We start from the raw sequence: 144179 nt of genomic DNA, 5'->3' as shown, positions 1-144179 counted from the left end.
CCATTTCCCCTGTGTCACAGCAGTATGTCTCACCACTGGCCTCCAACCATGGAGCCAAAAAACCATGGATGAGGAAACCGAGAATCAAAATACATCTTTCTTCCTTGGAGTGGTTTTCTCAGATCTTTGATCATAGTGACAAAAGTTATCTACCATGACATTGGTGCTTTTGGTATTGTTTTGCAAATCCCAGAGGCTTTCTTCCTTTTTTGAGATTATTTTCTCAAATTGAATAACTTCTATTATTTATCTCACCAGGTTCAATATGCACCTATTGTTTATTGAGTCATTTTATGGTAAATTTAGAAACCCTGTAATGATGCAATTTTATTTTCTTGTCAGTTTATTTACTATCTTTTTTGTCATTTTGCATTTTTATTATAATGAGTATCTGATGTATTTTTAGTAACACTCAGATTATGAATTTTTTAAAATAAATTTTCAATCATCTATTAAAAAATTTAAGAAGGGTTGGGAATATGGCTTAGTGGTAGGCTGCTTGCCTAGCTTGCATGAAGCCCTGAGTTAGATTCCAAAGAACCACATACACAGAAAAAGCTAGAAGTAGCATTGTGGCTCAAGTGATAGAGGGTTAGCCTTGAGCACAGACAGGCTCAAAGGTAGAGCCCAGGCCCCGAGTTCAAGCCCCATGACTGAAAAAATATTTTTAAAAAGTTAAGAAAAGGAAAATAAGGTTTATTCACATTCACCTGCATATTTATAATCCACTTCTTCATTCTTCCTGAATAACTAAGTTTCCATCTTGTATCATTTTCTTCCCGCCCTCTCTTTGCTAGTTCAAGTCTGCTAGTCATAAATACAGATGAAATCTATCATTTCAGTTTCCCATTCGCAGATTTTTGTTACATACAGAATTATGTGTCGATAGATTACTTTTTTGTTAGATATAGATTATATGCCAATAGCTAGTGGCTATGTAGACAAGACTAGCCTTGAATTTATGATCCTTTTGCTTCTTGCTTCAGCTTCCTGGGTACTGAGATTATAAACACACAATACCAGACTCAGCTTTTCTTTAGCCATCTCTAGTTTGCTGTTAAGCTTTATACATTCCATCCTAAGTTTAAATTACTTTTTATACTTTTTTGTTTTTTGTACAGCTTCTTTGCAGGAATATAACCATATCTATTCATTTCTGTCAATTTTGCCTTCAAATTTGTATTATATTTGCATTTTAAGTAAAATTTGCATTATAATCTATTTCTGGTTGAATGCCTTCTCCCTGAATTATGAGTTCTGTTTATTCGATTTTGTTTTTTTTCCAAACTTCTCATTATAGCAATTTTATCTGTTGTTCTATGCTAAATGCTGTTTTCTTTTGTTCTTGAGTGCAATGTGTCTGCTTAGTGCCTTTATATGCAGAACTATCTCATTTTACTGGGGCTCCAGTTCTTGAGGTTTCCTGTGGGTCTTGGAGCAGATCTTGATTGTCAGGGCATTATATAAATTTCTTCAGTTATGGACATTCTAGGACTTCGGTGGTAAGTGATAAGACTGTTGCAATTTGATGAGAGTCCAACTCTCTTCAGGGAATCAGTTAATTCTGCGGAGATTTTTCTATCCTTTATGTTTATGATTTCTTGTAGGCTCTTAGAGTGCTGCTGTAGGGGTTCTAGATCTGCTCAGTATATGTAGGTATTTTCTTTTTTTTGCCAGTCCTGGGCTTGAGCTCAGGGTCTGAGCACTGTCCTTGGGCTTTCCTCAAGTCTAGAACTCTACCCTGAGCCATTGTACCACATCTGGCTTTTTCTATGCATGTGGTACCAAGGAATCAAACCGGGGTCTTCGTGTATGCTAGGCAGGCACTCTTACCACTAGGCCAAACTCTGGCCCATGTGGGTATTTTCTATGAAACTGTAGCATCTTTACTCTGCCTCCCACCAATTAGTAGGTTTTTTTCTCCTTAATTTAAAATCTTTGTGACAGCCATGAACTCTGTATTTTGACATATAATTCCCAAACAAGTGGTAAGGTTTCCCTGCTTAAATTCTAACCATTCCCATGATGTGTGATTTGAGATGATTTTCAAAAGAAAATTGATATAATTGTAGTTCTCATCCAGTGTGCCTTTTCTCTCTTTTAAGGATCAAATGTGTTTTCATTCTTCAGTAACTTCTAATCATTGTGGTTTTGAAAATATTTCATCCAGCGTTTATAATTGCTGTGTGCAAGAGAATTCGTGTGACCAAGGGTATTCCAGTACTTCTGGGTCTAGAACTCCAAGAACTATAGTTAAATATTCATTTGTCTGTGGGTTTTGGTTTACTAGATCAAATAGGCAATATATATACAAACCACAAACCACATGAGGATCAGATTGTGGTTACAAATTTTCAGGTACAATTATTCATTTGTACCCAGAATTCTAACTAAAATAGTCACATTCAGAAACTCACAGTGTCTTAAGTACATTTTTTATTCACTGTTTCACTGACAGTATAGTGTTCCATCAACTAACCTTATTTTACATGACATTACCTGCAGTGTTTTCCCTGGAGGAATATTACCCTTTATTTTGTTGTCATTTTTTTTGTTTGGTTTTAACACCATTGCCTGCTGCTAGGGCAACCAGAGAAAGATCATCCTGTTCAATTTTTAGTTAAATTTTAGTGTGCTTTCAGATCAAGCTGTTTACTTAATATACTGTTTTTATGTCTAATAGAAACACCAAATATTCTCTGCCTAAAGCAGAGACTCTGAATTTTCCTATCAAACATCTCATTCCTTCAGGCTTCTATATTCTAGAACAAATACCATCATTCTCTATCCTCCTCTCTATGCTCAATCTTCCTCCAAAATGCAATCTAAATATGTCCATTTATCTCTTCTCTACCATTATCCTAGCCTTCTTTTTAGACCATTGCATTGCTTCCAGCCAGCCAATTTATTCTACTCTCTGACATAAACATTTAAATATATAGACAATATCACATTACTTTCCTGCTTAAAAGCTTAATGGTGCTATGTTCTTGTCAGTATAACATTCAAACTATTGTCATGTGCTTTATGTCCTGTACAATAGAATCATGGGTATCTTTCCTGTCTCAGCATCTATCACTCTTCTCATTTCTCCACACATACTGACTAGAATAGTGCTCTCAAATACACATTTAACACATAATTTGGAAGAAAGGCATTTTGTATGTTAGAGAGAGTGTGTTCAAGTGCTGACCACATAGGAACATCTTCCAGCATGCTAAAGGTAAACATGTGATTCCAGTCCATTCCAGTCCACATGGCTAGAATAAGTTGGGCTCATCAGGTTGGATCCTGAAGGTTGAAATAATACGGAAAGTAATTTTTAAAGTTTTTTAGTGTAATAGATATCAATACTTGAACATCATTTTGTTGCAAACTAGCTAGGAAAGGCAAATTGGCACTCTGCTTAAATCTGTGACTTCCTTTTACCTTTTTTGGGGGGTCAGTTGTGGGGCTTGAACTCTGGGCCTGGGCACTGTTCCTGAGCTCTTCAGCTCAAGGTGAGAGCTCTACCCCTTGAGCCACTTATGGTTTTCTGGCATGAACTTTCCTGTCTGGTCTGTCTTTCAACCATAATCTTCAGATCTCAGCCTCCTGAGTAGCTAGGATTACAGGTATGAACCACCAATGTCTGGCTGACTTTCTTTTTTATAGTGATTATCTAAAGGATTGATCAGTAACTCTTTCCTCTAGACTTCAACACAGTCAGAATGTTAAGCTTTGGGGAAAATCAGTCTGTCAAAAAAAGTTTGAATCCAAAGCATGGTGCAAAATTAGCTCTCAATACACTGTCATAAATGACCTCCATATGGCCCTGTAAAACTCATAGACACTGGAATTCAAATTTCATACAAATCCCTATGTCATGAAACATTATTATGTTTTTGATCTTATTCCCACAGTTTAAAAGGTGAACCATGTTTTCAGCTCAGAGATTAAAGAAAACAAGTCATGGGTCAGATTTGCATGGGCTGTAGATTGCAATACTTGAACTGGAGCACCACGTGGGTCACGTTGAAAACTGTTATATATCTTTATCCCAAAGTTACAACTTGTCTGGAAGTTGAGTATTGCTTTCCCTCCATCACTACTTGATCTGAGAATAGCTGTGAGTGGGCAGAATCCCAGAAGCATGTCTTTCAGTGAGGCTGTGGGCAAAAGATAGAGTTTCCTATAGATATCCCAGACCAGCTTATGATGTTTAGGAAATGCTAACAAACAAATAACAAAAAGACCCATTTCAAAGACGAGGACATCTACTCAGCCCTTCAATACATGTGGTTATTGAGTGATTTCCCACCAGTTTTGAAAACAAGACAGAATTGTCTCAACATACAGGGAGTGTATCAAAGAACACAGGAAATCACAAAAGTCATGAATTAGGAAGGACTCTGCTCTGGGCATGAGAGAAGGCTACCCTGAGGAAATGGTGGTGAGGCCAAAGCTTTAAGAATGAAGTATAATAAAGAGATCCTTCATTCACAGTCCAGTGAGCTGGAAAACACAACCAGGGGCCTTTGAACACTAGCAAACATGTCAATTCTACATCATGTGTCTCCTCTGGGGCTCCTAAGAGATTATTTGTTTTCTTCTAAAGCAGAGCAAAATTAGATTGCAAAGTGAAGGCTGCCTCCCTGTCTTCCACCAGAGAGAGGGTTAACATTTAGCCTGATCCATTTCCTTCAGGCTTCTAAAAAGTTTGCAATTCAAGAATATTGATCTCTCTAAAGTAGAATGTTGGCCTTTAGTAAGCAATAAAAGGAAAGCATAAACAATCTCTTTTCTGTCAAGCGTTTTGTTTTCGTTATCTGAGCAGCCATACCTTATAGAGACTCCAGCTGGACCATTCATTGCTCTTCCAGCAAGAGCAGTAAATATTTCAACATCCAGGAAGAGAGAAGCTATGAACTGGGCCTCATTAATGAATCACCCAATGATTTTTATTTTTATCTTATGACTTCTAAGAGTAATAACAAAGCTAACTTACTTGCTTGCCTACGTTTGACGCATTCAGGATAGTGTCTTTACATTTAATGCATGCTATGATACTTGCTAAAATCTTTCTGTTTCATGATGACTATAACATGCTGAACTGAATTGTCTAGGTGGAAAAACTGACCATTCAGGAGCCCAATCACCTAATTGCAACTATGTTTATGAGCACTATCTTGTGAAGAATTACTGCATTTGGGTTAAAAGGGCAACATTACATTTATGAAAATGTGGAGAAAAGAAAATCTGATACACTGTTGATGTGACTGAATATTAGTATGGTCACATCGTCTTAAAATGAAACCAGAAACCAAACAAACATCACAAACGGTAAAAATGGCCATACAGGGACAAAATTTCAGGTAGTTTCATGTAAAGAAAGGCTAGTAGCTGAAACACTATGCCATTAATTAATCCATGGATAAAACATGTATGTAGGTACAGTGAGGATATGCATCTGACTATTTTAGTCAGAATTCTGGATACAAATGACCCTTTGGAGGTTGCAGTGAGGCTGATTCCAGGCTTTGGCTCTTGTGAAGAGTGTAGCAGCCAAAGCAGATGTGCGGGTGTCTTTGGCAGCTTATATCATTCCTTTGGTTATGCGCTTAAGAAGTGGGATAGCTAGGTCATTTGACACCCGTGTTTTTAAAAACACTGGTTTTTGTATTTCTTCAGTTCTAAAATTTCCCTTTGGATTCTTCTTTAAGATCTATTTCTTTGCTGAAATGTTCTCTTTTCTGTTGGTTTTGAGCACTTGGAATTATTTTTTCAAATACTCGTTTTAGAAGAATTGTTTTATAATCTTTGCACTACTGGGTGGGGAGTTCGGCCTAGTGGTAGTGAGCTTGCCTAGCATGCACAAAGACCCAAGTTTACCACATACATAGAAAAAGCCAGAAGTGGTGCTGTTGCTCAAGTGGTAGAGCTCTAGCCTTGAGAAAGTCCAAGGACAGTGCTCAGGCCCTGAGTTTAAGTCCCAGGACTTTTAATCAAGCTAAAGCCCCAGGATTTTTAATCAAGCTAAAGTTTCTCTGGTTCTCATTACAATGAGTGGTTTTCTTTTGAAACCTGAGTCTTACAGCACTGTTCCCTTTCTATCTTGGTCTGACAGGGCTGCCACACAGGTGGCAAATGCTGTCTCATTACTACCAGAGAGTAGAAGTTCAGGTTTCCAGTTCAAACTGTGGAAACCCAATGGAGATGAGACCCAGCTTACCAGTCCTCCCGTTCATCCTGCCCAGACTGGGAGGCTATTTACTGCCACCTAGCAAACCTCCACAGGTACCAGACCATGGGGCCTCATGCTCCTGGACAGTGGAGAAGGCCCTCGGACTCCATGGATTCCTTAACACCCTGCTGGCTAAGAAGGAAGCACAGATCCTAAGTTTATAAGGGGGTCAGCTGCCAATTTTAGGCTTTATGATAGTACAGAGGTAATGTGCCTTCAGTAGGAACAGTCGTTCCAGTTTGAGAGTTAGATCTTTTGTCAGGTGAGTGACAAGCTGGGCAGGGAAAACAACTTCCTGTCAGCTCAGAGATCACAAGAGGACATAACTTGCTGCTCTGGGGTATGGGCTGCTGATTAAGGGTGCTCAGAAAGCCGAGTGTGTTAGATATGTTTTCACCTTGTGATGTTTTCAGCCCATGATGGGTTCTAGGGCTGTCATCAAGGACTACAATTCAACTTTAGCCAGGGGTCTCTGGCCATGCTGGGTGGGTAGGTCTCCAGCACTTTTCCTCTTCTGACACTACCACCTTCAAAGATGGAGATTATGAAAAGGAGCATCTAGGCTCTCTCTCAGCCTATGCTGGTGGAGACAGTTTATTTCTTTCTGTTTTATTTGCTTATTTGTGCTATTTGTCTGCAGAAGGATTGTTTTCTTAAAGTTTTCTACCTTGCTAGGCTGTCTTTTTCCTAAATCCTTTTATTTTTGGTTGTGGGGCTTGAAGTTGAACTCTAAGATTGGGTGCTGTCCCTGGAACTCTTTCATTCAAGGCTAGTTTTCTACCACTTTGAGCCACATCTCTGTTTCCTTTTTTTTCCTGGTGATTAAATGGCCATAGAAGTTTCACGGATTTTTCTGCCTGGGCTGGTTTTGAACCACAATCATCAGATCTTATCCTCCTGAGTTAGCTAGGGTTACAGTTGTGAACTACCAATAGCCAACTCATTTCCTAGATCTTTGGCAAAAAAGACTTTATTTTCTTTGGGGTACTGAGGACTGAACCCAGGACATATTCCAAGTAAGTGTTTTAGTCCTGAACTACATCTCCCAGTCTTGTTTCAAAATTGTATTTCAACATAGGTTTTAGGGTTTTTTTGTTTTTTGGGGTTTTTTTGCCAGTCCTGGGCTTTGAGCTCAGGGCCTGAGCCCGGTCCTTGGGCTTTCTCAAGGCTAGAGCTCTACCACTTGAGCCTCAGCACCATTTCCAGTTTTTTCTTAAGTATGTGGTACCAAGGAATCGAACCCAGGACTTCATGCATGCTAGGCAAGCACTCTACCACTAGGCCAAACTTCCGGCCCTCAACATAGGAACTCAGGCAGGTCTCAAACTGGATGTCCTTACCTCAGCCTCCTGCTTACAGGTGTGTACCACCATGCTTGGCAACAGAAAACTTCTGTGCTCATTTTTTTATGTGCAGCAGTGTCTTCAGGTTTTTCATCTTGTCAGCTCCAAGTCTAGAATGCATATGATAGAAGGAAATGTGCCACTATCTTGCCACTCCAGTCTCCACATCTCTGGCCAGTCTCCTTCCATCTTCCAGGTGGTCTTATGTGTCGTTTGTGTTCTGTGTAGAATTTTCAGGGCTGTTAGTTGGACTTCATGGGAGGACTAGGAAAATGTTTCTACTGCACCTTCCCAGAAGGAGAAGTCCCGACAATTAACTATTTAGGAAATTTATCTGCTATTTACTTTTCTGAAATATGTAAGAACTTTTTAGATTTGTCAATTCCTTTCATTGCAGCAATGTTTGGATGAGGCAATCAGTAAAGAAAATGAATCTGACATGCAGCATCAGCCCATGGGAAGCAAGGGCAGAGACCAAAGGAAGATAAACAATGGCAAAAACTGTGTTCCGAGGAGCAGATTCAGACAGAATTGAAAACGCAAGAGTAAATGTATGGAAGATCTCCAAGCATATGAAAGCCAGTCTAGAACACAAGTCTTTAAGAACAAGTATGGCTATGATAGATAAATGACAGCCTCAGTGTAATGTTTCAGGTAAAGAGGGTTAATGGCTTTAAATAAACATGAATGAATACCTAGCAAATTATTTGTATTGACTGTGCATGAAAACCTTATTCTTCTTTCATAGTTGAAGGGGAGGAGAAGAATAAAGGAAAAGAGGGAGTAAAGAAGGAAAGGAGGGAGAGGGAGCCGATGTGGAGAAAGAGAGTAGGAGAAAGGAACCAGGGAGGGAGGGAGTGAATGGTAGAGGGGGGAAGAATAAATATGAAGGAGGAATGTGAGAGGGACAGAATTAAGGAATGAGGAAAAGAGGAATGATGGAAGAAGGAAGGATACAGGAAGAAAGGAAAGAGGGAAGGGAGGAAAGATGAAAAAGCAGAGAAAGGGCAGAAAAAAAGAGAAATAGCAATATTTTTGCTGCATGCATCTGCAGTTCCAAAGCTGGCCTAAGATCAGGGTTACCTTGGCCACATAAAAAGCCAACTGCAATATTAAAAATTGAATTTTCTGTAGTGCTGTCTTCCTGCCTGAGTCTAAATGCTGTGCTCACAGACTTTCTTGTTACTTGGCTTCACTGCTCACTATGAAAAGAGCTTGGGTTTAACAATGAGGGCTTTTCTCTTGAAACTCTCCTACCTACTCCAGAAACTTAATGGAAAAGCTCTGTGAATTACGGGCTAAAACATTTCTGTAGGTTAGAACTGCATTATACTGATTTGCAATCAAAAATCCTAAAGATTCTCAGGCCAGCAATGTCTGACCAGAACCAGAAAGACACAGTCTCTGGCAAGAGATAATGAGCCAACAGTAAAATTGAAGGGGTAGATTCTATCCATACATAGAGGCTGCAGTCACTCAACACACTAGAAGAGAAGAGTTTGACTACTCCAGATAAAAAGAAACGAGAAGAAACTTGGCCCCAGTGACTAATACCTGTAATTTTAAGAGGCTGAGACCTGAGGATTGTGGTTCAAAGCCAACACTGATGAGAGATTCTGTGACTCTGGAACTGTAGATGTGGCTAGTAGAGAAACAGCCTTGAGCAAAAAAGCTGAGGAAGATCAGCCAGGCCTTGAGTTTAAACTCCAGTACCAGTACAAGAAAAGAAATAAGGAGACAGTGATGAGAGTCACCTGGATTTGATCAGTCCATGTGGCCCACATGTGTGCTGAAATATCACACTGTGCACCATAAAAATGCCTAAGCATTATAAGCCATAAGCGATCATATTAAACCGAGACGAAAATGAGTGGTGAATAACATAGGCAACAAAACAGTGTAACGAGGAGTAGGTTCTGACAGTGTATCTCCTGCCCTGGGTAGACAAGACAGAGCAGAAATCTATTCCTGGACAGAGCAGACACTGAGATATGGAGCCAACCACAGACTTGCTAAGCAGAACAAATCTGCCCTGGGAGGCAAATGATTCCAGTCTGGTTCCCATGTAGATTTGTCTACAAACAGAAAAGAAGCAGGGTCAAGGATCTGACGTACTATTAGAACACCTATTAGGCTGTAAGTTCTTTCTGGAGAGCAAAACAGGAATATTTAGCTTTTTACCCATTCCGGTCTGGTGAATTTGATATGAGTCAGTTCTTCAGCTCCCATGCTTCTAAGAATATTAATAATCCAACTTGGAACTTAGAAGCCAAGAAACAGCATGAGTATCACCTGCTTTCTGAATTCCTAGGAGGTTTTCCTATTAGTCTTCCTCATACATACAGCTCCTGGGCTCTGTTGTGGTTGCTCTCAACTGCAACAAGTGCCTTCCACCTTTCTGCAGGACCAGAATCTCTGCCTCTCCTGCCAGCTAAGATACATCCATATCACCACACAAGACTTTCACCCATGTCTGCCACTAGGCCACATGCCCGCTCCAGGAAGCAACTTCAGTTTCCTGTCCAGTTTCCTTTCAACATCCCACAATTATCTGGACCATGCGTAGACAAATCTCAAGATACAGACTCAACTTGCAGAGAATTAGTCAACCCAATTATAATAAATGAATGTTTTCAGTGAGATTTACAACTTTTCCAAACCCTACAAATCATTATGGTTGCAGACTTTGGATCTGAAGCCCACTCAGAAAAGCATGAACAAATTCAATACTGTCTTAGTGTCTAAATGTATAATGGAACTTATGCTACAGGTGAGGAAAATTGCTTTTGTTGATATGATTGTAAACATGACCCATGAATCATAGAAAACAAGTTAAAAAGCATAACCTGACAGTACATCTCGTTAAAGCATCACAACATAACTCAAGATACAAATCAACTAATTCTGTTTTACCCTTCTAATCAAGGAGCAGTCTAAGCTCTCAGAGACACAAGGTAGCCTGTGTAGTGAGATCACCTTTTGCAGCTGATAACTGAATCATTTTCAGTGGCTAGGTATTGGTGGCTCACCCTTGTACTCCTAGCTACTCAGGTCATTGACACATGAAGATTGCCAATTGACCAGCAAAAGGCCAGAAGTGGAGCTGTGGCTCAAGTAGTAGAGCACTATTAGCCTTGAGTGGAAAAACATTAAGCAAGAACACAAGGCCCCGTGTTCAAGTCCCGTTACTGGTGTGCACACAAAAACAGGTCAAACATAACTGCCGGGTGTCCCTAGATGGAAGTACTACCTCGTGAGATAAAATCACCCCATATTTTCCACCTCCTCATCCCCTCAGAAATTGAGACCTCTCAAGAATCTATTCAGGTACATAGGTAGCCAAGAGGCAAGTACTCAGTAATGGTTCTGAGTGAGACCCCTCCCTCTTCAGTAGCCATTGCCCTGAAGGAAGAGCTCAGAATTTCCTTAGGAAGGGCTGGTCTCCTCCATCCATCTATTGACCCTCTCAATCTTCTCTATTTCAGATAGGCTCCATGATACTTGATGCAAGAAAGTACGCAGTTTATCAAACACAAAATATAATCCAGGTCCAGAATGCTATAACATTTTCACACTCACACCTATCACAACGTGATAAACCTGGGAAACATTTCCATTTCAATTTCTGCAATATTTGGTCAGCCATAGTTGAAAGACTGAATAGCTTGTGTTGTTTTCACTATACAATTAAACGTAATTTACTTAACCATAGTTCCCAGATGTATCTCAGATTCTGAGGTAGTATAAAAAGAATCTCTTATTCTAGTAAGTTTAGAAATACTACAAATGATATCTTATGTTTATAGACTTGCAGGAAATTTGCATGCACTGCCTGACAGTGGTTATATATATTTGTCGTTCCTAGGGCTTGAACTCAGGGATGCTGTCCCTGAGCTCTTTTGCTCAAGACTAACACTCTAGCACTTTGAGCCATAGTACCACTTCTGGTTTTTGAGTGGTCAATTGGAGATGAGTTTCATGGACTTTTCTGCCCTGGCTAGCTTCAAACTTCAATCCTCAGCTCAGCCTCCTGAGTAGTAAGATTACAGATGGAAGCCATGAGAGCACCTGGCTGAATATTCTTATTTATTTATTTATATTTTTACTTATTTACTTTTAAGCTGTGATGAGGCTTAAACTCGGGGCCTTAGGTTTGCCAAACAAGTACTTTACCATGTGAACAGTCTCTTGCTCCTTCTTATGGCAATTATTTTCAAAGTAGTGCTTTGCTTTATGTCCAGCCAGTCAGGGCGACAACCCTTCTATTCCAGATATCACTGAAGGTTAACAGATACCCATCATGCACCTAGCTCTTGGTTGAGATGGAGTCTCACAAACTTTGATTCCTAGGCTGGCCTCAAACCAAGGTCTTCAGATCCCTTTCCTTCCATGTAGCCACAGTGACAGGCTTGAGCCACCAATTGCAGCATACATTGCGAATGTTAAAGATGCTAGTTAGTTTTGCAGTGAGGATTAAATTGAATATTAATTATCCCAGGCATATTGACAGATAGATATGGATGTGAACCACCTATTTTCACTAACTTTGCTGAGGTGATGTGTAATTTGCAGAGAACAAAACATATACATTTGCTGCTATATAGTTTCATTTTGACAAGTGTATACACTCAGGTAACTACCATCCTAATAAGAAACAACATTTCTATCATTCAATTTCTTAATTCTTCTTCTTATAAACCTAAGCCCCAGTCTGATGAGGACAAAAAAACAGCACAAAAGCCCCAAATTATGCAGCACTGCACAAGTTTCTGACAGCAACCCATCAAACTGGTGTCATAAACAACAAGGAAACAAGGAGAAACTGTCCCAGACCAGGGGAGAAAAAGAACAGTTCCCAAATTAACCTGTGAAATCATCTAAATGCTGGAAGTGCACGAGGGGAAGGCTGGAGTTTAGTTGGAATGATGCAGTTAGTTTAAGCTATTGTGGACTTTTGGTTCATGCAGTACTGTAAGAAATAACACTAGGGGTAGATGAAGCTTCCAGAGAGTAGAGAGCTCTCTGTGTCATTTATCTGAAGGTCGGGAATCACAGCATGGGTACAGAGGTCTCTGCCTGAGGTCTCTGCCTTAGATCTCAGTTGGTTTCATTGTTTTCTAAAGGCCTGCTCATATTTCTGTTGAAAGGATTCAGTTCCTGGCAGTTGGAGAACCACAAGGTCCAGGCTTCCTACTTCTTGTCTTAATCCCGTTCATCTCCCACAGATAGATGACACTGTGTTGCATAAGCTACCTATACTCGCTAGAACCCTGACTCCATTTAACTGAACCTGTTCCCTTTTCTGCACTTGAGTAAAACTGTCATTGCATCATTGTGGCTCTACTTTCACCTATGTTCATTGAATATTATGATTGCATTCACCCTCCCTTCCTTTCTCCATTCATCAGACCCATTCGCCTTGAGCCCCACGAGGGGACATTGATCAAGATAAATTGTGATATGCTGAATTGAAACCCTGGTGTACAAATACTTAAAGATAATCAACAGGCATACATAACTGCCCTTTCACAAGCTGTAACTGTGTCCATGACTTCTTTGTTTGCAGCCCAAAGTCCTTACTTGCTTCTTAAAGACTAGAATTGAATCACTCCCCAAGAGGCTAAGATGGAGGCTTTTGCAATATGAAAACTGAAGGAATACCATCTCATCACCTTTGACGTCCCATCAGCCATCACTTCAAGGAAGCCAGGCATTCTGCAGTTAAACCAGAGAAAAGAACCTAGGCAACTATCTTCATTCCTTTTTGTGTGGTTTGTATGGTTTTCACCACTTGACTTAGGATTGATTGTAAAGACAAAGAAACAAGATTAAATGTGGCTGGGAGTTTGGCCTAATGGTAGAGTGCTTGCTTAGCACACACAGAGACCCGGTTCAATTCCTCTGTACCACATGCATAGAAAAAATATTGTGGTAAAGCTCTAGCCTTGAGAAAGTCAAAGGACAGTGCTCAGGCTCTGAGTTCAAGCCCCAGGACTGGCCAAAAAAATAAAATTTCTATTTCTATTCATTTCTATTTCTACACTTGCTGACATTGCAGTTTACACATCTTTCCATACTAATTCTAATGTCTGTTATTATCTATATTCATCTAGGGGAAATCTAACCACAAAGTTTCCCTGCGCAGAATCCACACATATTCAGGAGCATATGGCCTGTTTGGTGTTTTACCAACACAGGAAAGTTTTGATGGTGATAGACAACCTATGTATAAGATGCCGGTATAGGAGAGAGAGTCCTGTATATGCAGTGCTCTGCCCGGGCTAACTCTATCTCCCAATTTAGCTGAGGCATTCAGAGCAGCCCTCAGAACAAAGGGCCCAAACTGTGGTCCACAGACCACTGAAAATTCCTCACATTTTGTTATCATTTATATCATGATTTTATGATAGTATGTTTTAAAGAATATTGTCCAAATCGGTTTGCTTTTCTAATTTTTTTCAATAATACTATGCTTATTAGATGCCTTTCTTTCTGTGTTGATGTGTATACCTTAGCACAAATCCAGGCAGGAGAGTAACTGCAGGTGGTCATTGCATTCTTCATGACAAAGGTAAAGCAGTCATTTTCATGTGAGAATGTTTTTGATAACTAAGTAAATGATTTTACTTTTGTCTGGGCCTGAGCGCTGGCTCTGAGCTCCTCAGTTCGAGGCTAGCACTCTACCACTTTGAGCCACAGCATCATTTTCGGTGTTCTAGTGGATAATTGTGGCGAAGAGTCTCATGGACTTCTTTGCCCAGGCTGGCTTTGAACCTTGATCCTCGGATCTCAGCTAGGATTACAGGCATGAGCCACTGGTTCCTAGCAGTTTTAGATTCTAGAGTATACATGTCGTAGGAGGCAAATAGCATTCTTATAAAGCACTTCTATGCCACATGGGAGATGGCAGTTATCTTGAGGAAGTTATCTCTCTGGGTAGTTATCTCTCTGTTCAAGTTGTATATGGACCCAAATTGTATCACAAATTGTGCCCAAATCATAAATTTGTCATACAGCTGAGTTCCCAAATAAAAACAAGACTGCCAGCATTGTATACACTTGTCCTACAAAGAGTATTGTAACTTCCTTTCCCAAAATACATAGCAAATTGTTTTCTTCTTCTTTAAAACACGGGATCTCATATTTGCCTACCTGGCACTCTACCACTTGAGCAATGCCTCCGGCCCTGTATTTTTGCTGGTTATTTTGGAAATAGAGTCTCATTGACTTATCTGCCTAGACTGGCTTTAAACCATGATCCTCTGGATCTCAGCCTCTTAAGTAGCTAAGAGTACAGACATGAACTACTAGTACTAGGTTTTAAAAAAATGATCATACTGAGTATACCTTTCCAAAACTGGATCTGTAAAATATAATTGCTTATATTGGATTTTTAACTATTGAAGTAGGGATGCTGGATCTGGCTGGCACCATCTTGGCTGCATGGTGCCATCTTGTCTTCATGGTGGAGAAAGGAAATTCACACCTCCTAGGTGATAAACATGCCTGAATTCGTGGAGGCAGGGCCAGGGACTGGGACAAAAGGTTATTAGACCTGCCAGTCTCGGGTCATGAACTCTTAAGATTCTGGGATCTTACCCCTGCCCCAACCTGACTCTATTTAAGACCAGACCAGCTCAGACACCATTACATTGGGCCACATGTCCTATATCCTGTGTCCTGCCTCCTGGATCTCCTTTGGTCACCATGATGTCCCAGTTCAGCTCTTCACTGGAGCTAATCTAGTTTGTTGATATTGTTTTCTGGTTCTTTCTTTCCTTTCCAGCTCTCATAGCTCAGTTTTCATGGGGCTGCAGGAATTTGCAACAAGAGTCTGCCTGCATTTGCTGGCCTCCTAGTAAACACTCCCAATTTGACCTCTGGTTTGTCACACTATATGGACACTAGAAGACTGATACAAGACATTATGGCATCTGACAGTCCAGACCTGGGTTGAAGTACAGCATTGAAAGAGTAAGTTTACCAAGGCTATCAACAGGAATTTTAGGAATGACATTTCAGATACCCTCAGAAGGTGAGGAAAGTATGTATGAAGCTGGAGTAAGAAATGAGGGAGGAAGAGAGTTGAGAGAACTACAGAAACGATTTTGTCAGATTTACTGTCAGCAAGTTCACAGAAAGAAGCATTTGGGTGTTTTTTCCCTTCCCTTTCCTGATCCAAATCCATCCCTTTTACACAGTGCCATGTTTGTAATCCATTATTGAAGGTGTTTATGCATAATCCATCACATCCTTCTCTTCTTGCTCCCATCACTCCAGCACATGTAAGCAGAACTCAACAAAAAAGTACATAAGGGAACAATGAGGAGAAAAGTTATTCAAATTAAGCAATGAGAAAAGACTACTTGATGACAAGGGAACAGCTTTAGTCAAAGCCTGGTCAAAAGTGCGCCAGGCAGACAGACGTGTATTCATTTTACACTTGTATTACATTTTACCAAGTAAACTAGCTCCTCTAGACCAGCATTTTCCTGAGAGTATTCTATTCCTAGCCATTTAAATATTCATGTGTGTTTAGAAAGGAAAAGAAATGTGGCTGGGGTGCCGTGGCTCATGCCTATAATCCTAGTTACCCGGGAAGCTGAGATCTGAGGATCAAGGTTCAACACCAGCCAGGGTACTAAAGAACATGAGATTCTTGTCTCCAGTTAATCTCTAGAAAATGGAAAGTGGGCCTATGGCTCAAGGGGTAGGGTGATGCCCTTTAGCTGTACTCAAGGTTAGCACCCAGGCCCAGGTATAGGGTGGTAGCCTTGGGCTGAAGAGCTCAAGGACAGCACCCAAGGTCCAGAGGTCAAGCCCCATGACACCCCCCCCAAAAAAAGAAGAAATGAGGCCAGGAGTTCCTCCAGTGATAAAAATTTTAATATTGTAAGTTAAGCAAGAAAAATATATTCTCATGAAATGTTTCTTTGGGATTTAATATGCTAATGAACATTGAAGAACTCCAAGATAAAGGAGAATAAGATAGAAATGAGTTCAGCCGAATTATTTTTGAGGGAGAATCACATTAGATTAGTGACTTTGGGGGAAAAATATGAAATTTTCTACTCCATAGATATAAATAATTGGCAGTACAAATAAGAGTAACACAGTAAAAACTGTTAGCTGGAAGCAATGGAAATCATTTTCATAATTTAATTAATATCAATAGCAACAATGCATGTCTCCGGACATTTTAGTTGTATAATCCAGAAGCAAGGCATAAAAATACAAATATCCACCATCCTGAGGCATCTGGGTTGTGTCAGTCCTTGTCTCAAAACTGTCACCAGCTCAGGTTTGGACCTTCCTTCCACAGGCAGAAGTCCAGCTTACCTAGTCTGGGTATAAACAGACAGAATTCCCTTCCAAAGGTCTTCATAGAATTTTGTTATCTACTTTGCAAGTAAGTTTTACATACCCAAGGCTAAAGCCTTGCAAAAACTCCTAACTCATCTCCACTGGAGGAGAAAGAGGTTGAAGAGACCAAGTAGAAATGAAAGCAAAGCCACTTTCAATAACAAAAGCTATTTTAAGACAATATCAAGTCATGCCAGAAAGTATAAAGTGTTCAGTGGCCCATTACATCAACTGACAAACTCCCAGGCCCTACATCTGCATAGATTTTAAACAAACAAGGTAAGTAGAGAAAGGGTAGCTGACAGGCACATAGGATTAATAGTCAGCAACTCTATTATCTAAGGATATCCAGAAATATCTCTAATTTCAGGACCATCACAGTCTATCAGTCTTTTCATCTTGTAATCACTGAGCTCAAATTTGGAATTATCTCTGGGAGGTTAACACATTAAACTCTCTACATTCTACAACCAGCAAGTACTCATTGCATGCTAGAACTATGTGCCTACTATATGTTAGGATTGTTCTAGTTGCGTTCAGACCAACAATAAATGAAACATGCAAACTGTCCTAATAGAGTTTGTGTTTCACCATGGTTATCAACAATAAAAAGTTTCTGAAGTCAATTTTCAGACAGTTGGGGAAACATTGAAAAGTGAATTCAGGCAGTTACTGGCAGCTCATACCTGTAATCCTAGCCATTCATAAGGCTGGGATCTAAGGCTTGTGATTCAAAGCCAGCCCATAAAGGAAAGTCCTTTAGACCCCAACAAACAGATAAAAATGGAAAAGAAACATTTTAAACAAGAAGGAAGGAAGGAAGAAAAGGAGGGAGGGAAGAAGGGAAGAAAGAAAAAGAAAGAAAGAAGAAAGAAAGAAAGAAAGTGAAAGAGAAAAAGAAAGAAAGAAAGCATTAATCAGGTGGAGCTAGCCAAAATGGAGCTCTTATGACTGCTGGAAAAGCCTGAAGACTGAAGATCCTGAACTGTAGAGCCATGGAGAGAAAGAGAGAGAGAGAGAGAGAGATAGAGAGAGAGAGAGAGAGAGAGAGAGAGAGAGAGAGAGAGAGAATGTACATAAATGCTCACACAAGTCCATATACACTATATTAGGAATAATGAAAAATGAAATAATAGTAAAAGAATAAATATTAGTGGACAATAATTTCGTTATTGACTTCCTAATAAAATTGAACCACGTTTACCAAGTTCAAGAATTATCCTAGGCTTTGTTCATATATAAAATGATATGAGAAAAAAATAAGTGGATCTCTACAAAGTACTTAGCAACATTGCCATCTTTATTGTAAGTCTTATGAGTTTCATTAACTATTTACGTTGTCTTTGCTAATTGCTAAGTGCACTTGGGGAATTCTAAGAGGGTGTATACTTTTAATGGGTGAATACAAACTCTGAGTCTGACAAATCATTTTTATAATAAGCTGGGAAATTAAACTGATGAGTGAAGTTTAGCAGAATGCCTCTAGTATGCCTGGTCTAGTAGGTTCACCCGTTACCACAGAGGCTACTATCTCGGTCCAAACACAGCAACCCATTTAGAAAACATGCAAACGTTCATAGCCATTCTTGACAGTTTGAAGTTATGCAATTCCAGGTTCAAATATATTTGGCTCTTTTTGGCTAGAATAACTTATTAATTCTCAAAAGAAAAATAATTTACAGCAGATCTTTTCCTAATTAAAATCATAATATTGAAGACTCTGGAATTTCATTTGTTTCGTCTGTTCCACAAGGTACAATGAGCAGCAGAGTTGGAAGTGAAAAAGAGAAGACTTGAGTAGATGTAAAGGAAGAAATGGATGGGTACCTAAAGGGTTTGTAATAACTCATTCAAGTATCATTAAAAAGCTGCAGTGTGGCTTCTAAAAATGGCCAACATACATGCTCTTCCCAAGCCTTGCCATTCCCTTCCTCATCCAAAGGAAAATCTCAAATTTCTTCCACTCAAGTTGGGTTGATTCTCTTGTAATAACAGAATGCAGCATTAAAACTGGGTCAAAAATGGTGATAGGGTCTACACCATCTAAGCCAGATATTAATCTTTAGAATCCTTATCCTAAATGGAAGCCCAAGCAACATGGAAAGACCAAGTGTATGTTCCAGTTGCAGCCCCAGATGAAACTATACAGGCACCCAGCATCAACCACTACTGCACATGTGACAAAACCTCCAGGACTTCAGCCCCTAGATACCCACTCTTTTGCAGGCTCCAAGTCTCCCTGCTAAAGTCCAGACACTGAGAAGCTTGTATGAGTCAATCCATCACTACCATGTCCTGTCTAAACTACTTACCCATAGAATCCAGGAACAGGAAAATGATTTTTATAGCTGCTAAGTTTGGGCTGTTAAGTTCCTGGCAATACAAATGAAACAGGCTTGTCTTTCTATTATACATATCCAGGAGAAGCTACTACATTCCACTCTGATTTCCTCTAGGTCTCAAGATTTCTAGCAGGTCTTGTCATTCCATTGTATTTAATGAGAAAATTAGAGTTAGAAGTTGCATTTTATGGGAGTCTGGAGTTTTGTCCATTGGTAGAGTGCTTGCCTATCATGCACAAAGGCCCGGGTTCAATTCCCTGGTACCACATATATAGAAAAACCGGAAGAGGTGCTATGGCTAAAGTGGTAGAGCTCCAGCCTTAAGAAGGCCCAAAGACAGTATTCAGGCCATGAGTTCAAGCCCAGGACTGGCAAAAAATTAAAAATAAAAATAAAAATACAAAGGGGAATTTTAGGAACCCTGACAAGGAGTCTGCCTTGGGGTGATGAGTTGACAGTACATGTTGAATGGAAGCAATGAGTCTTTTTTCCCCTGGGATTCAGATGTCCTATTTCATCAGAGAGTGAAAATTTGAAGGAATTCATATTTTAAAATGTCAGCATATTGGATTGAATTAGCAAATTCTCCTGGCCTTCAGGCAAAAGCCAAACTGCTCAGCAGAACAAAACAGAAGATAGAGGTAAAAGGACCACGCATGAGACCACAGAGGTTATCTTCAAATTCAGTATTAGCTTTGTTAAACTGGTGAGTGTACAAGCAAATGAACTGATTGTGAAACTAAGCAGTATAACCTCTGGGAATGAGAGGAGACATAAATTTTAGGCAACACCTGAGAATAAAACTCCTCTGTCTCCAGGTAAAATGATCATGGCTTCCTTGGTAATATGCACAATAGCTACAATGTAACCTTTTCACCATACTTCAAAGAAGGCTTGGGAAGAGCTCTCTGAAACCCATGCCAAAATTTCAACCCATTATATTTCACCCATATCTTGAGGTCATATGAAAAAGAACATGAATCTAGAGAAAATCCTAGAATTTCCTCTCCAAATCACAGGTGTGACTTGGCTAAGTCCTGGGGTTGTATCCAGCCAAGGAGTAAGATGTCTCAACAATGTTAGTCTTTAGCAAATCTAATTCTCAGAAGTGAAAATGTTAAAGGGCTGCGATTTTCCAAAAATGCTACAAGAAAAATCCTTCAAACTAAACCTAAAATCAAATGCAAGGATGGATCAGTGATGTTGATAATAGCTGAAATGGACTGCGACATCTTGGTTCCACAGAACAATTGTACCTGGGTGGTCTAGGAAAATGAGCAAGTGAAATTCTCTCAGAGGACATATCTGTGACCATATGGTTAGCCAGCAAATTTACTTTGCTATAAATATTCCATCAACAATTAATGTTTATGAAAGTTGACGGTCCTTTCACTTACTTTATGGTGCCATAAGAGTTTCCAGTGACATGACTAATGTGTATGGCACAATATTGAAGTTTCATTCACCTTTCTATCTTTAGGGAATAGGAAAAGTAGATCCAGAGCAAAACAGAGAAGGAGCAGATACAGGTTGGGCATCCTAATTTGAAATACCAAAGCCAAATGCTACAAGATCTGAAACCTCCCATTGATGCCACCTCTTAAAGGCTCCAAGCCCTCAGCAGTGCCTTGTGGTAGACAAAGTCTCTCCACATGGTCTCTGAGATGTCTTCAAGACAGAAATCACAGTGGAGGAGTCTCCTTCCCAAAGACCACCACTGACTCCATTACCAGAAGACCCTTTCTGATGAAGGCCTATATCTTTTTAGACATCTTCTTCATCTTCTCTCTGGAGCCACAGAATGCAAGTGTATGTCTTTCGTACAGATCAAACTTTCAGGATAGAGGTCATATCATCTTTCTTGTTGCAAGAGATCCACACTAGCACTTTTTTCTTTCAAGGATTCCATGTAGGACACAGTTTTCTGACCTTCAACATCCTGGAAGCCCAAGAAGATATTTAGCTATGTCACAAATACTTTACTCACTTCTTATCATTTTTCACTTGGGTAGAAAGCAAACCCTATTTCTATACAAATGGACATTATACATATGACCCAAGTAAAAAAAAATAAAGTTGACATTTTGAATAATTTACCTTCCTAAATTGAAAGAAGAGTCCCTTTAAAACGTCATTTCTCATTTCTCCCTCTTATATTTGAATATTTTTCATGAAATAATAATGACAGCCAAGTGCACAGCAAATGCAAATTCCAAAGACTCTGTAACTGGATTCCCACCACAGACAGAGTCACTGCCCTGTCCAGCCTTCCCAATCACAGTACCAATAGCCATTGAGAAGAGAGTAGCCCTTTTTTGCCATTTATACAACTCTTCCTCCTAGCAAAAGATTCTCACTTGCTCTCTGGGAAAGATCAAGTGGAGAAACACTGAAATTACAAGCCTGTCTATGAGTCATTTCTCCACCTTCAGCCTCTGTGTTAGTCACCCTTCCATTAGTGTAGCAAACATAAATCAACTTTTTTTTTGCCAGTCCTGGGCTTGAGCTCAGGGCCTGAGCACTGTCCTTGGACTTTCTCAAGGCTAGAGCTCTACTACTTGAGCCTCAACACCACTTCTGGCTTTTTTCTATGTATGTGGTACCGAGGAATCGAACCAGGGTCTTCATGCATGCTAGGCAAGCACTTTAACCACTAGGCCAAACTCCCGGCCCCATAAATCAACTTTTAAAAAAGAAAATAAATCAACTTAAAAGAAAGGAAGGATTTCAGTTCATGGTTGCTTAGTCCTGTAGTTTGGGGCCTGTGGCAGAACAGAATATTATGGCAGAGACACTACAAAAGAGACCTATTTACCTCTTGTCAACCAGGAAACAAAGAAAAAGGAAAAAGGGCTGGAATCCCAATGCCCCCTTCAAAACCACACTCCTTCTAGGTTCCTCTGAAAGGCTCCACCGCTTCCATTATCTCTACAGGCTCAGGCCATCACCACATGGGCCTTTGAGAACCATTCAATGCCTTTGAAGCTCTAACCACAGCCTCTCTACTAACAATTTTAACTCAAAGAACTTCTAACTGATGTACTCAATTCTAAACTTACAAAGGATGTTATACAGGTCAACATAGAGGATCCAAGCCAGTGTCTTGTCTTCCCGAAGCCCTCCAAAGGTGTTGAGTTTTCCTTTGTTAGGCCAGGGGTGTGGGATAGATGGAGGGAGACCACTATGTTTAACTTCCCGTATGACTTTATGCTTCCCTCGCAGGGGGAGTCTCTCCTGGGATTGGACAGGGAAGGGACACAGAGGACCCTTATGCCCCTTGTGGTGAAGAAGCTGGGTGGCTGAAGGCTGCCCAGGCCCCAAAGCTTTTCTCAGGTTGGACTTCCCCAAGACTAACTCAATCAGGCTTTTCTCACTAATCGTACAGTACACTCCAAGATCAACCCAGTAAGGCAGCTACAGGTGAGTCTGGGAGCATGCATTAGTATATAGAGAAAGGAGAGACACACAAAGTTGAAGATGACCTAGATTCTGAAACTGAAAGATGGCTTTCTGCTTCAAACAGCCTAAAAACACACCTTAAACTGTAGAGAATTGGGGATCATTTATTGTTTCTCATGAACATTTATCAATGGTTCCACTTCTTTGTTAAAGGGAAATTCTACAAAGTAGAGATGTAGCCTAGCTTAAGTTGGCATCTGAATGAGCTATTTTGTTTATTAATAATGAAAATTGTCTTGGCAATGTAGACTCAACCTTTGGAAATTCTGTGTAGGGTTAGGGATTTTGTGTTTGTTATTTATATTTTGTTAAATATCTAGAATGGATGGAAGCAGGTTTACGTGAACATGTATGACTGTTTTCCAGGAGGCTGTAGAAAGGATTAAGTAAAATGCAGGAAATCATTCCTCCTCCTACCTATTTTCCCCACCTCAGCCTCTGCTCCTTATTTGTAGAACTAAAAAGGTGTCTGAGGTGTACTTCCAAATCTAACACTCCGTGACTGAAAGATAACAGCCAAGATCCTTAGTAATGCTTCAATTTCTCAGCACTGTGAAAGAACAAGGACATTGCTGGATGCCAGCAGTTCTCACCTATAATCCTAGCTACTTGGGAAGCTGAGATAGGCAGAATCACATGTTCAGGCCAGGTGGGGAAGAAACCAATTCTCAGTCCATGGACACAGAAGTGCATGCCTATTATCCTAAGCTATTATGAATCTGACACTGGGAGGTTCAGTGCTCTGAGCCAACTCTAGTAGAAAGAAATGCAAGTCTCCATTGTCTCATAAAGAAGCTGGGGTGCTGCACACCTGTAATTCCCAGCAACCATGGGAAATTTAAAATATTTAAAGTAGACAGATGGCAGCTCAAGCACATGGCCAAATGGGTAGTGATACCTTGCCTTAAAAGGAACCAGCAAAATATAAGACTGGAGATATTATTCAGCAGCAGAGCACCAGACCAAGTGCAAGGCACTGAGTTCAAACCCAGTATCACCAAAAAGGAAAACAGCATTAAACAAGGATAGCTACAGAGCCATTGTAGAATGCTTTCTGTGGAGTATTTTTTAACTAATCTTCAGTGAATAGCCCAAGAAAATATAATAAGTGCTATTTCTACTAATAGCAACTAGCAATATGTTTGGCGCATATTAGAATCTAATGATCCTTGTAACATGAATAGATGATTGTGAATATTCACTTATTGTGAATAAATATATCTATTATTTATGATTATCCTACAAGAATTCAGCATCACTACAGAAAAACAATAAAAAAAATTTATCCAATAAATAAATTCATGTAGTAGATACTTTACTTTTATGGCTTTACTACCCTACCTGATCAAAGGATATCCTTTTAGAAAATATGTGATGACAATTGTGACCTAAGTATGTTAAGCAAATCAAAATATAATTTAAATAGCTGAATTGAATAAGATTCTAAAATGCTTTTGGAGTGAAATTGTTTTTAAAACGTACCCATAAAAATACAAACACTTTGGGCCAGGGGGTTACACTTGTAATTCTAGCTACTGAGGAGGCCATGAGATCTGAGGGTGATGAGCCAAGGGCAGACTTGGGCAGGAAAGTCCAAGAACTCTTATTTCCAAATAACCAGAATAAAACATTGGAAGTAGAGGGGTGGTTCAAGTGGCAGAGCACCAGCTTTGAGTGAAAAAGCTAATGGACTGGACCTTGGCCTGAGTTCAAGCCCTACTATGGGAACACACACACACACACACACCCCATATGGTGATAAATATTTGTGTAGTAAAATGCTGACTGATAACATTATAACAAATCATTATGCTTAAAACACAAAAGCCAAGTTAAAAGTGATCTGCTTCCTATACAAATTCTATTACTACATGGAAATACATGTACGAAACATGATATAACAAAAGCAAAATGTCAAGGAGCATGAAAAACACTGTGTACAGTGGTTTGTCAAATCTAGCTTAGGCTTCTCTGTATCTACACCTTCTATGCAGTTTAAAAAATTCCTCCAGGGTCATCTATAGCCCGTGATAGCCATAAACAACAGTAAGAGTAAGGATACTCAAGAGGTCACATCTCTCAGGATTAAAAGCCTGGGGTACCTAGCACAGCACCAGGGTCTACAGAAGCATGGGTTAATAATAGGAAATCTTGAACTAGCAGTAAAGAGGATATGGTGACTGTAAGTAGGATCCAGACATTGTCTGTAGTAGTTGCAACTGGAGCCCTGGAGATTGGCTCACAGACCCCCTTCCAATCTTCATGAGGGCTGTAAGTGACCAGCTCCACTTTCTGGGAAAAAGTGAAGTCATCTTGTTCCTTGGCTATTAAGTTTGTAAAGAACAGATGTGTGCCAAGTCACATAAATCAATTCTCCAAATGCAGCCTATAAGTGGCCGTCCATTTTCATATTAAATCAGTTTTCTGGATGGTCGTCTTCCCATATTAAAATCAGTACTTGTAGATTGAACATGAAACTCAGCCACATTTGGGCATCGTTAGAAAAAAAGGAATGGAATAGTGTGTTTATTACTAGCAGCTTTGGCTTGGGAAGCTGCTTTATCACAGTGCCCTACACCCCCATGGCTGTCCGATTGGTAATTTTGAGAAGCACAATCTCAGGTGTTGAAGTTTTACAGTAATGACTAAAGAAAACGAAGTCATGGTCTCCAAAGTTGCACAACTAGTCATGGTGGAAAAATGGGAGTCTGAGTCCTACATCATACATATTGTCTGAATCATACAGCAAACTCCCCTTACAGAAAACAGACATTCTCGGCTTCCTCTGCTGACATAGTATGGCATGGCTTTCTCTGCCTCTATTCTCTTCTTCATCTAAGTTTGTTACTTACTGCCTCTTAATATACCTACTCTTTGTTTTTGCTCATCTGTCTCTCACATTGGAAAACTGGAACATATGTTACCTGGTTACTACAGGAAGTATCTTCCACAGCTCATCCTGGGCCTACAAAAGTACTTTCTGTTCAGCTGCAGTCAGCATTCCTACCCGGTCCAGTCAATTTGGGACAATGTACCTGGAACTCAGTGTGAAGGGAAGACATTCAGATGGACAGATTCTTAAAAGTACCCATGACATGCAAAAAGATAATCATCATTGTTCTAAATAGTTTTGTCTTTCATGTATAAAATGTATGCATATTACACTATACCACCATTCTGTTGTGGATTAGGTTGTTTTCTTTTGACTGCATTGCTTTCTGAGACAGGATTTCACTATATTTCCCAGGCTATCTTCAAATTCCCATACTTAAGAGATTCTCCTATCTCAACCTCTTGAGTAGCTGGGGCTATACGAATACCATCATATCTGACTTGAAGGATCAACTTTTTTAACTTCTTATATAACTGGTTTCAACAGACTTAAAAAAACCTTAAATACTTCTTTCAAATTAAACTTAGTATTTTTTATCACATCTAGAATCAGCTTAAATCACCATGATTTATCCCACAGCTACTATAGGAAACAGGTGACTACAATTGCCTTTCTACTTAATACTTCCATTGAGATGGAGTCAGCAGTCATAATCATACCAGTATTCTCTCAGTCCCTGTTCTTTAAGAGATTAGTGAATTTTCTGTATCCTAGAGTGTCTTCTCTTTGCTGTACAGTTAGACTCCTCTAATATTGTTCCAAACTGAGCTCAAAAGACAACACCCATAGGTTGAAATGCACTAAGTCATCCACAAATAATCAAGTGACAATTTCATCAGTGTCAATGTATTTTCTTCAAACATCCATGCACTACCCACTAGCCCTTCCTGTGGAATGTCATATGAAACAAGAAAACAAAAATGCTCATTTTAGCATTACCGAGTGACAGGAGGGACTCTCAGCTGTGAGTATTCTGTGTTTATTCTGAAGTTCTAACTGTTGGGTTTATAGAGAACACAGGATAGTGCACGGATAACCCCAAGGGAAAATGACTTCATCGGCTCTGAGCAGTAGGGATACTCTCACACTTTTCGGGGTTACAAGCCCAAGCAGAACACAAAACATATCATCTTAGTAAAAGATACAAAACTGATCTCAAACACACACACAAAAAAACATTATATGCTTAGTGAGCTTTATTCATCAGATGAATGAGATGCTAGCTTAACGACTCTAATTATTAAAATTGTGAAAGCACAAATGACCTTAATAGTGAGAAAAAAATGAAAGATTGAAAATGTCTTCATTTTCAAGAGAAAAAAACCAGATGGCAAAATGGATACAGCCCTGTTTCAAGCCCTTCTGTCTTCAAGAGCAGAATTTATGGTACCAGTGCTTTAGGACCTCCAGAAACTGGCCTAACCTAGACAATGGATGCACTGAGGGTTTGTCATAATGAGTTAACAGCCCAAAGCCTCATCTTCCAACTTTCTGGTCACTCTCTTCTTTTCTGCACTCTGACTTGCTTCCACATTTCACTGTTTTTTCCAGCGAGCTACAAAGCTTTTCCAAAAAAATATTCCTGTCATGTATCTCTGTGGAATCAACTAGGTCAGTATTTATCTGTGATTTACAGTTAATGTTCTAAAAGTAACCCTGTAGCCTGTATTGGATAAAAAGTGTCTCTGTTCTTGGACTTTAATTTCTGAAGTCAAACTTCCTGGGGTGATGGAGAATCTCCATGCTGCTAAATCCACTGGAATTGGCTCAGTCCTCCCTTTTGACATCTGTAGCAATTGGCAGGCTTGAATATTATTCTCTTCTTCTGGAAATGCCAGCTCCCTTTGGCTTCCCAGAAAATATATTCTCCTGGTTTTCCTCCTACATTTTCCCTCTCTGCCTTTGCTGGCTCATGTTTTCCTACCCAATCATGAGATGTTATAATTTCTCAGAGTTCATTCATTTCAAACTCTAACAATATCCATAGCTTAGCTGGTGTGGTGGCTCACGCCTGTAATCCTACTCAGGAGGCTGAGATCTGAGGATCAAGGTTCAAAGCCAGCCCAGGCACAAAAGGACCTGAGACTCTTATCTCCAGTTAACCTGTAGAAAATGGGTAGTGGGGCTTGGCTCAGGGAGTAGGGTGGTAGCCTTGAGCTGAAGAGCTCAGGGACAGTGCCCAGGCTGAGTTCAAGCACCATGACCCACAAAAAAAAATATCTATAGCTATGAAATTCTTAATTCTAAATTTTTGATTTAATATTTATCACTCTACCGAGGTGTACATCTATGTAAGTGGTCTACTGCCTTTTGACTGTCTCCATCAGGCTATCATAAAGACATATGATACCTTCACATACATCAAAATATATAGTGTGTAATATCCCTCCTCCTCCTCCAATAGCCCTCTTCCAGGGTGAGTAAAACAATCACTCAATCATTTGGAGAAACTTAAAACCTGGTAGTCAGTTTCCATCCTTCCTTTCTCCTGCCTGCCGATGTTTCATCTCTGACTCGTAGGGATTTTCCTTTCTAAGTTTTCCTTTGTTAGTTCTCACTATCTTCATCCTTGCAGCATCCATGTTTGCTACCCACAGCCTCTCAGTTCTGCTCCCAACAGCTCTCTTGGCCTGCTGCTTTTCCTATTCACATGGAAGAGACAAAGTTCCTTACAAAATACAAATCAGATGAAGCTAATTGAAAGGACCTCTAGGATATTGAAACAAAAGCCAGATAATGAATGTTGTCCTTAATGTACCATGTTATCTCTCATCTCTGTTGCTGTCCCTTGGTTATCTCATATTGTTACAGTATCTCACTTTGTTATCTGATATATTGGATATATTTGTATTTGGCTATTTGAAATTGGATAGGGAAGGGGGGAAAACCAAGAAGGGGGGTGGGGGAAGGGGAATGGGGACCAAGACATGTGAAAGGGTATCAATGTATGTGAATTAATGCACCTTCTATCTGGCAAATATCATGTAACCCTTCTATTAATTACAATAAAAAATATAAAAAAAACTCTTCAGTGGCAACCTCAGCCCAACAGGCTCCTTGTGGTTTCCCTGCCTTCAGTCAGTGGGGAAATGAAACTTTTCTCCTTCCATCTCAGTTGAAACCTGGTTCCCTAGACCATCCTTCCTGAGGCTGTGGTCTAGATCAGGACTTGAACACTAGGCCTTTCTTGGGAGCACTGGCCATATCAGTAATTATTTTATGGCAGTTCTCACATTGCTTAACACTAGGGTCACATTATGAGAAAAACATTGTTGAGCAAATTCCTCATGGAATATGCTTATGAAAACTTCCTAGGTGGGCTGGGCATGGTGGCTCATGCCTGTAATCTGAGCTATTCAGGAAGCTGAGATCTGAGGGTTGGGGTTCAAAGCCAGCCCAGGCACCAAAGACCGTGAGACTCCTTTCCAATTAACCTCTAGAAAACTGGAAGTGGCGCTGTGATTCAAAGGTAGGGTGGTAGCCTTGAGCTGAAGAGCTCAGGGACAGCACCCAGGTCCAGAGTTCAAGCCCCACAACAGACAAAAAAATAATACTAAATAAATAAATTCCAGGGTGGAACAGCTTCCCAGACACCTGGGTTATATGGAATGCACCCACACCCACCCACAAGCACATATATTCCACATATGCAATAGGTTATTGCTCCTAGGGCCATCATGAACAAAATAATAAAAGATTAAACCAAATACAATAGGAAAGATATAGTACAAAGTCACTAAACCCAAGAAGTTCAATCCACTATAGTTTCATTTTTAAAATATAACTAGATGTACACTCTGAAATAATGATAATATGTATAAGATTGTAAATACTCAAAGCAGTTGCATAATAATTTGTTGGTTTTTTTTTAAATTATTTTATTTTCGTACAGAGGGGTTACAGTTACATTCATCAGGTACTGGGTACATTACTTCTTGAACATTTCTCTCTTTTTTTCTTTTTTATTGTAATTAATAGATGGGGTACAGTTACATTTGCCAAATAGAAGGTGCATTACTTCTCACACATTGATGCCCCTTCTCATGTTTTTGTCCCCATTTCCCTCCCCACACCCCTCCCCATATCTTGTTTCCCCCCTTCCCTTTCATATTTCAAATAAACAAATAAACATATATACAATATACCAGATAACAAGGTCAGATACTCTAACAATGTGAGATTAACCAAGAGGCAAAAAAGAGATGAGAAATAACACAGTACATTAAGAACAACAATAATCATTTGTTTTTGTCTTTTGTTGTTGTTTGTTTTACTTTACTTTTCTGTGTTGATATACTGAGGCTTGAACTCAGGGCCTAAGGTCTGTCTCCACATTTTGCTCAATGTTACTAACATAGCACTTGAGCCACAGCTCGACATCTGTTTTTGTTATTGTTGTTGTTGTTTGTTTGTTTTTTGTTGTTTTGTTTTATTTTGTTTTGGGTGGCCAACTGGATATAAGAGTGTCATGGATTTCATTGAGGAGGCTAGCTTTGACCATAGTTCTTAGATTTCACCCTCCTCAGTAGCTGGGATGATGGTGACAGTCTTCATTTGTTCTGATAATTTACTTATGTACATTATGCTATTCGTGATACTTCCATATAGCTAGTAACACAAACACATGAAGAATGGCATGCCTTCCACAGCACAATGACAATAGAATTGTTCAGTTCCATTATAAGGATATTCATACTAATTACATTCTGCACATTGTACATGTGTTCTGGCATTTACTAAAATGTTATTATCTTGTACATTGGGAGACAGGCAAGTGGGTGCCTGTCTGATTGCACTGCTATCTAGATTGAACCTGAAGTGTGTATCCCAGGCCTTCAGAGTCAGTAGACTCTGAATAAACACCAAAGTACCACTCTTTTTAGGAAAACTTCCAGGATACATAGGACCACTCAGGAAGAGATGGCTTGTTCTTCAATTATCAGTCTAATAGATTCTTTCAGACTCCCACTTCATCCCCTGATTCAGGCTCTGTTTTTACTTCTTTCAATAGCCAATAGGTTATCTTCAACAGGCAAGAGGAGCCACTATTTGTTCTTCACAGTAGAAGCATGATTCTTTGTTAGGGAAGGAATCAAAATATATACTAGAAGTCATTTTGTGGGATTAATCAGGTCACATCCATCAAATGCTCCAGAAGAGTGGGTTAGTGGACATGAGCTTAAGAAAACAACAGCGAGCCAGGAACTAGTGGCTCACACCTGAAATCCTAGCTACTCAAGAGGCTGAGAGATCTGAGCATCACAGTTCAAATCTATCCCAGGCAAAATAGTCCGTGAGACTCTTATCGCCAATTAACCACCAGAATACCAGAAATGGGGGATGAGCAATGGTCTTGAGCTGAAGAGCTCATGAATAGTGCCCAGGCCCAGAAGTCAAGCCCCATGATGAAAGAGAGAGAGAGAGAGAGAGAGAGAGAGAGAGAGAGAGAGAGAGAGAGAGAGAGAGAGAGAGAGAGAGAGTTAAAATTATAGGTCACAGCTGTGCAGTCCCAAAGCTGCTTGCTTTGGACCTCACATGAGTCATCTATGATGGTGGAAAGAATAAACTCCTAACAGGGATTCCAATATGTTGGCCAAATAACAAATAAAAGGTCATATTGTCACATTGAGTATTAGCAACGAGCAATAAATGTGTGGAATCAAGTTCTTCCCCTTAAGTTTAAAGGGCTAGATTAGTCACCTTAAGAAAAGATCACCATTAAAAAAAATAACTCCATGCTTTAAAAGAAAAGAGTTATGGCATTAGATTTCTATCAGGTTCTCCTTGCCAGGGTGACCATAGAGGCCTGGAGGCATTCAGGTGTTTTCCAAGGAGGAACACAAATTCTTCAGAGTGACAAAGGGCTGATTTATTTACTTTTTGGTTAAACTAGGCCAACTTTAAATATGAAAAGGCCAAATGCTTTCTGGAAAAGTGACACATAGGACTTTATTTTCACCCTGTTGGTTTTGGCAGATGGACCTCAGACACCAGAGGCAAACAGTAGCGAATCCAATTCCACAGCCTGCTCCCTGACATGAAACCAATATGGCGGGAGGTGGAGTTGTTTTCTGGGAACAATGAGCTCAATACAAATCCAAAGTTCAAGGAGTAGACAAGAGCCATCAAGCATGCATGTGTTTTCCTGCTTTTTCTCATACACGTGAGTTCAGTTCTGTGTAATAACCAGATTTAGCGATCGAAACAGCAGAGTGGTTCCAGATTGTAAGTCAAATTTACTTCAAATGAGTCTGTTTGGGGCCCTCTGGGTTCACTGATCCATCTTCTTCCAAATTCCAGTGAAATTTGGCAGCAAAGAAACCATGGAGAGTGCACACAAAGATGCTTCAAATGTACAGTGGAAGAAAGAGATCAGAATGTATTAATCCTTTTCTAATTTGTAGTAAGTTCAATTCTACTTACATCCTAGAAGTGGGACTTCTAGCCAGAAAATAGACCCCAAACATCCACAAGGCTGTGCTCAAAAAAACACAGATTATACTTGAATGTGTCATTATTGTAGCAGCCTGGGGACCTTTATTCTCTATCACATAAGCTAATCCAAGAGTTCCCCTTGTGTACAGGTGTGAATAGAAAAAGCTGTACATGTGGGTGCATTGTCGGTCATATCATCACAACAAACAGAAATGGTCAGCCTTTACTAAACCATTCCATGATGAAAACACTTTTAAATGATGAGATGACACAGATAAAGATTAGGAAAATGTATTAAAGAAGGATAAATAGCCACGTGCCAATGGCTCATGCCTATAATCCTTGCTATTCAGGAGGCTGATACCTGAAATTGGACATTTGAAATCAGCCAGGGTAGACAAATCGGACAGACTCTTATCTCCAATTGACCAGCCAAAATCTGGGCATGGAAGTATGGCTGAAGTAGTAGAATACCAGCCTTGAGCATAAAAGTCAAGAGAAAGCATGAGAGAAGAAAGAAACAAAGGAAGAAAGGAAGGAAGGAAGGAAGGAGGGAGGGAGGGAGGGAGGGAGGGAGGGAGAGAGGAAAGGAAGGAAGGAAGGAAGGGGGGAGGGAGGGAGGGAGGGAGGGAGAAAAAGATGGAGGGAGGGAAGGAGTGAGAGAAAGAAGAAAGGGAGAAAGAAAGAAAGAAAGAAAGAAAGAAAGAAAGAAAGAAAGAAAGAAAGAAAGAAAGAAAGGAAAGAAAGAAAGAGAGAGAGAAAGAAAGAAGAGAGGGAGGGGGAAGTAGAGGGAGGGAGGAAGGGAAGGAGGCAAAAAACCAGAAAGAAAGAAAGGAGGGAGAGAAGAAAAGGAGAGAGAAAGGCAGAAAGGATAGAATGGAAGGAAGAATCTGTGAAGTCAGAAATATAGAATAGGAAATGCACATAGCTCTTGATTAAAGTAGTATTAATGGAGCACCCTGTACTAATACTACCATAAGAGTCCATAATGCATATTTTTAAGCTTTTGATTGAAAGGTGGTTTGCAGGTAGATATATACAATCAGTTCATGTTTATGAATCTATTCAAAGAAGCAAAAGCATCAGTACATAAATATATAAAATAAATATCGACATATACAGTTCATTCTTAGATAAAAATGACCCCAGAGCCAAAAGGACTTCCAGAAGGGTACAAGACACTGACATTCCAGGGGCATGAGGACTAGGATGTGGCCAGGCACCCGGGCCCACCCCTGTAAGCCTAACTATTCAGGAGGCAAAGATCTGAGGACTGCAGTGTGAAGCCAGCCTGGAAAGGAAAGTCCATGAGACTTTTATCTCCAATTAACCACCCCCAAAAAGCCAGAAAAAGCTCTGTGGCTCAAGTGGTAGAGTGCTAGCCGTGAGCAAAAGGAAGCTCAGGGACAGTGCCCAGACCCTGAGTTCAAACCCTAGGACCAACAAAAGGAAAAAAAGAAGTAGATATGTCCAGGTATTATTAATTGTTTCTATCCCCTGGGTATTGTTTAATTATATAATTTTGTAATTTATGATATGCTATGTTTGTTTGTTTTTTTGCCAGTCCTGGGCCTGAGCTCAGGGCCTGAGCACTGTCCTTGGACTTTCTCAAGGCTAGAGCTCTACCACTTGAGCCTCAGCACCACTTCTGGCTTTTTTCTATGTATGTGGTACCAAGGAATCGAACCCGGGTCTTCGTGCATGCTAGGCAAGCACTCAACCACTAGGCCAAACTCCCGGCCTATGATATGCTATGTTTATTATGTGTTTTACTGAATTTAATTTTAAAGAGATGACTATGCAGACATTTAGAAAGATCCTCTTGCTCTATAAAGTTAAAGGAAATTTTATTTTAGGAGACATTTCTTTCAAGAGTCAACATTTTAAAAAATCATTTACTAATATATGTTTTATATGTAATCTTTATTTATCTTTAAAACAATCATTTGAAATGTACATTTTTAATTCTAACTTTTGTCTCCATCTTTGATCATCTGTTTTTCTTCCATTGTCTCATTTGAAGTCCTTCACTGCTGCACCCAAAAATAAGGGGGGTGTGGGGGGAGGCAGTGTGTCCTAAAGCCAGAGAGGGTGTTATCTGCCAGATTGAGTCTGAGTCCCTGGGGTCTCAAAGGTTATGTGTCACTTAACCTGATCTCCAAACCTATTTCTTTTCCTTGTGCTACATTAATTAGTTATCTAGCTTGTATAATGCCCCTATGAGTGGAGACACTAGCCTCCAGTTCTTGGCATCGGATTCAGTACTTAGATGTAGACAATAGACAGTGAAGCCTATTGTGATTGGTTGGGGAAGGGGTTACGAGATGGAGAGTGACAGAGTGTGTGGCTTTCATCCAGGTGCATTGTGTCTACATGTAAAGAAGTCAAAATGAAGCCCCACAACTAACTGATATGAATAAAAAAAAATGTGGGGGAAATTGAGCTGCCAATGGCTCACATGTGAAATCCTAGCTGCTTAGAAAGCTGAAATCTGAGGATCATGGTTTGAAGCCAGCCCAAGCAGGAAAGTCCATGAGACTTTTACCTCCAATTTCTTTTGGACTGTACCCAGGACTTCAGTTCAAGGCGCAGGTTCAGGAAAATAAAAAACTAGAAATGAGATTTAGTTATTTTTATCTACATGTGTCTTCCTGAGACACACACCCTTCAAATGGGAGAATTCTTCAAACCTATGATCTTTATTTTACCTATAATCTTTATTTTATAATCAATATTTTATCTAACTCTAGAAGTATTTCTTCACCAATTGTACTATTTTTCATGGACCTGTTAACTTAAGCCCCAATTTATATATCAATAGGGACATGTTTCTTTACAACAGTAAATTTGTACATCGCCCCATGCAACAGTTAAAAGAACTGTGATAATCTTTAGACATAAACATGAAAAGGTCTTTATAATGTTATCTGCACATGACATATTATAGACATATAAGTTGAATATGATATCATTTATTATTATTATTATTATTATTATTAAGGAGTTGTGCAAAAGTGTTAAAGTTCTACAAATGATCTCATTTTTAATTAAGTAAATGAATCATGTATATTCAGATGGATGAAAATAAATTTTCAGAAGTCTTTCATAATTTTGCTCTTTGTAAAACAGCACCTCGCACATGCATAAATCTGATCTCACTGATAAAATACAAAGAGAAAGAAACTCCTTTCTCCTACCCCAAATAAATCAAATCTCTGTCTAGCCCCTCTGACATGGAAAAAGTCAACACCTGTCTCAGAATGAGGAATAAAGGAAGAAAAAGAAATTATGAGCCTGGTACTGATGGCTCAAGCTTGGAATCCTATCAGTTCAAGTAGAGGGCATCTGAAGGTCAAACTTCAAATCCAGCCAGGGAAGAAAAATAGACGATTCTTTTTTTAATTGTGTTTATTGTCAGGGTGATGTATAGAGGGGTATAGTTACATTCATCAGGTAGTGGGTACATTACTTCTGGAACATTAGGATTCTTGTCTCCAGTTAGCCAGCAAAAAAATTCAAGTGGAGGTATGGCTCAAGTAGTAAAGCACCAGCCTCGAGTGAAAAAGCTAAGCAATGGAAGAGGGAACAGGTAAAAATAGAAGAGGATGGGAAGAAACAAGAGGAGGTAGGGCAGGATGCTAGAATAGAGGGTGGGAGGGGAGGGGAAGGGAAGGGAAGGGAAGGGAAGGGAAGGGCCCTTTCTTCCTTCATACCTTGAACTGTTGACTCGAAGCCTTGCTTTTCAGCTCCTGGCACAGGTAGACTGCAGCTGTGTGAGAAAGCTACTCTGGCTGCAGGTCACCCAGGACAAGGGAAAGAGGGAGGAGAGCATGGCTAGTATGCTCGGCCAGAACAGCTGAAGGGTGCACCCCATTGCAATCATGTGGCTTAGGGAGCATTGAAAAAGGCAGTATGGAGCCCAATGAGTACTTGAGACTGCCAGAAAGTGAGGGTGTCCCTCTCCCCCCACCTCCTGTGAATAAAGGATGACTCAATCAATCAGTTCCTCTACTTGTCTAATTTAAGTAGAGCTTGTTAATAAAGATGATGTCTATGTGATAAACAAATCACTTCACCTCACCACACTGTTGTCTCCTCTGGTGTCACACCTATCTCACTGGCAAAAATGTCTAACTAGCCAGGCACTGGAGGCTCAGGTCCGTGGCTAGTCAGGAGACTGTGATCTGAGGATTGAGGTTTGAAGCCAGTCTGGGGCCACCAAAAAGTGAGAAATGGAGCTGTGGATCAAGTAATAGCACCTATTACTAGATAGAGATAGCACTCAGACCCTGTGTCCAAAACCCAGTACTGACACTATAAAAAGCTGGGGCCAGGAACGTGATCCAGTAGAAGAGGGCTTGCCTAGCATGCATGAAGACCCAGGTTCGATTTCTCAGAACCACATATATAGAAAAAGGCAGAGGTGGTGCTGTGGCTCAAATGATAGAGCTCTAACCTTGAGAAAGTCTAAGGGAAGTGCTCAGGTCCTGAGTTTGAGCCCCAGGACTGGAACGCAAAAAAGTATCTATCTGTATTGATCTCTGCTCTCTGGGAAGTTGGGGGCTAAGGCCTAGAGAGATTCAGAGCTCAGCTGTTCCATGGAAGGCTCATGGCTGGAAATCCAGCTACCCATAGCCAGCCTGAACTCCAGCCTTCCTCCTGCAGATGTGCCTTTTAAAAGTTTTCCTGGCATTCTTGCTTTTTTTTTTTTACTTCTGGTAATTGCTTTAAAAGAACAAAGCTCTCTGTTTAAGGGGGGCTCAGGGACTCTCATAATTGCTACAAGGCACATGAGCAGTTCCTAGACTTTCTAAACAGTTTCTCTTTTAACATTAAATATTAAGTTCCTAATGTTTAGCCAAAATGGAGAGGCTCCTTCAGGAGGAGAGGCGATGCTATCAGGAAGATGGTTTAGATTGGTAAGAGAGACCTCTTGGGTCACTTACCTCAACATCACAAGGCAAGAAGCCCCCTTGGGACGGCCCAGGATGGCCTGTGTTTCAACAGCCAATGACAAGTTGCTAGAAACATGGCCAGGGGTAGACCAAGCAGCACTGAGATTTGAGGCTAAGACCACTGCAGACGTAGTTGGACACACCATGAGTCAGCTGTTCATTTATTAGATGGGTCAAATGGAATCAAATCCTAAAGGTATATACATGACAGTACTTTAAGTGCCAATGAGACTCTGACAAGAACAGAATGAAACCTCTGAGAGCAGGGGCTTAGCATCCGGTATTCAACAGCTCTAGTGTCCCTGAAGGCAATCAGGAGACCAACTATTTGAAGGAAGGCAGGATGCACACAGAGCCAAGGCTGAGCCCGGCGATTCCACAAAGGGAGAGGATACTGGGCAAACCCTAACTTGGGAACACCAGTTTTCCAGATAATAATGTCCTGTTTCCCCAGAACAGCTATTCTGTGATGAAAGGACATATGCCTAGGATTTTATGACCTAAACCTACAATTCAGAAACCTACTTGGGAAAAGAAACACCCAATTCAACGAGCCAGGCTTTTTAGACATTCAGAAATAATGTATGAGGAAAATAAAATACAACCAGCAATAAAAACCAGCTTTTCAAGCCAGGTATTGCTTGATGCTTAGTTACACTTGTTAAAGGATTCTTTTTTATGTTTGCAGCATGATTTACTCAGATCCTGATTTGGAGTTTAAATTACACAGTCATAAGCTGATTAAAAGATGAGAAGAGAGAGAGACAGAGACAGAGACAGAGAGACATACAGAGACAGACAGAGACAGAGAGACAGAGACAGAGAGGTTCACTTTTTGTTTTCACAGACTTGAAGGGCTTGTAGCCAAATTGCAACCCATAGCTTTTGCATTAAAACCTCACACTCACTTCAAGAGAAATGGTTAAACCTCGCAACCACAAACTGACTCCTGTTTTTGCTACAGAGACAATCTGAAGCAAGGCCTAGGAATGGTTCATGAAGCCCTTATTGTGATTAATGTATCATTCATAAATCATTGACTTGGTATTGAAAATATGCAGAGGCATTGTAACACCAGAAATCAAATCTGTATTCATCAGAATTAGATTCAGCCCAATACAATAGCAGATAATCATGACAGAACTGAAATTTGCTTTCATATAAAATATCTATACCCATTTGGCAACTCCAGGGTAAGCACGGATCGATGACTGTACCTATCTTCTTTTTTCTTTTCTTTCTTTATTTTTTTTGCCAGTCCTGGGGCTTGAACTCAGGGCTTGGACACTGTCCTTGGATAACTTTTGCTCAAGGCTAGGACTCTGTATCTATCTTTTTGCATGGCCCAAGGTGGCCATCAGTATAATACTCACAAAAATCTCATGTGTTGAAGGCTTGGTTCTCAACTAGCTAATAGATCAAACTTTGACAAGTGATTGAATCATGGAAGCTCTGATCTCCAGTAAGTGATTCTTTTTCTTTCTTTCTTTCTCTTTCTTTCTTTCTTTCTTTCTTTCTTTCTTTCTTTCTTTCTTTGTTTCTTTCCTTCCTTCCTTCCTTCCTTCCTTCTTTCTTTCTTTCTTTTTCTTTTCTTTCTTTTTTTGCCAGTCCTGGGCTTGAGCTCAGAGCCTGAGCACTGTCCTTGGACTTTCTCAAGGCTAGAGCTCTACCACTTGAGTCTCAGCACCACTTACAGCTTTTTTCTATGTACATGGTACCGAGGAATCGAACCTGGGTCTTCATGAATGCTAGGCAAGCACTCTACCACTAGGCTAAACTCCCAGCCCCTCTTTCTTTTCTTTTCTTTTTTTTTTCTGGAGGTAAGGTCTTACTATGTATGTAGTCCAGGCTCACCTGGAACTGTCTATGTAAGTCAAGTTGGATCTAAATTTTAAAACCTCCTGCTTCAGCCTCCTGAGTACGGAAATTATAGTCATTTTTTCACCATACCTAGCTCAATGGATTCATTATTTAATGGTGTTATTTGGAAGTGATGGAAACTTTTGGTGGTAGGACATCGTTGGAGGAATATCTTTTATCATAAGGGTAACTTTGTCTCCCTCTCCCTTCCTCCTTTCTCTCTTCCTCTCCCTCTTTCTCTCTGTGCCTCCTTTTTGGCCACCATGAGATGAATAGCTTGATCTCACCAAACCCTTCTGTCTTGATATCCCCTGCCTCGTCACAGAAATATGGATCAAAATGACCACAACTGAAGTAGAAGACTTAAGCCCCAAACTTCACTTGTCCAGTCCTGGTGTCTGTTATTGTCTTGTCCCTGGTCATAGAAGGTTACAACAGTAGATGAATGAAGAGAAGAGGGAGGAAATGCGCTCAGGATTCCAATATAATTTCTAAAACAGTAAGAAGAGTGAGGGAAGGTGAGTAAGGAAGGGATGGGGAAGACTGTTCAAAGGGGTGACATGATCAGGACATGTATTCACAAGCTGACATGTTAAATGACAACTCCTAAGTACAACTACTTAAAAATAAATTTAAAAAACGAAGAACAAGGAGAAAACTAACTGCAAACAGAATAATAAAAATCCTCTTGTTTCCATTGTTTGGCGTTCATTTCAATAAACATCATTTTATATGATCATAAGGACATAGCTCTTGTGACCATGCCATCATCTCCTAATAATATCCCCCTTTTCTGTCATTGTGTGAATATTTAAAGTCCACTTTAATCCTGTCCAAGTATAATTTTTTGTCTTTTACTATCCATTAGGAATTCTTATTGGTTTATAGGAATCGTCTAATTATAACAAAGGAAGAAAGCATGCAGCCTGTTTCTTTGGGTCTGACTTACTTTGACTAACGTGTTTTTCAAAGTCTTTCCACTTCCTTCTGGAAGGAGTAATGTGATTCCATTGTGTACATATACGAGATGTTCCTTATCCATTCATCCACCAGGGGGCAGAGTGCAACCACGATTCTAAACACCCTTTCTCTTTCCACTTCTATCCTTCCTCTCCCTTTCCACCTGTGTAAAGGACTCCAGAGGAATTCATGACTCAAAAAAACATCTCAACAGGGCAAATGCTAAACTCTTCAGCTGTTGCCCTTACTCAGATTTCAGTCAGCTCATTCCCTAGTGCACACTGAGTTCAGCAGAGAGGACAATCACAGCAATACTGGGTCAGGTGACTGCAGAGAACAATTAAGAAGGCAAAATTAATGTGATTACAGTCTTTTCCTACTGTTTTTTTTCTTTGTTTGCTTTTGTTCTTGTTGTTTTGAGTTCATACTGGAGTGTGAATTTAGAGTTTTGTGATCTTAGTTGGGGCAGGAGCTCAAAGCTGGTACTCTACCACTTGAGCCATACCTCCCTCTCCATTTTGTTTTGTTGTTTTTTGTTTTTTGTGGGGTTTTTTTGGTTAATTGGAGATAAGAGTCTCACATATTTTTCTATCATGTCTGGTTTTGAACAAAGTCCTCAGCCTCCTGAATAGTTAGGATTATAGGTATGTGCTTACTGGTCTTTTGATTTTTTTTTGTATCCATCTTAGGGCTTGAACTCAGGAACAAAGAGTTGTCCCTGAGCTTGTTCGATGAAGGACAGAGCTGTACAACTCCAGCCACTGCTCAACCTCCGGTTTGTTGGTGATTAATGGCAGGTAAGAGTCTCATAGACCATCCTTCCTGGGCTTGCCATAAACAGTGACCCTCAGATCTCAGCCACTTGAATAACTAGAATGACAGTTGTGAGCTACTAGTAACCATCAAGCCTACTGTTTTAATCGCTGCAACATTCAGATAAATCCATGGATATAGAATAGAACCACACCATATCAGAGGACCCTGAAATTCAAAGCTGGACCAGGACTCTTCTAGGCAATTGTCCCAGCTAGACCTGATCAGAATATAGGCCACGCTTCAGTGATTATCTACAAAGCAGAAACCAGTGGAGAGGAAAACTAGCCTGCTGAGCTGCTTCATGAAGTGGTGATTGAAAAACTTTCCACTGAGCATGCATTTCACAATGCAGTTAAGGAGGGAGGAAAGAGACGGCGACCCTCGTGTCAGTCTTACAAATATTCTCTGGGAAAGTGGGCTGATGTATAAACAAGCCCATTGCGTGCACACAACTCTGACAGACAAAGCCCCAGGGTCCTAAAATATTGTGAGAAGCAGGCTCTAATCTATTCCCCATGTTGTCTGTACTATGCCCTGAGTCAGGACTGCCTGCAAAACACAGCTCATATGTCCTATGCTCTACAAGAACCTCACAGGACTTCAACGAAGACAGGAACCCAAACAAAGATCTGAGAGAGTTTACAGGTGTCTGTTTCCTCTACCAATGACCTAGTTCTATGTTCTTGGGAGATTGCTTTATTGGCCATTCTCCTACAAAACTAATAGAGTGGTTCAGGACAGAAGCAGAAAGCCATATCCCACAGGCTTAGTTGGGAAAATAAAGGTTTCCTGGGGCCAGACATCGGGACTTACACCTGGAATGACAGCTTCTCAGGAGTTAGGGTTCAGGAGGACTTACAGTTAGTTAGCTCAAGGCCAACCCTGGCCAAAAGTTAGCAAGACTTCACTCTGCCAGCCTATTTTTGCACTGGTTGTTATTGAGGTAGGGTTTTGCTTCATACCTTTGCCTGCCGATGTGGACTTTAATCCTCCTATGAGTTTCCTTCTCTCTCAGGATGACAGGCAGACAATACTGTGCCAACTCATTTTTGAGATAAAGTCTTGTGAATTTCTTTTAGGCTAGGCTGGCCTCAAACTGCATTTGTTTCATCACCCTCTCTCAAGTGGCTAGGATTAAGTGCTTAAGCCACTGGACTCATCTTAATTTTTAATGATAAGCTTCTAGTTTAGTTTAAGAACCCAAATTCCATCCCTTTGCAATTTCACTGAGGAGTTAGCTGATGTTGCCTATTTTATGTAAATGTTTGGTTCATTTTTTTAATTGCTGCAATTATTATGGTCACACCCTCCTCTCTCTGTCTCTCTCTGTCTCTTTCCTCTCTCTCTCCCTCCTCCCTCTCCCTCCCCCCTCCCTCCCCCCTCCCTCCTTCCCTTCCCCCCCCTCTCTCCCCTGAAAGGAATTAAAAGACAAATTCACCCAAGCAGTGCACAAACTCCAATGTAGAGAAACAACCAATATAGACAAGAAAGGCAATACAAGACAAGAGAAATAAAGTAGTACATAGTACATTTTGTTGCCCTTTGGTTAATCTCATATTGTGAATGTATTGGGCTCGTTTACCTGGTATATTGTATACATGTTTATTTGTTTATTGAAATGGGAAAGGGAAAGGGGGAAAATAAGATGATTGAGGGAAGGGAAATGGGGACAAAAACATGAGAATGGGTATCAATGTGTGAGAAATAATGCACCTATTATCTAGCGAATGTAACTGTAACCCCTCTATACATTACCCCAAAGATAAAATATTAAAAAAGAAAAGAAAGGCAATAAACCATATCCAAAATGTCATAACAACTCAATAACTAAATCCAATCATGAGTACAGTGTAACATTAATACACATTTATTCAGTGTGTATTGGTCAATTCTAGAAATTGAAAGATACATCACCTCAAATATTTATTAATTTGTACTAGAAAATTTCAGTCCTCTCAATCAGATTTTTTGTTTTAAATACACAATTAACTGTGGTCATTCACAGTTTGCCCAATGTCTTTTGGAACATCAAAAATTATTCATTCTCTCCCAACATCCCACCCCAACTATTTTTCTAATCTCCACTAACTCCTGACCTTTTCTCTTCAAGAACATCGACACATTTTCTAAACATAAGTATGTGTACATCTGTCTTTATATCTCTGGATTATTTCACTTAGGAAAATGATATTAGCTGCATAGATACAAAAATAAAAACACCAAAGCCATATTCATACATTTGCATTGTCAAATGAAGACACCAGAGTAGGTATTCCATTTGAGAAGGTAGACAGGAAATGCAGTAAAATCCTCAACAGATCAAATGTTGTACCAGGGAGTCGTGGAGTCTGGAAAAGCTTCAATAATCCATGGTGTGCTAACATTGATGGGCGATATCAGGATCCATCATGGGAGGAGAGAGGAAAAATATTCCAGAACTGACTCTGGCACATGACAAGCAGCAGAGGGGGGAATCCTAGGGAGAGAATGACATCATCACTGCTTGTATTTTCCTCGGAAGGCCATGGGAAGGTCTATAACACAGAGTCAGTGAAAGGACCTTCAGATATCGGCCTGTCAGGAAATGTGGCATGTCAACAAGAGTAGGTCTAGCAGTTGAAAGGAAAGGAGATGTGATACACTGGAATGAAAACACATTAGAAACCAGGCACCAATAGGGAACCACTGTAATAGCTGCTCAGGGGCTGAGATGTGGAGCTAGAGGTCCCAAGCTATCTCCAGAAGAAAAGTTCCTGACACTAAAAAGCCAAAAGTGGAAGAGTGGCTGGAGCAAAGAAGAAAAAGGAAGGACAGTGGCAGGTAAACAATGCAAGCCTCACAACTGGCACCAGGAAAGAACACAAACAACCATTTCATGTTTTTCATGCAAACTACACTGGAGGCATAAATAGGAGCATCCTAGTCCAGAGGCCAGTGTGGATGAGGGGACATTAGGGGACAGGTGTCCAAGGAATATCACAGGGCCTGGAAATGACATCACCTATCATTGAAGGAAATCAAAGTTACCTAGCTCCACTGGACAGACATGCTTTACCCAGGCTTCAACACTGAGGACCCAGTAAGGACACGCTTGTGATTGTAGAATGAGAGACTATGTGTCAGTGCCAGAACACATTGGACTGAGCCTCAGTGCATTTCTGTTTGCAGCTTAGGATATTGTGAAGTTTTAGCCTGTCCACTAGACAGCCCATAGAATCTTACAGGGTTCCTCTTCTTACCATTGCCCTGTTGTCTCTTTGAAGTCACCAGCTTAGTACTCTGGAAATTGTGGTAAGAGGTATACAGGACTGGGCACCAGGAGGCACAGAGCCCATCTGTATCTCCTCTAAGGTGGTGTGGCTGCTGCACCCAGGGCTACCTGGGGAGAGTAGTGGCTGAAACTCTGAATGGATGAGGTCATGCTCAGGACTAGCAAGTGGTGAGAAAAGGGGTCATTTGGGGAGGGTGTGTCAGAAGGAAGGGCTCAACTGAAGGGCCCTGCACAGATGACCTCACTTCCTTCACAGTAGAACTTAGAACCTTGGTATCCCGGCAGCCACAGTCAACACAAGCCCCCAACTGCTCACTTGTGTGGCTAGCAGCAGTTCAGGAGATGTTTGCCCGATTTTTCTCAAATGGGAGAGGCTCGGGCCTCATGGAAGAGCGCAGAGGGTGCCTGGCCCACCTGTGTCCAAACAAGGCCAGGCCTGGCCGTGGACACTTCTGGAGATGTTGTCGTTGGACCCCACAGGTGACATGGGGAAGTTCAGGGCAGTGAGAGTCTGGGGAGCTGAACATATCTAAATCTCCTGGTCATTACCATCCCTATTTTCCCAGTGTATGTATCTGTTTGTGAGTATGTGAGTGTGTGAGTGTGTGTGTGTGTGTGTGTGTGGTGGGGTGGGTGTGTCTGTGTGATTAATAATTTTTTAAGTCACACTACCACATATTTGGGTATTCTTTTAGCATATGACTGTGAAATATGCTTTGTCAAAATATCATGTACAACCTTACTAAAAGAATGACAAATGAAAATTAGAGATGTATTCTCATATTCGTTGACTCTCTGGCTAATCCTCTCTAGTATAAACACGTGATGACACACTACTCAGGATGAAACATAAGGAGTATGCTTGGTCTCAAAAGGGAAGGCCAGGTGAAAGTCATCCTAAGGGAACACAAACATTGCCAGGGGCTAAGTTCTTTTTGCTAGTCCCTCAGCTTTCCTGTCTCAGGTTAGTACTATACCGCATGAGACACGTTCCTATGGTACCACGTGGATACTTGGACCTTTAACTCTCACAGAATTTCCTCCATAGGCTGCCTTTGAATCTCCTTGACATCTCAGACTCCAGAGTAGCTAGAGTGCAGGCATAAGCCGCTATCACTGAGCCTGTTACTTTCTCTTTTTTTAATTAATTTATTTATTATACATTCATTCATTTACTTACTTATCCTGACACCCAAAGTACGTATTTTTATATTTTTATTGTAATTAATAAAAGGGTTACATGATATTTGCCAGATAGAAGGTGCATTAATTCACATACATTGATACCCTTTCACATGTCTAGGTACCCACTACCCTCCCCCCCCGTCTTGGTTTTCTCCCTTTCCCTATCAAATTTCAAATAACCAAATACAAATAAATTCAATATATCAGAAAACAAAGTGAGATACTGTAACAATATGAGATACCCTTCACTCAGATTCCAACGGTTGGTCTTGAAAATGAACAAGTATGGAATTTATCTCTAAGAGGCAGTCAGTGGTTGGTGGGGCCCACAGCTGGACATAGGCAAGGTGAAAGGCAGGTGTTAGATTTCATCCTCATCCTACTCAGAGTAGTGAGTAACTAAAAATTTGTGGGAGGGCTGGGAATTGGGCCTAGTGGTAGAGTGCTTGCCTAGCATGAAGGAAGACCGGTGTTTGATTCCTCAGTACCACACACATAGAAAAAAGCTGGAAGAGGTGCTGAGGCTCAAGTGGTAGAGCTCTAGCCTTGAGAAAAGTCCAAGGTCAGGGCTCAAGTCCTAACCTCCAGGACTGCCAAAAAATAGAAAAAAAATTATGGGAGCTTTCAATTATGTATAACTCAGCATGAGAGCATTCACCTTGCATCTACAGGCTCCACAATTGATCCTCAGCACCATACAAAAAGAAATAATTAAAGAAATAAAATTTATGAATTTTCTGGAGTTTTTATTACTATTGTTAGACTATAGTTGACTTTGAACAACTCAAAAAGACAGCCCACAAATACAGTAAGAATTATATTTTCTCTCCCCCATCTCCTCCCTTTCTCTCTATATCTCACTTGCTGGCTCAGTTGTGTGTATGTGCATGTATTTTACACTCTGGCTGTGTTGTCCAGACTCTTTGAAACAGCTAGGCTCAACTGATATTCCCATCTCAGGTTTCCAAGGTTTCTGGGACAACTAAAATGTACCACCATACCCCGCTCAGAACTAGACTATTAAAAATCACTCTCTCTTGTATAACTACAGGGGAATTTTATGAGAATAGGCAAATTCATTGTCACAATTTAAAACACTATCTGTAATACCACCATTTTTTCTTCTTCTAAAGTGTTGCTCTTCTTTATAAGAAAATTCTGGCTAAACTTTGTCTCTCTCTCTGAATCTTAAGTTTGAAGGAGAAGCAAATCTATCATCATATTGAAATTAATATAGGGAATACGTCACCAGCCATCAATTTCTCCTGAGGCTGAGATTTGAGGATCATGGTTCAAAGCCAACCCACATGAGAAAGTCCATAAGACCCTTATCTCCAATTAACCACCAGAAAACTGGAGTTGGAACTGTGGTTCAAAGTGATAGAGCACAAGCCTTGAGCAAAAGAGCTCAGGACAGTGCCCAGACCCTGAGTTCAAGCCCCACAACGAGACCCAAAACACAGACACAGACACAGACACAGACACACACACAGACACACACACACACACACACACACACACACACACAGGAAGACTTGCTTCTAGGGTAGGTTGAGGGAGGCTCTACCTGTAAGGTAGAGGTCTAAAGTGTATACCACATGTAGCTAAAGGAGCATGGACTCTGCCCACAGGAAGGGCTCACTGACCTGTCCTTAATGATTCAAAGCCTCCCTGAATCCCCCCAATCGAATTCCTTGTATACTTGTACCACATTTGGAAGGGACTGGGTGTCCTATAAGCTCAGTAATTGTCTTAATTGTGCTCTGTTCATCTGGAAAGGTGGGATGAGAAAGACAGATGCAACACTTCTGTTCTAATCATTGAAGCTACCCAGTGATATTTTATCCTTCAAAACAGATCTTCCTCTACCAGATCACTGAAGAGTCTTGCCACGTCATTAGATTGCTATCTTCGGTTGAGAAGAAATACTGTGGTGTGTGGATGTAGAAACTGCAGATGGGCTAACTAGGAAGCATGAAGCAGATGGGGCTAAGATCCAGCAGAGGCCCCTTGATCTCTACAAGCTGGGTTGTGATGCATTGTGACAGGAAATCAGGCCCAGGTGCTCGTACCCGTAGGTAATAGTGGTGGCATTACTTGAGGTGGCGGGGGCAGTCTGTCTGTGGATGGTTTGGGTGGCATATTTGGACAAGTAGCAAAGTGGGAGCTTGGATGATGAGAAGTAGATTGTTGGTGAAATGAAGCTTTCATTTGGGAACCCAAAACCTTAATTTCTTTTTTTTTCTTTTTTTCTTGTAATTAGTAAAAGGGTTACATGATATTTGCCAGATAGAAGGTGCATTAATTTACATACATTGATACCCTTTCACATGTCTTGGTACCCATTTCCCTCCCCCCCACACCCCCCACCCATCCTGGTTTTCCCCCTTCCCTATCAAATTTCAAATATCCAAATACAAATAAATTCAATATATCAGATAACAAAGTGAGATACTATACCAATATGAGATAACCAAGGGACAGCAAAGGAGATGAGAGACAACATAGTACATTAAGGACAACAATCATTCATTATATTGCTTTTGCAAAACCTTAATTTCTTAAACCTTGAGCCACATACTCTGCTTGAACTGTATGCCTTTTCTGGTCGATTTTTACTGAAGCTTATGGTAATGAAAAGTGAACTTAGTCACATGGCCTACTGTACACCTTAAAATCTACAGCTGACTTGAATTCTTTTTTCTATCATTTAGAAGACTTTTCTTTTTCTTTTTCTTTTTTTTTTGCCAGGCCTGGGGCTTGAACTAGATCTGAGGATTGCAGTTTGAAATTAGTCTCTGCAAGCAAGTAAATGAGACTTGTTTTTAGTTTTTGTGCTAGTCCAGGGGCTTGAACTCATGGCCTACTCTCTGTATCTGAGCTTCTTTTGCTCAAAGCTAACACTCTAACATTTGAACCACAGCACCACTTCTGGCTTCTTTTGAATATTGTATTGGAGAGAAGAGTGGCATAGACTTTTCTGCCCTAACTGGCTTTGAACTGTGAGCCTCAGATCTCAGCATCCTGAGTAGCTAGAATGACAGGCCATGAGCCAGTAGCACCTGGCAGTCCATGAAACGCTTATCTGCAATTAAATACCAAAAAGCCAGAAGTGGAGCCAGATATGGCTCAAGGTGTGGCTAGTTCTAAAGCATTAGCCTTGAGAAGAAAATTAAAAGCTCAAGAAGGCACCTAGACCTTGAGGTCAACCCAGGACCAAGACACACACACACACACACACACACACACACACACACACACACACGTTGTTTCCTATACATTAAAACTGCAGTTCTTTAGATTCCTATGTTATAAGGCCCAGTGGCAGTCTCCCTGCCTTTTTCTTTTACTGTAACAGCCTCCAGTGTCTATTTGATGTTTATGTGAAACCAGTGGCTATAAATTAGACAGCTTAGAACAACAGAACCAAAATAAAATAATCTCAAGTTATTAAAGATATTTATAACAAACTTTAAATACACATAAGACTGCTTAAACAATTTTCCATCTATCACTTTGGGTTTACTCTGAAAAACACCAGCTACTGCTCAGTATTTAACTCAGGCAGATGGACTCTGAACAAAAGCTTATCCAATTTCCCTGAAACAGATGCAGTCATATCAGTTTTCCTTGACACAAAATGTGACAAGCTACTGCCTTCACTTCTCTGGGTTGTGCGGCAGGCCTGGGCACTGTCCTTGGGCTTTCTCAAGGCTACAGCTCTACCACTTGAGACACAGCACCACTTCCTGCTTTTCTGTATGTATGAGATACTAAGGAATCGAGCCCTGGTCTTCCTGCATGCTTAGGCAAGCACTCTACCAGTAGGCCAAACTCCTAGCCCTGCCTTCAGTTTTATCCATGGAGAAATAGATTCAGATGTAAGAACTGGACTAAAATAGGTCCTTCCAAGAATGGGAGGTAAATGAAGGAAATGAGAGAGAGAGAGAGAGAGAGAGAGAGAGAGAGAGAGAGAGAGAGAGAGAGAGAGAGAGAGAGAGAGAGAGGAAGAGAGGGAGGGAGAGAGAGAGAGAGAGAGAGAGAGAGAGAGAGAGAGAGAGAGAGAGAGAGAGAGAGAGAGAGAGAGAGAGAGAGAGAGAGAGAATGCTCTTCCTCCAGGGACCAGTGCTAGAAGGTTCTGGGACATATCTCAGAGTTGATCCATTAGAGGAGTAAGGAAGCTGGGATATTTTATGCACTAGCTCCTATTCATTATTATTTAAGGGCTGTCCTGGAGCATTAATGCCTAAGGGACTTCCAGATTGCCCCTTACATAGGCTGAGCATGCTACTATAGGTAAAAAAAAATGTCCACAGGCAAAAAGTGACAGTAATTTGCAGAAAGAAGCCATCTGTGCATAGGGAAATGACATGATGAAGACATGTGGAGGGATGGCAACCGTGTTGATTCACAAATGACTCAATTAGAGCATTCCTGTAAGAGGGTGCAAAAGCAGTGACTCTCCATGCAAGGGTCATGTGTGGAGTGAGGCACTAGTTACTCAGTTAAGTTAAAATCAGCTTAATTGAGGCATTATAATGACTGTATTGCTAGCTACCTGGGAGGTGGACTTTGGGAGAATGGTAGCTTGCAGCTATTCTGAGTATGTAGGTTTATGAGACCTCTTCTTTAATACATAGCTGACTATGGAGACTTCTGCCTATCATCTTAGCACACGAGGCTAAGATGGAGAGATTTGTGATTCTAGGACACTCTAGCCACAAAAATTCCCTAAAATCAACAGAAAGGTCAGGTAGGCCACTGGCCTGAGATTCTTATCCCAGTTACAATGGAAAAACTAAAACAGGTAGTCATGGTCTGACCCAGATTTAAAAAAAAAATGACTAGTGAAACAAATGCCTGGGGAAGTGGCTCAGTAATAGAAAGCATGCCTGGTAGGCAATTAAAGTTGAAGTTCAAAGTCTAGTACAGCCAACTTATTTATATATACATGTATGTGTGTGTACATATGTGGTGTACATATGTGGTGTACATATGTATTGAAAGACAATCTACCACTCAGTTGCACCTTGCTTTAAAAACTGGGCCAGGAGCATGGCCTTGTGGTAGAGTGCATGCCTAGCATGCACGAATCTCTGGGTTTGATTCCTCACTACCACATGCATAGAAAAGACCAAAGTGGTACTATGATTCAAGTGGTAGAGTGCTGGCCTTGAGGAAAGCCCAAGGACAGCACCCAGGCCCTGAATTTAAGCCCCAACACTCACACAAAGATAAATCAATAAATGACTTCACAAAGCACTATAGCCTTAAGTCCTTTTTTACATTGTTTACTACGTATCTATGAACCACTTATGGCCAAGTTAATAATGAAAAGACTTCTTTTTCTCAGTGGAAATATTGCATTGGTTCTTCACATTCATTAAGCATCTTCCTGGTCATGTTCAGTGAACAAAAAATGAAAGAAGAATGTGGTATGCCTGATGATCACAGATTAAAAGACACAGTAAAGGGGCCAAGAGTTTGGCCTAGTGGTAGAGTGCTTGCCTAGCATGCACGAAGACCTCAGTACCACATACGTAGAAAAAAGCCAGAATTGGTGCTGAGGCTCATGTGGTAGAGCCCTAGCCTTGAGAAAGTCCAAGGACAATGATCAGGTCATGAGTTCAATCCCTGGACTGGCCAAAAAAAGAAAAAAAAAAGACACAGCCTGGTGCTGGTGTCTCATGCCTGTAACACCAGCTAGTCCAGTCTGAGGATTCGGTTTACAGCCATCCCAGGCAGGAAAGTTCAGGGGACTCTGACCTCCAATCAAATACTCAGAAAAGGCCAAAAATGGCACTGTGGCTCAAGTGGTAGACTAGGAGCCTTGAGCAAAGGAAGCCCAGGGACGGTACCCAGACCTTGAATTCAAGACCCATGACTGATGAGAAAATAAGCAATAAATAAATAAATGACACAGTAAAAAAAAACAAATACACGTGATTCTGTGTTTATTTTTCATTAAAACATCAAGCAGAAATGAAAGAGATTGCTAATCATTACCTAAAGCATTTTACAAGGTAGGATTTTTAATACATTCCTATAAGGTTAATGAAAGGAATTCTAAAATCTAATAAAAGTTGGTACTCTTGGAGTTTATTAACTAGATCATTCAACCTGGTATCATATAAAGTCTCTCTTTTACTTTAACATAGGAGGTTATTAGCATTATATCATTTCTCTTGTCCACATCCTGATTTTTGCTAGTTCTATTTCTATTCAGTTAAGATATAACAATTTACATTCTTGTATTTGTCCTAATTTTATTTCTTTTTTTTCAGGTAAAAGAAAGGACTTTTATTGGTGAGTTGGAACAGGAAAAGGTATGCAATACATCACAAATGCCACTACAAGAGTCACGTGACTAAGAATTCAAATTCCTTAAAAGACAGTAAATAACTTAATCTAGACTCATGTCTTCCTCTTCATCTTTCTTGTCTTTTGTGTCGCCCTCCTTCTGCTCAGATTTGGCATTGTTCTGCATAGCTTTGGCAAATGCTTCCACATAGCCCTTGTTGGCGGCCTTCACGGCCTCCGCGGGCAGGCCAAACTGGCCCATGAGGGGGCCCAGCTGCCCCGAGGCCAAGGCTGCACTGAACGTTCCCAGGGCCTGCTGGAACTGGGGCGGGGTCAGCGTGTTCTGGATGTCGTCCGTGGTCTGGGGCAGCGACTCACCCGAGGATAAGTAGGGCAGGAGGCGCTCCTGGACATCGGCGTTGGCCAGAATGGGGGCCATGATCTCTGGGGTCAGCACGCTGGCCAGGTCCACTTGCTGGCCGCCAGCTGGCCCGGCTGGCACGTTCGTGGGCTGGGTCGGACTGGCTGCCTTACCCGTTCCATTACTTGAACTGGGCGCGGGGCTCCGGCGGGTGGCCGAGGCGGCGGCTGGGGCAGAAGGGGCTGGGGGGCCACGGGCAGAGGAGGTGGTGGAGGATGGGGTGACAGCTGCCGACTGGCTCAGGAGCTGGAGGAAGAACTGCTCGCTGGAGGCCCGCCGCTACCTACAAGACTGGCCAGGCCCGGCCCTGGGAGGGCCCTGAGCCCACCCAGTCCTCCAAGGCTAGCCGGTCGGATGCGCTGCAGGAGTTGGCGGTGACTCATGTTTCCAGCAGGCTCTGCAGGCCACCCTCACCACCCAGGGCCGAGAGCTCGTGGCCACCGCTCCCGCTGGCCCCCAGTGCCCCAGGATCGGGGGTTATTCAGATACTCATTGACTTTCCAGCAGTGCTCCTCGTCCTGGTCAGTCTTGGGCTCCTGCATCCAGAAGAAGAGCCTTTTGGACCCAGCTTTGATCCTGAGCATGTAGACCCTCCCACTGGGGCACTGGGCCACCCGCTTGAACTCGCAGTCGTCAGGGAAGATGATCAGGTCGTCCTCCACGGTCCCCGGCGTCCTGTCCTTCCAGCAGAAGTGGAGGAGCGAGTCGTCTGTCTGCTGGATGGACAGGAGCCCTGTCCGCTTGTCCGGGGTCACCGTGGTCCCCTTCAGGGTCATCTTCCCTGCCCAGAACTCCACGAGGTACTTGCTGGAGGACCCGCGCGAGCCTGGCACCAGGCTCGGGAACAGGGCGCCCGACGTCGTCATCCTGGTTGCGCCTACGCTCGGCCGAGAGGCACCGTCCGGGCTCGCTCTTCCCCGTCCTAATTTTCAGAATTACATGATTAAATCCACATGCTCATTCCAGAATGGCATATTGATTGACATTCATACCAACATGCAACTCAGCCCAGAAGTTTACTCTCAAGTTATTGTATATGTTGAGGGAGGCTAAAAGTAAATCCAATAATACACAATGAAATATAAAATTACCAGACTGCCATTGCATAAAACTTTGAGCAAAAGGGAATGAAGTTGAAAACTGTTACAAGAAACCAAACCACTCTGACAAGTCCATTGTCTCATATGAGAGGGAAAAAAAATCCTTTGCTAGAGAATTATCTTCACCAATGATCTAAAGTTTTTCTCTTTTAATATGTACCTTGATGAGAGGGGAGTGGGAAACAGGGACAAAAACATAAGAAGGAGTATCAATGTGTGAGAAGAAATGCACCCACGACCTGACGAATGTAACTGTAACCCCTCTATACATTACCACAACAATAAATGTTTTTAAAATGTACCTTGATGATTAAAAATTAGATGCCCATTCTCAAGTTAAGAAAATAAACCAGGATAAGAGAATATGAAAAAAAAAAGTTACTAGGAAGGGGCCGGAGTGTGGCCTAGTGGTAGAGTGCTTGCCTAGCATGCAGGAAGACACAGGTTCAATTCCTTGCTACCACATACATAGAATAAAGCCAGAAGTGGTGCTGAGGCTCAAGTGGCTCGAGCCTTGAGAAAGTCCAAGGACAGTGCTTAGACCCAGAGCACTGGCCAAAAAAAACAAAAATAAAAAAGTTACTAGGAAGCATACTCGAGTGTCACAGTGGACACACTAATCAGATCAGGGTGATAGGAAGAAGGGTAAAAGAAAGCGTCCCCAATAAACTTAAAGCCAGACTCTGCAGTTCAAGTGTAACTTGAAAAAGGAGCCAGACTTCTTAGACAGAGAAAGAAAAACTCCAGTAGAACCTGTTAACCAGTGAATATTGTTTACCTACGAGACAGATCACAGGCAAAAACCCAGTAAGAATCTCACAAAACACTGGACCACAGCACTCCTCTCTTAACCACAATGACCCAACATTTGTTGCCCTGGCTACAGAACTCCACTGCCTAGTGAGGAGCAGACAAACAGGGTATTCACACAGAAACAAAGGGACCAAGGACAGAACACAGGAGTTTGCCAGGTCTACAGAGGCAGGGCAGAAGGTTTTTATACAGACTTTAAAAATGAAGCTATAACTGATAGAGGAGCTATGTATTAGAAGGCAGGAAAGACAATGTATCTGAAGGAAACCACAGGCACTCATATCAAGGTTAGTGAAAATAACACATGGAATGCTTTTTTGGTCACACTAGGCCAGCTGGCTACTTGCACCCACTACCTGACGAATGTAACTGTAACCCCTCTATACATTACCACAACAATAAATTTTTTCATGTACCTTGATGATTAAAAATTAGATGCCCATTCTCAAATTAAGAAAATAAACCAGGATAAAAGGACATGGAAAAAAAAAGTTACTAGGAAGGGGCCGGAGTGTGGCCTAGTGGTAGAGTGCTTGCCTAGCATGCAGGAAGACACAGGTTCAATTCCTTGGCTTCTCAGAAATTAGTCCTTTTTTTGTTGCCTGGCTGTGGAGGAAAAGGATCTCCTTGAATTGGTGTCTGGGTACAGAAGATTCTTCTGTACTAGAGATGTAGAATTGAGAGCAAGGAGGAAGAGGGAGGTGAGCTCTAGAGCCTATGTCTATTTCCCATAGTTTTATTTGCTCTCTTACCTTTCTAATAACCCTGGCTAAGTTGTCTTCTTGGACCAAAAAAGATACCTGACCACCATCTACCTTCAGCTACATGCCTTTTCTCCTCATCTTTATTAAATAGAGAAAAAAATTCACCCTCACTTTTCATATGCTCCACTGTATTTTCACAAGGTAGTTAAGTGTTGCTGTCTCCCCCCGCCACTCCCCAACTGCATAACCATGATTCAGGGTTTTCTTCCCTTCCAAACGACTGCTTGTTTCTCTCTAGGAAGTCTACTGACTGTCTACTTTTATGAAGGCAGTGCCCGCATCCCTGTTTTCAGAGCTGATTTCCATAGGTCAGGTTATTTAGGGGCTGCAGGAGCTGAGGTGAGATCAGCACTGCCACCTGGTGGTGAGAGATAAGATTCCAGCCCTTTTTTTTTTTTTTGGTGGGTCATGGGGCTTGATCTGGCCTGGGCACTGTCCCTGAGCTCTTCAGCTCAAAGCTACCACCCTACCCTTGAGCCAAGCCTCACTTCCATTTTTCTAGATGTTAATTGGAGATAAGTGTCTCAGGTTCTTTTGTGCCCAGGCTGGCTTTGAACCTTAATCCTCAGATCTCAGCCTCCTGAGTAGCTAGGATTACAGGCATGAGCCACCGCACCTACACCAGCCTTTTCTGAGGGTGAGGGAGAGGAGTGTGAGGAAAAAGTAGTCTTTTCTGTCAAACTGAAATGCTTTTGTATTGTATATTGATATTTTTTGGTATTATTTGCTTTTTTAAAATATATTTTTATTCTAATTAATAGAAGGGTTACATGATATTTGCCAGATAAATGGTGCATTAATGCCCACACATTGAAACCCTTTCACATGTCATGGTCCCCATTTCCCTTCCCCCCTCTATTATTTGCTTTTTAAAGACGTATTTCTGTGCTGTTTATGACCAGCAGCCATGTGAGGAATGCAAATCTTGTGCCGAAGGAGTTGAAAGAGTGACATTGCAATTATCAGCTGTGCTGCTGTGACCCACTCGCCAAATTAGGGAGATAAATATTTATCGAAGGAATTCAAAGAATAAAACTGCAACTGCCAAGTGTGTTGCTTGTTAGAGAAATCTTTATCAATGGCCAGTCCTGAGCTTGAGCTCAGGGCCTGAACCTGTTTTTGGACTTTCTCAAGGCTAGAGTTCTACCACTTGAGCCACAGCACCACGTCTAGCTTTTTTCTATGTATGTGGTACCGAGGAATTGAACCCTGGTCTTTGTGCATGCTAGGCAAGCACTCTATCACTAGGCCAAACACACGTGACCCTCCCCTTTTTTTTCTGTGGCTCACGTGGCTTGAACTGTGCCTGGGAACTGTCCCTGAGCTCTTTTCAGCTCAAGGCTACCACCCTCCCCCTGGGTCTGGGTGGGAGGTGTCCCTGAGCTCTTCAGCTCAAGGCTACCATCCTACCCTTGAACCAAGCACCACTTGTTTTCTAGAGGTTAGTTGGAAATAAGAGTCTCAGGTCCTTTTGTGCCTGGGGTGGCTTTGAACCTTGATTCTCAGATCTCAGCCTCCAGAGTAGCTAGGATTACAGGTGTCAGCCATGTGCCCCAGACCTCCCCCTTTTAAATGGGAGCTTTCTGCTGACTTCATCAACCTCTCTCACTGTGTCTGTCAGCCACTCTGTTCCCAGTTCTGCTTTCAGCCAGCTGTGATGGAAAAAAAATTGTAAACCTTTTAAAAAAACAATCTAACGTTGGTAATCAGTTATATTTAGAATGTGAGCCTAACTCCTTGACAAGGGACAGTTTGGACTGGGATAAAAACCTACTAAACTGCTCTGCCCAGTGTGCCTGTTTAGCTCTGGGTAGAGTGAGGCATTGCACCCTTTTGAGCAAAAGTAAATTGCTTGACAATATTTGTATCTCTTGTGTGTCTATTCATTCCTGACACTGGAGATTTGTGCTTTTTTTGTTGTTGTTTTTGCCAGTCCTGGGGCTTGAACTCCCGGGTTTGGGCACTGAACTTGGACTTTCTCAAGGCTAGCACTCTACCATTTGAGACACAGCACCACCTTCTTGGCTTTGTATGTGGTACTAAGGAATCAAACTTTGTGCGTGCTAGGCAAGCACTCTAGCACTAGACCATGCTCCCCTCCTGCCCAGAGTTTCTAACAGGAGGGAGGAAAGGCCAGGAGCTGAGGCAATCTTGCACATCTGTTCACTTTTGAGCACTAAGTGGCAAGCAAGAGGGACAGGGCCCAGGCTCAGAAACAGTCTTTCCTGTCCAGTCTTGTTTCTATATTCAGGAAAATCCTTCCTAATGTTGGACCAAAGTCAACTCTAGTAATCAAAGAAATACAGCTGCATTTAGATCTTTCAGGAAATACTAGCTTTCTAAAATAAAAATTAATATGTCAGTTAATTATCGAAAAAATTTACTAGGAAGCAACTCGGAGTGTCACAGTGGACACACTAATCAGATCAGGGTGATAGGAAGAAGGGTAAAAGAAAGCATCCCCAATAAACTTAAAACCAGACTCTGCAGTTCAAGTGTAACTTGAAAAAGGAGCCAGACTTCTTGGACAGAGAAACAAAAACTCCAGTAGAACCTGTTAACCACTGAATATTGTTTACCTACGAGATAGATCACAGGCAAAAACCCAGTAAGAATCTCACAAAACACTGGACCACAGCACTCCTCTCTTAACCACAATGACCCAACATTTGTTGCCCTGGCTACAGAACTCCACTGCCTAGTGAGGAGCAGACAAACAGGGTATTCACACAGAAACAAAGGGACCAAGGACAGAACACAGGAGTTTGCCAGGTCTACAGAGGCAGAGCAGAAGGTTTTTATACAGACTTTAAAAATGAAGCTATAACTGATAGAGGAGCTATGTATTAGAAGGCAGGAAGGACAATTTATCTGAAGGAAACCACAGGCACTCATATCAAGGTTAGTGAAAATAGCACATGGAATGGTTTTTGGTCACACTAGGCCAGCTGGCTACTTGTTGATATCTTCTCTTGGGAAGAAACTATCAAAATCAGGAATCCAGAGCTAAGAATCATGAATCTGACTCTCCTAGTGTAAGAATTGTAGGCAGCGGCGGGTCCTTCTTTCTCTCTGTCTTTGCCCTGCAATACTGAACCTCAGCTACTGCTGAGGAAAGACTTCACAGAGTTACTGGAGCATTTACCCAGCATCCACCGCAGGCCAGGCCGCATGTGAGGCCTGCCCCAGCCACAGGTTGTGGTCATGAAGATGCTGCTGGAAAGTACAGGATGCTTTTGTTTTATTATTATCATCATCATCATCATCATCATCATCATCATCATCATCATTATCTTTAAGTAGTTTTACAGAGTAGTTGCCATTGAACAAAAACATTTATGAAAAGACTATAGCTGAAAAAAATGTCACCCCTGGATAAAATCAAGCCAGTGATTCCAGAGTCACAAAGCTCAAGGTTGATTTTTTGTGTGTTCACACAGTCAACGAACTGTCAAATCTGGACTGAGGAATTGCTTATCAATAATTCATTTTTATAGAAGGTTGAAGCCATTATTTTCAAAATTATGAGTCTTATCTGTCGCTTTCATCAACAACTTCCACAGATCTCAAGCCAGGAAATTCAATATCATTTCCTGGGTTGTCCTATTTAATTGTAGTTCACAGACAATATAAGACACATTTGGGTTTTGGTTTTAAATGGAAATGGAACTCTACTAACTACAGTAACCTGTGGATCAACAGAAGTCAATCAAATGGGAACTATTCAAATTCTACTTTGTGGTAAAGCTAAAGGCATTGACGCCAGAAATACCTCCTATTAGAAATTCCCCTATATGAAGTGTTTCTCCTCTACATAGGATCTGAATTATTATTATTATTACTCTTTCACCAGTCCTGGGACTTGAACTCAGGGGAGCCTGGATGCTATCCCTGAGTTTTAGGCTCAAGGTTGGCATTCTATTATAGTGTTAAATTATGCATATATATACATATATATATATATTACAGCTGGGAGTTTGAGGTTTAGGCTCAAGGTTGGCATTCTATTATTCGAGCCATTTCCAGCTTTTTTGTGGGTTAGAGATAATAGTGTTATGGACTTTCATTCCCAGGCTGGATTTCAATGGTTATTCTCTGATCTCAGCCTTATGAGTAGCCAGGATTACAGGCATGAGCCACTGGCACCCAACTTGAATTCTTTCTTTGATTAAAATAAAAGAAAAAAAAATATATATATATATATTGCAGCTGGGAGTTTGACCTAGTGGTAGAGTGCTTGCCTAGCATGGACAAAGACTAATGTTTGATTCCTCAGTATCACATACATAGAAAAAAGCCAGAAGTGGTGCTATGGCTCAAGTGGTAGAGTGTTATCCTTGAGAAAACCCAAGGACAGTGCTCAGGCCCTGAGTTCAAGGCCCAGAACTGGCAAAAAATACATTACAGCCCTGAGTTCAAAGCCCAGAACTGGAAAAAATACTTTACAACTATGTTGAAAGCAAAATAAACACCTTATGGATGGGAATGGCAAGGAAAAACTGTAAGAGACAGGGTGACTCTGTCCAGGAAGAAATGTACTCTTTACCTGGCTTATATAGCTGGATACCACCTTTACAATAACAATTTACTTTTTAACAAAGGTAAATATACCTTTATTTAAAAGGTATATTGTAATTAAAAGGTCACCTTTTTGGTTGATCTGACTATTCAACTGGAGATGAGAGGCAAGAATTTGAACAGCTTTTAAGAAGCATGAAAATTAGTAAACACACTTTTAAATCTCATGAAGCATAACCAGGTAATTCAATGCAGAACATTTGCAAGGATACAAAAATGCTGGCAGATAATGTGATCAATATGCCTATTCAGAAGGCTAGGCAATATGACTCAATCTTTTGGATCCATCTGGTGGTATACTTACATGAATCACATAATGTACCGGGCAGTTTATTTTCAAAATCCGTTGGCACAATTATGCCTTTTTAGAAAGTAGAGGGGGGAGGGTCAGTTCTAACCAGCTGATGAACAGAAAAAGACAATTTCAGCTGGGCACTGGTGTCTCAAGCCTAATCTAGCTATCCAGGAGGCTGAGATCTGAGTATCACCATTCAAAGCTAGCCTGGACAAGAAAGCCCTTGAGTCTCTTATCTCCAATTGACCACCAAAAATCCAGAAATAGAGCTGTGGGAGAGGGCTAGCTTTGAGCAAAAAGCTTAGGGATAGCTCCCAAGATCCTAAATTTGAACTACACACACACACGACAATTACATACTCGAATCCATATACACACATATATTGTATACATAGTAGATAATAGGTAGATATTGCAACTGTATTTTGAACATATTCTCTAACCATGTACAGAAAATCTAGGGCAACATGAAGGAAAGTATGGTTTTTTAAAAAACTCACCTCTAATATAAAATGTAAACATAAATGATTATATAAAATCATGTTATTCCAAAGTTTTATCAAAGCAAGATGATAAAGGATGAAAAGTATACTTGTTCATGCCACTACTTATTTTATAAAGATCAAACAATTAAACAAAGTAGAGAAATGTTTCATTTTTTGTAATTCGAGTTATAGTTATCACAATTTGAAGTCAAATTCAGATTGTACACATTAATTCTTTATCTCAAGAGCAAAATTTTTCATTTAATGAGAAATAAAAGTATAAATATACCTATCAAGCCTAGGAAAAGCAAGTACAAAATGTGTCCCTTAAAGTCTGCTTCATTATCTTTAACCTAATTTGATTTCCTTTTTTTTTTGGTAGGGCTAAGAAGAACAAGGTGAAGCCTATAATCAGAATAAGCAAGAAGTGTGAGTCTCTTTTAGAAATACAAATAGTATCTGTCAGTGCCCTCACCCACCCAGCCACCCAGGGGTATCCCTCGATGCTCCCAAGAAACCCGACGGTGGAAGGGGAAGAGCACAGGACATTTTTCAACACAACACTTGCAAACCTGCAAGCCACCTGCCTTCCAAATCATAGAGAGTGCGTGCATCTATGTCATTCTCAATACTCAGGGCAGCCCTTTTACATCACCCACCTATCACCTAAAGATAAGTTACACAGAATGCATTCCCAATGATGAGGAGTTAGGAAATCATTCCTTCACTAGTCTGTATGAAATTGATATTAACTATCATCATTCAATTACAATGAACACTGAAGTGAGGTAAACTCTAGTCGTCGTTGTAGATACTTACCAATAGTTGCTTAATTTCATCCCCCACCATCCTCTCCAAATGGGTACAAGAGTAGAATTTCATTATGCTGTGAAAGAGAAATGTAAATCAAATAAACACACACATGAAGAAAATGGAACTGTCCTTAGAAATTTTGTTTCAAGGAAGTATTCATCTCTTTTTTTTGGAATTTTAAAAATATTTTATTTGAAAATTTTATGCAAATTGAATATTATCTTTTCACTTGGCAATCTTCTTATAATTATATAATATAAAGAAACATGATAATTACTTTCACCACAGCCCATATAAAGTGTATCCCTAAGCCCCTCAGAATTTACCCCAGTGTGCCACGTGAAGATGATCATCTTCTGTAGGTGACTCCCAGCACATCTGAGAACCCCTGTGCATAGCCAAGTGTCAAATAGGAATTATCAAGAATATTTGTAAAGCATTTAATGAGGTATGAAAATACTTTTATCCAAAAATAGAATCATAAAAACTTACACAACATGAATTGTTATGAAAAGTAAGTTTTACCAAGTCTTTTAAGTTAAAGGAACTGGAGCCATGGCTTAGTGGTAGAACATCTGCCTGGGAAGTATGAGGCCTCCAGTTCGAACCTCAGATCTCACACACACACACACACACACACACACACACACACACACACACTCACTCTCACATACACACCCACACAAGTTAAATATACAACTGAAGAACATCTAAACAAATTTGATTAAATTTCAATCTGGGGCCATAATTATACTTCTAAATCATTCATTTGAGTAACTATTAGAAATTCAAAGCCTAGTGATTACTTCATATACTATCTGAATTATTTCCTTCAAATCAATTGGAATTGGTCAATTTCTCCTCTTGGCTTAGCATTTTCCTCCTAAATATCTTCTGAGTAGGAGCAACGCTATCATTTTCCATTGTATCCTCTAAGAGTCTGCCACATGAGTTCTCCCCAGAGCCCCCAAGCCACGCATGCACTTGTCCTAGGAAACCCTAGAAGGTCCCGTCCCTGACCAGGCCACTCGAGTGACACAATACCTCGAAACTCATGTGCAAGAATCATGGAAAGACATGATGAAGCACCAGGACAACTGCCATGACTAATTCCTCATAATATCTCTGATTACATTAATACCTGGTAATGCATAATCTGCAGTATAAAGGTGACACAGATTCACAATGATAATGTCTAGCAGCAATAATAATGTCTTTGGGGGTAGGAAGGGCAGGAAGATAAAAGAAACATGTACTTCCTGCCAAAGTAATCAATGCCCAAAGTAAGAAACAAAACATATTAGATTTACATTCAAAAGCATGTGAAACTTTCTCAAGTAACTATAACTAAGATTGCTTGGAATAGAAGAGATTGTCTTTAAATAGTGGTAGCAATAATAATCGCTGCCATTGTTATGAATCCCTACCACTGAACTGTATTATAGTAAGAGATGTCACAGACATCATTTCTGATGTCTGAAAACCTGGGTAAATAATTTATAGAAAATATAACCCCATAAGAATGTCTTTATATTCAAAGGTTTAAAATTTTTCCATCCCAGCCTAGCTAGCAGCTTTTAAGACATCAAAACTACTGAATATCTATCTCCTCTACCATCTTTGGTTATTCTTCTTTCTTCCAATTCCAAACATACAAATGAATTTAGGACATTCATACGAGATACATTGTCTCTGATCTCTGTAAATATTTTTAAAAGTTCAGCAATATACAGGAACTCTTAACTGCTAATAATATTTCAAGTTTTACAAACCAAACATTTAGGAAAGGCATTAAAGGCATCAGGTTTACTTTATACTCAAACAGGAGATATTACAGGTGAGGCGGGCGCCTCACCTGGTAGCCGAGCGGGCTTGGGCGCTCGCGGATCTCGGGGTGCAGGTGTCGGCGGGTCTGGGTCACCATGATACATTTCATCTTGCTGTTCAGTCGACAAGGGAAATTACGGCTACAGAAGTGGTACACCACTCTCCCTGACAAAGAGAGGAAAAAAATAACCCGGGAAATAGTTCAGATTATTCTCTCTCGAGGTCATCGAACAAGCAGTTTCATTGACTGGAAGGAGCTCAAACTTGTTTATAAAAGGTCTGCGAGCTGGGTATCATCTTTAATTTTGAAAAGGCATATTTTATCCTTGATGAGTTTATAATAGGTGGAGAAATTCAGGAAACATCCAAGAAAATAGCTGTCAAAGCCATTGAAGAGTCTGACGTGTTACAGGAGGAGAGAGAGAGAGAAAGAGGAGAGAGAGGGAAGACAGTGTAGAGGATGCAATTCCTAGTGTCTCCACTAGGGACAGCAGCTGGTTGAGAAGAGAAGCTCAAATGACAATGGAAGAATCCATGAACAAACCTACAGTTTAACCGACTTGAAGACTCCGAGTGCTGCAAGTGCTGAATTTTAAATCCTCATTGTTTTGTATCCAGTGCAGAGCCATGCCACAAGTAACTTAAAGAAAGGGATTCTTAGTGAACTAGCAAATGTTCACGTTGGCTAATATAGTATATTTGAAATGTCTATGTCTATAGTATACTGTATATGATGACTTAATCTGCCTCTGTGTTGGAGATAACTGCTGTATAACTTGGCAGACTGAATAGTGTGTAAAATTTTAAAACTCCATGAGATTATTTGTAAGAAATAATTGCAATATATATTTTTGGAATTTGATTTTCTGAGGGATAAAAAACCATACATACTGTAATAGCTCCTGCTTATGAATACATTGTAAGCATTCATCTCTTAAAGAAAAATAAATACACGTGGTAAAAGAGCACAATGTCTTAGATGTGGGAGGCCAACATGATTCTGAGCTTTACATCCTATTCAACCATGGACATAGTTATCAAGGGTGTGGTGTCAGTTAATGTTCCACACATCCACGTGCAAAGTGGAGGTTCGGGGCCGGTCCTGGTCCACGAAGAGGTCGTGGACTGTTCAGAGGGGAAACCCAGTGGGAGGTTAGGTGACTAGGTCGGCGGAGGAGGATGGAGGGGACAGGCAGGAGGGTTGGGGAGGACGGGACAGGGCTCACCTCCCCTCCAGTCTATTCCCCATCCTAGCCCAGGAGGACCCGCGTGGACGGCTCCAGAGGGAGGAAGGGGAGTCCAGGGCGGTGAGGACCCGCGCTGTCAGCCATTGAGTCACTGGACCTGCGGAGCCGTTATTTCTGGGTCCTCAGCGGAAGGGGCGGGGAGATCCGGGAGGAGCAGAGTGGACTTCCGGGGTGGGTCCTCCAGGGTCCAGGCCAATCAATTCTCTACCTAAGGACTGGGATTCCCTTCCCCCTGCAGAACAAGGTCCAAACGTGTACAATGTCTGTGAGCAGTGGAGGAAGAATGAGGACCCTCTGGGTTCTTCTCTGTGTCCATTCAGCTTCATGTGGACTCAGACTTTTCCATGACAGCTAATCCTGAAAGAACCTTCCAGAGCTGAGGGTGGCTCAGGAAACAAGGCCCAACTGACCCTGGGGGAGAAGTCCCACAACAGTGAGGCCCTGCAAGCCTTTCTTCCAGCTACTTGCTGTAGTGCTGGAATGCTGCCAATGAACAACAATGACCACATGCCTCTTGTGTGTGCACTGGTGCTCTGTGCATCAGGGCTGGTTCTGTGTCCTGCTCCCTCCTTTAGCTCTCTCTTAGACTCCTTGTCTCCCTGTACTTAAGTCTCTATTTCCATAAAAAACTTCTTGGCCTACCCTCAACCTATGCACTCATCCATTGAACCCTTATCCTTCTGGGCTATGTGTTTAAAGAAGTCCTGAGTGATTGTGTTGGAGCAGGTCTTTCCACCCAGAGCCAGCAGCTGGTTGCCTGCCCTCACCCAGTGTTTCCATAGGGTCCCACATCTTATGACAGCACAAGCTGGTCTCAGTGTGTCACCAGTCCCAAGTGGGCTTCTCAGGGACCTCTCCCCAACAGGAACTTACCAAATGCTGACATTCCTACTATCTCCCTGAGTTCACCAGTCAGGAGATGTGTATCACTCTATGCTGTGTGTTGCTCTAGATGGACTTGGAGGGCTTTTTGGTAAAAAGCATTACAGATATGGCACTTTAGTTCCTGGAACACTGTGATCATTGGGGTCATAATTCCACCTCAAGTCTGTTTATTTCTGATGTTTTTTTCTGCCTGCTCCTCAGTTTCTCACTTCATCCTTACCTAATCTCCTGGACGATTCTCCCTCTTCTGGACTTCCCTGACCTCCCAGCACGGAGGCACCCTCCTCCTTTCTTGTCTCTGTTGGGTATGGAAGGCTCTCCTGTGCCCCTCATTGCCCATCCCACTTTGCCCCTTGACAAAGACAGGTGTCTTCAGAAAAAGAAATTTGTAAACATAATGAAATGACTCTTTTTTTCCTGAAATATTCGAATGTGGTATAAGACCCTCCCAAGATCTTCTATTGGCATAAGCCATATATGTATTCTCACAACTGCAGAGCATCCACAAATTTACCTACAGATTCAAGTTCCTCACAAATGTCAACCATCTTACTATTTGCTTTTTCTTTTCTTTTATTATATTTATTTATTTATTTGTATTTTTTATTGTAATTAATAGAAGGGTTACATGGTATTTGCCAGATAAATGGTGCCTTATTTCCCACACATTGATACCCTTTCACATGTCGTGGTCCCCATTTCCCTTCTCCCCTCCCCCTCTCCCACCCCTCATCTTGTTTTCCCCCGTTCCCTATTTTATATTTATTTTTTATTGTAATTAATAAAAGGGTTACATGATGTTTGCCAGATAGAAGTTGGATTAATTCACATATATTGATACCCTTTCACATGTCTTGGTCACCATGACCCTCCCCTCCACCGCCCACCCCCCGTCTTGGTTTTCCCCCCTTCCCTATCCAATTTCAAATAACCCAATACAAATAAATCCAATATATCAGATAACAAAGTGAGATACTGTAACAATATGAGATATCCAAGGGACAGCAAAGGAGATGAGAGATAACATAGTACATTAAGGACAACAGTCATTCATTTTATGGCTTTTGTTTCAATATCCTGGAGGTCTTTTCAATTAGCTTCCTACTATGTAGCCTTATTTCTTTTCTTAACAGGGCTTTTCCACTCAGGGCTGAATCCCAAGGTGACAGATACAATGAAGTACTACACAATCCACCAAATTTTGTTTGTATTTGCTACCATATATAAGAAGGAGACCAAGATGCTATTGTCATCTGTATTTTGTGGAATAAGGAAGTGGTTTTTATATAAATTGCTAAGATACAGGGAGGGGTGATGGCATTTTTTTCATTATAGATCCAACTAATTCTGTCCATCCAGTTGTATTGCCATTTCTTCTGGGTGAAGGGATTGCAAAGGTGTCGCTCTTTGAAGGGAACATTACCTTCTCATCATTTTCATTATTCTTCTATCCTTACCAAAGTTCTGTGTGCGTGCGTGCGTGTGTGTGTGTGTGTGTGTGTGTGTGTGTGTGTGTCTATGAGTGTACCAGTGAATGGATTCATGTGGATACCTTATATCTGTCTTAGAGTTCCATTTCTGTTTGTCACTTCTACCTAGAGTCACCTTCATCTGCCTTGCGCAAGAAGTGATGCAGACATCACAGATACATGCCCATGTAGTACTTCTTGCTGTGCTGGTTCTGCCACTTGAATAGGACAATGGGTCTTGAATCTTTATGCTCAAGCCTGCTAATCCAACACATTGGCCATGAATCAAATTTCCTACTTCTTGCTGATTAATTGAAGATGAGACTCTCATAGTCTTTCATGTCTAGGTTGACTCAGAAACATGTTCTTCAGAGGTCAGTTTCCTGAGCAGTTAGGATTGTGTGAGCCATTGGCCTCTGGCAAAGGACAATGTGTGTGATTCCTGTGGCATGTCCTGTCTCAGGACATGGATGTGAGTAGCTTCTCTATCTCCTTTTTGTCACAACACATACGAACGAAATTTATTCTCTGTCAAGACAGAATATGCAGAGACCACATCTCTACTTGAGGCAGTATAAAGGCTGACAGCAGCTCTCAGTGTTCACAAGCCTAGGAAGGACACAGGGTATTATTCAGTGGATGACATCCTCACCCTCACAAGCAGGTGCTAAGTGGAATCCCTGCAAAGTGGATTGACTGGGGGACTGAAGCAAAGCACTAACACTAGTAGTGTAAAACACATTTGAGATGATTGATTGTGCCAGGCCGGAAGCCACTAAGTATGTCCTCAACACCAGGACATTTGCTGGACAGAGGACCGTGGGAAGGTATGTGGAGGGGACTGTGTCTAGTTTTCCTCCTGACCTGCAAGAGGTCCCAGGGAGCAGCCAGTGGACATTTGGAGGGGTCAGGTGTGAGGCTCAGGCTCTGGGGGGCATGGTTGGTGACATCACCTAAAGAGATGACAGGACAAAAAAAAGGGCCAGGCAACAATGGGGGCACTGCTTAGCAGCTCATATATTGCGCTGCAGCTGAGCCAGCTCATTTGTGTGCAAACTTTGGAAGCACCAGGATGTTTTCTTGCTGCTGTCCCATATTCCACAGACAGAATCAAATTGGAGAGTTTGATCTCATTGAGAGACAATGGGTCATGCCTTGGCCTGGTGGCCTGCTCAGAAACCCACCCTGCATCCCACAGGTGTATGGAGGAATCATGTGAGCAGGAAGGACAGGAGTCCACACACCTACTACTGTGTGGCATGAGTGTCTGCATTCTGGGTGGGATGTGGGTACATGAGTGTGTGTGAGGGAGGGAAAGGGGTTGTGCCCCAAGCTGTTGTATGGCCAGGAGCCTTTTCCCATTGCTTCTCCTTCTTCACCCCAGTATGGGGAGATTTTAGCCCCAAGCCTTGCTGATCCCTGCAAGGCAGGATACCTGCGGGGAGGCAAAGTGGAGCAACTGGTAGAGCACCTGGTGCCTGCCCTGCTCTTCCGGGATGCCTCCTTCAGCCCAATAGTCCTGGGAACCTTCCACACCTTCACTACCACACAGCACATACGGACCCTGCTGGTCAGCAGGTAAGCAGCTGGACCCAATGGCTAGGATCTGGCCCAAGTTGGTGCCCCGACATGAATCTGCTTGAATCCTGGGAAGTAGCATGCTAGGGACAACACCCACACTGCCTGAGGCTGGAGCAGAGGCACGGGCTGTGAAAATGCCTGTCCTGGTCCATGCCTTCAACAGCTGGGTGTGCAGAATTGTGAGTGGGGCCTGGAGAAGCTCCCCTCTCATCAACACCCCCTTCTCTCCATTGTGGCCTCACTGTCTGAGACCTTAAGCAAAACCTTTTCCAAATTCTCAAGGTGATTGACGTTCTTTCTAGGGTCCTGAACTTATCTGAATCGCACTAGGAAGCACTAGAGGGACACAGAGAACCCATGCCCATTCAGATATGTAGGAGGCAGGTAAAGGCCTTTTCACCTTCTGTCCAGAGGTATATCAGGCTCCACTCGTGTAAAGAACAGGCTGATTCTTGTCATCCCAAGCTCCATCCTGTGCTCAGAAGCCACCAAGAACTGCACCCATCACACTCAGGGACAGTGCATGTGACTTCCTCATGTTATTCCCTAGGTACCGCTCATTTCAAGAACTTGAGGGGGAGAAGGCAGGAGCAAAAGGACAACTACAACAGCGAGTGTGGTGGGGGAAGAGGAGGGACTCTGTTTTCACAGCGGGGGCATTAGGAGCTGCTTTCCGGGAGGCCTCGGGAAAGTGAAATGGTACCCACCTGACTTGAGAGTTCTGAAGGAGAGCTTGAGACCTGCAGGAAACTGTCCACACAGGGAGCTGGGGGTGGGTCGCTCTATTCCTGAGGAGGATGAGAGAAGCTCTGGGACCAAGACAGCCCAGTCACCTTTGCCTACCCTGGGAAAATCAGGACTAGGGAGACTAGGGCAGGCCATACTTCCCAATCATGGACATTCAGTGGGCTTCCTGAGGACTCCGTGAGGGCTCAAGGATCAGGGTGTGCCCTGTGGGTTGAAATCAGGGAAAGACACTTCACAAAGGGCTTAAGGACATGGAGGTGAGTAGAGGCTATCTCAATGAGCACACGCAGGTCTCGAGAAGGACCAAGGGACAGGATGACCATCCCAGAGTGGATAGGTTGGGGAGGCTTCCAGGGACAAATGAAGGTAGGTGCGGGGCATGTGGAAAGAGGAGGGTGGTGTTCACAATTGTGATCTAAGTCTAGTCTCATCCTCCTGAACATATTGCCTGCAGCCCAGCCAGGTGACCTGGCTTGCCAGGAACTTGGACATGAGCGGTCTCATGACCACAGCTCCACACATGAGCTTGAGAGGATCTGAGTGGAGGAGAGGCCCAGCCTCTGACTCGGTTGCTTCTCCCTCTGCACCCAGAGCCTTCGCCTTCATCCTTGGTTGGTGGATGAGGGAGAACCCTGAGGATATCCTGGAAGCACGGGACTCGTCCTGCCTGCAACAACTTGTGGCATACCTCCACCTGAATAGGCCCGGCTCCATCGAGGAGAACCAGGCCTGCCTTCTGCTCACCCAGCTGGACTTCATGAATTCCAAACAGCCAGAACTTGAAGGTGAGTAGCAGGAGATGTGAAGGAGACAACAGCTGGGAGATTCTAAGCCATCTCCAATTGAAGGAAGCCATAGGCAAAGGGGCCAAGGAGACCAGAGGCCTTGGAAAGCAGTCTGGAACACTTCCTGTGGCGGAGTCAAAGTACTGGGGCTTCTCAGGCAGGCAGGGGTCTCCTGACATTAGGGAAGACTTAGGGGAAGACATCCTGTAGGGGATCTTGTCCTAAAATATTGGCTGCAGCTCCAATCCTTGGTGATTCTGCAGTATTGCATGCCATGCATGAAGCCCTGGAGACAACCACCACCCAGGAAGGAATCTGAGCATCTTGGCCAGAGCTGGATCTAAGAGCTGCCTCAGAGTCCCCTTCAGCTCCAAGCTCTGCTGGCGAGCTCCAGAGTAGGACTCTGAGAGATGCATATTCGTACTTGGCTGTACCAGCTGTCTTAGATGAGATGAAGCCTTGTGCAGGTAAGCTCATGACTTCCTGCCTTCCACCTGCCCCAAGTACTAGTGTGGAGGTAGTAGTCCCAGACTGAGCTGTTCCCTCTGATTTAGGAGCACTGGCAGCCATCTCTGAGCCTGGAGGACCTAATCCACTGAAACCAAATAATCTAGAACCAGGAAATGATGAGGAAGTTCCAGTGTCCACTGAAGAAACCCAGCTACTCAAGGCAAGGCTGAAGCAAATCCCCCATCAGCCCCAACACCAGCAGCTGATGCAGATCAAGCAGAGGCTCCCATGAGCAATGTGGCAGAGACCTGTGGGCCAGAGGTAAAGGCTGCAGAAGAAGGAAGATTTGCATCAGATGTGAGTCCTTTGCTGGAGGAAGAGGCAGCTTGCCTCCTTGCTGCAGAGGCGGCTTGTCTCCGCCCAGCAGAGGAAGAGCCTGAGCGATCTGTTCAGGAACTTGTGCCACCCATTGAGGATGAAGCCCCCAGGCCATCTGTACCCCTGGAAATGGACGGCAAAGGTCTCAGGAAGGCAAAAATCACGACCATGACCTGTCAATCTCTGAGGACTCCAGTTCTCCACTGGAGTGCTGTGGAGCTTGAGCCAGCTGAATCCCTGTGGGCTAGAGAGGCAGACATGGCACCTGAAAGAGACCCAGCTCCCTGGGAGTGCCTGGCAGTGGGGGATTTTCAGGTGTCCTCCAGGGTGTCATCCCGGATTTCCTTCTTGAAGTTAAATGAGGACATGAGCACAGCACATTTGCTGGAGTGGCTGCCTGACCAGAAGGCCAAACAGTTCTCACTCATGGCTGTGGTGAGTAGCTTGGCAGCCCTGGGCATGCAGTCTTTCCCTCTCCCCTCTACTGCCCACACCCACCCTTTCCCTGTGCAGAGAACATTTCTACTGCACATCCCAGCCTTGTGGGTGCAAAACCCAGGACCAGGTCTGGGTTCACCAAGTCAAACCATCTTGATTTCTTCAGGGACAATTGCAACCACAGAGTGTCCAGGGATCCTGATGGCTCAGGGAGTAACAAGGACAAGCACACAGAAGCCCAGTTCCCTTGGTCTCTCCACTCGCCTTTGAATTCTTAACCCTCACTGGGGGCCTGGTGGCTGTTGAGATCCCATGGCACTCAGCATCTGCCACAGGGTGGAAACAAATGCCTGTGGCCTGCAGACAGAAAGGAGGGCTGGTGGAGAAAGGCAAATGTGCCCTACCTGGGACATGCAGGCCAAGGCACCTCATGATTGGCAGAATGAAATTGGTCCAGCCCTGCCCTCCTCTCTAGGCCCTCATGCTATTCTTAGGGACACACATAGGCCAGGGGCTCTCAGAGGTGCAGGAAGGAGCATGGAGATACACCTAGACATGCAGCTCTGCTTCCTGAGACCCAGTGCCTAGTCCTGCCTCCCATCCCAGGCAGAGCCTCGGGAGGCCTCAGGCAGAGTCCCACTGACCATTTGTTTTCCCTTTCCAGAGGCTCTTGAAAGAGCTCAGACTTTATCATTGTTTGAGCTACGTGAATTCCAACCTGGATAAGGAGTGTCAGGAGCTCCTGGCACCTACAATGCTGGCCATTTTACAACATTGTCATCAAATCGCAAGCTGTGGCATTACAATGTCCTTGTTGGACCACAGTGCTGAGGCAGCAGACAGGGCAGAGGTCTTGGAGCACTGGATGGAGGTGGCTTTGGTATGCTGCAGGAGGGGCCTGGGACCCTTCTTCCCTTTCCCATCCCGACCAGCAGGCTGCCTGCTCACTCACAGCTGCTTCCTGAGTCCACAAACCCCTCCTCAGGCTCGGCCCAGGTTCCAGCCATGTGCCCTCCTGCTCTGCTTCCACTAGGATGGAGTCATCTCCTCAGGCTCCCTAGCATTCATTCCAGTAATCAAGGTGGAGATGTAAGATCAAAGCAGGACCCCGGGGGCTGCTCCACAGCTCAACTCACACATTCCTCATCTCTAGAAATGCCACCATCTCAAAAATATCAGCTCCGTATGTGCCATCTTATCTGCCCTACAGAGCAATGCCCTGCAAGGCCTGAAGCAAACATGGAGAGCTGCGCAGGAAATACAAGGCAACATGCCAATGAGCAGATAAGAGCGCAGAAAGAGCATCAAGTCCCATGCCAGTGCTACACATAGGTTTCTTAGGCTATTAAAAATTCTCTTTGCAGGGCTGGGAGTTTGGCTTAGTGGTAGAGTGCTTGTCTGGCATGTAGGAAGACACGGGTTCCATTCCTCACTACCACATACATTTCAAAAAGCTGGAAGTGGTGCTTTGGCTCAGGTGGCTGAGCAATAGCCTTGAGCAACATCCTGACTGCATCACCCCCCGGGTGATGGGCTTCCCTGATGTCTGAGAGTCAGGGGTAGGGACCTGGATGGTAGGTTACTGGACCTGTCAGTCTTGTGTCTTCAACTTGGGACTCTCTAGGTTCCTGTGACCTTGTCCTCTGACCTGAACCTGATTCATGATCAGACAGCCCAGAAGCCATTAAACCAGGCCTCATGTACAGTACCCCATCTCCTGGCTCTCCTCAAATCATCAAGGTGTCCCACTTCAGCTCTCTACTGGATTGATGGACGTTGTTGCTATTGGTTTTCTGCTCTTTCTTTCCTTTTTACTCTTTTTTTTAGTAGGTTGATATTATAACATTTATTCAAATAATGCTATGGGTTAATAGAAACAGCAAAGAACCAAAGAATTAAAATGCAAGCTATGTAAAATCCCAACTAAAACCCAAAAGTGTCTAATGTATTCATTCATTAGCTAACTAAAAGCCCAAGAAAGACAAGACACCCGATATAATAAAGTACTGCAAAACAATTGGCAATTTTCAGTTATCAAAATTGTGGATTTTGCATTTGTATCCTTTTCTCAATCAAGAAAAAAATTCTCTTTGAATGTTATATAACATACATATAAAACAAGATAGAAAAATACATTATAAACTTGTAACAATGGCTGTAAATACATTATCTTACATGTTTCTCATAGGCAATAGGTTGGTTATGGTACATACATAGCATGAAATTACTAAGATAATAAAAAATAGACAAAAAATACATGTCAGCTGTATGGTAACATACAAGCGACACTCCCATCTACCCACACTAAAAAAATTACATAATACTGTCAGAAACAGTCTTAAAAACGACATACTTTAATAAGAAATAAATTCAATAAAGAATGATAATACTGAGAACCAAGGCATTCAGAGATTTCAAAAGTCGTGCTTTTTTTCAGTTGATCCAAAATTTTGTCAACTAAGTTTTCAAAAGTTTGTTCAGAGCCAACATCACTCATAAATGTCACACATTTATTGTTTCATACATTTACTTTCTTCCCCATAAAAGACCTTTGATAAACATCTAAAATGTCCAGGTATAACACAGTTGAGGTGAAACTGAATCAAATACTGGTATTATTTTGTTACTATCACCTCAAGTGTTTGAGTGTCGCAAATTTATTTAACCAACCAAACAAAATAAAAACCAAAATGGCACAGCATATGTTGTAAATAAATCAAAACAACTATATGTGTAACAGAAAGACAAAGCCGTGGCACATTAAACCAAAGCTAGCTGAGTTCGAAGCAATGTCTATCACATAGTAAATAAACTGAAAACGGTTCCAAGTGAGACAAGATGATAGAGGTCACCTTGAAGGTGCCCACTAGGCTTCCTGCTGACCTTGACTGTGGAGCTGAGAAGGTACAGAAGAGGGTCGAGCTGATGAGCTAAGGGTCCACCGTCACTTGAGATTTGCCACATCTGGTACTGAGTGGTTCATGGTTATTTACTCAAGTGTTTAGATGAAGGCTTTGCACACAAATCACTTCAACTACAAAATGGTTTGAACTTCACAAGAAACTGGAAGCTCAAACTGAAATTCAGTTCCATATTTCTATGCACACTGATGCTAGTTTTTCACATTCTTTGAAAGTTTAAAAAACAGGGAAGGGCAAAAATGTGTGTGTAGGGGTGACTACTAAAGCCAGCAAAGTGATGGACAAGTTATCTGGTAGGAGATAAAGACTGATTAAATGTGGATCACTTAGAAACATTTTCAGAATGAAAATGGCAAAAAGGATCATTTCTGTGACGAAGTCTGCTAGGTATACTATTATCTCCAATTAATAAGAGGAAAAAAAAGAATCCCAGATATCCCCTCTTCTCTGAAGAAAATAAAGCTCTAATTTTGCCTGTAAAATGATGTGCAGATCTCACATAATTTTTCTCTTAGAATCCTCTGGGCTAATAGTACAGACTATAATAACCCAAAGTACTCAATTACGATTTTTAAAAGAATGACATTTTAAAACTTACTAGTCAAACCTAAGGAAAGGTATGAATTTTTTTCACAGTATCAGATTCGGCAAATTTGCATCCAGGTAACGTGGCACAAATCGTAGAATTCAAAGCATCAACTCTCACCTTCCCTCCTATCTTCGTTCACATACTGGGCGACTGAGTAGCATGCATTCACTTTTACTCTGAGGGAGGAGCTGATCTTACAAGACACTTGACTAAATGACCATGAAGGAAAATAAGGCACTTTCTTTTCTTTAGACTTATTCCAATACTTAAAAAATAAAAAAGAAAGACAAAAAGGCTCTTTTGGTCTTTTGTTTCTTGACAAAAAAATTAGTTAATGAAATAAAGGGTTTCTTTGTTCTTTTTTCTTTTTTTAATAACACTTGAAAGTATAAAATGCTACATTTCCAAAAATACATATATTTTTTTTCTCCACCAGCACCCTTGTATAGTAAAAGTATCTACTTTTGTTCATTTGTTTCAATGCACTACACTTTATCTACAATTTCATTACATGTATACAGCAAATAGGCAAGCATGGCTTTTACATCCTTAATGATTTTTTTTTCTATACAGGGAAGTTTAAAAAAAAATATTTGAACAGTTTGCCCAGTAATGTGACACATAATGCATGTACCTTGTTCTCAAATATTTTTTAAGGAGGTGTAAGATAATGGTTCAATAATTTTAACTCAGTCATCTTTTTAAAAATAGTGTTGCAGTTTTGTTGTTTGTATTACTTTTCAAAACTCGATAAATTTTTGTCCCATGGCACAATTTCTTCTAATACTTCAAATTTAGGCAGGCAATATAAAAAAAGGCTGCAACTCTGCCCCCTTGCAGGGCATGGTAGTGACTCAACAGCACCTCAAGTTTTGACTACTGTGTGAAACCACTTCACCAATGACAACCCTGAGCAAAGGTTCATGCATGATGCACCACCACACAGAACATTCAGAGAGCATTGACTTGGACACAAGAAGACAAAGAAGCTGTCAGGCCACAGGGCCACAGGGCGTGCTTGGAGGGCCTGAGGGGCCAGGCGGTTGGGATGGCCTGGGGGCCGGGGCAGGGAGGGCTCTGCAGGCTTGGAGCCAGGCTTCTTCCGTGGAGGGCTCGGGGTGGGGCAGGGCGGGGTGGTGCGTCCGCTGAGGCCCGGGCACCCGGGGTCGGGCACCCGGGGACCGGGGTCGGGCACCCAGGGACCGGGGTCGTCCCCCGTCCTCAGCAGTCCCCCACCCCCTCCCCGGCCCCGGGCCCCGGCCCTGCCTCCCCCCCCCACACCTCCCATGAAAACCCAGCTGCGCGTCCCCCGTGGAGGGCGGCGCCCATGTCGGCTCTGGGGAGCATGGGGGTCAGGGACAGCCAGGCAGGCACGGAGCCCAGCACGGGCGCGGGGCCTGCAGCTGGCATCCCTGGAGCCATGCCCTGCAAGAGCACCAAGTGGCTGCAGGAGGAGCTGGAGGTGCGCAGCGTGGCCTTGCTATTGCCCTTTGGTTAATCTCTTATTGTTACATTATCCCACTTTGGTACCTGGTGAATTATAAAGATGTTTACTCGATTCTTTGAAATAGGAGGGGAAAAATGAGGTGAGGAGGTGTGGGAGGGAAATGGGGACAAAAACATAAGAAAGGATATCAGTGTGTGAGAAGTAAAGCACCTTCCATCTGGCGAATATCACTGTAACCCCTCTATACAATGAAATAAAAATAAATATAAAATAAAAAATACATTTTCCTAAAGAACAAAGCATAAAAATCTACATCATATAAGGTATGGTGGGACAACACTGAAGTAAGTCAGTCTATATCAATGGAACACCAAGTCTCCCTCATTTGTAATAATCAGTAGAAACCTTGGGCTCTCCTAGCAGAGATTTACCATAGAACAAAATCTAGAGACATTAGACCAAATAGTATGACACTAAATGCAAGGACCTCCAGGAGAAGGAAACAAAAGCCATATAATGAGTGACTGTTGTCCTTAATGTACTATGTTATCTCTCATCTCTTTTGCCATCCCTTGGTTATCTCATATTGTTACAATATTTCACCTTGTTATTTGATATATTTTATATGTGCTTAATTGGATAGGGAAGGAGGAAAGTCAAGATAAGCGGGGGGAGAGTGGGAGGGAAATGGGGACCATGTCATAATGAAGGGTATCCATGTTTGTGAAGTTATGTACCGTCTATCTGGTGAATATAATGTAACCCTTCTATTAATCACAATAAAAAATAAAAAAGTAGCCTGTATCTGTCGATTAAGTCCATTTGGTTCATAGTGCCATTCAATTCTGATGTTTCTTGGTTCATGTTTTGAGTCCAGGAGTGGTCTGGGTATCCTGCCTGTTGGAGACTGAGGCGTCACCACACCCAACTAACACTAGGTTGGACTCCATCTGCACTAGCAAATGCAGTTCTGTTTGCTTCATTAGTTTAGATGCACCAACATGAGAGCTACATGTGTAAAAATTGTTAACACTTCTTAGAGATCATTTTCTTTATTAATCTGAAATGATGTTCCCATGTTTCTTTCAGTTTGTCTCTTGTAATTTTCATATTCCTTGTGTGTATGTTCAGTGCTTGAAATATAGAGTATCTAGTCTTTGTTTTTTCTGATCTTGTCTGATTGGGATCCTGAAGGCTCCTGTAGACATCTCAATGGAAAACTCACTTCACCTGGAGAGTCAGATACCTGTCCCCAAACAATTGAGAACACCCACTGAAAAGGAAAAACGGTTTATATTGCCTCATGGTTCGGGTCAATGTATCTGTTGGCTATATTGCTTTGTGCACAGTACATCAAGATAGCACCATGTAGTTGAAGAGGAGGCCTATGGTATATTTTATATACTTTACTTGTTTAATTGAAATAGAGAAGGAATGGGGAAACACAAATGATTGAGTAGAGGTTGCGGGAAGAAAAATGAGAAAACAACATAGGAAGGGGAATCAGTGTTCAAGAAGTTATGTACCCAATGTGTGAAGAATGTAACTGTAATCCCCCATCCATCTCCCTGACATTAGAATACAATTAAAAGGGGAGGCCTAAGTACCTCACAGGGTCTGGAAGAGATGCGGAGAGAGGGAGGGAGGGAGGGAGAGAGAGAGAGAGAGAGAGAGAGAGAGAGAGAGAGAGAGAGAGAGAGAGAGAGAGAGAGAGAGAGAGACAGACAGACAGACACACAGAGAGAGAGAGAGAGAGAGAGACAGACAGACAGACAGACAAAGAGAGAGAGAGAGACAGAGAGAGACAGATAGAGACAGAGAGAGAGACAGAGACAGAGAAAGACAGAAACAGAGACACAAGACCCCCTCATCCCAATATCCCATTTAAGGACACACTCACAGTGACCTAATTTCTTCCCTCACTCCTCAATTACCCCAGTACTGAGGACCAGTGGAAGAACATAGACCTGAGTTCAAACATCTAAGAAAGCACTGGAAAAACTTGATGCCATGTGTTCATGGGCTATATCAGGTCCGTCATGGACGTAGAGAGGAAAAGTATTCCAGACCTGACCAGGCTCATGACAAGCAGCAGAGAGGAGAATCCTAGGGAGTGGAATGGCATCATCACTGCTTGCATTTTCCTCGGCAGGCCACGCAATGGTCTATGACATAGAGTCCACGAAAGGACCTTCAGATATTGGCCTGTCAGGAAGGTCACGACAACAACAGTGGGTCCAGCAGTTGAAAGGAAAAGGAGATGTGATACACAACAGTGAAAATTCATGATAGAAACCAGGCGCCAATGAGGAACCACTGTACTAATAGCTTCTCAGGGGCTGAGATGTGGAGACTGAGGTTCCAAGCCGTCTCCAGAAGAAAAGTTCCTGACCCTCAAAGGTCAAAAGTAGAAGAGTGGCTGAAGTGATAGAGTACCAGCCTGGAGCCAAGAAGCTCAAGGACAGTACCCAGAACCAGAATGTAAGCCTCACAACTGGCACCAGGAAAGAACACAAACATTAACCACTTCATATCTGTCTTCCAAGCTCCACTGGAGGCATAAATAGGAGCATCCCAGTCCAGAGGTCAGTGTGGATGAGGGGACATGAAGGGACAGGTGTCAAGGAATATCATAGGGCCTGGAAATGACATCACCTTTCCAAGCTGAAATACAGTGTCCCCTAACCCACTGCTGATAGCCACACACTTGGACGAAATCAAATTTTCCTAACTCCATCAGACAGACAGGATTCAGCCAGGCCTCAATCTCAGGGCCCTGTGAGGACGGTCTTGTGGTTGTAGACTGAGAGACTCTGTCAGTGGCCAGAACATACTGGGCTGAGCCTCAGTGCTTTTCTGTTTGCAGCTTGGGACGTGGTGGAGTTTAGCCCTGAGGCCTGTCCACCGGGCATCCCATAGAATCTTACATGACTCCTCTCCTTACCATTGCCCTGTTCTATCTCTTTGAAGTCACCAGCTTAGTACACAGGCAATTGTGGTTAAAGGGATACAGGACTGGGCACCAGGAGGCACAGAGCCCATCTGTATCTCCTCTAAGGTGGTGTGGCTGCTGCACCCAGGGCTACCTGGGGAGAGTAGTATTGAACAGTGGCTGAAACTCTGAATGGATGAGGTCATGCTCAGGACTAGCAAGTGGTGAGAAAAGGGGTCATCTGGGGAGGGTGTATCAGAAGGAAGGGCTCAACTGAAGGGCCCTGCACAGATGACCTCACTTCCTTCACAGTGGAACTTAGAACCTTGGTATCCCGGCAGCCACAGTCAACACAAGCCCCCAACTGCTCACTTGTGTGGCTAACAGACGGTCAGGAGATGTTTGCCAGAGGCTCGGGCCTCATGGAAGAGCACAGAGGGTGCCTGGCCCACGTGTGTCCAAACAAGGCCAGGCCTGGCCGTGGACACTTCTGGAGATGCTGTTACTGGACCCAACAGGTGACATGGGGAGGTTCAGGGCAGTGAGAGTCTGGGTAGCTGAACATATGTAAATTTCCTGGTCATTAACGGCTCTCCTCTCCCTATGTGTGTGTGTGTGTCTGTGCTTGTGTGTATGTGTGGTTAATAATTCTTTAATTCACCTGACCCTATGTTCGCATATTCCACGTGCCTTTTTCTTTTAGCATAGAGCTGTTAAGTATGCTTTGTCAATAGTCATGTGCGTGCGTACTAAATGAATGACAAACAAAAATTAGGGATGTGTACTCATATTCGTTGACTCTCTGGCTAATCCACACTCGTGTAAACATGTGATGACACACTACTCAGGATGAAACATAAGGAGTGTGCTTGGTCTCAAAAGGGAAGGCCAGGTGAAAGTCATCCTAAGGGAACACAAACATTGCCAGGGGCTAAGTTCTTTTTGCTAGAGTCCCTCAGCTTTCCTGTCTCAGGTTAGTACTATACCGCATGAGACACGTTCCTATGGTACCACGTGGATACTTGGACCTTTAACTCTCACAGAATTTCCTCCATAGGCTGCCTTTGAATCTCCTTCACATCTCAGACTCCAGAGTAGCTAGAGTGCAGGCATAAGCCGCTATCACTGAGCCTGTTACTTTCTTTTTTTTAAATTAATTTATTTATTATACATTCATTCATTTACTTACTTATCCTGACACCCAAAGTACGTATTTTTATATTTTTATTGTAATTAATAAAAGGGTTACATGATATTTGCCAGATAGAAGGTGCATTAATTCACATACATTGATACCCTTTCACATGTCTAGGTACCCACTACCCTCCCCCCCCCCGTCTTGGTTTTCTCCCTTTCCCTATCAAATTTCAAATAACCAAATACAAATAAATTCAATATATCAGAAAACAAAGTGAGATACTGTAACAATATGAGATACCCAAGGGACAGCAAAGGAGATGAGAGATAACAGAGTACATTAAGGACAACAATCATTCATTATATGAGCGTGTTTCTTTCATCTTAGAAAAGGAATGAATCAAAGCAAGGCAGGACAGATGATTTTTGGATTGTTAGTTTGCTTGTTTTTGTTATGCATTGAACTCGAGACCTTATTCTTAAGATAGACAACCCCATGAGCCTGTAAACCTTAATCACTGTTCTTTTTTCAATAAGTGGACTCCTCGTTAGTACATGGTTGAGTATGGAGGACACTCAATGGGATAGGAGTACCTTGCTCCAATCCTCCTTATGAATGGTGGTCATCCCATAGGCATGAGGTTCAAGAGACCCGTGGTCACCCACCCACACAGGACTGCAGCCTCTCAGAAAATGTCACTGGAATTGCAGAGAACATACACTGGACTTACAACACATGGTATTCCATTTAAATGCACAGGGCCGGGAATGTGGCCTAGGGGTAGAATGCTTGCCAGGCATGCACAAATCCCTAGGTTCAACTCCACAGTACAACAGAAACAGGAAAACCTGCAAAGAGGTGCTGAGAAACAAGAGGTAGAGCCTTGGCCAGAATCTCTAGGAAACACTAAACCCCAAATAACTACTCCAAAAAAGCAGGCAGTGACCCTGTGGCTCAAATGCTAGAGCTCTAGCCATAGGAAAAAGTAAAGTTTAAGGACAGCTCCCAAGCATGTATTTAAAGATATCCAGACTGGTAAAAGAAAAGCAAAATTAGATTTGGCAATTCACTCTAGGCTTCTGACAATTACTTACATATAGCCATAGAAGAGAGAGATGCACAAATATATAAGTATATATAAGTGTGTGTGTGTGTGTGTGTGAGTGTTCTCAAGAAACTCAAGGGTATGATGTAACATAGTGGAGATAGAAAGCAGCTGCTCTATGTAGTCAAAGAGTTCCAGCATCCCTAGATCTAATGACTCTCCTCAGTGTGTAGGTCTTCCACTGTTAAAGAAGCTTCATTCTTGGACAGATGTTCCATGTCTGATGATGTCCTGTAATGCTGACTTCTATGCAGTCCAATAATTGCTAGAAAAGTGATTTCACTGCAGAAAATGGACAAACATATTTCTGAATTCAAATAATGCCAATGGGGCTAATAGGCCTCAAAGGAGTATGTCACCAGATGACCATGAAACTCACATTCAAGAAGCTGCACACAGAACATTCTCCAACAATGATCCACTGTTAGGATACACAAATAGCCTAAAAGAATACCAAACATGCACATCATTCCTCATATCTGGCTGAATGTGGGGTTTCTATGAGGTTACACCATAAAATAGACTTCTGATTCAAATCAGTAGAAAGAGATAATGAAGGACACTGCATATTAATGAAGGGAATGATCTAAGGGGAAAACACTCAAGAAGAGGTAAATATTGATGCACAAACCAATGAATCAACTATTATACTTTAAAACAGTGTCCTGAGGCTACCCAAAGACGATGGATCCGTTCAACAATAGATGTTAACAATCTACTCTCAGCAAAGTAAATGTTAACCCAACTAAATCATCTGTGTAGACCAGGCTGAAACATCTGACAAAACAATTACCCCATATACTAATCTGTTTGCCATATATATAAATATAAATATAAATAGACAGGTATATATACGTACTCAGAAACATATCTCTATGAACGACACTGTATAGAAAAACATTTTTTTCTTGTGGGGTTTTGCTGATTCTGTTTTCTTATTTCTTTCTGTACACTTGTTTTGATGTCTATCTTGGGTAGGAACATAGAACTCAGGACAAAAGTGTGAAAATGTTCATCACTGATGTTCAATAGACATTGTACTGAAAGAAATCTAGACAAGTCACATGTAGAAGCAGAAGAAGGAAACTGATAGTTTGCGGAAGGAATGACACTGGACCAAAGGAAAAGAACTCAATACATATCCTATGTAACTGTAACCATTCTACACATCTGTGAAAATAATGTAACTTCTTTACATAGGGATAAAAATCACAGTGAGAGCCTGGTTGGTGCTGGTGGGAGGCTGAGATCAGAGGATCACGGTGCCTGTGCAGAAAAGTCCCCATGAAATGTTCCTCACACATAGCCACTGGGGCTTAAAGCTGTAGTACTCTAGCTTTAGGCAAAAAGAGCTCTAGAACAAGATCCAGGTCCTGAGTACAAATTCCTAAAGACAGGAAGGGCAAGGTTGGAGACCTTGACAATACCCAGGTGCTCATGGGATCCAAGCTATGTGACCGCAGCTGGGAGAGCCTGCGGGCTGCATGGGGTCCTCTGCAAGCTGGAGGAAGGAGGGGTCCAGTCCTCCACCTCACTCCTGAGGGCAGATGTCCATTCAGCCTCTCAGGCCCCTGCCAAACTCTCTAGGAATAAGTGGGAGAATGTGGGGGGAGCGATGAAGACACCAGGAAGACAGCAGAAGCACACGTGTGTCCAGGAGCAGGTTAGAAAGGAGGTCCCTGTGGCTGGAGAGACATGACACAACACACTTCCCAGACCAGGAAGTGGCCGCACAGGTCCATACTGAAATACAGTGCTCCCCAAACCCACTGCTGACTGCCACAAAATGAGGAAGTCACACTTCCCTTGAGACCACACTCAGCCAAGCTCTACCCAGGTGTCAATCCTCCAGTCCCAGTAAGGAAGGGGTTGTGCCCTGTCTAGACAACAACTGTGTATCAGAGACAGAGCACCTTGGCCTGAGCCTCCGTGATTTTCTACTTGCAGCATGGCAACTGGTGAGACTTGACCCTGAAGCCTGACCACTGGGGAATCCATAGCATCTCTCAGGAATCTTCATCTTAAGGTTTCCCTTTCGTGTCTTAGAAGACAAGTGAGGAGCAGAGTGGGACTTGAGAGAAAAGGGGTTTAAGGTTGGGTCCCATGAGGCTGAGAACCCAATTGTGTCTCTTCCAGGGTGGTGTCTACTCCACACAGATCTACCCCGGGACCATAGAATTGAGGTGCTGGGGTAACACTGGACAGCTGTGTCCTGCTCAGAGCCAGCACAAGGATAGAGAAGGGGACCTTTGGAGAGGGTGTGTCAGAAGGAAGGGGTCAATTGAAGGGACCTCCACAAATGACCTCATTGCCTTCACAATGGAACTTAGAACCTTGGTATCCCAGCACCCACAGTCAACACAAACCCCCCACAACTCACTTGTGTGGCTAGCAGACGTTCAGGAGATGTTTGCCAGTTTTTCCTCAAATGGGAGAGTCTCAGGCCCCATGGAAGAGCGCAGAGGGTGCCTGGCACACGTGTGTGCAAACAAGGCCAGTCCTGGCAGTGAAAACTTCTGGGTCATTGGACCCCACAGGTGACATGGAGGCCCAGGCCAGTAAGTGGCTGGAAAGCCCACCACATCTAAGTCTGCAGTCATTACCAGCTCATTTGTATGTGTGTGTGTGTGTGTGTGTGTGTGTGTGTGTGTGTGTGTGTGTGTGTGTGTGTGTGTGTGTGTGTGTGTGTGTGTGTGTGTGTGTGTGTGTGTGTGTGTGTGTGTGTATGTGAGAGATGGGGGGGCGAGGCAGACAGAAAGACAGACACAGACACAGAGAGAGGCATACAGACAGACAGAAAGACATGGAGCCAGAAGGACTGACAGAGAGTTACAAGAGAGTAAGACAGAGAGACCGAGAGAGTCAGGGAGAGAGATACAGAGACAAAGACAGCAAGACATACATAGAGAGAATAGGAACTCATTTTAATGTAATTCCCTAGACTGTATGTCACAGTCCTCTTTGGTTCCCTAGTTTCAGCTTAAACTATTCCCCTGGTCCCACTCCAGGATGAAGCTCCAAGCCAGGACGAGGGCTGCAAGGCAGGCACCCTGGAGCAGCTGGTGGAACACTTGGTGCCTGCCCAGCTGACCGGGGAACACTTCTTCATCCCCACCTTCCTCTCCACTTACCGAAAATTCACCAGCACCGAACACGTCCTGGACCTGCTCTTCCAAACGTGAGTAGCAACTGCAAGGGCAGTGGACTCTTTTTCTCCACGGGACCCTGGGAATGACCTGCACAACTCTCAGGGCTACTCTGATCCTGTGGAGTGGGGGTGGGCAGAGAAGCATCTTAGGTTATGCCAGGGCCATGGGAAATGCCTTGTGTGCTCCCCGGTAGTGTAGGCTCAGTCCTGTGACCTTCTTCCTCAGGACACAGCTTTCTGCCTCCAAGCTCTGAGCCCTCAGACAAAGCAGACTTTCCCTGTTTGGAGAATGGTTCCTCAACTACACATAGAGCAGGGATAGCTGAAGGCAGAGTGAGAGACCCTCGGCCCACAGGATTCTCAAGGGAGAAAAGGCTTGTCCCTTTCCATTGCACATAGGTTGAAGCCCCTCCGGGTCTGGACATGTTTGTAGGGAGAAAGCACAAATAAGCCGCACTGTTGCAAGCCGGATAAAACACAGGAAGAGACAGCCAGTAACTGTGCAATTCCTCCACAGGTTCAGTAGAGGTGAGGCCTTCAAGGACTCCTCTACACAGGATGAAATCCTGCCTTTCTCCAGCCAGGATGGCATGCCACAGGACAAACTCAGAAAGTGAGTGGACTTTGCTCTCAAAGGAGGGCATCTGTGTGCACAGTGGAGCCAGGTTTGAGTGTAGCGTGGTGGGCGAGCTCAGGATCCCAGAGATCTTGACGTCCTCACCACAGGGTTGAAGTGTGGCATATGTATGCAGGAGGAGGCTGACCCATGACCGACAGTGCTGTTGGGAGAGCTGAGCCCTGTGCCAACCCATCCTCTCCACAGCCCCTGATGCCCAGCCTTGCCTGTCCTCACCATGGCCTCGCAAACAGGATTAGAGCATTGATGTCATGTTTTAGGACTTCTGCTGACCCTAGGAAGGCTGGCAGAGTAGAAGGCCTGGCTGGGTCACCAAGAGAACAGTGAGGTGGGGAGATAGCCCACGTGTGGCTCTTGGAACGGAGGCAGCAGAGTCACCAGTGGATGTGCACCAGCAGCCAGTTCATGCCAGGCATACAACAGACCCCACGGAGACTCCATGCAGTGGGGAGGGACTAGAGAGCTGCAGGAGTATGGGGAGCTCCCTGGAGAGGGGAGAGTTGCTCATCCCATGATTGGGTGCTCGCTCCCTGGAATTCCCTTCAATCCTTCCTTGGTTCCTGAGCACTGTCACTACCTCCACCAGCAAAGAAGCTTGGCTTGGGGAGATACTGATGTCCATATTTCAAACGAGTGCTGAGAGTGTCTGGGGTAGCCGCTGGCCAGGTTTCTGACTCTGCTGCCCCCCATCTGCCCCTAGTGCCCTCTCTTCTATCCTGGACATGTGGCTGGACGAGTACGGGGAGGACTTCTGCCAGCCTGCACACGTTGCCTGCCTCAAGCAGTTGCTGGCTCACCTGAAGAGGCACATGACTGGAACACACGTGGAGAGCCGTGCACAACGGCTCCTGGATCAGATGGAGGCCCAAGAGCCCAGCCAGACACAGCCTGATGGTGTGGAAACTGGGTGGGAAGGCAGAGGAAAGAGGCGGGATGAATGTGGGCCATCAGAGGGTGGAGAAGGCTCTAATATAGGCCTTGTGCCAGGAAGAAGAAACACACTGGAACATAGAGACTGTGCAGAGAAGTTGAAAATGAGGATGGGTAGAGGGATCCAGGTTGGGAAGTCAAAGGGAAGAGGGTCTTTATTCTCTTTTCAAAGACTCAGGACAAATCCTCCATGGAGAGGGCCTTGTCTTCTCCTGCAGGTCTAGCATTAGCCCAGTGTTTTTCTAAGAGGGCAGCATTGAGCTCCAAGCTCTGGCGTGCAGCCCAATTGCAGGAACATTACCAGGGTTAGACCAACACCCAAAGTCAGCCTTGCCTCTACTGTACCACGAGATGGGAGCAGCAGCATCAGGTGTGGGTGGCAGCCATGTCTTCCCGGGACTCTGAGGCTATGTCACCTGCAGTACCAGCCTCCTTTGCTCTGCTGACTGGGAGCCAGTCTGAAACTTGGCCTCATGGTAGACTCCCAAGGGACCCTGGAATCCATATCCTGGGAACCACCAACCTGGCCCCTGGTCCACAGCTTGGATGGGATCCCTTAATTTATGGAGAATCGAAATAGGATCCGGCATGCTTTCCTCACAGGATCTTCCTGTCCTTCTTCAGGGAGCACAGGGGAGGGACTGAACAAGGAGAAGAATGAGGTCTTGGATTTCCCTCCCCTGTTGGTGGCTGAGCAGCTCACCAGGATGGACTCGGTGAGGCCCTGGGCAGCACGGGGTGGACCGGGCTTCCTTCTCTGCATGGCTGCCTTTTCATCCTTCTCCTTCCCCTAGAGCCCAAGCTTTCATCCAGCCTGAGCTTCACCTTGGCTCAAGCTTCCTAGCAACACTCTTTAAATGCAGACACTAAAGTGTATATGACACCTCTGTGTCCCAGGAGCTATGCGTGGAGAGGTGCAGCCATGAATCGCAGCTCCTCGGCACTTGGCAGGGACCACATGAGCTGAAGCAATTATGAGGATTCTGGTGTGTGTGCCAGAGCCTAGTGCAGAAAACAGAAAGTGCTACAGAAGCAGCATCTGTGGATATGAACCAAAGGACAGGCATAGGGTGACTTGGGGAGGACAGAAATTCGGCCTAGACCAAGGAGGAAGAGTCACATTGCACAGCAGACCCTGACATGAGGTAGGGACACTCAGGTGCCCTCCAGGGTTGCGAAGCGGCATGACATCCCTACAAACCCATGCCCAAGCCTCAGAGACCCCTACACAGCCAGAGTTCTCAGCCCAACTACGGGACTCAATCTGGGGCTGGGCACTATGCTGTGTGCCAGGCAATGAGACACTCCTTCCTTTGGCAGGAGCTGTTCCTGAAGGTGGTGCCCCACCACTGCCTGCATTCTGCCATTTCCCAGAAGGACAGACACGACATGGAGAACTTGGCCCCCACCATCCGGGCCACCTTCACACAGTTTGACCAGGTGTTCTCCTGCGTGCTCACCACCTGCGTAGGGGACCACAGCATGCAGCCCTGCTCCAGGGCTAGGGTGCTAGAGCACTGGATCTCAGTGGCCAAGGTAAGACACAGCTGCTGCCTAGAGACTCTCCCTTCAGGGTCTTATGTTCTGAGGTGTTCCAATGTGCTCAGAGCCCTGTGTGGACTCCAGGCCCTCCTACCCAGGGCCATCTTGTCTGGACTCCCACATACCACACATGCAATGGTGCTCACTCCTTCCTCATACTCACGACTCAGGGGCAACTTCACCCAGGCCTGGTCAGACCTCTCTCCCCTCTGAAGCCCTGTAAGCAGCTCCCCAGAATCCTTGTACTGACCCTGGCTTAGCCCAGCCAGCAAGGCATCAGGTGGCAGCAGTAGCATGCAAGGCTCACACCCCCTTCCCATGCAGGAATGCAGAGTCCTCAGGAACTTCTCCTCCCTCCATGCCATCCTCTCTGCTCTGCACAGCAGAGACATCCAGCGCCTGGACAGCACATGGCAAGAGGTCTCCAGGTGGGTCCTTCTCTCCACAGAAGCTGTGCACACACAGGGACTAGCCAGCTTCACCACCAGCCCCAGAGCCAAGCCTGTATGACCTGGGCTGCTAGCCAGGAAAACAGGGACAGTGCCTGCATTATGCCTGTTCAGGCACCGGCAAATGTTCAGTGCAATGTCTCACTGAAGCTGGACAGAGACCCAGAGGAGCTGTCCAGGATTTCTGTGGTAATTCTACATTTCTGTCCAAAGGAAATCCAAGCACAGTTGTCTAATACAACTGGGCTGGACTCCACTGGGACATGAAGAAGAAATTGCTTCCAGCTCCTGGGTCCTTGGGAGCTTCATACAATCATTTGAAAACCTCCTGTTCAGGCAACTTGCAGGCCTGGCTCTAAAAGAAAACCAAGCCTTTCTCCCTTCTCTCTCACTTTCCCATTTGTCACTTCTCTCTGTCCCTCCTACAGAGACAGCATGCAGATATACCAGAAACTGTCAGAGATCGTTTCTCCTTCGTGCTCTTACTTCCGGACCAAAGTGCTACTCTTTCAGGTAGAGAGAAAGGGGTCAGAAAGAACAGGGCTAAGAAGGCAAAAGTGGGATCCAGTTCCAAAAAGAAATGCTTTCCCGTTTTTTTTTCTCTCCATTCTGGATCTTGAACTCAGGGCATGGCTGTTGTCCACCGTTTTTAATACTCAGTGCTCTTCATTTTCAGTCCCAAGCCCACTCCACGTTTGGAGTTGATTGTAATTCACAGACTCAGTGACTGTGGTTTGAACTGGGATCCTCCGATCTCAGGCTCTTGAGTGCCTGGTATGTAAGTCAGCTGCACTGCTCAGGAGTGAGTTGCTCTGCCATGGGATATTTCAGAGCTGTCCTTAGAGCCAAACAGACATAGCACCCACTTGGTTTGGATCTTAACATTCAGAGCCAGGATGTCTACCTGAAGGAACTGGGTCTCTCTGTTCTCCCTAGAGCAGATGCTGCTCACCGCCATACAAACACAGAGAAGGACTAGACAGGGGAACTGAAGGTGGCTGGGGGTTTTCTTGACAAGGGAGGCCAGGCACTGCTCACTCAGCCCTGAAATCTCAGCTGGACATGACTGCGAGCCCTAACCTCGACACTCAACCATGAAACCCCGCAAGTGAACTAGTCGCTCCGATAGAGACACCCACACAAATCAAGAAAGGAAAAGATGTATCTACCTCTACATTCCAACATACTGAGCTCCTTCACACACGATTCCAGAAGCCTCAGTGGGAAGGGCTACAGACTGGACTCCTCAATGCCTTGACCCGCTTGTCCACTACAGTATATCTGGGGAACTCCCCACCCAGATGCATAGAGAAAGATTTCTGCCAGGACACAGACACATAGGGAAGAGCTTTGTGGGAAAGAAACTTTCTCATGATTCAGAGCCCCTCCCCTAGGTGAGGAAATCCAGAAATTTTTTTTTAGGAAGTTAGCTGAAAGTCCATAATCCTCTCCCTCCTGGACTATTCTACCCTCCGGCCCATGACAATTATGGGAGCACTCACTGACTGCACCCTGCTCACAGAGTTAGAGTGTCTCTTCTATGATTGCCTACAGTGAAGTGGACAGGCCACCATCCCTTCCTATTCCTCGGTCCTCTCCTCTCACCTATGAAGAGTGAGGAATTTGGATGATTGATGAGACAATGAGGAGAAAGAAATTTCCAGGAGTCCAGAGAAGGCATTGGCACAGAGACTCAGGGCAGCACCAACAGTGGGAGAAACCACTGGACCCCATAGTGCCCAGAGGAAAGGTATGTATTTGCAGAGTTTGCGGATGAGGAAGCAGGCAGAGAGAGGCCAGTTCACAGCATGGCATCCCTCAGATCTGCTGAGGCAGAGACTTAACCAGAACAGAGCAGCAGGTGGCACTAGCTTTGGCACCATCCATGCTCAGGTCAGGGACAAAGGTTCAGTGGACACATGTCTCAGGAGTTCTGCTCTCCATTGTGACAGGAGCCTGGTGACTTTGCCCCCAAGGAGAAGAAGGCCAAGAGAGGCCAGAGGCAGGCTGAGGACATGGTGAGTGACTGTGTCCTGAACGCACCAAGAGTGCCTGTAAGAGAAGAGAAGAGAGGTCTGCTTGCTCATCTTACCTCTTGTTCCCCTGCCTGAAATAACTCCATACACGTGGGATTTGATTCTTATAATCCCTTGTCCTGAGTGGCTGCCAGAGACAAAGGAGGAGGAGAAGCCAGAGCATGGCAAAGCCTGTGTGGCAGGTGGCCTTCAGAGGCTCCTTAACTTGGGGAGGTGTCAATGCCACCCTTATACTGTTTATTATCCCAAGTGCAGAGAAGGGGCTCTAATAGATTGGCCAGAACATGTGACTCTGATAAGAAAGGCCCTGTGAGGATGGAGGCTGTCTGGGGAGGCCTGCAATGGGGTCCTAGGCCATGGCACATCAACCCATGCAATTCCACAGGTTCACATCAAGGGCACCGTGCCCTACCTGAAAACTTTCCTGGGAGACTTCCAAATGATCGACACGGCCTTTAGGGACTTCCTGGATGTGAGTAGTCTGGGCATCACTGAGCTGCTGCGGTTGGGACAGAAAGTCTCCTGCTTTGTGCTGAGTTCTGGCACAGTGAAGAGTTTCTTAAGATAACACTGCATCCATCTTAAGAAGGGACATCCAGAGCTGCTGGGATAGGGAGCTAGGGCACATAGCACAACTGGGACTCAAGTCCCTCTGGGCACAGTGGGCAGTTGGGATCAGTGGAAAACAAAGGACAGGCCAAGCAAGCACCAGTGAGTCCGGCTCAGCTGAGCCCTCAGTCACCCCATGTCCTCAGAAGGTTTGGACAAGATGATCCCAGAACCTCTTTGGAGATGTGTCCAGGTCCCATCTAGGACTTGGTTCACAGGCACGTGTAGATGCCCTCTGTCCCATGGAAGAGGACCAGCCCCTGACAGGGAGGACTGAAGGGAGGAAGGGTGGGGTTCTCCTCACACTGTTCTCTGCCTTCTAGGAGGGAGTCATCCATTTTCAGAAATTGAGAAAGGTGAGTTTCAGGTGCCCTCCTGGCTGGATGGGGACCAGCAGCAGAGTCAGCTGCAGTCACCATGACCGGTAGGGAAATTTGGTTCAGAGTGCAGATCTTTCCTGACGACAGGGTGGGGATGTGAAGTGGGAGAGGAGAGCTTTCTGTGAATGAGTGTGGACACAGTTGTGAGAGCCACAGCACCCTGATGCACTGAGGCTTCCCAGAGCAAAGCCTGGTGAATGCTCTTCCCCTGGGCATCACAGCACAGCCCTCCACTCACTCATGCTCTCCCTGGCCAGGAATATGCAATCATGGAGCAACTGAAGCAGCTACAGGCAAGCTGCAGCTATGAACACATCACCCCAGACGAGAAGTTTCTAGGCTGGTTCAGAGACCTGGAGCGGCTCAGCGAGGAGGCCAGGTGAGCTGGGAGGCACTAGCACAGGGAGAGTCGCCTGTCACTGGGATGTGGTGCCAGCCTGAGTGTCACATGTCTGGACTTGAGGACTTACACTCCCTAGGGCCAGTGACCAGGTGGGTGGCAGGCTCAGAATTGAAGCAGAATCTGGGAGGTCCCATGCTTCAACTTGGTCAGCTCACCTCACACCCCTTGCCGAGTTATGACCTGTCATGTACACTGGAGCCTCCGGGACAGAATGACACTGCAAGCCCTCCGACCAAGAAGCGCTTCAGCATCTGGAAGGCCTGGAAGAAGTAAGGACCTGGCCACTGATGGGCAAGAACCAGGGAAGATGATGGGATGGGTGTGGGAATGAGACAGGCTGTGGATGAGACATTTCCATTGAGAAGCCAAGTCTGGCACTCAGTTCTCTGGGGTGTCTGCCCCTCAGCTTACACTGAGTTCTGTCTCTGTGATTCATCCATCACATAAGGGAATGGGAAAATGTTAACTGACCCAGATCATGGAGTGGAGATTCAGGTCCCCAGTGTTTGAGGTCGAGGGTCTTGTGTGTGTCCTGAGAGAAGTTCCTTCAGTAAGCTGACCCCTCTCTAAAGCCACCAGACCCAGAGTGCTGCAATTAGTACCAGTGGCGGCTCCCAGTTGAAGTGGATGGACCAGGACAAGAGTGGCCCTGAGATGAGCAGCACAAACACCACTGCAGTGCAGTCAGACAGCAATGTGCAGTCAGCTCCCTCCTCCAGCTCCTACCCAGAGCTCATCACGAGCATCTCACAAACATCCTCAGGAGACCCGAAAAAGGTGACTTCCTGTCTTGCCCATAGTCCTCTTTCCACTGCCTGAGAGGAAAGCCCTAGACCTGGTTGGAAACCTGGACTTCTCCTGATGTTGCTGTCATCCACAGGTCCAGGGATCCTCCTCCCGGTCCACTGGGATGACCAGCTTGGCCTCTGCCAGCCAATCCTCACCCACAGACACCAGCACAATGGACACCAATTCAGCCAACACTCACAGCGGCACCTCAGGGCAGAGTAGTGACAGCTCATCCGTGCTTCCCCATCTCAGGCTGGGAGACTCGTGTGTCATCAGGGTGGTGCTGCCTGTGGAAAACAGACGTCTATGCAGAAGCATTGAGGTGAGTTGGGCGGCTGCATTTCCTTCTGCTCTTCTGTCCTAAAAAAGAGGGAGGGAAAATTATGCCCAGTCTCCAGGCAAGAATAGATCCTCAGGCAGGGCCAGTGAGGAGTCCCGAGAGGAAGCATGCGGACACAGATTGGGGAAATCCTAGGCTCTGGAGGGCATAGTTTAGATACTTCACTTTCCCCAGGAAACAACCTAAAGGCTGGTGTTTGATCACAAGATTAGTAGTGAATGAACACGATTGCCAGTTGAGACTGTTTACTGTCTCACAGACAATCCTCGCACATTACTTAGCAGGCTCTTCTGACAATCACATCTGGGTTGGAGGACAGCGAGACATAGGGATCCTATGTTCTGGGAAGATGAGGAATGTCTAAGGCAGGGTGCTGCAGATGATGGAGCTAAAAGATCTGCTCACAAGTAAACTCCTCACAGGAGAGACAGATGTCTGCTCTTCTAGCTACTCAACTGGGCAGATGACATTCAGAGCCCCTCCTTCCTCATGCTGGGTCTGGTGTCTGCATCTGGTTCAGTCCTCTCACCAACAGGAAGGAGAATGGGTGTCATGAGCAGTCATCTGGGGAGGCAACGACTTCCTCTCTCCTGGACTCTCAGTGTTAGTGGAGTTGATCAAGGCTCCACGGGGTGTCGTTCATCACTGCATCCTCCAACTCACCCCAGACCTGGCTAGGAGCAGGCACTGGGCACTTGGCTGGCCCCTCCCTTGCCTGGGGTTTCTGGAGTTTATTGTGTATTCCACTAAATCTCAGGGGCCCACACCTGGAAAGCAGATCTAGGAACAGCTGGTAAACTCTACAAAGAACACTAAATAACCAACTTCAATGCATGGACTCCTCTTCAGGAAGGAAGGGTTAAAACACACCCATGACACCCCATGGCATTTCTCATGTTTAACACTGAGATGGTTCCACCGAAGTCCTGGATACATACTTCAGGGAGGGACCCCTGGTACCCAGTTCTCAGGGCCTGTTTCCTGATCCAACCCAGGTGACCAACCAGGAGAAGACCCGAGATGTCATCGTGAAAGCTATCAAGAAATTCCAGGTGCGTGGATACAAGCCAGAAGACTTAGAGCTGGTGCAGATCATCACACAGGATCAAAGTGAGTCCTAAAACAATAGCTAGGACAGGCAAATAAGTAAGTTGGCAGGGGCCCAGGAGTTTGGACCGGTGGTAGAGAGCCGTCTAGAATGCAAGAACATCAGAGTTCGATTCCTTGGAAATATATGCATAGGCAAAACAAAAAAAAAAGAAAAAAAGCCAGAAGTGGTTCTGTTAGAACTCTAGCCTTCAGAAAGCCCCAAGGCAGTACTCAGGCCCTGACTTCAGCCCCAAGGTCTAGCAAAAAAAGAAGAAGTTTGGCAGGAGAGAGTGTCCTCACCCACCAACCCCTCCATCAGGGTATGGCAGCATAAGGGCAGCCTTAGACACCAGGCCCAAGCCAGCCCTGGTTGCTGCACAGCTATTGCCCTCATGGACATGCTTGTTCTTGCCCTGTCTGAGGAGGAAGTAGCCAGTGCAGAGACCATCCGTGAGGACTGGAGACAATACAGCTCATAGGACAGAATGGCTGGCTTGCTCACCAGAACGGACTTTGTCATTCTCCAATGTAAACACATGGCTTCAGAAAATACCTGACACTTGAGTGTCACTCAGTTGTAACGTGTGTGCCGAGAATTCCTGAGACCCTTGCATTGTTCCCACACCATTAAAACTATGCCTCCAAACATTACTCACCCTATATCATGGACTAATGCAAGCCCTGAAAGAGCTAATGAGAACTCATGGGCAACTTCCCAATATTCTCTACCTATGTGTTTTTCTTCCAAATGCGTTAGAAGCCAGGTGCCTAGGACTCAGCCTACAAACCCAGTTCATTAGGAGGCTCACCTGAGGCTCTAGGTTGGAGGTCAGCCTCGGTTAGAAGTCTCTGATTCTCTTTCTTCTATCAACCACAGTAAAAGCAGGAAAAATCATATGGCGCCAGTGGCACAACACTTATCTTGAACAAACAGGTCAGGGGGAGAACCGAGTCACTGAGTTAGATAAGTGAGCCAAAAGTTGACTTACTCATAAAAGATATAAGTTGAAAAGCTAGCCAAAAGTTTAGGTAGATGAGACAGAGACAGAGAGACAGGGATAGGGACAGAGACTGAAGTAGCCAAAGAGACAGGGACAGGCTGGGAATTTGGCTTAGTGGTGGAGTCCTTGTCTAGCATGCACTAAGACCTGGGTTTGATTCCTCAGTACCACATATACATAGAAAAAAGCCAGAAATGGTGCTGAGGCTCAAGTGATAGAGCTCTAGCCTTGAGACAGCCCAAGGACAGTGGTCAGGCCCTGAGTTCAAGGACCCGGACCGGCAAGAAAAAAGACAGAGACAGATTCACAGATGGTAAGAGGAGTCAGACTCATGTAAGACTCATGTATACCTGGAACACAAATGGTAATGAGCCACAGTGGTGTTGCTGTCTTGTCTTTGCAATGAGGTGCAGAATCTGTCCAGTTCTTTGTGGAGTTGATCAGCATTGATGACAGATTACAAGTTCCATGCAGGATGTGTTCTGAATTCCTTCCTACCTCTGGGACCATTCCCACTATGCTGGCAGCATGGGGTTTTCCCTCTCACAGCATGGGGTTTTCCTCTCACAAAGAGTGCAGGACAGAGGAGCCTGGGGAGAAATTGAAGGCCAAAGGCAGGACTTACAGTCTACTTGGGGCACATGGTCTTAGAGGACCCTGGAACTCACTGCAAGAAGCCTGAATTAGGCCTTGCTTTTTGTGGTCCTGAGGGTCCATGTTTGTAGGACAATCTTAGGAGAGCTGGTTTGCACACTGCAAAGCCTGTTGTGTCTGTGATGCTGATAAGGCAGCAGTGAGGTCAGAACGGGATTAGCTTGTGCCTCCTTCACCCTGACCTGGCAGGACCTGAAGTCCAAAGTTGTCCTCTGAGAAAGGAGTTTTCCGCAGTTCTTTCTCATGCAGGAATCAGAGATTGGAGGCATTTGGGGTCCTAACCCACAGTTGATCTCTAAGTGCATGGGAATGGCAGTGGTCTCAGCCCCAGGTTGGACAGCTAAGGTTTGTGTCCCTCTTCCACCAGAGCTGAGGATTCCTGATGATGCCAACGTTTTCTATGCCTTGAAGACTATGGACGTCTACCATGTGGTGCTGCGGAAGTACACCTTCCCCCGGAGGACACCTGCCAAGCAGAGATCCAGCTTCAGCCTCTTCCACAGGAAGAGGAGGGGAAGCAAGGCTTAAGGAGAGCTCCACGTGCGCATGCCTCCCTGGGTCCTACTGACCATGATGACTTGAGTGGCCCTGGCCACCCTGCACCTTCTTTTACTCCAGCCCAGGATACCCACACTCCACCTACAAAACCACCCTGCTGTGCCCAGGCTACTTGCATTAGCCAAACTCCCCTTCCCTCCTTGGACTCCCTGAGTGCCTCGGGCACCCTGTGCCATCACAGGACAACTGTACCCACCACACTATCACCTGACATTTTGGACTCTATTACAGGTCATCACCACTTGTGCACTTGGCTCTTCCACTCCCAAAATCGTAGTTCTGTTCTTCAAAGATTCACCAAAGGACAATTCCCCACCCTCAGCCTTTCTAATCTTTGTTAGGCTACACCAAAATCCAAGCCTCTGCCATGAGGCTTGATTGAGACTCATCAAGTGATGGAAACCACACACTGCAGAGCTGTGGTGTGGAGGAAAATGCCTCAGAACTCATTCTTACATACACATGCAGACTCATTGGCCCATTATTCGCGTCAAGGTCATGCAAACACCATTTCACAGAGCAGTACCACAGACATTGGAGACCACTGAAGATTGGAATTTCAAGAAGCATGGGCCCTTGCTCTGTATATGATTTATTTACAATGAATATTTGTGTACATGCCAGAAAGTAAAAATACTAATGGGACTGGAGGGGTTTTTTAGAAAGTTAAGTTAGATTTGAATGTTCACATTTAATTACAGTTCTTGTTCTCTGCTCTGGTTCTTGTGCTTTTCTTCTTTTATCTCTATGTTACAGAGACAGTCTTCCATCTGACAGGATGGAAGATATTTATAACAAAATTTAAATACACATCAGACTGTTTAACCAATTTACCATCTATTACTTTGGGGTTTGTTCTGAAAAACACCAGCTCCTGCTCAGTATTTAACTCAGGCAGATGGACTCTGAACAAAGGCTTATCCAATTTCCCTGAAACAGATGTAAATCATCAATACAAACTCCTATCCCTGCTTCAGTTTTATCCATGGAGAAATAGATTCAGATGTAAGAACTGGACTAAAAGTAGGTCCTTCCAAAAATCGCTAAGGGGAAGGAAATGAAGAAAATGAGAGAGAGAGAAAGAGAGAGAGAGAGAGATAGGCAGACAGAGACAGAGAGAATTATTCTGGGACATATCTCAGAGTTGACCCATTAGAGGAGTAAGGAAGGTCGGATATTTTATGTAATAGCTCATATTCATTATTGTTTAAGGGCTGTCCTGGAGCATTAATGCCTAAGGGACTTCCAGATTGCCCCTTATGTAGGCTGAGCATGCTACTATGGGTAAAAAAAAATGTCCACAGGCAAAGAGTGACAGTAATTGGCAGAAAGAAGCAGCCACTTGTCCATAGGGAAATGACATGAAGAAGACATGTGGAGGGATGGCAACCGTGTTGGTTCACAAATAACTCAATTAGAGCATTCCTGTAAGAGGGTGCAAAAGCAGTGACTCTCCATGCAAGGGTCATGTGTGGAGTGAGGCACTAGTTACTCAGTTAAGTTAAAATCAGCTGAATTGAGGCATTATAATGACTGTATTGCTAGCTACCTGGGAGGTGGACTTTGGGAGAATGGTAGCTTGCAGCTATTCTGAGTATGTAGGTTTATGAGACCTCTTCTTTAATACATAGCTGACTGTGGAGACTTCTGCCTATCATCTTAGCACACGAGGCTAAGATGGAGAGGTTTGTGATTCCAGGACACTCTAGGCACATGGTAAGCAGGTTAGGCCCATGGTCCGTTTGCTCTCTGGAATACTTGTTCAACTCTGCTAGCCTGGAGTTAGCTGGAGATGACATGGATAATGAGTGCTTATGGCTTTGCTCCAATAACAATGTATTTGCAACAATAATAATAAAACAAGGTTGTGGGTAGATTTGGTCTGTAGGCCATTGTTTTTCACTGCTGATCTAGATAGGAGTTTTCGAAGTAGAAGTCCACTCAACACTTCTTTCTTTTCCTTAGTTAAAAACAATTCTTACTTTTATCTGGGTCACTGTATAACTACATACAGCTAAACTCTGATCAATCAAGTGGGAATATTTAGTGACAAATTCTGGAAAAAGATTTAAGAGAGAACAGGCAGGATAGATAAGGCCTTTGCCATCTTCCTATCTGGCTGCCTGTAACTCTGATCTGATGGTCGTGATGACGAGGGTGATCACCAATAGGAACGGTAATTAAGAACCCCAAGGGAGGCCACCCCTCTCGTGGCCCTTTCATTCCCTGCAATATGCTCCTCATCTACCCTGAGACAAGCTGGCCAACAGACATCCCAACTGGAGCCAAAAGGAAACAAAAAAAAGAAAGGGAAGGCAAGCAATTTCCTTCCAAGGACTTGTCCCAGAGGTTGTGAATGTTTCGATGACATTCTGTTGGAGGAAACGTAGTCACCTGGTCACATCTAGCTTCAGGAGAGGCTGAAATATTGGCACGGGCTGGGAAGCCAGGTGCCCACCTAGTTCTCATGCTACTATGAAGAATTAATGATGCTTTAAAAAAAAGAATTAGGGATGTTTAAATTTTATTTCCACACAAGGGACACACACACACACACACACACACACACACACACACACACACACACACACCAGGTCAAATCTGATATGCAATGAAGACAGCTCTGTCTACTACCATTTTACAACATAGCTGTGCAAACAATTTTAAAGATCCATGCTTGCTCCACGAAAGAGTATCTTAGTCAAACTACGTATGTGTCCATTCTAAAAGGTTCCTGCCCCGGCTATGCAGCTTTTCTGTCATTAGATACAGAAAAACAGAGTCTGTGGATAGTAATAAACTGGATGTTTAAAAATGGAGAAAATAGAAAACCTACTCTGAAGTGTAGCTGTGACCTAATATTTGAGCTCCAACTAATATGAATATAAATTGATCAAATGTCAAAGGAAATATGAGAACCCTTGGGTGCCTGAAAGTTTGGTTTAAAAAAATCCTCTCATCTGTTTTTATTATTCCCTTTGACCAACATATCAATGACACCTTAGTAGAGGATACAGGATAAACAGAGCCAAACATGCATGAACTGGGAAAAATGAAGACATGAGAAAAGCCACTTAGAGCATTTAATAGACAATACAACGTAAGGCAGGCACCAGTGCCTCACACATGTAATCCTTCCTAAGCAGGAAGCTGTGATATGAGGACTGCAGTTCGAAGCTAGCCAAGGATAAGGAAAGCCTATGAGACTCAGTTCCATGCCTTCTGCCCCCAACACCATTTTTTCTATTCTCCTGGCATCTCCCTGACTTCCTGGAAATGGCTTACTCATGTTTGTGCTCATTCATGCCCTGTCTCGTCTTTGTAATTTGACTGGCTGCCCTTTCCCCAGAGGGCATCCAGAAACTGACTGGCCTTTGGCATCTGTTCAGCTGAAATTCAGCTGAGAACTTTCCAGATGCAGCATTACCACTATCCTCTCTAGAAAGCTGTCATTTGGTGCTGGCAACACCTCAGGTCAGCTGTCCCGTGGCCTGCTTCTCAGCCGTTCCACTTTACTGGAGACCCAGGAACAGTAAAATGAAACCAGGAATCACTTCATCCCTTGCAGAACAGGTATTGGTCACCATTGGCCTCTGATCAGGATCTCAGATGCTCCAAGCATTGAATTGCAAGGACCCAGTGTAGTCTAACCCTTAACGTGAGGGCAGAGAGAGGACACTGTGCTGCAAGCCAGCAGAAGGCAGAGCCAGGTGCAGAAATCCCGGGAGCTTCAGTACTTACTTACAGGTACTTGTTTACCTTACTGCAATGCAATGAATCATCTAGATGAGGTAGGTGGCCTACTGCTCAGTTGTCCTCTAGCTTCATTAGCCTTTACAACCCCATTCTCCTGTTCCATGAGAGATGACAAATCAATGTTATTAACTGAAACTCTAAATGTCCAGTATATATAAATACACTGAAGTCAAGAATGTGGTGTAACTAAATTTGTATTTCTGCTGAGAAATGTTATCCACCTTCCTTTACCTCTGATAGCCCTGTTTTCTGGTGACCTCTCAACCTCAAACCAGGGTATAATTCCCTGCAGCCTCTGAAAGCTTCCTGTTCCATAACTCATTCTCACCTGGAGAAGAGGGCTGAGGAGCTCATTTCTAATGTGGTTAATAACAAGTCTTAATCCAGGCACACTGGTGGCTCATGCCTGGAATTCTACCTCCTCAGGAGTCTGAGATCTGAGAAGCAGGATTCAAAGTCAGTCTGGATAGAAAAGTTCATGAGATTCTTAGCTCCAATTAAAAACCCAGGAGAACCATGACATGAGAAAGGGTATCAATATTTGTGAAGTAATGTACCCTCTATCTGGTGAATATAATGTAACCCTTCTATTAATTACAATAAAAATATCTGAAAAAAAAAACAGGAGAAGAGGACTGCCTTAGTTGTTAGGACCCTAGCATTTGGGTGAAAAAAAAAACTAAGGAAAACTGTTCTGACCCTGAGTAAGCCCCAAGATTGCCACATACACACACCCCAAAATAGTAGTAATTCCTTATATATCATCATTAAAATGATGCTTCCAACAACTGCAAGTCATCCAGTGAAGGACATTCTCATGAGACAAGAAAGGACCCACCACCACTTAGTTTACCACACTGCTAAGGGTCACCAAGAAACACATTTGTACCCCCTCTCTGAAGGCCTGAGACTGGAAAGACCATTAGCATTCACCAGTGACTAATGTGAGGAACACACACACATACACACAGATTTAATTCTGGCCTCTTTAATAATGGTGGAAGAGCTGCTCTGCCAGCTCTGTAACTACAGGGATTTTCCAGGAAGAACCAGATAATAGAGTTCACCCACAGAGCTCACAAAGCTATCCTGGCTGCACAGCTTTGGAACTGAAAATGCTACAATCTCATCCCCAGGGTCTCCAATTTCCTGCTCCTCCCACGCTAGTCTTCCACCCACCACCACTCACACACCATACCATCTCACACTCCACAGGTTCCAGTCTCAGTAAATAGGCTTGAACTATCAAAGGGAATTGAAGATGGGCAGGTACAGGAAATTTGAGTCATGTTGGAGTGATACCCTTTTGTTAACATGGCTACCTGTATCAAGTCAGTGGCAGAGCATCCAGAATACCCTTGATTTGGTCTGTAGAGGCCAGCAATATTATTGCAGAAGGATCAACCCTCAACTACATGGAAATCTTTCTGAAATGTTTCTAAGAAAAAGGTGAGCTGAATGACAGGGATGTTCTGATGCACCTCTCTTTCATCGTACTATGTATTGTAGGTCATTAGGGGAAAGTGTTTCCTTCCTTCATTCATTCATAAAGTGTGAGCAAGGAATGACATCATCCCATCTGTAAGGAAATGGAAAGACTTGGAAAAAAATCATATTAAGTGAAGTAAGTCAGACCCAAAGAAAAATAAGCTCCATGGTTTCCCTCAGTTGTAACAATTAGACAGGCTTTCAAAGACTTAAAGAGAGTCTTCTCTGAAGAAGAAACAAAAATGGCCTAGAGACACAGGAAGAAATGCTCGACATCTCTGATCATAAAAGAAATGCAAATCAAAACATCTCTAAGATTCCACCTCACTCCAGTTAGAATGGCCAGGATCAAGAAAACTAATAACAACAGATGCTGGAGGGGATATGGCCAGGAGGGATCACTACTACACTGTTGGTGGGAGTGGAAAGCAGTATGGCAGTTCCTCAAAAGACTAAACATAGAGCTCCCCTATAACCCAGCAATCCCAGTACTTGGCATTTACCCAACCATCCAGAAACAAGGGCATACTAAATCCAATAGCACAATGATGTTCATTGCAGCAGTATTTACCATAGCAAAGATATGGAACCAACCCAGATATCCCTCAGTTGATGAGTAGCTCAACAAGATGTGGTATTTATGCACAATGGAATTCTATGCTGCTGTCAGAAAGAACGACATCGACCCATTTGTAAGGAAATGGAAAGACTTAGAAAAAATCCCATTAAGTGAAGTAAGCCAGACACCAAGGAACACAGGCCCAATAGTCTCCCTCATTTGTCATAATCAGTAGAAACCTTGGGCTCTCCTAGCAGAGATTTAAAATAGAACAAAATGTAGAGACACTAGGCCAAATCTATATTGGAGAAAAGGATTGTATAACATTGGCATTACTCCTGATGAAACATAACGCGACTGACACACGACATTGTGCCTGGGCCCAGGACCACAGTGCACATATGACACAACAGGGCAAATAAGCCACACTCTGCAGTCTCTGGAGACATGGGTGCCAGTGGGAGGTGTGTGTCACTGATTCTCACAGTGTACCCCTCTGTAGGGAATGTTGGTTGTGGGGGAGACTGGGCCTGTGTAGGGACATAAGAAGTATCTGTCCTTTTCTTTTAATTTTACTGTGAACTTAAAACTGCTGCAAAGTATTCAATTCTGAGCTGGGCACTAATGGCTCCTGCCTCTCATCCTAAACTACTCAGGAGCCTGAGATCTGAGGATTCAAGGTCAAAGCCAGCCCACGCAGAAAAGTCCCTAAAACTCTTATCTCCTGTTAACAAGCAAAAACCCAGAAGTGAAGCTGTGGATCAAGTGGTAGCAGGCCAACCTGTGGGACCAAGTGAGTGGCCCTGGCTGGGACAGGCAGGTAGGAGGAGGCTGGGGAGTCTTGCATTGGGTTGGTGAGGTGCGCCGCCTACTGGATGGTAATGGAATAAGGTACTATGGAACTAGCACTGGAGAAATAAACACCTTTATGCATCTCAGCTTATCTGTATCATTATTGTGCTCCCTACACAGCCTTAAGCAAAAATGCTAGTGGACATGCCAAGACCCTGAGTTCAAGCTCCACTACCAGCGTACGCATGCATGTGCACACACACACACACACACACACACACACACACACACACGTGCGATATCCCTCTGTACATGACCTTAATAATAACAACAAAAAAAATGTTTAAAAGCCAAATGAAAGCTCTAGCCCTGAGTTTAAGCCCTAGTACCAGAATAAAGTAGTAAGATAATCAAGCTCTTTGAATAAACTCAAACCATCTTTGTGGCCTGACAGTAGGCCCAAACTTCTTAAGCAACACAAAAGTAACAACCATTAAAAAAAGAAGGAATGGGGGTGGGGGCAGTGAAATGGGGACCAAAAATGAGAAAGGGTATCCATGTCTGTGAAGTAATGCACCTTCTATCTGGTGAATATAATGTAACCCTTCTATTAATTGTAATAAAAATATGAAAAAAGAAAGAAAAAGACAACAATCATTCATTATATGGCTTTTGTTTCAATATCCTGGAGGTCCTTTCAATTAGCTTCACATTCTATGGCCTTATGTATCAAGATTTTGCTCTATTGCAGATCTCTGCTAGGAGAGCCCAAGGTTTCTACTGATTATGACGAATGAGGGAAACCATTGAGCCTAAGTTCCTTTGAGTCTAGCTTACTTCACTTAATATGATTTTTTCTAAGTCTTTCCATCTGCATTTCTGAAACTCTAACACCATACAGTCATTTGCTTCCTTCTGAAACATATCCCTTGAAGGAAGATGTATATCTTCCTTGTGCTGATATACACCTTCATAAAATTTAAGTAATGACAACTTATTTTTCACAGAATTTCCAACAATCAATGTCAAATGTCAAATGTAAGGCTGGATTTATTGGTCTAAAAGCATTCTGCTCTAGAAAACTAAAAGTGGACCAAAGTAAAAAAAAAAAATTACTCCCGTGATGCCAAAATGCTGTGTTGATATATTGACCAGTTTTCTGAAAAACAGGGTATTTGACAACACAACAGTATTTATTTTATTTTTCACTTACATTTAAAGTAAGTAAACCTAGTGTCTACTCTCAAAATAGTCAAATAATTATCATCCTAAAAGAACCCAGAACTTTATTGCAAATATCTTTTCTGAAATTCTCTAATTATTATACATTTGGAAGTGAGTACATAGCATTTTCAAGGCAATTATACACATTAAATGGTAAATAAAAATTAACATTAAATAAACCTAACCCTACCAGTTGTTACTGTATGCATTTATTTGAAATAGGGAAGAAAGGGGGAAAAACAAGATGACTTGGAGGGGGTTGGGGAGCAAAAGAGGGAGAAAAGTATGAGAAGAGGTATCAAAATTCAAAAAGTAATATACCCACTACCTGCCGGGCATACCTGTAACGCCTCAATACATTACCCCATCCCAACCATTTTTTTTTGGATTCATTCTTTTTTTTCAGTTTTTTTTTATTGTAATTAGTAAAAGGGTTACATGATATTTGCCAGATAGAAGGTGCATTAAATCACATACATTGATACCCTTTCACATGTCTTGGTACCCATTTCCCTCCCCCCCACACCCCCCACTCGTCTTGGTTTTCCCCCCTTCCCTATCAAATTTCAAATATGCAAATACAAGTAAATTCAATATATCAGATAACAAAGTGAGATACTATACCAATATGAGATAACCAAGGGACAGCAAAGGAGATAAGAGACAACATAGTACATTAAGGATAACATTTTTTTTTTAAGTCTACCCCTAAGGCAAAGTAAAGCCCCACCAAAGTTCTAAATCCAATCACCAAACACTTAGTTCTTAATCCAAGTATCTTATATACATTACACATATTCTTTAAAGAAAACTTCCACCTAAAATAAAGCCCAGATACAGAAAAGCACACATAAGACGTATTCGGCTTAATGCATTACACAAAGGCCAACTCCACTGGACCACAACTAGGTTAAAAAACAAACGGTGGAAAAACAAAAACACCCTGCCACTTCAGAAACAACATAGCAATCACAGCCTTCTTCTTCCTAACCTATCTTTTAATGAAATAAGTTTCCTGCAGATTTTTTTTCTTAATGTAGTCTTGCCACCCAAGTTTGCATTCCAAGACAGCAAACATTTAACTTATAAAGGCATAATTTCATTGAAATTGTATCTCTTAACAGACAGATGTATATTCCTAGACAGCAAATCGTAACGATGCTTTTCAAAATGTTTTACAAGGCTTCTTTCTTAATTGGACTAATAAGGGATGTTCACGGAACTGATTGACTAGATTAAGACCTAAATATATTTGTGTGGGTTTTTTTGCTAGGGCTTGAATTCAGGGCAAGGTCTCACTTGGCTTTTTCACTCAAGACTAGTGTTCTACCTTTTGAACCATGCCTCCACTTCTTGCTTTTACTGGTTAACTGGAGATAAGAGTCTGCTCAGAATTTCCTGCCTTGGCTGGCTTTGAACTCTGATCCTCAGGTCTCATCCTTCTGACTAGCTAGGACCAAAGGCTTACACCACCAGTGCCCAACGTAAGAGCTAATTATATTTTTAAGGAAAAAAATGACTCATATAAAAAGTATGTGTAACTTAAGATCCACGAAAATGAACCATGAATAAACAAGTTGGATTGGTAATAAGTATCTTATTCAGTCACTGCTTTTCTTTTAGTATATTTATTCTTTTACTACTACATATAATAAGATACAAATTCATTTATATAAACACTGATTTTTTTTCAGTTTCAGGATTCCTGAACTAGACATTTTCCCCCAACAATGTATTAATATCATATATACTCTAACCATAAGACAAATTCCACCTATCCCAGGAAGACAAATAAACGCTGTAATTTCACTTTCGGTCAAACAGAAAGGAGTCAATTTTGTGGTTTATGAAGGCAGCAAAACTAACTGGAAAATTAAAGCTATTATAACATTACGGTAGTTATAACTAAGTACATATTTTAGGAGCCCTTTCATCTTTTATCCTTGAAACATATATATGAACAGTCTTGTGTTTACGATTGCGACCAAAAGCAATTGGTTGGGGTTTTATTTTTTTTCTAAATTTAGGACCCTCTGTGTCCTCAACAAGCATATCAATTTTTCACTGAGGTTCAGCTAGTGTCTAAAAATTCTGATAAAACTAAATGTTGATATGGCAGGGTTCGCACATAATTTTTTTTAAAAAAATTGACCTTGGTGAGATGTAACTTTGTCTCAAAGTATAATGTACGAATGTATGTGAAGAACAGAGGAACCCTGGCTTCTAGTTCAAGACATTCCTTTATTATCTATTCCACTCAAAATGTTTCCTGTCTGCTGTGTGCCAAGGCCCTGTGTTGGTTGATATCCTAGATTTAATACGTGTTTTCTTGCAAATGTAGTCACATGCCCACATTGAGCAGTATTTTCCTAAGTGTGTAATTTAACTCTTAGGAAGTGAATGGTATAAACACTTGGAGCACCACCATGCACGTCTATACGACCACGGCCTACATTCTTGAAATTACCTATGACAACCTCCCCATCAGCAGACGAACTAAACGGCATGCATGTGCTAGCTTCAGTGCTACCAGAAGACTTTTCACTGAGCAGCTTACAAGGTGACCAGCCTGCACGTCATTCCATGACTGGTTCCATGGATTTTGAGACAATAACCCAGGCTGAACTGCGCCGCGTCCACTCCACTCACAACACACACACTAAAGCAATCCCTCCACACCAGACAAGATTTTCCAGGAGCTCCTTACAACACCTCTGCCCAATAAAGCAAAAGCTGGAAGCGATTACCAAGAAGAAAATACACACACACACACACTTTTAACACAAAATTCCCTGGAGCCCATGTGGACGACATGGAACGCAAGGGGAGGCGGCTGAGCGGGCCAGTGCCGCTCCAGTGGCCGCGGAAGGGTGGATCTCCCCACCCCCAGGCAAAACAAAGGAATCAAAGGAACACTTGACACAGGTGGCGGTTTTCTATCCAACCCGCCGCCCGGAGCTCCCCCCACCCCCGCTCGTCCCCGTGCCCAGGTCCTCCCAGCCCGGCTCCGCGGCCCCTGAGCTCGGTGGCCCGCGGACCTCCGTCCACTCTCCAGGGCAGAAAGGAGCCGCTGCCCGCGACCCCTGATCGGGCTCGGGGATCCGAATGAAGGCTCAACGCCCCCCACTCACACCACACATTGCCCACCCAACCTCCCTCCCCCACCCACACAGCTCGTCGGGGGCGGGGTGGGCACACAACGCCCCGGAGGACGCTGGTGGGGACCGGGAAGCCCGGGGTGGGGCGGGGACCGCGTCCGCGGCGAGCAGGGAGCGCGGGCAGAAGACACGCGCCCGCCGGGCCGGGGAGGGGAGAAGTTTCTCCCCAACTTCTCGACTCCGGGCCGGTGGAGAGCGGCGATCAAGGAGTCGCCTTCCCGGAGCAGGGCGCCCGGGCCCAGCGCCGCCGGGAGCGGGGTCGGCTGTCCCCGCCCGCGGGGCCGCGCCAGGGTCCTTACCTGCCCTCCAGCTGCGCTCGCTCGGGTCGCTGTGGCCGAGGCTCCAGCCGGGACAGAGAGGGGGCAGCGGGTGGAGCAGAAGCCTGACTTCAGGAGGAGGGAATTCCCGGGCTCCCCCACCCCGCGACTCCCAGACCACGCCCCTTCCCGGGCCACGCCCCTTGCGCCCTCCGCGGGGGCGGGGCGGGGTCTGAGGCTTCCTGTGCCGGGCCTGGCTCACCAGGACACCTGGGGTGCTGCAGGCCTCCAGCGCCTTCCGGCCTCGGCCCCCTTGCGCTTCCAGCTCTTCCTTGGGCCTCCTGCTCCGCTGAGCTCCGGGCCTCTTGCTGGTAATAGAATTATAGAGCTCTTTGCCTCTGAAATTCGTCTATTTAAGACCAAAAAGAGAAGAGTGAGTTGTACAAAAATGTAAAAAAAAAAAGTCCACATTTTATAATAGTGTCTCTTTCATTTTAGAAAATGGAAAAATCGTTTCAGGTAACCTTCTTTCTTTTTATATTTCTAACAAATGATAGGGACCACAAGCTGCTTATCGAAATCCATTTTCTTGCTTTCCTAGCCACACCTACTGATGGCCTAGATGTGGCTGTGGGGCTGAATTTAGCCGATGAAAAAGGGGTATCTGATCCATCAAAAAAAAAAAAAAACAGTGCAGGGCGTGAGAGCTTACACCTGGAATCCTAGCTACTCAGGAGGCTGAGCTCTGGGGATCACAGTTCGAAGCCAGCTAGGGCAAAATGTCCATGAGATTCTTATTCCCAATGAACAATTCAAAACCTGGAAGTGGTGCTGTGTTGGTTGTGGGGCTTGAACTTAGAACCTGAGAACTGTCCCTGAGTCTCTTTGTGCCCATGTCTAGCGCTCTACCATGTTGAGCCACTGCATTATTTCTGATTTTTTCTGGTGGTTAAATGGAAAGAATCTCACAGACTTTTCTGTCTGGGCAGGCTGGCTTTGAGTAGTGATCCTGAGTAGCTAGGATTTCAGGTGAGAGCCACCTGGCTTTAAAATTAAAAAAAAAAAAAAAAGAACAGTAATCTCCTTATGCTGCTCAGACTGATCTTGAACTCATAACTCAAGTCATCCTTCTGCCTGAGTATGTGGGACAAAGATGCATTCCACAGTACTTAGCCAGGTTGTTTTGTTTTTTTATGAGGGGGTTGTTGCATTGAAACAGCTAATGATTCAATAATTCGTGCTAGGCAAGCATTCTACCACTAGGCTAAACTCCCGGCCTCTTTTATTCTTACTCTTATCATGGGATACTGCTCTCTAATGTTGTAACAATGGGTATATCACGGAGATAGAAATTCCACCAACATTCGTCAGGTTTGAGTTCATTCTAGAGCAAGTAGACTTCACAAAATATTTATAGAACATGCCATCCAACAGCAAAGGACAGATTAAAGGTTAAGTATCAATAAATGTTTTTAAAATTGAAGTCATGCTTTTCAGAGCATAATGGAATAAAGCTAAAGATCCAAGAACAAGAATAGTAGAAAATACACAAATGTGTGGCTAACTGAAAACAGTAAAAGCTCTTTTTAGCCCAGTGTTGGTGGCTCATGCCTATAATCCTAGCTACTAAGGAGGCTGGGACTGGAGGATCTCAGTTCAAAGCCAGCCTGTGCTGGAAAGTGCATGAGACTTTAAAAGTCCTGAAAAGGCTAGACAAAATGGAATCGCACATAAAATCTAAAAGGGGGGGGGAAGATGAATCAAGAAGAAATAGAAAATTGAGCCAGGTGTGGTGGCTCATGGTTGTAATCCTACCTACTAAGGAGGTTGAGATCTGAGGATTGAAGTTCAAAGCCAGCCCAGGCACTAAAGACCATGAGACTCTTATCTCCAATTAATCACAACAAAAAATGGAAGTGGCACTATGGCTTGAGGGCTAGGGTAGTAGCCTTGAACTGATGAGCTCAGGGACAGTGCCCAGGCCCAGAGTTCAAGCCCCACAACTGACAAAAAAGAAGAGGAAGAGAAAGAAGAAGAAGAAGAAGAAGAAGAAGAAGAAGAAGAAGAAGAAGAAGAAGAAGAAGAAGAAGAAGACGACGACATACTAATAACCTGTAATAGATACAGCAGTAATTAAAAATCTTCCACTTAAAAATAGTATCATGATAGATCTATAGCTACATTCTACAACACATTTTTAAAAGAATTACAGTTATTCTCTATTCCACAAAAAAAGAAAACGAAAATAACTCTGCCTCTATTCTGATAAGCCATTAATATTCTTATAAAGCAGGTAAGCATTCAATTTATTTTTTTAAGAAAAGGAAAACTAAAGACCAATACTTGATGAACACAAATGCAAAATTTCTCCACAAAATACTAGCACACTTAATTCAAGAGTGCACCCACCCCCCTAAAAAAAAAAAAACGCATCCTCAGCTCACACCTGTAATCCTAACTGCCCACAAGATCTGAAGATCATGGTTCGAAGCCAGCCTAGACAGGAATGTCTGTGAGACTCCAATAAACTACTAAAAAATCCAGAAGTTGAGCTGTGGTTCAAGTGGTAGAGTGCTAGCCTTGAGCAAAAAATAAATAAAAATGCTCAGGGATAGCATGCAGGTCCCCAGCTCAAGCCCCAGGAGCAACACACACACACACACACACACACACACACACACACACACACACACACACACACACACACACACACACACACACACACAGAGCACTATCAAGAGATGCACATAGATGGTTTAAAAATGGCTTAATAATTGGCTTAGTGGCTTAATCCAATACATTCATAGGATGAAGATAAACACATTGTGATTGATGGTGATTGAGTGCCAGAGGCCTGTCATCCTAGCTGTCCAGGAGACTGAGATGCGAGGATCCTAGTTCAAAGCCAGCCCATGCAGGGGAGTCCATGAGACTCCACTTAACCACCAAAACCCAGGAATGGGAGCTATGGCTCCAGTGGTAGAGTGCTAGCCTTCAGTACATACGCTCAGGAATCAGGCCTAGGGCCCAAGTTCAATCCCCAGGACCCTACACAAAAGAAAACAGCAACAATAATAGTAATAATATACTAAATGGGGAAGGATATCTGATTTCTCCAGTCGCAAAGCAGTGTTGGAAGCATTAGGAAAAGCAATTAAGTGGAAGAGAAAAAAAAAATTGAGGACATCCAACCTGGGTCCGTGTTTTGGAAGTTTTTAGTTGGGAGGAAAATAGAGTCACAGGTAGAAGAAAAACAAGGGGATAGGGAGACCATGTTAAATAAAAACTATTAAATTGGGAGCTGGGAAGGTGGCTTAGTGGTAGAGTACTTCCTTAACATGCATGAAGCACCGGGTTCAATTCCTCAGTACCACATAAGTGGAAAAAGCAGAAAGTGGAGCTGTGGCTCAAGTAGTAAAGTGTTAGCCTTGAGTAAAAAGAAGCTCAGGGACAGTACCTAGGCCCTGAGTTCAAGCCCCAAGACTGGCAGCTTCTGAGAGGTAGGGAGGGGTTATTAGTTGAAAAGGAAGTATCTAAGTCCTTATTTAGTTGTGTCTCTTTCTCTCTGACCATTCCTATATTAACCAACTAATCACTCCAAGCCAACAACACATCCCAGTTTCAATGACCAGAGGCCTTAAAGTTAAGCCCCGCTAGGAAAAAAAAAATGTTATGTTATTGACTCAAATTAGGATATGTAAGTATTACAAGCCATCTTTGCCCCTGGCAAGCCAACATTTCTGAACCCAGAGTTCTGTTATTCATTCCTAGCTGAACTTGAATCTTCTAGGGCACCTGAGGTAGAATGGCTTTCGGCCCTGCTACCACTCTTCCCTGCTTGATGCTAATTGCATGTGACTCCTTGAATTAAGAAGACACCATTAAAAGTGCATTAAGTTTAATTATGCCAGCAGCATCGGGCAGGGAGGGAGAGGTGCAGCTTAATGCAGAATACATAATTAGGTAAGATCCAATCTATTAGATTCTTATTTGTTGGGAAAATGAGTTTCATCTGTGTCACCACAAGAAGCGGCTAAAAGGCCCCAGTGGCAAGCGAAGGTCTTTCTACCACCCAGAAGATTTGGTGATAGGTAACTGCTTTGATGTCCTGACTCAACAATGATATCAATTTCTGTAAATGAGCCATGAGGATAGACTTCCAGATTCCAGAGGAGGGACACCCAGCCACCATCTGTTCCTTGTTTACTATGACAAAAGGCCCGGAATAAGCCAGGCACTGGTGGTTTACACCTATAATCCTAGATACTCAAGAGGCTAAGATCTGAGGATGGTGGTTCGAAACCAGCCTGGGCAGGAAAGTCTGAGAGACTCTTATTTCCAATGAACCACCAAAAGAACTGGAGGTGGCTCAAGTAGTAGAATGCTAGCCTTGAGCTGAAGAGTTCAGGGACAGCACACAGGCCCAGAGTTCAAGCCCCTGACCAATCAAAAGAAAAAAAAAAAAAGAATGAACGGGGGGAAAAAATAGGTATAATTCAGATGGAAAAAATGGCTAACTTACCAAAAAGACTTTAAATAGATAGATAGATAGATAGATAGATAGATAGATAGATAGATAGATTCACCTAAGGTAAAATGAATTGGGTGTCACATCAAAGGATATTAACTCCACCTCTTGGTAATTAATAGAGCATCTAGACCAGAGCATCAGTTCACACATAACTTATTCTAACAACACAGCCAACCACATTAATTATGTTGAAAGCTCTTCACACAATGGCTACAGAACACGCAAGGCATTTGAAGTGCAGTTAAAAAAAAATCTCAATTAACATTGAAAAAAAAAAATCTCAGAGATAGACCACAATCTGGGTCATAAGGCAAGTGCAAACAAATTCAGACACAAATAAGATCATATATGATACATTCTCTGACTGCGTCGGTATTAATTTGGAAAGTGTGAACATGTATTACCTAGAAAACGCTTGAACATTCTGAAAGTAAGCATCACTCTTCTAAGTGACTTCTGAGATCGAGAAGAATACAATGTAAAAAGAAATAAAATTTAACTTATGAAGAGGGTAAGTGGGAGAAAACGGGGGGAAGAGCAAGGGGAGAAATTTCATTGCATATACCACAAAATTGAAGAAAAATAAGGAAAAATAAGGGAAGGGGTGTGTCCAGTGAGTGTGAAATGTTGAATGAGCAACACACCTCATAACATAGAAGCATAAATAAGTCAATGCTCACAGCTCACGCCTGTAATCCTAGCTACTCAGGAAGCTGAGATGTGAGGATTGTGGTTCAAAGTCAGCTAGGGTAGGAAAGTCTGTGAGACTTTTATCTTCAGTACACTACTCAGAAAGAGCCAGAAGTGGTGCTATAGGTCATGTGATAGAGCGCTAGTCTTGAGCACAATAAAACCTTATAGGGCCCAGGTCCTGAGTGCAAGCCCCCAGACCAGGAAAAGGAATAAAAGAAACATAAATATAAATAGCTGTGTTACGTGGCAAAAAAGAAAAAAATCAATGGATATCCTACAAAATTGAGAAAAGTAAGAGAAGGGGTGGGGTAAGACTGGTGGGTGAGAATGTTGAAAGGAATAACATTGATTAAGATGCACTAATTCATCACCTGCTTTGTTGAGTAGCAACTCCTCTATACAACTAAAGACAAATAAAAAAAGTTATTCTTTAAAAGTTGGAAAAATAGAATTTTAGAATTTTATGGAAGAACAAGTCATGAAAAATACAACATAACTGAACTTTGTGCAATTCCTACCAAGATAAATTTGTGGTTTCAAATGCTTATGTTAGAAGAGAAAAAAGGTGTACAGTTATAATCAAAACTTACCATTTAAATTGAAAATTACCAGGATGCAATTACACAGATAAGAACAGAAGGCAATGTACTTTGTTAAAATACAGAGACTAGAGAACTAAACAGAGCCAAAGCTATTTTTTATGAAAAGTGAAACTACCAAACACTTATCATAATAATACAGAGAGAAACAGAACACAATGATTTATATTTTTAAAAAAGTACACAGAACTCATCTCCTCATATTGTGCAGATACTAAAAAAAAAAAACCACAATAGGCAGGCACTAGTGGCTCACACCTAGAATCCTAACTACTCAAGGAGCTGAGATCTGAGGATCATCGGTTAAAGCCAGCCCAGGCGTGAAAACCCTAGCCTTGAGCAAAAAGAGCTCAGAGACAGCGCCTAAGCCCTGAGTTCAAGTCCCAAGACCAACACACACACACACACACACACACACACACACACACACACACACACACACACACACGTCTTTATAAGATTAGAATATTTCCTCAGTCTGGTTGAGAATACCTATAAAAATCTAATTAATACCATGGTATTCATACACTTGAAAGATATGTAGTAGTACTGAAGGAGTTGAATAGAATTATATCTCTATATCCAGATTCCAGGAGAATGCGTAATTATAGGTAAATATTAAGCCATTTTATATGACAGACTTGAGCACTAACACATTAGTATTTGTGGTAGAGATGCCATAAACCAATGTCCTCAAAAAGCCCCCAAAGAATGCTGCACTTCTAACCTAAGACGGAGGGGGGAAAAAAAGGAAAAAGAAAAGGGTGTTTGTTTTTACAATATTAATTCAACATGTTTTTTCTTTCCTTTTTTTGTCTGTTGTGGGGCTTAAACTCTGGGCCTGGGCACTGTCCCTGAGCTCTTTAGCTCAAGGCTAGAGCTCTACCACTTCCTCAGTGCCACTTCCAGTTTTCTGGTAGTTATTTGGAGATAAGATTCTTATGGACTTTTCCTGGGTTGGCTTTGAACCATGATCCTCAGATCTCAGCCTCCTGAGTAGCTAGGATTAGAGGTGTGAGCCACCATCCCATGTAATTTTTCCAATAAAGGGTGTTCAAATAACCAGATACCTAAGAGACTTTTTTTAAAAAAAAAAAAAACCTTCTCTCTCTTCTTCATATCATACTTCAACATCAACTCAACAGAAAACAAACTGCAAAGTTTCTAGAACACTTATTTTCATGAGTTGAGGTAAATGAAGATAAATAAGTTATTGTGAAGTGATGAATTCATCAACATTAGAAAAGAAATTCTAAAACTTCAGAAAATTGCCAGGCACAGGTGGGCTCACACCTATCTGTAATCATAGCTATTTAGGAGGCTGAGAGCAGAGGATAGCAGTTCAAAGCCAACCCAGGAAGGAAGTTCTGAGATACTCTTATCTCCAGTGAACCACCAGAAAACCAGAAGTAAAGCTGTGTCTCAAAGTGGTAGCCTTGAGCAAAAGAGCTTAGGGAAAACACCTGGGCCCAGAGTTCAAGCCCCATGACCAACCAAAAACAGAAAGAAAAAATATATAAAATATTGGAAAGAACAGAACAACTGGATCTCTCCACTGCTGGTGAGAATGAGAAAAAAAATACTTTAGAGGAAAAACTCAGCAGGCTTTTTACATATATATATGGTGAATGTTATGACCAAATTCACCCATCATTCGTTTCTTCATTCATCGGGCCCTTCTCATTAACCCGCTGTCCTTCCACACAAAATGAGTATCAGCTTCCTGGTATTCCTTCTGTTTACCTGTCTCTTCATTGTGTCTTTACACATGCACCATAAAAAAAAAAATCCACCCCAAGTATACCATACCGTAATCAGTTTGACCCAGTATACATGCATGTAGCCACGTATGTGTTTTCATATACATTCATATTTTTAAATCTAACTTCTACAAGTGAGAGAAACATGCCGTCTCTGAGCCTGAATTATTTTACTCAACATAATTGTCTCTAGGTTCATCTATTTTCCTGCAAACAAAGGACATATGGGCTATTTGCCCTAACATGGCTCTGGTAAATGGTGTGGCAATGAACATGAGTGTGTAGGCATCTTTATTGTTTTCTGACTTGTAATCTTTTCTATGGAGTTCCTTACCAGACACTACTCTGTGACTTACAAGATCAACACTTATAGCAGGGGAGCCATTAAAAAGATCCCCTTATCTTCAGAGACTATTCCCTCCCCACTTGAGTCACTAGCTTCTAACAAAAGGCTACAGCAGTATTGACAAGTCATTGCCTCTAAGATTAGCAAGAGATTGTCACTTTCGTCCTGCTAACAGGCTCTCCCTAGGGCCTTCTCTCCTGGCATTATGCCTTCATAAATCAAATTGACCTCTTACGGAAGTGCATTTGACCAAGAACTGAGGTTGGCCTCCAGCCAGCTGCCAGAGAGGCCTTTAGGTCAATAGCGTTCAAGGAACTCAATCCTGCTAACAATTGTGTAAGCTTAGAAGTAGATCTTTCTCCATTTAACTTTCAGATAAGACCCCATGCGCAGGGGACATATCAAAGCTATGTCAGAAACTCTCCAGCAGAATACCCACTTGGGAACACTCAGGTTTCTGATCCACAGAAGAGTAGGGTAATAAATGCACATTATCTTAAGCCACTGACTCTTGTTTTAGCATTATAGATGACTCACATAAATTCATAGGTATTTTCTTTTTTTAAGAATTAGGATTATTGTATTTGTTCTTTCTTTTTTTTTAATTGTAATGTTTAGAGGGGTTACAGTTATATTCGTCAGGTAGTAGGTGCATTACTTCTCACACATTGATACCCCGTCTCATGTTTTTGTCCTCATTTCCCTCCCCCTGTATTTTCTGATGGGAAAACAAAACCCCAAAGCATTAAATCCACAACAAATGATCTGTACCAGAATTTCCACAACACAATTATCTGTGAGAGCCAAAAATTGGAATGTTGATCTAAAAGAGAACAGATAAACAAATTATACTATATTCATGCAATGGAATGCTATTCCGTTATGCTAACAACATGTTAATTATCTTAAGTGTTTTGATTGCTAAAAGTGTGCACAAAATTTGGTTTATAATCAGGCAACAACATTGCTATAGGCAAATGACATAAAACTGTAAGAGCAGACCTCATGTCCCCAGAAGAGCTGAGCTGTCCAGTTTTGTCTCCAGTTTTTGAACCACCTCTTGTGTGTATGCAACCAGGGCACCAAAGGCTAGTTTAGAACAGGAATCTCTTATAGTGAGATGGCTAGGTAGGCAAATTACAATGGCAACTCTGACTCATACTGTCGATTCAATATGCTCCAGATTCCAAAATTGGGTACAAACTATAAATCTGCTTAGTATTACTACACAAGGCAGGCAGACTCACATTTCCTGCTTCATAACCACACACACACACACATACACACAGTTGTAAAATGTTTATCCCCCAATTATTACATGCATACATTAGCTTTAGCCAAAGGTTAATATCATACTCATACTCTATAATGATAAGCATAGGGTTAATTCTTCTGCAATTAATGCATGCTATGCGTGAACAATTGAAAAGAACGAACTATAGATCATAGAGATAGATGATAGAGAAAAAGGATAGATAGGTAGATTATATGATTGAGATAGAGACAGCCAGACAGATGATAGATAAATGATATATACATATATCAATAATAGAGATGATAGATAGATGGATGTGGACAGAAGAATGGATAGATAGATAGATAGATAGATAGGTAGGTAGATAGAGATACATAGCTAGGTAGATGGATGGATAGATAGATCTCAAAATCATTATGTGAGCAAAAGAAGTCAAACTCAAGAACGTGAATTATACGGCTCCATTCATAGAAAATTCTGGAACAGGCAAAAACTAAACCATGGTGATAGAAAAATGACCCATGCTGATGAATGAGTGACAAGCCTTCTAGTAAATGAATACTCATTTTTTAATTGTTGCTTCAATATAGCTTAGTTTATCCTAACTAATCTACTCTTAATCTCTGAATCCCCAAAACTGAAAAACTCACATTTTTTTTCTGAAGCAATATTTCTCCATAAATAAATGCTAAATAAAGATAATCCAGGGGTTGGAGATAGGGCTCCATTGACAGAGTGCTAGCCAATGAGCAGAAATAACAGGTACAGTTTGAAACTGAGTCTAGCACAGGGCAGGAAGGAAGGAAGGAAGGAAGGAAGGAAGGAAGGAAGGAAGGAAGGAAGGAAGGAAGGAAGGAAGGAAGAAAATCAAACTTCTTTAAGAAGAGAAAGAGACATCAGAATTTATTTATTGTCAGGCATGAGCTCTTACAACTCTGTGTATATGTAGGAGTAAGAGATAGACACATAGACAGGCGTATGAAGGGTGGGAAAAGTCACACAAAGAGATAGCAAGATGGTGGGGGGAAGGAGAGGGGGACAAAAACATGAGAAGGGGTGTCAATGTGAGAGAAGTAATGTACCTACTACCTGATGAATGTAACTGTAACCCCTCTATATATTACCCTGACAAGAAAAAGCAACGACAGAGCCACGTGTCATCTGGGCCAGTGGTAGAGTGCTTGCCTAACATGAACGAAGGCCCAATGCTACATACATAGAAAAGGCTGGAAGAGTGCTGTGGCTCAAGAGGTAGAGCACTAGCCTTGAGAAAGCCCAAGGACAGTGCCCAGGCCCTGAGTTCAAACCGCAAGACTGGCCAAAAAATAAAATGTGTTCTTCACCTTACTATGAGAGATACCTCACAGGAAACCAAACTTGTTGCCATGTCGATCTTGAACTTCCAATCTCCCAAAGTGAAAAAATAATGTTCTGTTATTCAAGCCAACCTACGTGTGGTCTTTTACTATAGCAGTGTAGGACAGTAATATAACCGGCTGATATCACCCTCAAATTTCTTCAATAAGCAGGATTGTTTTGTTTTGCTGTTGCCTTGTTTGGTTGGTTGGTTTTGTTTATTTATTTGTTTTCCTGTGGTTTGAACTTAGCATCTTGTACTTGGGCTTGGTTTGCTTTCTCCTCTGGTGCTCTACCACCTGACCCATGTCTCCAGTCTAGGTTTTTGCTGGTAATTTTGCAGATGGTATTTGGTGGGCTTTTCTGCCTGGCCTGGTTTCAAACAGAGATTTCTCTAGATCTCAGCCTCATGAATGACTAGAATTACAGATGTGAGCCTATAACTGGGAGCATCCAACCAACACTTGTAATTTAATCTATATTGTTTACATTTTAAGTGGCTATTTTTTCTTTTAGGAACAGGCCTATTGTGTGCCTCTGATGTGCTGCACAACACTTGGGCTTGGGGTGAATAAGGCGAAAATTACCAGGTAAAGAATTGGGCAAGACAAAAGCTAGGCGATAATTAGCAAATGACATCAGGTACCAATAAATCCTGTGCAGAAAAATGAGGCAGCCTGAAGAGACAGAAGCTAATGTTCACACTGAATGGCTCATTCTATCATTATAATACCAACAAAAAAAAGTCATTAGCAGAGCCTTGAATAAAGCAAAGGAGACAGCCAAGGGAAAGCAAAATATTCCCAGAGGGAAAAACAAGACAAAGGTTTGTCAAATTAAAGGATTAGCAACTAGCATAAAAGATGTCCCTCAGTTGATGAGTGGATCAACAGGTTGTGGTATTTGTACACAATGGAATTCTACGCTGCTGTCAGAAAGAATGACTTCGCTCCATTTGTTAGGAAATGGAAAGACTTAGAAAAAATCATATTAACTGAAGTAAGCCAGACTCAAAGGAACTTAGGCTCAATGGTTTCCCTCATTCTCTACTAGCAGAGATTTGAAATAGAGCAAAAGGCCATATATAAGGCCATATAATGTGAAGCTAATTGAAAGGACCTCCAGGATATAGAAACAAAAGCCCTATAATGAGTGATTGTTGTCCTTAATGAACTATGTTATCTCTCATCTCTTTTGCTGTCCATTTGTTATCTCATATTGTTACAGTATCTCACTTTGTTATCTGATATATTGGATATATTTGTATTTGGTTATTTGAAATTGGATAGGGAAGGGGGGAAAACAAGGTGAGGGGTGGGGGTGGGGGGAGGGAAATGGGGACCAAGACATGAGAAAGGGTATCAATGTATGTGAATTAATGCACCTTCTATCTGGTGAATATAATGTAACCCTTCTATTAATTACAATAACAATATATGAAAAAATAAATAGGGTGAGTGAGGGAAAGGAAATGAAAAAAATGGGGAGGGGTGAGGGAAGGGAGAGGAGGAAGAGGAAGGGAGAGGAAGAAAAGAAGGGTGGAAGAGGAGAGAGGGAGAGGAAGAGGAGGAAGAGGAGGAGATATGTTAGCTGCGCTGGGCCATTAGAAGTTAGAAAGAGGGTGAGGAGATGAATTAGGCTGAATAAATTACAGGTGAAATAAGGGTTATTTATTACAGGTTAAAAACAAAGCACAGAAGTAGAGGCATAAGCCATTATTCTTTCTGGCCAGATAGTCACAGAAACGGAAATAGAATAGTTAAATCCTTTAGAGACAAGTTCTTTCAGAGAATTTCAGTAAGTTTTTATTAGTCTCTCCCAGTCACCTTCTCTTCCTTTTAAAGGACTCTGATTTCAGGACAGACTCTTTCCCTCACAGACAAATGGACATCAAGATACCTGGGTGCCAGTGACTCATGCCAATCTTTACCATTCAGTAAGCCAATATCTGAGGATCGTGATTCAAAGCCAGCCTAGCCAGGAAAATTCATGAGACTCTTAACCTCCAACAAACTACCAAAAGAAAAGAAAAAAGAAAAAAAGAGAAGTGGTGCTGTGGCTCTAATGGTAAAGCAAAATGAAGCTCACAGACAGCACTCAGGTCCTGAATTCAAGCTCCAGGACTGGCATAAACCCTCCCCCCCCAAAAAAAAAAACAATCACTATGGGCAATCTATACTTTCTCCCCAGCTGCAGGGCCTAGAAAACCAAACAGAGGCAGAAAAATTGTGAGCAAAAGATACTTAAAGTCTTCCTCACTGTCCTTAGTGCAACCCTATAGGTGACAATCAATGAAAGGAAATTATAGATGAAATACAAAAATCTTCGATTCGTGTGTCTTGCAGGAAATATACCACATTTGCTGTGCAATTTGCTATAATTGACTAAGAAATCACACGGCTGGGGCTTTGGCTTACCCAAGGAGATGGAAATGACTTTCTAGTCCACACAGAGATGTGCTTGTTTTTCTTTTCTTTTCTTACTTTTATTTTTGAATGTCTCTCCCCAGGATAACCTGAACATTTACTTCTACTGAGCACATTACTGCTTCAAGTTGTCTTCCTTAACATTCTTCCCGAGACTGGAAACAACTGGAAATCATGCCTACCATATAGAAGCCATCTGTATCCTCCTTCTGGTCTCCAGCCAAGACTTCTTGCTACTTTCTCTGTTTCGATATGTCCCCTTTGCCCAAATCTCACTGCCAACAGCCAAAAATGGAACATCATGTGACCCCAAATTCTTGAAATATTATTCTCATGGTTTCCCTTTATGCACCACTGTCAACCTAAACTGTATCTTTGCTTTTATTCATTTCTTTTTTCTTTTTTTGTTGGTTGTGGGGCCCAAGCAGTATCCCTGAGCTCTTCTGCTCAAGACTAGTGCTTTACCACTTTGAACCACAATGCCACTTCCAGTTTTCTAGTGGTTCATTGAAGATAAGAATCTCACAGACTTTCCTGCCTGGGCTGGCTTTGAACCATGATCCTTAGATCTTAGCCTCCTGAGTAGCTACGATTATAGGCCTGAGCCACGGCACCCAGCTACATTTGCATTTGATGTATCCCTATGCACTCAACCAAACTCCACAGTGCAAAGCCACTTCCTGTATTTATCTAGTGTTTCTTGATGAGCTAAATTAAATAAGCAGATGTGCAATTTTCATTACGCTTAAATTGCTTCATCATTTATCAATCACATTGCAACATATTGCCTTTCTATCAAGAGTTAATTTTTTTTTTAAAGTAGGAGAGGCAGGAACGTGGCCTAGTGGTGCTTGCCTAGCATGCATGAAAACCTAGGTTCGATTCCTAAATACCACCTACATATAAAAGGACAGAAGAGGTGCTATGGCCCAAGTGGTAGAGTTTTAGCCTTGAGAAAGCTCAAGGACAGTACCCAGGCCCTGAGGTCAAGCCCCAGGACCAGAAGGACAAAAATGAAGAGGAGGAGGAGGAGGAGAAGGAGGAACAGGAGGAGGAACAGGAGGAGGAGGAGGAACAGGAGGAGGAGGAGAAGAAAGAGAGAGAGAGAGAGAGAGAGAGAGAGAGAGAGAGAGAGAGAGAGAGAGAGAGAGAGAGAGAGAGAGAGAGAGAGAGAGAGAGAGCAAGCTAGCTAGCTGAAAGGAGGGGGGAAAAGAAAAAAAACTCTTGTCAAAGGAAAATGCCTTGCTCTGAAAAGTCATTCTTAAGAAATGAAACAAAGATTTTCCTACACAAGTCAAACATAAACAATGTATCTCAATTGGGACCTGGTGGCTACACCTGTCATCCTAGCTACTCAGGAGGCTGAGATCTGAGGATCTCAGTTCAAAGCCAGCCTGGACACTAAAGTCCATGAGACTCTTAGCTCCAATTAATCACTAGAAAATGGGAAATGGCGCTGTGGCTCAACATGGTAGAGTGTTAACCTTGAGCTGAAGAGCTTAGGGACAGAGTCCAGGCCCAGAGTTCAAACCCCATGACCAATAACAACAACAAAAAGTATTTCCATTGTATCAGTTCAACATAATATGCTAAAGGAAGTTCTTGAGTCATTAATACCTTTTAAAAAATATTAAAAAGAAAACATGAAAGTCTGAAAATTACTGATGAGACTGGTTGTACAATCTCAGAGTTATCTAATTTCTTAACATGGTATGTAAGCAATTAATATTTTAGTAGAAAAACCAAAAACTAAATGAAATAATAACTACATCAATATTTCAAGTGAAAGGAAATAAAGACGAAAATAAAACGAGGCACCAAATATCCAGCCTGTGGGATGACTGGAAAGCAGCTGGAGAGAGTTTTTATGAATACATCTTTTTCTTGTTCTTTTGTTCATTGTTTATTTCTGTTACTATCATTTTAAAATAAACTGATATGATCCAAAGATTTTTAATAAGCTTTTGGGTAGCCACAAAGCCAAAACCTACAATAGACCAACCAAAAATAGAAAGTAGGAATCAAAGTACACTGTGAGACTAATTCACTGAACTATCGAAGATGAGCATAAAGAAAGGAAGAAAAATAAATGATCAAGATATATTGTAATCATAAATCTTTGCTAAATGGTGAGTCCTTTGCACAACTACGTGAAGATATAATAATAACACTGAGAACACAAAAATGAAAAAAGAAAGTGAAAATTTGAATGTAAGTCATATAAGAGCCATAAATAATCATCAAAAAAAACCTTACCTGGGCTGGGAGTTTGGCCTAGTGGTTAAAGTGCTTGCCTAGCATGCACAAACACCCGGGTTCAATTCCTTGGTACCACATAAGTACAAAAAAGCCGGAAATGGTGCTGAGGCTCAAGTGCTAGAGCTCTAGCCTTGAGAAAGTCCAAGGACAGTGCTCAGGCCCTGAGCTCAAGCCCAGGACTGGCAAAAAAAAAAAAAAAAGAAAACCTTACCTAACCAAAACTACCATAAATATAAATAGTAGGATTCTCCAATCAAAAGATATAGGTGACTGAGAAACTGCCTTTTCTTTTTTTTAGTGGATTCTGGGGCTTGAACTCTGGGCCTAGGCTCTGTCCCTGAGCCCTTGAGCTCAAGGTTAGGGTTCTACCATGTTAAGCCACAGCTCCACTTCCGGTTTCCTGGTGGTTAATTGGATGTAAGAGTCTCATGGACTTTGTTGCTGAGGCTGGCTTTGAACCTTAATCCTCAGATCTCCGCCTCCTGAGTAGCTAGGATTACAGGTGTGAACCACCAGCGCCTGGCTGGGAGACTGCCTTTGAAGAAAAGTGTGTCTTGTGTTCTCTCTTCTCTCTTTCCCTTTCTCTTTTCTCTCTCTCTCTCTCTCTCTCTCTCTCTCTCTCTCTCTCTCTGTCCTCTGTCTCTCTCTCTCCTCTTCTTTGTCTCTCCCTTCTCTCTCATCTCTCTTCTCTCTCTCTATCTCATCATTCTCTCTCCTCCCTCTCTTTCTTTACTGTCTCCTCTCTCTCACCCCTTTCTCCTTTCTTTCCTCTCTCCTCTCTGTCTTCTCTTCACCTTCTCTCTCTCCCTCATATTTCTTTTTTCTCTCTCCTCTTTTCTCTCCCCTTCCTCTCCTCTCTCCCCCCTCCTCCATTCTCCTTTCCCCCTTTCTTCCTCACCCCAGTGCACCATGAGGTGAGTTGTAAGTTTCTCTGTATCATTACTTCCAATGAGCCTCATTATGGCCCAGAATCAACAGAGCTAAATGACCACGAATTAAAACCATGAGTAAAAAGTAAAGCCTTTGTGTATGAGAAACCTACTTCTAGTATTACACTTAATGGAGAAAATCTAAAGCCATTCCCTCTAAAATCAGGAACGAGACAAGGATGCCCACTCTCTCCACTACTCTTTAACATAGTACTAGAATTCCTAGCCAGTGCAATAAGGCAAGAAGCAAGCATAAAGGGGATCCAAGTAGGGAAAGAGGAAATAAAACTATCCCTCTTTGCAGATGACATGATTCTGTATTTAAAGAATCCTATAGACTCTACTCCCAAGCTCCTTGAGCTGATTCAAAGCTTTGGAAGAGTAGCAGGCTATAAAATCAACCCTCAAAAATCGACTGGCTTCCTTTATGCCAACAGTGAGAGGAACGAGGCAATAATCAGGAAAGAAACTCCTTTCACAATAGCCTCAAAGAAAATAAAGTACCTAGGAATTAGCTTAACTAAGAATGTAAAGGACCGTTTAGATGAAAACTTTAAAACCCTAAAAAAGGAAATTAAAGCAGAACTAAGGAAATGGAAAAACCTCCCATGCTCCTGGATTGGAAGAATCAACATTGTGAAAATGACAATCTTGACAAGAGCTATCTACAAATTCAATGCAATACCCATCAACATCCCAATGTCATTCTTTAAAGAAATAGAAGAGGCAATCCAAAATTTCATATGGAATAATAAAAGACCCTGTATAGCAAAAACACTTCTTAGCAGAAAGAACAGCGCTGGAGGAATTTCAATTCCAAACTTTAGACTCTATTACAGAGCTATAATTATCAAAACAGCTTGGTACTGGCACAGGAACAGGCCTGAAGACCAATGGAATAGAACTGACGACCCAGATATTAAACCACAGACCTATGGCCACCTAATCTTTGACAAGGGAGCCAAAAAAATAGAATGGAAGAAAGACAGCCTCTTCAACAAGTTGTGCTGGCAGAACTGATTAAGCACCTGCAGAAAACTAAAGCTGGATCCTTCTTTGTCACCTTGCACTAGAATTAACTCCAAATGGATCAAAGACCTGGAGGTAAAAGCTGACACACTGAAAACTCTACAGGAAGGAATAGGAGATACACTAGGCCTCCTTGGCACAGGTCGAAACTTTCTTAATAAGGACCAAGAATCACAACAAATCAGAGAAAGGCTGGATAAGTGGGACTGCATTAAACTGCAGAGCTTTTGTATGGCAAAGGACATAGCTAGTAAACTAATCAGGAAGCCTACAGAGTGGGAGAAGATCTTCACCGTCCAAACAATGGACAAAGGCCTCATATCTAAAATATATCAACAACTCAAAAAATTGAATCACTCCAAAACTAACCTCCAAAGTAACAACCATCCCATTAAAAAATGGGCCAAAGACTTAAAGAGAATCTTCTCTGAAAAAGAAACAAAAATGGCCTATAGACACATGAAGAAATGCTCAACATCTCTGGTCATAAAAGAAATGCAAATCAAAACAACTCTAAGATTCCACCTCACTCCAGCTAGAATGGCCAGGATCAGGAAAACGAATGACAACAGATGCTGGAGGGGATGTGGCCAGGAGGGATCACTACTACACTGTTGGTGGGAGTGCAAACTCGTTCAACCACTATGGAAAGCAGTGTGGCAGTGCCTCAAAAGGCTAAACATAGAACTCCCCTATGACCCAGCATTTTCACTACTTGGCATTTACCCAACCACCCAGAAACAAGGACATACTAAACCCACCAGCACAACAATGTTCATTGCAGCACTATTCACCATAGCAAAGATATGGAACCAACCTAGATGTCCCTCAGTTGATGAGTGGATCAACAAGTTGTGGTATTTGTACACAATGGAATTCTATGCTGCTGTCAGAAAGAATGACATTGCCCCATTTGTTAGGAAATGGAAAGACTTAGAAAAAATCCTATTAAGTGAAGTAAGCCAGACTCAATGGTTTCCCTCATTCGTCATAATCAGTAGAAACCTTGGGCTCTACTAGAAGAGATTTGCAATAGAGCAAAATCTCGATACATAAGGACATATAATGTGAAGCTAATTGAAAGGACCTCCAGGATAGGGAAACAAAAGCCATATAATGAATGATTGTTGTCCTTAATGTACTATGTTGTCTCTCATCCCCTTTGCTGTCCCTTGGTTATCTCATATTGGTATAGTATCTCACTTTGTTATCTGATATATTGAATTTATTTGTATTTGGATATTTGAAATTTGATAGGGAAGGGGGGAAAACCAAGACGGGTGGGGGGTGTGGGGGGGAGGGAAACGGGTACCAAGACATGTGAAAGGGTATCAAGGTATGTGAATTAATGCACCTTCTATCTGGCAAATATCATGTAACCCTTTTACTAATTACAATAAAAAATGATGCTAATGAGCTACCCAAACAAAATTAAATTGCAATGACAGGTCTCACCTTCAAAGTTATTAGAACCATACGAAGAAGTACATGAGGGAAGTTGGGAGGACTTTTTCTTCCTGGAGCAGAGTAAGCATACCTGTCTCAGCACATGTAGTGCTCTAGAAAGCATCTGCTTACTGAAATAAGAAATTCAATCAGTCATTTTACACAGCCTGGAAATAACATTAACCAGCTCTTGACTGGACTTTGGAGGAAAGTTGGCCTACCAACTTATTTTAAAAAGACGATGCCATGAACTTTAGTTGACCTGTCATTGACCAATTTAGATAGACAAACCATGGTATTGATTGACATTCATCCCAACATGCAACTCAGCCCAGAAGTTTAGTCTCAAGTTATTGTATATGTTGAGAGAGGCTAAAAGTAAATCCAATAATACACAATGAAATATAAAATTACCAGACTGCCATTGCATAAAACTTTGAGCAAAAGGGAATGAAGTTGAAAAGTGTTACAAGAAACCGAACCACTCTGACAAGTCCATTGTCTCATATGAGAGGGGAAAAAAATCCCTTGCTAGAGAATTATCTTCAGCAATGATCTAAAGTTTTTCTCTTTTAACATGTACCTTGATGAGAGGAGGGTTGGAAACAGGGACAAAAACATAAGAAGGAGTATCAATGTGTGAGAAGAAATGCACCCACCACCTGACGAATGTAACTGTAACCCCTCTATACATTACCCCAACAATAAATGTTTTTAAAATGTACCTTGATGATTAAAAATTAGATGTCCATTCTCAAATTAAGAAAATAAACCAGGATAAAAGGATATGGAAAAAAAAAGTTACTAGGAAGGGGCCGGAGTGTGGCCTAGTGGTAGAGTGCTTGTCTAGCATGCAGGAAGACACAGGTTCAATTCCTTGGCTTCTCAGAAATTAGTCCTTTTTTTGTTGCCTGGCTGTGGAGGAAAAGGATCTCCTTGAATTTGTGTCTGGATACAGAAGATTCTTCTGTACTAGAGATGTAGAATTGAGAGCAAGGAGGAGGAGGGGAAGGTGAGCTGTAGAGCCCATGTCTATTTCCCATAGTTTTATTTGCTCTCTTACCTTTCTAATAACCCTGGCTAAGTTGTCTTCTTGGACCAAAAAAGATACCTGACCACCATCTACCTTCAGCTACATGCCTTTTCTCCTCATCTTTATTAAATAGAGAAAAAAATTCACCCTCACTTTTCATATGCTCCACTGTATTTTCACAAGGTAGTTAAGTGTTGCTGTCTCCCCCCACCACTCCCCAACTGCATAACCATGATTCAGGGTTTTCTTCCCTTCCAAACGTCTGCTTGTTTCTCTCTAGGAAGTCTACTGACTGTCTACTTTTATGAAGGCAGTGCCCGCATCCCTGTTTTCAGAGCTGATTTCCATAGGTCAGGTTATTTAGGGGCTGCAGGAGCTGAGGTGAGATCAGCACTGCCACCTGGTGGTGAGAGATAAGATTCCAGCCCTTTTTTGTGTGTGTGGGTCATGGGGCTTGATCTGGCCTGGGCACTGTCCCTGAGCTCTTCAGCTCAAAGCTACCACCCTACCCTTGAGCCAAGCCTCACTTCCATTTTTCTAGATGTTAATTGGAGATAAGTGTCTCAGGTTCTTTTGTGCCCAGGCTGGCTTTGAACCTTAATCCTCAGATCTCAGCCTCCTGAGTAGCTAGGATTACAGGCATGAGCCACCGCACCTACACCAGCCTTTTCTGAGGGTGAGGGAGAGGAGTGTGAGGAAAAAGTAGTCTTTTCTGTCAAACTGAAATGCTTTTGTATTGTATATTGATATTTTTTGGTATTATTTGCTTTTTTAAAATATATTTTTATTCTAATTAATAGAAGGGTTACATGATATTTGCCAGATAAATGGTGCATTAATGCCCACACATTGAAACCCTTTCACATGTCATGGTCCCCATTTCCCTTCCCCCCTCTATTATTTGCTTTTTAAAGACGTATTTCTGTACTGTGTATGACCAGCAGCCATTGAGGAATGCAAATCTTGTGCCGAAGGAGTTGAAAGAGTGAAATTGCAATTATCAGCTGTGCTGCTGTGACCCACTCGCCAAATTAGGGAGATAAATATTTATCGAAGGAATTCAAAGAATAAAACTGCAACTGCCAAGTGTGTTGCTTGTTAGAATAATCTTTATCAATGGAATTCAGTCCCCCCCACACACACATTTTTTTTTGGCCAGTCCTGGGCTTGAGCTCAGGGCCTGAACCTGTTTTTGGACTTTCTCAAGGCTAGAGCTCTACCACTTGAGCCACAGCACCACGTCTAGCTTTTTTCTACGTATGTGGTACCGAGGAATTGAACCCTGGTCTTTGTGCATGCTAGGCAAGCACTCTATCACTAGGCCAAACTCACGTGCCCCCCCTTTTTTTTCTGTGGGTCACGTGGCTTGAACTGTGCCTGGGAACTGTCCCTGAGCTCTTTTCAGCTCAAGGCTACCACCTTCCCCCTGGGTCTGGGTCGGAGGTGTCCCTGAGCTCTTCAGCTCAAGGCTACCATCCTACCCTTGAGCCAAGCACCACTTGTTTTCTAGAGGTTAGGTGGAAATAAGAGTCTCAGCTCCTTTTGTGCCTGGGGTGGCTTTGAACCTTGATCCTCAGATCTCAGCCTCCAGAGTAGCTAGGATTACAGGTGTCAGCCATGTGCCCCAGACCTCCCCCTTTTAAATGGGAGCTTTCTGCTGACTTCATCAACCTCTCTCACTGTATCTGCCAGCCACTCTGTTCCCAGTTCTGCTTTCAGCCAGCTGTGATGAAAAAAAAATTGTAAACCTTTTAAAAAAACAATCTAACGTTGGTAATCAGTTATATTTAGAATGTGAGCCTAACTCCTTGACAAGGGACAGTTTGGACTGGGATAAAAACCTACTAAACTGCTCTGCCCAGTGTGCCTGCTTAGCTCTGGGTAGAGTGAGGCATTGCACCCTTTTGAGCAAAAGTAAATTGCTTCACAAAATTTGTATCTCTTGTGTGTCTATTCATTCCTGACACTGGAGATTTGTGCTTTTTTTGTTGTTGTTTTTGCCAGTCCTGGGGCTTGAACTCCCGGGTTTGGGCACTGTACTTGGACTTTCTCAAGGCTAGCACTCTACCATTTGAGACACAGCACCACCTCCTTGGCTTTGTATGTGGTACTAAGGAATCAAACTTTGTGCGTGCTAGGCAAGCACTCTAGCACTAGACCATGCTCCCCTCCTGCCCAGAGTTTCTAACAGGAGGGAGGAAAGGCCAGGAGCTGAGGCAATCTTGCACATCTGTTCACTTTTGAGCACTAAGTGGCAAGCATGAGAGGGCCAGGGCCCAGGCTCAGAAACAGTCTTTCCTGTCCAGTCTTGTTTCTGTATTCAGGAAAATCTTTCCTAATGTTGGACCAAAGTCAACTCTAGTAATCAAAGAAATCCAGCTGCATTTAGATCTTTCAGGAAATACTAGCTTTTTAAAATAAAAATTAATATGTCAGTTAATTATCAAAAAAAATGACTAGGAAGCAACTCAGAGTGTCACAGTGGACACACTAATCAGATCAGGGTGATAGGAAGAAGGGTAAAAGAAAGCATCCCCAATAAACTTAAAACCAGACTCTGCAGTTCAAGTGTAACTTGAAAAAGGAGCCAGACTTCTTGGACAGAGAAACAAAAACTCCAGTAGAACCTGTTAACCAGTGAATATTGTTTACCTACGAGATAGATCACAGGCAAAAACCCAACAAGAATCTCACAAAACACTGGACCACAGCACTCCTCTCTTAACCACAATGACCCAACATTTGTTGCCCTGGCTACAGAACTCCACTGCCTAGTGAGGAGCAGACAAACAGGGTATTCACAGAGAAACAAAGGGACCAAGGACAGAACACAGGAGTTTGCCAGGTCTACAGAGGCAGAGCAGAAGGTTTTTATACAGACTTTAAAAATGAAGCTATAACTGATAGAGGAGCTATGTATTAGAAGGCAGGAAAGACAATGTATCTGAAGGAAACCACAGGCACTCATATCAAGGTTAGTGAAAATAACACATGGAATGGTTTTTGGTCACACTAGGCCAGCTGGCTACTTGTTGATATCTTCTCTTGGGAAGAAACTATCAAAATCAGGAATCCAGAGCTAAGAATCATGAATCTGACTCTCCTAGTGTAAGAATTGTAGGCGGCGGGTCCTTCTTTCTCTCTGCCTTTGCCCTGCAATACTGAACCTCAGCTACTGCTGAGGAAAGACTTCACAGAGTTACTGGAGCATTTACCCAGCATCCACCGCAGGCCAGGCCGCATGTGAGGCCTGCCCCAGCCACAGGTTGTGGTCATGAAGATGCTGCTGGAAAGTACAGGATGCTTTTGTTTTATTATTACTATTATTATTATTATCATCATCATCATCATCATCATTATCTTTAAGTAGTTGTACAAAGTAGTTGCCATTGAACAAAAACATTTATGAAAAGACTATAGCTGAAAAAATGTCACCCCTGGATAAAATCAAGCCAGTGATTCCAAAGTCACAAAGCTCAAGGTTGATTTTTTGTGTGTTCACACAGTCAACGAACTGTCAAATCTGGACTGAGGAATTGCTTATCAATAATTCATTTTTATAGAAGGTTGAAGCCATTATTTTCAAAATTATGAGTCTTATCTGTCGCTTTCATCAACAACTTCCACAGATCTCAAGCCAGGAAATTCAATATCATTTCCTGGGTTGTCCTATTTAATTGTAATTCACAGACAATATAAGACACATTTGGGTTTTGGTTTTAAATGGAAATGGAACTCTACTAAATACAGTAATCTGTGGATCAACAGAAGTCAATCAAATGGGAACTATTCAAATTCTACTTTGTTGTAAAGCTAAAGGCATTGACGCCAGAAATACCTCCTATTAGAAATTCCCCTATATGAAGTGTTTCTCCTCTACATATGATCTGAATTATTATTATTATTACTCTTTTGCCAGTCCTGGGACTTGAACTCAGGGGAGCCTGGATGCTATCCCTGAGTTTTAGGCACAAGGTTGGCATTCTATTATAGTGTTAATTTATGCATATATATATACATATATATATATATATATATATTACAGCTGGGAGTTTGAGGTTTAGGCTCAAGGTTGACATTCTATTATTTGAGCCATTTCCAGCTTTTTTGTGGGTTAGAGATAATAGTGTTATGGACTTTCATTCCCAGGCTGGATTTCAATGGTTATTCTCTGATCTCAGCCTTATGAGTAGCCAGGATTACAGGCATGAGCCACTGGCACCCAACTTGAATTCTTTCTTTGATTAAAAAAAAATATAGATATATATATATTGCAGCTGGGAGTTTGACGTAGTGGTAGAGTGCTTGCCTAGCATGGACAAAGACTAATGTTTGATTCCTCAGTATCACATACATAGAAAAAAGCCAGAAGTGGTGCTATGGCTCAAGTGGTAGAGCGTTATCCTTGAGAAAACCCAAGGACAGTGCTCAGGCCCTGAGTTCAAGGCCCAGAACTGGGAAAAAATACATTACAGCCCTGAGTTCAAAGCCCAGAACTGGAAAAAATACTTTACAACTATGTTGAAAGCAAAATATACACCTTATGGATGGGAATGGGAAGGAAAAACTGTAAGAGACAGGGTGACTCTGTCCAGGAAGAAATGTACTCTTTACCTGGCTTATATAGCTGGATACCACCTTTACAATAACAATTTACTTTTTAACAAAGGTAAATATACCTTTATTTAAAAGGTATATTGTAATTAAAAGGTCACCTTTTTGGTTGATCTGACTATTCAACTGGAGATGAGAGGCAAGAATTTGAACAGCTTTTAAGAAGCATGAAAATTAGTAAACACACTTTTAAATCTCACACTTTTAAATCTCATGAAGCATAACCAGGTAATTCAATGCAGAACATTTGCAAGGATACAAAAATGCTGGCAGATAATGTGATCAATATGCCTATTCAGAAGGCTAGGCAATATGACTCAATCTTTTGGATCCATCTGGTGGTATACTTACATGAATCACATAATGTACCGGGCAGTTTATTTTCAAAATCCGTTGGCACAATTATGCCTTTTTAGAAAGTAGAGGGGGGAGGGTCAGTTCTAACCAGCTGATGAACAGAAAAAGACAATTTCAGCTGGGCACTGGTGGCTCAAGCCTAATCTAGCTATCCAGGAGGCTGAGATCTGAGTATCACCATTCAAAGCTAGCCTGGACAAGAAAGCCCTTGAGTCTCTTATCTCCAATTAACCACCAAAAATCCAGAAATAGAGCTGTGGGAGAGGGCTAGCTTTGAGCAAAAAGCTTAGGGATAGCTCCCAAGATCCTAAATTTGAACTACACACACACACGACAATTACATACTCGAATCCATATACACACATATATTGTATACATAGTAGATAATAGGTAGATATTGCAACTGTATTTTGAACATATTCTCTAACCATGTACAGAAAATCTCGGGCAACATGAAGGAAAATATGGTTTTTTAAAAAACTCACCTCTAATGTAAAATGTAAACATAAATGATTATATAAAATCATGTTATTCCAAAGTTTTATCAAAGCAAGATGATAAAGGATGAAAAGTATACTTGTTCATGCCACTACTTATTTTATAAAGATCAAACAATTAAACAAAGTAGAGAAATGTTTCATTTTTTGTAATTCGAGTTATAGTTATCACAATTTGAAGTCAAATTCAGATTGTACACATTAATTCTTTATCTCAAGAGCAAAATTTTTCATTTAATGAGAAATAAAAGTATAAATATACCTATCAAGCCTAGGAAAAGCAAGTACAAAATGTGTCCCTTAAAGTCTGCTTCATTATCTTTAACCTAATTTGATTTCCTTTTTTTTGTAGGGCTAAGAAGAACAAGGTGAAGCCTATAATCAGAATAAGCAAGAAGTGTGAGTCTCTTTTAGAAATACAAATAGTATCTGTCAGTGCCCTCACCCACCCAGCCACCCAGGGGTATCCCTCGATGCTCCCAAGAAACCCGACGGTGGAAGGGGAAGAGCACAGGACATTTTTAACCACAACACTTGCAAACCTGCAAGCCACCTGCCTTCCAAATCATAGAGAGTGCGTGCATCTATGTCATTCTCAATACTCAGGGCAGCCCTTTTACATCACCCACCTATCACCTAAAGATAAGTTACACAGAATGCATTCCCAATGATGAGGAGTTAGGAAATCATTCCTTCACTAGTCTGTATGAAATTGATATTAATTATCATCATTCAATTATAATGAACACTGCAGTGAAGTAAACTCTAGTCGTCGTTGTAGATACTTACCAATAGTTGCTTAATTTCATCCCCCACCATCCTCTCCAAATGGGTACAAGAGTAGAATTTCATTATGCTGTGAAAGAGAAATGTAAATCAAATAAACACACACATGAAGAAAATGAAACTGTCCTTAGAAATTTTGTTTCAAGGAAGTACTCATCTCTCTTTTTTTGGAATTTTAAAAATATTTTATTTGAAAATTTTATGCAAATTGAATATTATCTTTTCACTTGGCAATCTTCTTATAATTATATAATATAAAGAAACATGATGATTACTTTCACCACAGCCCATATAAAGTGTATCCCTAAGCCCCTCAGAATTTACCCCAGTGTGCCACGTGAAGATGATCATCTTCTGTAGGTGACTCCCAGCACATCTGAGAACCCCTGTGCATAGCCAAGTGTCAAATAGGAATTATCAAGAATATTTGTAAAGCATTTAATGAGGTATGAAAATACTTTTATCCAAAAATAGAATCATAAAAACTTACACAACATGAATTGTTATGAAAAGTAAGTTTTACCAAGTCTTTTAAGTTAAAGGAACTGGAGCCATGGCTTAGTGGTAGAACATCTGCCTGGGAAGTATGAGGCCTCCAGTTCGAACCTCAGATCTCACACACACACACACACACACACACACACACACACACACTCACTCACTCTCATACACTCAGTCACACATACACACCCACACAAGTTAAATATGCAACTGAAGAACATCTAAACAAATTTGATTAAATTTCAATCTGGGGCCATAATTATACTTCTAAATCATTCATTTGAGTAACTATTAGAAATTCAAAGCCTAGTGATTACTTCATATACTATCTGAATTATTTCCTTCAAATCAATTGGAATTGGTCAATTTCTCCTCTTGGCTTAGCATTTTCCTCCTAAATATCTTCTGAGTAGGAGCAACGCTATCATTTTCCATTGTATCCTCTAAGAGTCTGCCACATGAGTTCTCCCCAGAGCCCCCAAGCCACGCATGCACTTGTCCTAGGAAACCCTAGAAGGTCCCGTCCCTGACCAGGCCACTCGAGTGACACAATACCTCGAAACTCATGTGCAAGAATCATGGAAAGACATGATGAAGCACCAGGACAACTGCCATGACTAATTCCTCATAATATCTCTGATTACATTAATACCTGGTAATGCATAATCTGCAGTATAAAGGTGACACAGATTCACAATGATAATGTCTAGCAGCAATAATAATGTCTTTGGGGGTAGGAAGGGCAGGAAGATAAAAGAAACATGTACTTCCTGCCAAAGTAATCAATGCCCAAAGTAAGAAACAAAACATATTAGATTTACATTCAAAAGCATGTGAAACTTTCTCAAGTAACTATAACTAAGATTGCTTGGAATAGAAGAGATTGTCTTTAAATAGTGGTAGCAATAATAATCGCTGCCATTGTTATGAATCCCTACCACTGAACTGTATTATAGTAAGAGATGTCACAGACATCATTTCTGATGTCTGAAAACCTGGGTAAATAATTTATAGAAAATATAACCCCATAAGAATGTCTTTATATTCAAAGGTTTAAAATTTTTCCATCCCAGCCTAGCTAGCAGCTTTTAAGACATCAAAACTACTGAATATCTATCTCCTCTACCATCTTTGGTTATTCTTCTTTCTTCCAATTCCAAACATACAAATGAATTTAGGACATTCATACGAGATACATTGTCTCTGATCTCTGTAAATATTTTTAAAAGTTCAGCAATATACAGGAACTCTTAACTGCTAATAATATTTCAAGTTTTACAAACCAAACATTTAGGAAAGGCATTAAAGGCATCAGGTTTACTTTATACTCAAACAGGAGATATTACAGGTGAGGCGGGCGCCTCACCTGGTAGCCGAGCGGGCTTGGGCGCTCGCGGATCTCGGGGTGCAGGTGTCGGCGGGTCTGGGTCACCATGATACATTTCATCTTGCTGTTCAGTCGACAAGGGAAATTACGGCTACAGAAGTGGTACACCACTCTCCCTGACAAAGAGAGGAAAAAAATAACCCGGGAAATTGTTCAGATTATTCTCTCTCGAGGTCATCGAACAAGCAGTTTCATTGACTGGAAGGAGCTCAAACTTGTTTATAAAAGGTCTGCGAGCTGGGTATCATCTTTAATTTTGAAAAGGCATATTTTATCCTTGATGAGTTTATAATAGGTGGAGAAATTCAGGAAACATCCAAGAAAATAGCTGTCAAAGCCATTGAAGAGTCTGACGTGTTACAGGAGGAGAGAGAGAGAAAGAGGAGAGAGAGGGAAGACAGTGTAGAGGATGCAATTCCTAGTGTCTCCACTAGGGACAGCAGCTGGTTGAGAAGAGAAGCTCAAATGACAATGGAAGAATCCATGAACAAACCTACAGTTTAACCGACAACCTACAGTTTAACCGACTTGAAGACTCCCAGTGCTGCAAGTGCTGAATTTTAAATCCTCATTGTTTTGTATCCAGTGCAGAGCCATGCCACAAGTAACTTAAAGAAACGGATTCTTAGTTAACTAGCAAATGTTCACGTTGGCTAATATAGTATATTTGAAATGTCTATGTCTATAGTATACTGTATATGATGACTTAATTTGCTTCCTTCTGAAACATATTCCTTGAAGGAAGATGTATATCTTCCTTGCGCTGATATACACTTTCATAAAATTTAAGTAATGACAACTTATTTTTCACAGAATTTCCTAACAATCAATGTCAAATGTCAAATGGAAGGCTGGATTTATTGGTCTAAAAGCATTCTGCTCTAGAAAACTAAAAGTGGACCAAAGTAAAAAAAAATTTCTCCCGTGATGCCAAAATGCCGTGTTGATATATTGACCAGTTTTCTGAAAAACAGGGTATTTGACAACACAACAGTATTTATTTTATTTTTCACATACATTTAAAGTAAGTAAACCTAGTGTCTACTCTCAAAATAGTCAAAGAATTATCATCCTAAAAGAACCCAGAACTTTATTGCAAATATCTTGTCTGAAATTCTCTAATTATTATACATTTGGAAGTGAGTACATAGCATTTTCAAGGCAATTATACACACTAAATGGTATATAAAAATTAAGATTAAATAAACCTAACCCTACCTGTTGTTACTGTATGCATTTATTTGAAATAGGAAAGAAAGGGGGAAAAACAGGATGACTTGGAGGGGGTTGGGGAGCAAAAGAGGGAGAAAAGTATGAGGAGGTATCAAAATTCAAAAAGTAATATACCCACTACCTGCCGGGCGTAACTGTAACCCCTCAATACATTACCCTACCCTAACCATTTTTTTTAAGTCTACCCCTAAGGCAAAGTAAAGCCCCACCAAAGTTCTAAATCCAATCACCAAACACTTAGTTCTTAATCCAAGTATCTTATATACATTACACACATTCTTTAAAGAAAACTTCCACCTAAAATAAAGCCCAGATACACAAAAGCACACATAAGAGGTATTCGGCTTAATGCATTACACAAAGGCCAACTCCACTGCACCACAACTAGGTTAAAAAACAAACGGTGGAAAAACAAAAAACACCCTGCCACTTCAGAAACAAGATAGCAATCACAGCCTTCTCCTTCCTAACCTATCTTTTAATGAAATAAGTTTCCTGCAGATTTTTTTTCTTAATGTAGTCTTGCCACCCAAGTTTGCATTCCAAGACAGCAAATATTTAACTTATAAAGGCATAATTTCATTGAAATTGTATCTCTTAACAGACAGATGTATATTCCTAGACAGCAAATCTTAACAATGCTTTTCAAAATGTTTTACTAGGCTTCTTTTTTTTTGCCAGTCCTGGGCTTGAGCTCAAGGCCTGAGCACTGTCCTTGGACTTCCTCAAGGCTAGAGCTCTACCCCTTGAGCCTCAGCACCACTTCCGGCTTTTTTCTATGTATGTGGTACCAAGGAATTGAACCTGGGTCTTCATGCGTGCTAGGTAAGCACTTTAACCACTAGGCCAAACTCCCGGCCCCGGCTTCTTTCTTAACTGGACTAATAAGGGAAGACCACGGAACTGATTGACTAGATTAAGACCTAAATATATTTGTGTGGGTTTTTTTTTTTTTGCTAGGGCTTGAATTCAGGGCAAGGTCTCACTTGGCTTTTTCACTCAAGACTAGTGTTCTACCTTTTGAACCATACCTCCACTTCTTGCTTTTACTGGTTAACTGGAGTTAAGAGTCTGCTCAGAATTTCCTGCCTTGGCTGGCTTTGAACTCTGATCCTCAGGTCTCATCCTTCTGACTAGCTAGGACCAAAGGCTTACACCACCAGTGCCCAACGTAAGAGCTAATTATATTTTTAAGGAAAAAAATGACTCATATAAAAAGTATGTATAACTTAAGATCCACGAAAATGAACTATGAATAAACAAGTTGGATTGGTAATAAGTTTCTTATTCAGTCACTGCTTTTCTTTTAGTATATTTATTCTTTTACTACTACATATAATAAGATACAAATTCATTTATATAAACACTGATTTTTTTTTCAGTTTCAGGATTCCTGAACTAGACATTTTCCCCCAACAATGTATTAATATTATATATACTCTAACCATAAGACAAATTCCACCTATCCCAGGAAGACAGATAAAAGCTGTAAATTCACTTTCGGGCAAACAGAAAGGAGTCCATTTTGTGGTTTATGAAGGCAGCAAAACTAACTGGAAAATTAAAGCTATTATAACATTACGGTAGTTATAACTAAGTACATATTTTAGGAGCCCTTTCATCTTTTATCCTGGAAACATGTATATGAACAGTCTTGTGTTTAAGATTGCGACCAAAACCAATTGGTTGGGGTTTAATTTTATTCTAAATTTAGGACCCTCTGTGTCCTCAACAAGCATATCAATTTTTCACTGAGGTTCAGCTAGTGTCTAAAAATTCTGATAAAACTAAATGTTGATATGGCAGGGTTCGCACATAATTTTTTTTTAAAAACTTGGCCTTGGTGAAATGTAACTTTGTCTCAAAGTATAATGTAGGAATATATGTGAAGAACAGAAGAACCCTGGCTTCTAGTTCAAGACATTCCTTTATTATCTATTCCAATCAAAATGGTTCCTGTCTGCTGTGTGCCAAGGCACTGTGTTGGTTGATATCCTAGATTTAATACGTATTTTCTCGCAAATGCAGTCACGTGCCCACATTGAGCAGTATTTTCCTAAGTGTGTAATTTAACTCTTAGGAAGTGAATGGTATAAACACTTGGAGCACCACCATGCACGTCTATATGACCACGGCATACATTCTTGAAATTACCTATGACAACCTCCCCATCGGCAGACGAACTAAACGGCATGCATGTGCTAGCTTCAGTGCTACCAGAAGACTTTTCACTGAGCAGCTTACAAGGTGACCAGACTGCACGTCATTCCACGACTGGTTCCATGAATTTTGAGACAATAACCCAGGCTGAACTGCCGCATCCACTCCACTCACAACACACACACTAAAGCAATCCCTCCACACCAGACACGATTTTCCAGGAGCTCCTTACAACACCTCTGCCCAATAAAGCAAAAGCTGGAAGCGATTACCAAGAAGAAAACACACGCACACACACTTTTAACACAAAATTTCCTGGAGCCCATGTGGACCGACACCGAACGCAAGGGGAGGTGGCAGAGCGGCCCGGTGCCGCTGGAGTGGACGCGGAAGGGTGGATCTCCCCACCCCCAGGAAAAACAAAGGAACACTTGACACAGGTGGCGGTTTTCTATCAAACCCGGGCCAGGAGCCCAGGTCCTCCCAGCCCGGCTCAGCGGCCCCCTGAGCCCGGCGACTCGCGGACCTCCGTCCACTCTCCAGGGCAGAAAGGAGCCGCTCCCCGCGAGCCCTGATCGGGCTCGGGGATCCGAATGAAGGCTCACCGCCCCCCACTCACACCACACATTGCCCACCCAACCTCCCTCCCCCACCCACACGCACACTTCGTCGGGGCGGGGTGGGCACACGGAGGACGCGGCATGGACCGGGAAGCCCGGGGTGGGGCGGGACCGCGGCCATGGCGAGCTGGGAGCGCGGGCAGAAGACACGCGCCCGCCGGGCCGGGGAGGGGAGAAGTCTCTCCCCAACTTCCCGACTCCGGGCCGGTGGAGAGCGGGGATCGCGGAGTTGCCTTCCAGGAGCAGGGCGCCCGGGCCAGCGCCTCCGGGAGCGGGGTCGGCCGTCCCTGCCCGCGGGGCCGCGCCAGGGTCCTTACCTGCCGTCTGGCCGCGCTCGCTCGGGTCGCTGTGGCCGCGGCTCCGGCCCGGACGGAGAGGGGGCAGCGGGCGGAGCAGACGCCCGCCGAGGCCCTCCCGCTCTCCCTCCTCCACCCGGACCGCCTCCTAGGCGTGGGGGCGCGAGGCGTGGGGCGCGGGGCGGCAGACTGCAGGGAGGACTGCGGAGCCGGCCCCGGACGCCTGACTTCAGGAGGAGGGAATTCCCGGGCTCCCCCACCCCGGGACTCCCAGACCACGCCCCTTCCCCGGGCCACGCCCCTTGCGCCCTCCGCAGGGGCGGGGCGGGGCAGGGACGGGGCGGGGTCTGCGGCTACCTGCGCGGGGAGCCGGCTCACCGGGACTCCTGCGGTGCCGCAAGCCTCCAGCGCCTTCCGGCCTTGGCCCCCTGGGCTTCCAGCTCTTCCTTGGGCCTCCCGCTCCGCGGGGCGTCGACTGCGAGGCGGTGTCACTGAGGGGGCGTGGGAGCGGGTGTGGTGGGGGAGGCGCCTCTCGGCCCGCGGAGCCCGGGCGCGCCCGCGAAGGCCCCGCTGACCGGGCCTCCATGGCGATGGAGCGGGCCGCGCGGACTCCGCCGCCCCTCCGCAATCGAGGGCTCGTGTGTGGAGCACAGGGTCTCTTGGGCCGCGCCGGGGTCCTTACCTGCCCTCTGGCCGCGCTCGCAGGGGTCGCTGTGGCCGCGGCTCCGGTCCGGACGGAGAGGGGGCAGCGGGCGGAGCAGACGCCCGCCGAAGCCCTCCCGCTCTCCCTCCTCCACCCGGACCACCTCCTAGGCGTGGGGCGCGAGGCGTGGGGCGCGGGGCGGCAGGCTGCAGCGACGACTGCGGAGCCGGCCCGGGATGCCTGACTTCAGGAGGAGGGAATTCCGGGGCTCCCCCACCCCGCGACTCCCAGACCACGCCCCTTCCCGGGCCACGCCCCTTGCGTCCTCCGCAGGGACGGGGCGGGGTCTGCGGCTTCCTGCGCCAGACGTCTGCTCACCAGGACTCCTGCGGTGCCGCCTGCCTCCAGCGCCTTCAGGCCTCGGCCCCCTCGCGCTTCCAGCTCTTCCTTCCGCCTCCTGCTCCGCTGAGCGCGGGCCTCGACTGCGAGGCGGTGTCACTCGCCGACCCAACATGGCGGCAGGGTCCGGGGCGGACTCCCGAGGCGGTGTCACTGAGGGGGCGTGGGAGCGGGTGTGGTGGGGGAGGCGCCTCTCGGCCCGCGGAGCCCGGGCGCGCCCGCGAGGGCCCTGCCGGCCGGGCTGCCGTGGCGATGGAGCGGGCCGCGCGGACTCCGCCGCCCCTCCGCAATCGAGGGCTCGTGTGAAGCACAGGGGCTCTCGGGGCGCCCGGCTCCCGCGCCCCTTGGCCGCGGGGTGATTGTGAGCTCCAGGCCCCGCACGCCCTGGTCTCCGTCCAGAAGCGCTGGAGTCGGGCCTCCTTCCGAGGCCGGGATCCTGTCCCTGCCCTGGAGCTTCCCGTGGACTGTGGGTCGCACCAGCCTCGCTGGGAGGGGAGCGGACGCGCAGTTCTGTGGGCAGCCCTCCCTGAACGGCGGCTTCCACTTGCCCTGGCACCGGGCGTTCACGGAGCGCCCTGGGGACGGTCCAGGCCGGCCACGGGGGGAGGGTGTTGAGTGACATTCAGAGTCATCTTCCACGAACAAGCTGTGACACAATCGTCTGTCAGTATTCTGGTGTTCTAGGAATTTGAGAAAAATACATAGAAGGTTTAGGGGAAAAATGTTTCTTCCGTTGACTAAACCAACTCGAAGGCCTCTATAGGCATCGATGGTTTAAAAAAAGTGCACGTGACACAGAATGAGCTCATGAGCTTTATGTTGCCATGACTATCTTGGGTTCTAAAATTTTGAAGTCCTTGAGTTTGTTAAGTTACTGAACTTCTGAGTAAAACCGAAATATTTTTATTTTCCTAAATTCTCGTAATAAAATAATTCCAACTTTGTGTTTGTTCTCTCTGTGGTTTGGGTGAGGAGGGTGTGCAGTTGCTAAGGCCTTGAGCTCTCTTCAGGGCCTTGAAGAGACACACACCATCCCTAGGACTTGAAATCAGGACTTGGGCGCCATCCTTGAGCTATTTTTGCTCTAGGTAGCCCTCTTGCATTTGAGCCACAGGTCCATTTTTGGCTGTTTGGTGGTAAATTGGAGATAAGAGTCTCATGGACTTTCCTTCTAATCATGAGCCCCAGATCTCAGCCTTTTGAGTAGCTAAGATTAGAAGGCGTGAGCCACTGGCTTCCTGCTTTCTTGGTTAATCTTTTTTTTTTTCCAAATAGTCAATGTTCAAAGCTGAGTTTTGGTCTGTAAATAACCTGATAAGTTTTCAACCTTATATTTAATAAATCATTAATCCCCAGGGATATTTAAATTGTTTTTAAGTGCAATTATGTCAATCACACGACTTTAGATCAACTTAAGTTCATTCTTCAATTCGTATGAGTTCTGATAAAAGATATGTATAGACAAACAATATTGACCTTGAATTAATTTATTGCACCAACACATTGTGAAACATTGTCTAACAGAATAGTTATTCATAATCCATCCACTGTCACCCAAAACACACGTTATGAAAAGTGCAATATATTGGATTCTGACGTGTATCTCAACTTTACTCCCATTTATATGCTAATGTTTTGATTTTTAAAAGAAACAACTAACAAATACATACATTTGATATTCCAAAGCCTGAAGGTTTTTAACGATAGTCAAATTCTTCCTCTGTCCCCAGGAGCTCCAACTCAGTAACTTTTGTGAAGCACAAAAACAACTGAAACTCTCTTAGACTCCAGAAAGATGTGCACTGAACCCAGAGGATGGAGCAGGAAATCGCCCCCACTCACACACCTATGCACATATCTCTATAGATTCCTTCACAACTCTGGCACCTTATTCTTCCCACATAATTTTCATGCTACAAAGAGTTAAAAGAAGTGATTTTCCCATTTGGTTCCTCATTTCTGACCCCTATGCTTTTCACAAAAAAAGTCTAATTGGAACAAGGAGAAAAGACATTTCTATTCATATGATGCTAATACAAATGTATAGCCAGACGATGACATAGCTTCTATAAGGCCCCAGAGTTCCTTCCAAAAGCTCTGCCCTTTATAACCAAACCCAAGGGTAAGGACCACCAGTTGGGGCAGCCGTCTAGGGGTTCACAAATCTAGCTGTTCTCTATTAAGCCACTAAATGTCAATAGTCATAAATCATACATATTGACTCACTTGTCTTTAACCTTGAAATGAGAAAAGAAACTTATAAATCCCCAGTTAATTTCTGCACAGAAAGCCCACATCAACTGTGAAACAATTCAGAGAACTGAGATGTACAGAGTTCCTACAAAACATAAACTCCTCTCTTTTTTTAAATATAAATATGATCCTGAGTCACTGGGTTTGACAACGTGCCTTTGCTAAATTTGATCTTGAACCTGAATGCTTTTCACAGAAGCCTTTAATTCAGTTATTGGAAAGGAATTAAATCTTTCCAGCATGCCTCATGCTTAGTATCTTTTAATATTTCCTTATTATTCATAAAAGACACAGAAATGTACTCAATGCTTCATAAAAAGACCCTTGGTTGAAATCATAGGTAAACATGCATAAAAGGCAGACTAAATAAGACCTTCATTTGTTAAGGAAAAGAAAAGACCCTCAAAAGGAAATTCGGCTGCAAAACTGCCACATTTGACCACACTATGTTTAAGAGGCACTGCACAAAAATAAGCAGAATCATCAAATGCACTTTTTTTCTTACAAAAGTATTTTTTAATAAATTGATGTATTTCTCTGAAATAACATGATAGCCCAATGCTACTATCAAGGTAGCAAAAGTGAAGATGCCTGGTACTTTTATAGAAACACTCTGACAGGACAGTGGCATCTGTGGAGATTCTTGACAGCTGAGCACCTTCCTACATGAAGACGTGCGCGTATCAGTGTAGGGACTGAGCAGACCATGAAAGTCTAACAATTAAGCTGCACCCACAAACCACAATCAAGAGAAGGGGGATACAAAATAGTATGGCTAATTTGCTAAAGAAAACGAGTCTTTTAAACAGGTCATTTAAGGAAAAACTAGTGTTAAAATCACAGGGCATCTTACTGAAATGGAGCTGTAAAAAGACAGATTAGAACTCTGAAAGAGCGAATGCTGCTACCACTGTGTGATGGAAGTGGTCAAGGAAGACAGCCACGCAGCTGTCCTTGGTGCTGACCAAAGCCAGAAATCCCTGCTCTGCACCAATGCTGGTGATGGGTCACCTATGCTATTGCTGGGGGTCAGAGCGACAGTTGGCTGGAGTTCAGGCATCAAGTGACGGTGCTCTCAGATTGTACCACCACCTGCTCTTCCACAAGCCACACTTGCCAAAGTTGATGTCTCTTGCTTAGGGTTAACCTCCCCCGCCCCCCACAAAGAGTCTTTAAAACAAATAGGAGAAACTAGAATCATCTGACTTGTAACACTATTATTACGTTCAAACCACCAGGAGAAATGTGTTTTTCTTGGTTACAACTATAAAAACTTCATCTGAACCTGATTACATGTACATTAATGATCAGATTTTTAACATGAATTTTTCTAAAGGACGAGTCCAGGTAGAAATAACAAGAGTCTTTTTGAAGCCTTTTGGGGCAGTTTGAACTGCAGAGAAGGACTGAACTGAGATTGTCTTTATCTTCAGTTACAACTAGATTGTAAGCAATCACATGTCTAGAGTTTTATCTGCTGACTGTCAGTAAGATAATTGGCCTTATGCCACTGATTTTTCCCCCCTACTGGGGCCCTTCACGTTATTTCTAACCTGCAAATGCTGCAGATGCAAACAGCTACAGTGATGTACCCATCAAGTCACCAATGTGCATTCTAAATAAGCAGGCACAGAATGAGACATTCATGGCTACTTAGGAATATCTAACCAAGGCAGGTTACTCCTCTGAGGCAGTAGCCCAGGTTTCAAACACGTGTACTTCAGAAGCTGTGATCCAGACTATTTAAAAATCCCAAGCTGGCAGCATTAAATACTTCTTACTGAACAGGTTTGTGTGTTAAGATTCTGTACACAGTAAACAACTTACTGCTAGAGCCAGACTCCATCTACAAGCTGAACTAAGTCAATATTTCACTGAAGTCTTATGTTCCTCCATCGCTATCACATCTCTTAAAACAAGTGCTTTGCCTGCAACAGAACTGACATTGATCTGTCAAGGCTTTCCTTGCTGGATACAGACATAAAACAGTCAGAAAGCATAAAGTAGCTTCATTTTCCTCAGGCATATGCTTAGAACCCAAGGTTTACTTTCCCTATCAACAGGTTGTGCTTAAGTTGATAGAAATCAGCTTATGGGAAAGTTAAAACTGTGGTTAACTAAAAGTTATTATGTTCGCATAGAGAGCAAACAATACAATCCAAATGTTTCAATAAATGAAAAAAAGTCAAAACCAAGAACATAAGCATATGTAATGCTGAAGTCACTGCCTTGCATCATTTTTCTTCTTTCCAATATTTTATGTAGGACAGTCATTCAGTGAATATTCATTCATCGAACAAGACATGAAATGACTTGGCTGGGAATTGGGCCTAGTGGTAGAGTGCTTGCCTAGCATGAA

General features: G+C 42.8%; 4 protein-coding genes and 2 pseudogenes across 10 annotated transcripts; 4 read left to right on the top strand and 2 right to left on the bottom strand.

Annotated features, from left to right (window-relative positions):
- Nucleotides 1-50919: 50919 nt before the first annotated feature.
- Nucleotides 50920-62866, bottom strand: LOC150049976 (proteasomal ubiquitin receptor ADRM1 pseudogene; annotated as a pseudogene).
- Nucleotides 60216-88950, top strand: LOC150049973 (ral guanine nucleotide dissociation stimulator-like). Its single transcript, XM_090353544.1, has 7 exons — nucleotides 60216-60290; nucleotides 83622-83791; nucleotides 84279-84374; nucleotides 85099-85292; nucleotides 85953-86044; nucleotides 86649-86864; nucleotides 88933-88950. Exons 3-7 carry the CDS (start codon nucleotides 84352-84354, stop codon nucleotides 88948-88950), a joined length of 543 nt encoding a protein of 180 aa, XP_090209670.1. The 5' UTR covers nucleotides 60216-60290; nucleotides 83622-83791; nucleotides 84279-84351.
- Nucleotides 62596-63209, top strand: LOC150049975 (AP-1 complex subunit sigma-3 pseudogene; annotated as a pseudogene).
- On the top strand, nucleotides 67175-71769 carry LOC150049974 (ral guanine nucleotide dissociation stimulator-like). The gene is made up of 7 exons (XM_090353545.1): nucleotides 67175-67300; nucleotides 67487-67680; nucleotides 68234-68293; nucleotides 69022-69215; nucleotides 69928-70478; nucleotides 71146-71361; nucleotides 71635-71769. The coding sequence occupies exons 1-7, from the start codon at nucleotides 67175-67177 to the stop codon at nucleotides 71767-71769; spliced, it is 1476 nt and encodes a 491-aa protein (XP_090209671.1).
- A 1363-nt stretch (nucleotides 88951-90313) lies between the features above and the next one.
- LOC150049972 (ral guanine nucleotide dissociation stimulator-like) lies at nucleotides 90314-95892 on the top strand. The gene is made up of 6 exons (XM_090353500.1): nucleotides 90314-90723; nucleotides 90921-91016; nucleotides 91320-91524; nucleotides 91628-91858; nucleotides 92872-92986; nucleotides 94988-95892. Exons 1-6 carry the CDS (start codon nucleotides 90542-90544, stop codon nucleotides 95146-95148), a joined length of 990 nt encoding a protein of 329 aa, XP_090209626.1. The 5' UTR covers nucleotides 90314-90541; the 3' UTR covers nucleotides 95149-95892.
- On the bottom strand, nucleotides 91562-139340 carry LOC150049971 (uncharacterized). Of its 7 annotated transcripts, none has more exons than XR_016538849.1 (5): nucleotides 139208-139340; nucleotides 138904-139016; nucleotides 134196-134332; nucleotides 132332-132398; nucleotides 95753-95948 (listed from the first exon to the last, which is right to left on the bottom strand). XR_016538849.1 is itself a non-coding variant. In XM_090353507.1 (4 exons), exons 1-3 carry the CDS (start codon nucleotides 139109-139111, stop codon nucleotides 132348-132350), a joined length of 396 nt encoding a protein of 131 aa, XP_090209633.1. In that variant the 5' UTR covers nucleotides 139112-139185; the 3' UTR covers nucleotides 91562-91896; nucleotides 132332-132347. The 7 variants fall into 7 exon arrangements, 4 of the variants coding, with proteins under 4 accessions (XP_090209633.1, XP_090209631.1, XP_090209634.1 ...); XR_016538848.1 differs by lacking the exons at nucleotides 95753-95948; nucleotides 139208-139340 and adding exons at nucleotides 99080-99371; nucleotides 125051-125172 and having other exon boundaries at nucleotides 138904-139185; XR_016538847.1 differs by lacking the exons at nucleotides 95753-95948; nucleotides 139208-139340 and adding exons at nucleotides 119534-119653; nucleotides 125051-125172 and having other exon boundaries at nucleotides 138904-139185.
- Nucleotides 139341-144179: the final 4839 nt, after the last annotated feature.

Source organism: Megascapheus bottae, chromosome 19 (genome assembly GCF_031878675.1).
Source record: "Megascapheus bottae isolate mThoBot1 chromosome 19, mThoBot2.hap1, whole genome shotgun sequence".
Lineage (NCBI taxonomy): Eukaryota > Metazoa > Chordata > Mammalia > Rodentia > Geomyidae > Megascapheus > Megascapheus bottae.
Note: the sequence above shows the minus strand (reverse complement) of the source record. Positions and strands in the feature narration are given on the sequence as shown.

Excerpts from the sequence above, each read along its gene's own strand:
- LOC150049974 (XM_090353545.1), top strand. The coding sequence starts at position 67,175 with ATGTTTTCTTGCTGCTGTCCCATATTCCACAGACAGAATCAAATTGGA. Across the intron at positions 67,301-67,486 it reads ACCCACCCTGCATCCCACAG|TATGGGGAGATTTTAGCCCC; the intron begins GTGTATGGAGGA and ends TCTTCACCCCAG. Across the intron at positions 69,216-69,927 it reads CAAACAGCCAGAACTTGAAG|CTGATGCAGATCAAGCAGAG; the intron begins GTGAGTAGCAGG and ends CAACACCAGCAG.
- LOC150049973 (XM_090353544.1), top strand. The coding sequence starts at position 84,352 with ATGCCACAGGACAAACTCAGAAA. Across the intron at positions 84,375-85,098 it reads CCACAGGACAAACTCAGAAA|TGCCCTCTCTTCTATCCTGG; the intron begins GTGAGTGGACTT and ends ATCTGCCCCTAG. Across the intron at positions 85,293-85,952 it reads CAGCCAGACACAGCCTGATG|GGAGCACAGGGGAGGGACTG; the intron begins GTGTGGAAACTG and ends GTCCTTCTTCAG.
- LOC150049972 (XM_090353500.1), top strand. The coding sequence starts at position 90,542 with ATGCTCTTCCCCTGGGCATCACAGCACAGCCCTCCACTCACTCATGCT. Across the intron at positions 90,724-90,920 it reads CGGCTCAGCGAGGAGGCCAG|TTATGACCTGTCATGTACAC; the intron begins GTGAGCTGGGAG and ends CCCCTTGCCGAG. Across the intron at positions 91,017-91,319 it reads ATCTGGAAGGCCTGGAAGAA|CCACCAGACCCAGAGTGCTG; the intron begins GTAAGGACCTGG and ends CCCTCTCTAAAG.
- LOC150049971 (XM_090353507.1), bottom strand. The coding sequence starts at position 139,111 with ATGGAGGCCCGGTCAGCGGGGCCTTCGCGGGCGCGCCCGGGCTCCGCG. Across the intron at positions 134,333-138,903 it reads GCGGCACCGCAGGAGTCCCG|GGAGAGTGGTGTACCACTTC; the intron begins GTGAGCCGGCTC and ends TCTCTTTGTCAG. Across the intron at positions 132,399-134,195 it reads CAAGCCCGCTCGGCTACCAG|CATAATGAAATTCTACTCTT; the intron begins GTGAGGCGCCCG and ends TCTCTTTCACAG.